We start from the raw sequence: 144,179 nt of genomic DNA, 5'->3' as shown, positions 1-144,179 counted from the left end.
ACACTACTCACATGCCCTTGGTTGGTCAGTCTTGTGATCAGATGGAGTTATAGTTTGTCTACTCTTGTCAGCAGAAAAGAACCCAACTCTGTAAAATAAGGAGGTTTATTCTGAGCCAAATATGTGTTACCATGGCGTGGAAGCTATACACAAGAAGCCTTGAGGAAGTGGTGGTCCCATCATGGCTGGGTTATAGTTTGATTTTATACATGTTAGGGAGAGAGGATTTCACATGAAGTCATAAATCAGTACATGGAAGGCAGACAATGGTCTGGTCCAAATGGCAGACATCCTAAAGTGGGGGATTACAGGTATAGGTGGGTCAAGATTAGTTGATTTGTAATTGGTTAAAAACTGAAGGTTTGTCTAAAGGTGTGGTATTTTCTAAGCTAAGATAAGGAAGGAAGTCTGCTAATCACAGAAGTGTCACTGGACCTATACTAGACATATACTGAAACTTGAGTGATCAGTTAAGAAATAGATGACCTGTAGGTGTGATATTTAACCATCGTGTCACATGGCCTTAGGCTTCTTAATGATTTTGTACCTTATTATTACAAAGAATAACTTTAAAGGGAACATGGCATAACTAGACATGTCTGTCCTCTGCTCCTCATGACGGCTACTCCAGAGTTAAGGTGTTTTTTGGAGTCCCCATGGCCAAGATGGGGTCTACTCAGTTCCTGAGGACTTAAGATTTTATGTCAATTCACACTCTGGAGTTTAATAGCATGAGAAGTCTAGTCATTTAATCATGGGCCTTGTTGAATGCTACCTTCTCCAATATCACAATCTATAGATAAGGTAAAATGAGTGAATTGCTTACCTTGGTAAGAGAAAACGCCACTTCCAAAGCTTTGATAGTGTCTCAGAGAGGAAAATATTGGGTTAGAATTTACTGATAATTGGAAGTTAAGGTATGTGTTTCAATACCAACATTTCTGGGTGGACGGTTTAATAAAGATTGGGTGGGAATAGTGATGAAATAGTTTAGGATTGGTGAAAGCTAGAAGGCAAGAATAGTGAGGCAAGAGGTTCAGAAGATTCTTAGGACATAACTATTCATATTGTCTATTGAACAGTTGATGAATTTTTAAGGAGATTATTATAATGAGTAATCCAGTTATTTGCTCAGGTAAGAGACTCATGGAATAGTAGGGTTATGCTAATCAAGACAACAGACTAATAGTCATGTTAGTGGAGACAGTGAACTCCGTGAGGAGAAATAATGTTGTTCTTTAGTGTCCAAGCTGTGTGTGAGAATAGCTGGTTTTAATCCTAAGTATCTTTGGACCTTGAAAAAGTGTAATGATATAAAAATCTTTTTAAAATTAATGAAAATGCTAAACACTTATTTAAGATAATAAAGAGGTAATATTAATTTAACAGATGTTAAAATGTAAATATAACAAAGAGTATAAAAACTTTAAAGTTAAAATGCCTTATTAAAATGTAAATAAATAAATGTTTTCTATCATTGTTTTCCTGGCTATTTTAGACAAAGATTATGAGGATATGCAGGATGGTATTAAAATTTATACACCCTTTACTATTGAGAAGAAATGTTTTAGATTCATTTTGATTTTCCTTTTTGCTTTAGGGAGGCCCCTCTGCTGTTGGCTCTGATCTTCCTGGAGCAACTTCTATCCTGTAGCTCTAGTCCTTTGTGTTATGAGAAAACCCTTGATTTTTTGTTTGTTTGTTTGTTTTTTATTTCCTTGCAATCCTCTGCTTTTGGGGTGAAACGTTAATTTTGAGCCTGTGTTGTCTCTTTCCTGTTATTTCCTTTTGTTCCAAACAGCAGCATATGATACACTTTGATTTAAGTAACCTGAATTATTTTAAATGATCCAAAAGCTTAGGATCAATATTAAGGATTATGAAAGTTCAGACAGGTCATGCACACATCATACCGGGACAGTCACAGGGGCTCAGGACCCAGTGGCCAGGCTAACATTCAGATTGATGGTGCTAGACTTGAAAAAAACATGGGTATGCATTTATTTCTCTAGTCTATTATTATATATTAATGTGATTTTTAAAAATATTATTGTGCTGTTTGTAGTTTTGTGCTGATGCAATAAATCTTCCTAATTTGTTTTTAGTAAAAGAAAAAAATGTTTAGGATGGTAACTATTTTGATACTGCTTATAAATTTCTTTATTGGTATGTTATATTTTGAAATGATGAGAACAAGATTCAGTTGATGAGTAGATGTCAAATGCTCATAAAGGTAAATTACTCTGTAGATTTTCAGATAATCTGGTCGTGTAACTACAGTGTAAAATACACAAACCTATAGTGTGAATAGGGGTCACTGCATTGGGAATGAAGCCCCTCTAACAGCATTTTGACTGGTTCTTCTGTTACGTGAGCCACCTGTGTCCGGTCATCTGTTGTGCATGTGTGCAGGTGTGTGTACACGCATACACACACAGCATGTCTAGTTTCCTCTGTCTTCCCTGCAGGCTTCTGGTCTTCCTATTTAGACACTTACCTGTTAGCATCTGCACATTGTTATGGCAGCAACAGGTCAAAATAAACAAGGAATGGGTTACCCTTCCTTCCATGGGGCTATTACCACTGACATGGAACTTTAATTATAACAGAAGCATTAAAATTTAATGAGCCACCCAGGAAGGTTCTAATACCTTCCTGTGTTGAAAAAGTGCTGCCAACCCCCCCCACCGTGTTTGAAAAAGTGCTGCCACCCCCACCGCCCCCATCCCCAGGAAGATTCACTATACTGCACACTGGGAAAGCAGTACTCTTCACACTGAAGTAAACAACACGACAACTTTTGACCCATAAGAGGGAAAATTCCTTTCCTGCAGTATATACATATCTCATGCTGGAAGTCACAGAAGACAACTTGAACAGTTTTATCTCCTCAAGTGTCATTTAGGATGCACTTATTTAAATGGAGCTTCCCATTCTCTGGGCGAAATGCACAAGCGTTCACATAAGCCTCTTAAATAGACGCACACACACACACACACACAGTGGGGTGGGAGAGAGTGATGAAAGGAAAACCCAGCAGCTCATGCATGAAAGTGTTTTCTGCAAACAAAGCAATACAAATAAAATCATATCTATAAGAAAAGCGTAAGGCAAAATTGCATCTTGACAAAGTTAACAGTCTTAAGCTCCCGTGTTACATACTTAATTATTCCAACAACCTTTGAAGTATGATGGACCTCACTGAAAATATAGGTGAACCTAGAAACATTATGTCATTTAACAAGGTCATGCCACAAGTTGGGGGTGAGCTGGGATTCTAACACAGACTGTAACAGCCAGATTCCTTCATTTGGGATATTTGATCACTGACAGCTTTGAGGCCCTACCTTGATGCTTTTCCCTTCTGCCTCACATCTGAACAAGCCCATAGAAAAGGGAAGCAGATTCTACAAATCCCTGCCCACAAGTAGGAACCCTCAATCTGATTGGCCCTAACTGTGATAACGACCAACATACTTGCCTCTTCCTTCACTCAAGCTGCTTCATACCAACATGGGTGTCTTCCCTGCTCTATAAGAAATGAAATCCCAACATGTGATTAACCTTTGTAGACCCTCTTGGTGATGTCTGATGCTATCACTCTTCATGTTCATATCAGTTTTGGGTGTGAGGCTTATTCTTTCCTCTGCAGGTAAGACAACTCCAAAGCAAAGGTGACATAAAATGAAAGGAGAGATGGGGCCTCTGCAAACACAGACCATCACTTCGAATTTCAGTGGCCAGAATTCCTCACGTGCCTATAGCCACGTGACTGGCTCCCGCCCCACACCATAAACAATTCTCAGGCAGAATTCTGAGAATTCTTCAGAATTCTCCCCAAAAAAAGCTAATTTGAAAAAGAAGCAGTTTTCAAACACAATTCGCAATGATTGTGTATTTCAACTTTGGGTCATTTTCCTTTCCACCTGCTTTTGGTTCTTAGAATCATAAATTGTAGTCATGTGGATAGTGGGAACCAAAGTAAACTTTATGACAAGAAAGGGCTATGGTTTAAAGGTTGTTTTTTCTTTCTTTGTTCTGTTATGAATATGTTTTTTTAAAAAAAATAGAGGCTCTATTGCTGAGCTAGAAGACAAATGCTGTGTTGCAATAGTAAAAGCAGAATGTCTTATGCATAGTCTAAAAAATATAGTCATAGAATTGTCCCTGTAGGTAGTGAACATCTGTTTTAGCTTCCCACTTTTCCAATTCTGTGATACAGAACTCATTTTCCACTGAGAAAGCTATTCCACATGTTTCAACAAAGTTAAGTCCTTTAAATTCTTAACATTTGTCCCGGACACAGTTAGTCATGAAGCTCAGGCTTGGGCTATGAAAATATTTTATCCTCTTGAACCTAACAGTAGGTTTAGAAATAGGCCACAGGGCTCAATTTAGGTCAACCAGACTCCTCTCTGGGAATCTTCTGCCAGAGCCTTTAAAATAATGGAATCTTTCATTGGGATTGCTGGTGGTTGGGGTAGGGTGTGTGCGAAGCTCTGTCACAGATGGTGGTTTTCACTCTCTGAACATAGATTCATTAGAGAGACAGAAAAAAACACAAGGCTGTAAAATATCATTCCTAATGCCTGTTGTCTTTGGAAATTTCAGTTATGTAAACCAATGGATTTTCCTTTTCTTCCTAAGCGAGTGGGAATTGAATTGAGTTTCTATGACTAGTAATGAAACACTGTGCTAAACAAGTAGCTTTTAAAGTGACTGCATAATTTATCCTCCAAATCAGTACATTTTTTCAAGCGATAATGGACACCTCTCATACTTACGTAGGGCCTAAGACCCTTGGTAACTTCAGTAATTGCGTTAGGTCCCTCTGGAGGAGGATGTTATTTGGTTCTTGGCTTCCAGTGTCAAGATGAGCTCTGGGGACTAGCTGACAGAATGGTCACAAACATAAAGCAACCATCATAAACATACATGTATTGCAGAAGAAAGCATGTAAAGTGCAGGCAAATACAAGATGGGTCCCTCTCTTGAGGGAGGATAACCAGGAAAAGTAAAATCTAAAACAAAGTCTTCTCAGAGAAGCCCAGTGACACTCCTACAAGGTCCTCCTCATGGTAACACAGCCTTCATGAACTTGTGAAACTGTTTTGGGTCTTTGAAACTAATGCTTGCTGCTTGCTTCCACTTCTATAAACCCTGCACATGCAGTGCCATTAAGGAGCCCCCAAACTTTGCATGTTTCCACACTACCATATTCACCATGCCAATTGCTTTCTCGAGTCTGGTCTTGGGACTTGCTCTGAGCCATAAAATGCAATGGAAGCCATGTTGCTCCAGTTGGAAGCCTAAAGCACCATTGTCATACTTTAAAGATCTTGAAGAAATAGTACTTCATTTTATATGGAATCAGAAAAAAACTCAAATAGCAAAACACTACTCAGAAAGAAAAAACACTACTCAGAAAGAGAAACGGATCAGGAGGTATCATGTTACCAGACTTCAGGCTATACTATAAAGCTATAGTGATCAAAACAACCTGGTACTGGCACAAAAATAGAGAGGTAGATGTATGGAACAGAATAGAGAACCAAGAGATGACCCCAGACACTTATAGTCACTTGATCTTTGACAAGCCTATCAAAAACATTCAATGGGGGAAAGATTCTCTATTTTATAAATGGTGCTGGGAGAACTGGCTGGCAACCTGTAGAAGATTGAAACTGGACCCCTATCTCTCACCATTAACAAAGATTGGTTCTCACTGGATAAAAGATCTAAACTGAAGACATGGAACTATAAAAAATTAGAAGATAGTACAGGGAAAACTCTTGAACAAATTGGGCTGGGAGAATTTTTTTTTCTTTTTTTTTTTTTTATTGTTGGGGATTCATCGAGGGTACAATAAGCCAGGTTACACTGATTGCAATTGTTAGGTAAAGTCCCTCTTGCAATCATGTCTTGCCCCCATAAAGGGTGACACACACCAAGGCCCCACCCCCTCCCTCCGTCCCTCTTTCTGCTTTTCCCCCCATAACCTTAATTGTCATTAATTGTCCTCATATCAAAATTGAGTACATAGGATTCATGCTTCTCCATTCTTGTGATGCTTTACTAAGAATAATGTCTTCCACTTCCATCCAGGTTAATATGAAGGATGTAAAGTCTCCATTTTTTTTAATGGCTGAATAGTATTCCATGGTATACATATACCACAGCTTGTTAATCCATTCCTGGGTTGGTGGGCATTTAGGCTGTTTCCACATTTTGGCGATTGTAAATCGAGCTGCAATAAACAGTCTAGTACAAGTGTCCTTATAATAAAAGGATTTTTTTCCTTCTGGGTAGATGCCCAGTAATGGGATTGCAGGATCAAATGGGAGGTCTAGCTTGAGTGCTTTGAGGTTAGGCAGAAAAGAAGAGAGAGAAAGCAGAACGTTCACTGTCAGAATTATGGGACTTTATGAAGCGTTCCAACATACAAGTTATAGGAATTCCAGAAGGGGAAGAAGAATGCCCCAGAGGAATGGAAGCCATACTAGAGACTATTATAAAAGAAAATTTCCCAACTATCACCAAAGATTCTGACACACTGCTTTCAGAGGGATATTGGACCCCAGGTTGCCTCAACTCTAACCGAGCTTCTCCAAGACACATTGTGATGAACCTGTCCAAAGACAAGACAAAAGAAAAGATTCTGCAAGCTGCCAGGAGTAAGCACCAGTTGACCTACAGGGGCAAATCCATCAGAGTCCATTACCACAGACTTCTCTAATGAAACTTTCCAAGCAAGAAGACAATGGTCATCTACCTTTAATCTACTTAAACAGGGCTGGGAGAATTTTTTATGAGGAAGACCCCCTTAAGGCAATTGAAGCCCAGAGCACAATAAATTGCCCTTCTTTCTAATCACAGCCTAACTTATCAATACGCAACTGCTCAACAGCCTAACTGGACTTCAATTTCTTCACACTATTCTTTCCTTGAGAAGGCTGGAATTCTTGTGTTGTAATTCTTTTTCCCCTGACTCTTCCACTAATATTTTGCTAAGAACTTGAGAAAGCCTGCATCAGGGGTAACTAGTCATTTTAAACTGGAGGACAAAGCTTGAGATTAAGATTCCTATTCCTTATTCCAGGTCAGAAGATTGTAGAGAATATTCACTTGCTTTCAAAATAGCTGTCATAACATCACGTTTGACTACTCCTTTCTGGAACTTAATTTTGTAACAAGTTACCATGCATGCCAAAGAAGGATTTCTTGAGTTCAATTCCTTCCTAGATAATCCATCTTTGTCCCATGCTCCTTGCTACCTGCCCCAAGATTGCTATTGTTTCTGAGCAGACTCTGTTGGAATTGGTTCTTGTTTACCCTTCTGAACCTACATCAATCAGGCTGTCAGTGTAGACATCCTCATTTACATAACTAATAGCAATTCTGCTTGGTGTCATTTCAGTTGGTGTTATGACTAGAGATCTCATTTACACACTGGTGACCTTCCAAATTCCACTTCTGTTAATTTTATCTGTAGGTCCTTCAAGTTCAAACTGCAACTTACTGAGACTTTAGAGAAATGCTCTAAAGACCTATGTCCATTTTAGTTTTTGCTGTTTGGTTTTTTTTTGTTTGTTTTTGTTTTTTTGTTTTTCTTTATTCATTACCTTAGATATTATTTATTTACTCTTATCAATTTAAATATTTTTTTCTGATATTTTAGGATCCTCGTGGCCTCATTTTTTTTTTCCATAAAAGCTTAGAAAGCCCTAGCTGTATGTGTATGACTATTCTGCTATTTACCCAACCAAGCACTTGTGCTCACACTTTGCCAACAAATTGTTTGTTTTGATGGAACTGATTAATCATTCCAGGTAAACTTTCATTCTTTTTAGTGAAATAATTAGATTTTACTTTTGTAAAAATGTGAATTAATTAAATTAAATGGTATTTGATTGGATTGATTGAACTTTCTTTTTTTTTTTTTTTTTTTGGTTTTTGGCTGGGGCTGGGTTTGAACCCGCCACCTCCGGCATATGGGACCGGCGCCCTACTCCTTGAGCCACAGGTGCCGCCCAGGATTGATTGAACTTTCTATTTTTGGGTTCCCATTGTATGAGTAATAATCAGAGAAGCCCAGGTTGCAAATGCTTATGAGGAAATGGTTGGGTTTTCTTTACAATTTAGAAGTTCATTGTTTTCTGTAAGCATTTCTGTCATGAACTTAAATACTAAGCTCCCACCCCTCTTGGCCCAGGGGATCCCAGGAAAACCTTAAAACTCAGTCCCCGGCCATAAAAGAAAGGGAGGTTGGACAAGTGTCCTTATATTCCCCCCTTCTGCAATTTAGATACAGCAATTGTTGAGCATTAATCGCAAAACAGAAATCATAAGAAGGACAAAACAGACTCTTTGTGACAATCAGAAACTAAATTATTAATAGGACCTAATGCCTCGCCGGGCAAAGGTTAAATCACCTGCAGATCTTCAATTTGCTTCACAGATCACCTGAGTTACCTGTGTGGCTTGTCTCTGATTAACATATTACCTTATCTTAAAATATTCCAACCCTTTATTTCTTTAACACCTTACAAAGCAAAAAAATCATTAAACTCATTTACCCACCTTAAGCTGTAAAGTGCCCTGCCCTTCAAGGTGTCTTGTCTTTTTGGGCCAAGACAATATACCCCCTCCATGTATTGATTTATGATTTTACCTGCAATTCCTATCTCTTTAAAGTGTACAAAACCAAATATAACCATTCAGTCAAGACTTCTTGATCGTGGCTCCTTAGCCATGGACACACATATTCCACTCAGAATAAACTTCTTTAAGTTATTTTACAGAGTTTGGATTTTTTTTTTTTCCATTAACATAGGGGAGAGAAAATACATTTTCTGCCTAGCATTCTTCCTTCTTAGCTGAGATGCCCTGTAGCAAAAGTCAGATTAACAAGAAAAAAACAGAAGTTTATTAACAGGTATACCTCATGTAGACATGGGGGATATTCAGGGAAATATGACTGCAATTTGTAGAGGTAGCTTAGAATTCAGGCTTGAATACGGTTTTCAGATAAAGACAAAAGAGAGAGGGTGTGGGAGAGGTCCATTACAGAGCGTGAATCAGGAAAACAATCAAGGAAGCTATTTTGTGCAGACTTCAAATCTTTGCCTTCTGCCTTGATAAAAATTTCTTATGATTTAGTTATCCTTCTCTTCCCGATAGAGAGGAAGACACCTTTAAAAATAGAGATTTCCTTTAAGATGGAAATTTTCTTTACAGAAAGGCAACTTCTAATCTGTTTTCAGAACTTCTCCTGGTTCTGCTGTTTCTCAACATAACCTTTGAGACAAAGAGGTATATTTTGCGGGAGGTGTATTCTGGCCTCTTGCACATTCTTATGTCTCCTGAAATGGGTCTTCCATTTGAGTCTTTCCTGTCAGTTTCTTGTTTCTGTCACTTGCTCTCCTGTTTCTGTCACTTACTACTTTCTTCATCTGCAAACCATAAGTCGTATCCACTCAAGCAGTGGTTCTCAACCTTCCTAATGCTGTGATGTATTTTCATCGCCCTTACAAAGGGGTGGCGACCCACAGGTGGAGAACCGCTGGCTCAGAGCCATAAGGATGTGCTGTTAACCGAAAGCTCACTACTTGTCCTTAGTCTGAATCAGTGGGAATGAAGGAGGAGGACAAGTGGTTTGAGGAAAAAGGAAAGAAAAGTTTATTAATTTGTCTGCAAATGAGGAGGGTGGCCAAGAGGTCGGCTGAGAAAGGAAGGGAGGTGGACATGTGTCTTCACTCCCCCACTTTGCAGTTTAGATACAGCAATTGTTGAGCATTAATAATAAAATAGAGATAGTAAGAGGGATAAAACAGACTCTGCGTGACAATCAGAAACTAAATTAGTAACAGGACCTATGGCCACACAGGGCAAAGGTTAACGCAACTTTTCTTTAAGTAGAAAAACAGAGCTTGTTAGTGGGAGGTGTGGGGAGGTTGGGCTTAGGTCTATGTCACTGGTGTCACATGTTGGGGCTGGTCTTATCTCTGGTGTCAATAATTTTGTGACCCTTATCTGGACAGTTCTGTGGAGCTGTCTCCTATAGCTGAAGACAGTGGAAAACAAACAGCAAAGAATACTTTCCTGCTCCTTTGTCACTGTCCTCTGGAAGGAATGCAAGATTTAATTCCCAAAAAAGGAGAGGTTTTAAAGAGACGACATATGAAACATTTCCTTGCCCTTTCTTGGACTTCTGTGACAGTAACCTATGTAATACACTGAGGACTGTTTCTGGTAGAGAGGAAGCACTTAGTAAATGCTAGCTGGCATTAGCACACTGTATATATGGGGTGAAATATTGAAACTCAGAAAAGATGTCCCCTCTGGTCCCACCATCCCAAAGCACAGTCCCTTTGGGATGCTTCTGCCCTTCCTGGGTCTGTCTAGCTTTGCTTCAGGTTTCTGAGTCTACTCTTCTGGCCACTTTGGGTTTTGCTGCTCTTGGCAGAAACATTAGAGAAAGTCCTGCTGTTTAGAAAATGTGAACAGCAGTGTTTGTAGTAAGGGCAAGAGAAGATCAAAGTGACTTGCAGTCTGGTAGGTGTGCCAGGCTCAGGGCTTCACCATGAACACTGATGCAGACTTTCTACCATAGACATCTGTGGAAATAGTAGGTTTCCACTCTAGTTAAATAGAGAAGACTGCTCCTAGCATTTATAAATTCAAAACAAAATTATTTGTGGGGGAAAGTACAAGAAAAAGGAATAAAGTAATAGAAAGAGGATAAAATCTCCCTTTGATGAAATTATTTTAGACTGAATTTGCTGGCAAACACTTTATTCAGAGCTGCATGGAATAGCAGAAATAGCGCAAAACCAAACATTTATAGAAAAACAGACCATGCAACTTGCCACTTGAACAAGTTATTTCTCTTCCTTGAGACTTACTTTCTAATTTTTTTTTTTTTTTTTTTTTTGAGACAGGGTATTGCTCTGTCACACAGACTGGAGCCTCAAATGCCTGGTCTCAGGCAGCTGGGACTATGGGCATATTTCCTACCATGCATGGCTCATTTTTGTCAAACTTTTTTACTTCTTTTTTTAGAGCCAAGGGCTTGGTGTGTGGGAAAGGGGATGTCTTGCTAGGTTTCCCAGGGTGGTCTCAGAACCCCTGGGCTTAAGCAATCCTCCTGCTTCAGTCTCCCAAGTAGCTGAGACTATGGGTTTTAGCCACCACTCCCAACAATTTAATTTCTATCCATGTGTATCTGTAAAATGAGGGTACTGATTTATGATTTTTAAGTCATCTAATTACTCTGACCTCCCACAGTTTTATTTTAAAGCACAGGGATGTGTTGCCACAGGAGGTATCCCTGTAAACACTGTAGAAAAATTGTGGAGCCCATTCAGCACCACTGTTGGCAGAGATCGTGATGCGTGTGATATAGCATGCTTCCCAAAGCTGCAGAAAAAGAAGCGGAGCCAAATTCCTGGGGCATCTGAACCACCACCTGGCAGTAATTTAGGCTCTTCCAGAACTGCTAAGTGGTGCCTTTGTGACCTGACTGTGTTAATCATGAGTTGGGTACTTTGGGAGGTATATTAGCTCCTGGATATCTTTGGACTGAGACCCAGTTTGCTTTTTTGGGAATAAGTGGACATGGCAAAGAAATTTGTTTCTTCATAAGAAGTATATGAATCATTATATGCCACATTAGTGTGGTGGATATCCGAATCAAATTGTGTCCCTGAAATATAAACAAATATACACAGGAAGAGTGATTTATGTACATAATGAGACAATATGGTGGATATTAGATCAGCTCCATGTCAGCATGTGAAGGAATTAGATAGTAAGTCCTACTCTGTGGGGTATAAACCAAAGTAACTTGACATTTATCCTGTTCTTGTCTCTAAAAATACATATTTTTTTTTATTAGCATGAGTGTGACCTAGAATCTCTCTTCAGATCTCAGAAGACAGGACTTTCTTACTGGGAGAAAGAACTTCTGATAGTGCTTATATTAACTTAAAAAACACAGGACAAGCACTTAAGAAATGCCACAGGGGAAATAGGACTATTTCAGACAGGGAGCTTATACTGGAAATACACAGAGGGAAGTTGCCTTCCTTCACACCAGTTGCTGTCTGGCTGCCATCCTCCCAACACACATACAAAAACACATAAGCTCAAACACATGTTGAGCTCATGTGAGCAAGTGTTCACATACACGCTTGCTTTATTTAAAACATAATACTGAAGCTAAAGCTTAGCCTTTTGAGATAGAGTTAAGTTGTAAAGTTTGTGGCTTTGATTTACCTAAATAATTTCTCGGTAAATCAAGACAACTAGTAGCATTTGCCATTTATTTATTTATTTATTTAGACAACTAGTTGCATTTGCCATTTATTTATTTATTTAGACAACTAGTTGCATTTGCCATTTATTTATTTATTCATTCATTCATTCAAGACAGGGTCCCACTCTGTCACCCAGGTTGGAGTGCAGTGATGCGATCATAGCTCATTGTAACCTCCAACTCCTGGGCTCAAGAGATCCTCCTGCTTCAGTCTCCCGAGTAGCTGCAACTGTAGCTGTGTGCCACCAGGGCTGGTTAATTTCTATTAACTTGATAGAGTTTTGGGGGGCTATCTAAGATAAAACATTATATTAGTCAGGGTTTTTTCTAGAGAGAACCAATAGAATGAACCAATACAAAGAGAGAGAGAGAGGGACAGAGACAGTGAAGACAGTGAGATAAAGTGAAAGAGACTTTAAGGAATTAACTCACAAGGTCATGGAGGTCTGGTAAATCCAAAATCTGCAGGATAGGCCAGCAGAGGCACTTTGCCAGCGGAATTCCTCTTTGCTCATAGGAGGTGACTTTTTATTCTCTTAAGTCTTTCAACTAATTGGGTTAGGTCCAACCACATTCTCAAGTATATATGATTTATTCAAAGTGTACTAATCCAAATTTTAATCTCATCTAAAAAATACCTTCACCTAGAATAATTTTTGACTGAATATCTGGATAATGTGGCTCAGCCAAGTTGACACATAAAATTAGCAATTATATACAGGTAAAAAACTACTTATCAGGATGCCTGACTCATAATCAGGACTCATCAAGCACTAGCCATTATGTTTTAGATACAGGAGTCCCTGTTTATCCTCAGAGGTTACTTTTAAGAGCCTCAGTAGATGCCTAAAACTGTAGACTGTACCCAAATCAATTGCCATGAACTGGAACACATTTCTGTTCATGTGCTCCACCCACAAATCTAATGCTGTTCCATTTCATGAAACAGGTATCACATACCATGGCCCTTACTTTTATAGTTTGAAGAACTACAGCAAAACTAGTATGAATTTCTCTTTCCTTCTTCACAATTTCACGGATATAGAAGATCCATTCTTACTATAGATCTTAGCAACCTCAGCATTTTTTCCCCTTTAAGTTAAGATCTTCTTATCATAGATCTTAGCAACCTCAGCTAAGAGGTTGCTAACCTCTTTTTTTCCCCCTTAAGTCAAGAGCTTTCACCTTTTTACATAAATAGAACACTTACTGGCTTCTCTTTGATACACCAGAATTGCCGGCATTACTATTCTTGTACTTTAAAGCCATTTTGTAGTAAAACAAGGGTGAATTGATCACAAACACTGATACCCCAGTAGTCCATCTACTGAGGCAGCTACAAGGAGACTAATGGGTGGGGAGCACAGACAGCAGGGAACTGCCAGGTAAGGGGATGATTCATGTCCCAGGGTGATGAAGCGGAACAGATTTCATCACTCTACTCAGAACAGCACACAGTTTAAAATGTATCAATTGTTTCTTTCTGGAATTTTCTGTTTAAGATTTTTGTGGTTGACCGCAGGTAACTGAAACTTTGGAAAGTGAAATAGCAGCTAAGGAGCACTACTGTAGTCACAAAGGATTTTCAGTGGACAGCAATGTTATCGTAGACTCTACATAGGACTAACAGAAGAATCAGAACCAAAAGATGTGACTTAAATTGGAATTGCTAAGCTCCTTGAAATCAAAGATTGGAAATACAGTAGAGCCTCTGTAGTCAACCACCTGCCTACATTGACCACCTCCTTACATTAACCTAATTTTCATAGACTGGACATATTAGTACAATAGGCCTACTTCCTTACATTGACCATGTCTATACTTGTTTTTCTAAATACTTTTATATGCTTTTTATACTTAAAAATACATTTATCAGAACTTCACATGTGTGAGGGAACTCTCTATGAACCAAACAAAATATTCTGTTACTTTAAAACTGCACATTGGTCATGCCCTCCTATAAAGATCAGAGGATCAGAGATGCAGAATTTTGTCCTTGGACTATGACACACGTGTTAAGTTCTATAACAAAAGTGTCAAAGGAATATTGTTATTAAATTACCTATCATCTGTATGTATTTTATAAATCTACAAAATAAACTCGTGCTTTTATTTTCTTTGGCTCCTTCCAGCCATACAATGAGAACCACCCCACCCCTACTTATATATGAAGAATTTGGAGAAGTCGAATGCCCAGTGGACTGTTCTTCTTTCACTAGAAACTCACTGTGATCAGTTCAAACTCATCAAGGTTTGCAGGGAAGAATGGCCTAGGCTATGGTCCTCTGAGGGCTTCTGAAACTAGACAGAGCTTTTCAGGACCTTGGACAGTTCCCGGTCACCTGTGTTTAACCCCATCTAGGTCTTGGAGAGGAGGGACTTGACTGTCCTGTCTTGTAATGGACCAACTTTTTCACGTTGGTTGGTGAATTTACAGAGGTTCTACTGTAATTTAAACTTGTATACTACAGATCTGTAGCAGGTCAGCCAGACTAAATCAAAGTTTGGGGTTCCCTTCCTGCCTTTCTGCTACTATCTACTTTCCCTAAATGGTTTGAGATGTAATTTGATGTTAGTTCGTTCTTTCATTCGCCACATTTCTCACAGTCTTGGAGTTAGACAGTTCTCCAAATAGGCTAAAAGGCTGGTTTTATTTAAAAACATGATTACACTCATTTTAAAGTATCAAAAATTAAGATACTTGGGCAAAGTGATGACTAACTTTTAACACTCTTGGAAATTACCTTGACAATATATAGGTAGACATCATATGCCTTATTTCTCACTTAAGTTGAATCAGATCAACAAGAGCAAAAACCACCACTGAAAATTGTTGATCTAGTAATTTTTATTCTTTTTGCAATATTAATTAACCTGTACAATTCATCAGATCACTTGAGCAGGCATTCTCCATAGTTGACCACCTTCCTACATTGACAACCTCCTTAAGTTGACCTAATTTTCATGGACCAGACATGCACCACATGTATGTGTCAGTATAATACACCTAGTTTCTTATGTTCACCACTTCTGTATGTTGACCAGTTTGTTACATTCCCTTGGGTGGTTAACGTACCAAGGTTCTACTATGTTTCTAAGGCAGTGGCTGAAAATGAGAAATTAATGATTGAAAAGCTCAATCCTGAGCTCTTTTCATCATTACGTAGGCCTCTCCTGTATTGTTCACTGTTTGGTAATAAGTGATTACAGTAATTTTTTTTGAAATACATGATATCAACACCTCCCTCAAATCATTCCAAAGTCTTCTCATCAGTGTCTCTATAACTGTATCAGCAAATCAAATTCTATAATTTTACTGTACTTTTAGCACAGCAAAATCTAAATTACTTTATTTAAAAGAAACCTGTCAGAAGGCCTTTGTACTAATAAAGTATTGTTATATAGCCTTGACGTGAAAGGAAAAAAAAAATTTTGCTGAACAGTATGTTTTCTGTGGATAACAGTTTACATATGCCGATAACGGTCTTCAGTTAGAGTCAGCAATTCCATGTTTAAATTTAATCCTTGAATGGAATGAAAAGGAAAATTAGGACATGGGTAATAAATAGCCATGCAAGTGGCAGAGTAATCACAATTCGTTTTACATTTAAGGAAAGAAAAATTCTTAATTGCAGCACTCTTAGAACTTTTAGAAAGATGCGCCAGTGGGAGTGGGCAATCTGTGAGGCCTGAAGGAAGCTTGTATTCATTCCAGAGCCAGCTCAAAGAACTGGTGATGATAAGGTCCCACAAATTGTAGGAGACCTGGAGGCTTAGGGGAACTGTGTGCTTGAAGAAGAGCGTTAGCATGACCAACTCAAAGAAGCCTTATCCAGGAGGGGATGTTTGGGGCCAAATACCAGAAAATAATTTCCAAGAAAGTTAAGATTGTTAGAAATAATGGTGGTGGCCAGATGGCTTGTATTGAATGATTTGAAAAGTTGAAGAATTCTAGAGTTAAGTGTGTTTTGGGTGCCACTGTGTTTATTTTAGTTCCAAATATTTTTGATTGGTTCCAGGGGTGAAATGTGCAATGCCAGATCACACACAATTGGAGTCTAATGTTACTTTAAATTATATTTAAAACACTAAAGTTTTAAAGACCATCAGTACTTGATTACAGAGTTTTCATCAAAATGTATCGCAGGGGACACAGCATTTTTCATGGATCTCTAGTTCAAATGCAGAGGAATTAATTAGTCTATCTGACTTTCTTAAATAAAAGAGAAAAATAGTATTTTTGTTTATATTTTAAAAGATTTATAGGGCAATTCTGTATTTAAAAGTCATAATTCTTTCAAAAACAATAAATAAATATCTGTTTTGAAATTTTTTAATACAATGATTTTTCAGCTGGATGATTGCTGGAAAGTTTCAGTATATTTAAATTAGGAATCAGAAATTTGTGTTTTGAATATAAGTATGTAAAAATATAATAGATACATAACTTACCATATTCAATATGTTATTTTATATATGTACGTGAAAACATGTAGCTTTCATATACATGAAGATATATTTTGTTCATATAAATACCAATGGAATTATATTTATAAAAATAATATTCATATATACTTATGAAATACATCACATTTATATCTTAATATGTGGTTTCATGTACATGTATTTGCAATGTGTAGGTTCATATATATACTACATATATCAAGTAAGTTTTCTAAAATTACAGCTATTTTAATATTTATTCTGATGTATTACTTGAGTTTTTTTCTTTGGTAATATCAATTATACCTATATTGAATATTTTTCTACCTATTACATTTGATATGTTTCTCAAATTATTTAATATTTTAGTCTACTTTATATATTTTATTTTATTAATTAATTATTATTTTTTTTTTTTTGTAGAGACAGAGTCTCACTGTACCGCCCTCGGGTAGAGTGCCGTGGCATCACACGGCTCACAGCAACCTCTAACTCTTGGGCTTAAGCGATTCTCTTGCCTCAGCCTCCCGAGTAGCTGGGACTACAGGCGCCCGCCACAACGCCCGGCTATTTTTCTGTTGCAGTTTGGCCGGGGTTGGGTCCGAACCCGCCACCCTCGGCATATGGGGCCGGCGCCATACTCACTGAGCCACAGAAGCCGCCCATATATTTTAAAATTGATTTTCAGCTTGTTTATCTTTAAACATAACGTGCTTGTGTGTGTGTGTGAGACAGTGTATCCATTTGTTGTTACATTCCTTCTGGTATAGCCTTCATTTGTAAATTGAGGAAAATAATCAAACATTTCTGAGTTTTCTTATTATTATTTGTTTTGTTCTTTCATTTTAGTGTAGCTTTTCTTGATAGAGTTTGGTTCATGTAGAAATATTGAGTTGTAATTTTTTATCAGTTTCTACATAGGTCTTCCTTTTATGACTCATTTGCTGGGCTATAATTCTAATCCTTTTTTTATATTAAAATATTTTTATGGGATTTTACTGAAAATTTTTTGGTTGATTTTGTTAAAATTTATTTTCCTGATTTTGTATTTTTTCTTTTCTTTCTCAATACTAACAATAATAGCTAACATTTAAGGAGAACAGGTTAGTTTTCTAGAGCAGTTCTTTTTTTTTTTTTTTTTTTTTTTGTAGAGACAGAGTCTCACTTTATGGCCCTCGGTAGAGTGCCGTGGCCTCACACAGCTCACAGCAACCTCCAACTCCTGGGCTTAGGCAATTCTCTTGCCTCAGCCTCCCGAGTAGCTGGGACTACAGGCACCCGCCACAACGCCCGGCTATAGAGCAGTTCTTAATACTTCATTTGTGTTTTCTTATTTCAATGTCACAATGTTGTTCAGACATTGAACAACAGACAACTGGTAGGAACTATTATTATCTTCACTAGACAGATGAGGAAATTGGGGCACACAGAAGTTGACAATCTCATCTAAGAAAATAAATTGCTCAAGTGAATGGAGGACAAGTTAAATAATGAACTGTTTGGAGGCAAAGTGTGTGTATTATTATATTTTATACACACAGTGCCAAACTTAGAATATATCTAAATGCTTACATTAATAAATGAATGAATAATTAAGTGAAATATAATTCTATGGGTCTTAATAATTTTTAGTAAATGCATCAGATGATGATTGGTAGGAATAACTAAAATTTTTAAGTGAATGTTATAGTGTGATATATATTTGAAATAATTTTGGGTAAATAATGTAGATACTAAGCCTCTTTAAAATTACCAGGTTAAAAACCACATAATCTTCATTATGAATCACCAAGCCCTACCTCATTAAAACTACTAAAGTATAGTAGTGATAGTGAGAGTCATGCCCTGTTTTTCTGTGCTGGTTTGTGCTCTGCCTTGTTTAAGAGAGCAGAAAGCTTACAATAAGATGAATGACATTGCACAGCGGTAATCTTATATAGGAGACAACATACAATTAGCTAAAAATGGTATAACGTGCTGCTAAATGGGGCATAGCTGAATACACTGTGCAAGCATTTAATGTGAGAGAAAAATTTATTATGTGGAAATTGTGGGAATTAAAAACTAATATTTCTACTTAAAAATTTCCCTTTCCTCTTTCTATCACCCCCCCTAACCCCAGCAATTAATAACCTGCCGAGGAGGGGTATTGGAGAGGAACAGGAAGAGGTGGAGCAGGTTTGTTTACAGGATTTAATAATGGACAAAAAAGTGCATTTAAACTTTCTTTGACATTTTCTTTCGGGGTTATTTTCTTGGTGCTTACAAAATGAAACAAGTGACAGATATTGTGAGGTTTGTGGAGACATTTGGAATTTGATGTTCGAAAGAAAATTAAAAATATGCAGTGGATCATCAACCTGGCAGATACAAGCTTTACTACTCAAGAGTTATACAGCAGCGTTTGTGACTTTTCTATAATGTTATTTACATATTTCTCATGGGCCACATCTGTGACCTTTATCCCCTAAAATGATTTAGCTAGAAATCAGATTTTTAAAATAGCAGTATATTTAAGCATTATAAATTGAAATAAAATTGTACTCATTTGCATGGATGGTATTCTTTAATAATTCATACTAATGCCCCATGGTAAAAGGAATGTTTCCTGCATCCATTCCTCCCTACTTATCTTACCAGGAGGACCACGGTTTTCCTCTCCGATGTCCTCCTTTCTTCATCATCCAGTTGGCTTCAGTAGAAGTAACCCCAATGCAGGTCCAGGAGTGGGAAATCCACATTACGAGATATACTGATTTCCTTCAGCCTGGCTTTTGGAGTTACATGCAAATTCCTATGAGTTGTGAGACGTTTGTTATACTTCTGGAAAAGAGGAACTTTCTCTTGATTCTAGAGAGTAATTCGATTTTGTAAGCCAATAAATTCTCTTTAGTTTTTAAGGCAATTTCATTTGAGACTTTTACTTGCAACATAGGTTTCTTCGTGATAGCTATGGGCATTCTGAAAGAACGTAATATATAGAGAACAGAAAACCAGTTAACTGGTAGAGCCATCTAAGTGGAGATCATGGATCAGGTGAAAACTAGCCTGATATTTTAAATTCTGATTGGTTAATTCACAAGCATATAATCCAAAATAGAGTACATGTCATATCATGTGTAGATTCCTTTGTTCTAGAAGAAAATACTAATGGCCGACTCTAGCATTGAAGGAAAGAATATACTGCTTTAAGTTTGGAGGATTCTCTTCCCTGGGTTTGGATATTGATACGTTCTCTGGGTAGTCTCACATCTGTGCAATGACCTGTGTTTCCAGCTGATAGGTCTTTCTAAAATAGAAATAATAATAACATTCTTGACCAGAGGCCTTTTATTAGTTAAGGAATAATAACATTCTTGACCAGAGGCCTTTTATTAGTTAAGAAAAATTTGGCTGCAAGCCAAAAAAAAAAAACCCTCAAAATGGATTTATAATCTTATGTAGCAAATTTAGTGGTTCTGGATTTAATTTATTCATTGGCTCAATTATATGATCAGGGACCCAGGTTCTTTCCATTTTTTCTCTCTGCCAACTTCAGAGTTGGCTTTTCTTAGGTTAGCTCCTCTCCTAGCCCCAAGATGGCTTACAGCAGTTCCTTGTGCAGATAATTTCAACCAGAAATAGAAATGGGAGTGTCTATATATTTCTTTTAAAAGTTGAAAAAACTATAGCCTCTCAGCAGAATCATATTGTGCAAAAGGATATCACATACTTATTTCTAAACCAATCATTGGTCCAATAAAAAAGAAATTACTTTTGTTGGTATATAGATACATAGACACTCATTCCTTACCCCTTCAGGCCGAGAAGGAGCTTCATCCCTGATCACAGGCTGAATGGAAAGGGATTGTTCTTAAGGAACTGGAATTCTGCCTGCAAAGCACAACAGAGATAGAGATAACAGATTTGTCTGTTTCTATTAGAGGGTTTTGATCTACTTAGTAGAAATCATCTAAGCCTAATTTTTCTCTGATTCTAAGCCTCAGTCTAATTGCCTTTGATAAATGCCTATCATTTGCCTCTGAAACTGAAATGAAACAAACTTCTCATGACAGTTTTATTATACACTTGTGCTATCCCAGAGAACACAGGAGCACAAACCTTCCAGAGTATATGTTGCTTTAATCCAGTTATACTCCAACTTGCCCTCTTTTGGATAGATTGATGGGGAGGGATTTAGCAGATCAATCATCACCACTCCATTGATCAGAAAACTCCATTTTGCAACTGACAGATTAAATGACCCAACAGATTCCCCCATAGTCCTCTCACTCCCCTGACAAATGGGGAAGTTATTTGACTATTTACTTTTAATTAACTTGTCTTGGAATCACTGTGCCTCTTTTGCTAGGCAGCACTCACACATGAGATGTTTCTTAGAAGGTAGTCAAATTGCTTAAGCAAGACTGCTAACACTTCCAAAATACTGAATAAAAATCCATCTAAATAAAATATGATTCAATTCTACTATTCATATTGATATTTCTTGCCCTTGATGGGGAAAAATGGCCGTGTTCCTGAAGGTAATTTTAAGGGGATAAGATTATAAACCCTATTAAATATATACTGTCCTTGGCATTGTATATTGTGGCTATTGTATATTATAGTTGGGATATTTTGCAAGTCAATGTAGTTAAGATCAACTTTGTATCAATATGTATGCACTTAAAACAAGATTGGCTTGGTTTTCTGGCTGCTGATTTCGCTGATGCACTTGCAATAATTGCACCTACTTGTTTGTACAAGGTTTAAATTTGATTAGAAAGCGCCTGATGTTCCTTTTTCAAACTCACAGGTTCATTCAGAAAAGTAGTATGGAAAGGCAGTGACCTGAACTTAATTAAAGCACCTAGTTAGGCTTGCTGAATTTGGATGGTGAAGGGATTATCCTTTCACCTGGGTGAATCTCTGGTTCACGGGAGCAACGGGGTGGATAACTGCTGCTCATAGAAATTGGCTGATAAGGAAAAAGAAAGTCTGCCATTGGAAAGCTTTACTACTTCATCTTGGGTCTTCTTGACTCTTTTGTGATCCTGGATGTTCATATTTACCCCTTTTAGGATCCCATAATCTAGAGTTGTTCTTTACCAACTTTAAGTGTATAGGAATTCCTTAGAGATTTTTGCTAAAATCAGTTCTAATTCAGTGGATCTGAGTGTAGCCTGAAAGCCTGCATTTCTAACAAGCTCACAGGTAATGGTGATGATGCTGGACTGTGTGCCCCACTGTTACCCCTCTTTTCATTTAGTCCTATTACTTCCATATCCCATTCCCCCAGAAATCTAGTACATGTCTTAATTGATACATAGGCAGTAGAGGTTACTGTACTTCAGCTCAATTCATGCTTTGAGTTTTTGAGATTTTCTTTATTTTTATCTGGAACTAATTTATGGTGTAGTGAGATATGGAGACTTGTATTTTTGGCCCCCAAAGAGAAGTAATCTGAATAAGAAAAAAAAAAAAAGGATATTATAAATGGAGTGTGTAGACACCATGTTGTAGTGGCTTTCAATCCTGTCTTTATGTTATCATGCTCTAGAGTACTGCTAGATAAAATACTGGATTCCCAGTTAAATTTATTTATTTTATTTTTTTATTATTTTATTTTTTTTTTATTAAATCATAGCTGTGTATATTGATATAATCATGGGGCATCATTCACTAGCTTCACCGTTTGCCGAGTTTACCAAGTTTCACATATACCCTTGTAAGATGCACCCCTGGTGTAATCCCACCAATCCCGTTCCCTCTACCCACCTCCCCCCTCTCTCTCCTCCCTTTCCCCCTTCCCCCTATTCTTAGGTTGTAACTGAGTTATAGCTTTCATGTGAAAACCCTAAATTAGTTTCATAGTAGGGCTGAGTACATTGGGTACTTTTTCTTCCATTCTTGAGATACTTTACCAAGAAGAATATGTTCCAGCTCCATCCATGTAAACATGAAAGAGGTAAAGTCTCCATCTTTCTTTAAGGCTGCATAATATTGCATGGTGTACATATACCACAATTTATTAATCCATTCGTGGATTGATGGGTACTTGGGCTTTTTCCATGACTTAGCAATTATGAATTGGGCTGCAATAAACATTCTGGTACAAATATCTTTGTTATGATATGATTTTTGGTCTTCTGGGTATATGCCCAGTAGAGGGATTACAGGATTGAATGGCAGATCTATTTTTAGATCTCTAAGTGTTCTCCATATCTCTTTCCAAACCAGACAAGGCTGCCCATTGTCTCCATTGCTTTTTAACATTGTAATGGAAGTTTTAGCCACTGAAATTAGGGAAGAAAAGGCGATCAAGGGTATCCATATAGGGTCAGAAGAGATCAAACTTTCGCTCTTTGCAGATGATATAATAGTATATCTGGAAAACACTAGGGACTCTACTACAAAGCTCTTAAAAGTGATCAAGGAATACAGCAGTGTCTCAGGTTACAAAATCAACATTCATAAGTCAGTAGCCTTTATATATACCAACAATAGTCAAGTTGAAAAGACAGTTAAGGACTCTATCCCATTCACAGTAGTGCCAAAGAAGATGAAATATTTGGGAATTTATCTAACAAAGGACGTGAAAGATCTCTATAAAGAGAACTATGAAACTCTAAGAAAAGAAATAGCTGAAAATATTAACAAATGGAAAAACATACCATGCTCATGGCTGGGAAGAATCAACATTGTTAAAATGTCCATACTACCCAAAGCAATATATAATTTCAATGCAATCCCTATTAAAGCTCCACTGTCATACTTTAAATATCTTGAAAAAACAATACTTCGTTTTATATGGAATCAGAAGAAACCTCGAATAGCCAAGACATTACTCAGAAATAAAAACAAAGCAGGAGGAATTACGCTACCAGACCTCAGACTATACTACAAATCGATAGTGATCAAAACAGCATGGTATTGGCACAAAAACAGAGAAGTAGGTGTCTGGAAAAGAATAGAGAACCAAGAGATGAATCCAGCTACTTACCGTTATTTCATCTTTGACAAGCCAATTAAAAAATTCAGTGGGGAAAAGATTCCCTATTTAACAAATGGTGCTGGGTGAACTGGCTGGCAACCTGTAGAAGACTGAAACTGGACCCACACCTTTCACTATTTTATTTTTTTATTGTTAAATCATAGCTGTGTACATTAGCGCAATCAAGGGGTACAATGTGCTGGTTTCATTTTAGGTAAATAATGGATACTAGTTTATCCCAACCAATATTTGGATATTATATAATTTGTTGGTCACAATTAATACATTGTATTAATTGGCTTAAACTCTCTTTTTCCGACTCAAAATTAAAATTATCCTCACAGAAGGCTCGAATTTGGTCTGCTTTAAATGTGGCAGCATCTATACCACTCGACTGTCAGGCGAAGTCTCTATGTGTCTGTTCTCTCCAGGCAAACAAATGGGTTTGACAATAATAATTTCTTCTTTTACCCGTCCTCTAGTTCATTGCAAATTACTTTATTTCTGGTTGAAATAACTATCAGTTGAGACAGTGAAAAAATATAGTAGAACCTCCATAGTCGACCACCTCCCTACATTGTCCGCCTTCTTAAGTTGACCTGATTTTCCTAGGCTGGACATGCACCACATGTACGTATCAGCACAGGAGGCCTGGTTCCTTGTGTTGACCCCCTCCATATATTGACCAGTTTGTTACAGTCCTTTGAGTGTTCAATGTACAGAGGTTCTGCTGTATCATAAATCTTTCTAGGATTTGTTATATTGAACTATCATAGCCTGGGCTATGACCTAAAGTTCTACAATAAGAGAATCTATGTATTCAGACAAAACTCAGGAACTCAAGGAAAATCTTGAGAAATCATCTACTTGTCCTTGATTTCTTTCCCTCAGAGACATCTATGAGCATCAAAAGTGTGTGTGGGCAGCTATGATTTAATTAATTAAAAAAAAATTTAAAAAAAGCTCAAATAAATAAATAAAAAATAAAAATAAAAAATAATAATTTGCAATCTATCCTCTTGATAAAGGACTGTTATTCAGAGTTAAGAACTAGAGGGCAAAGAAACTGCCATAGCCATGGATATCAGGGTGATTGGTGGGAGGAGGGAGGGCATTGGGTAGGATCTTACCTAATGTGCATAATTCAGGGGTTTTCAACACACCCTCCATGGGTGAGGGGCTCTCCTACAACTTGAACTTTACCTTGGAAAAGAGAACAATGTAAACTAAAAATTTGTTCCCTCATATTAATTTGAAATAAATAAAAAGAAAATGTAATTTTGAATCATATCTTTATTTCCCACTATTTAAGTTTTAAAACTCCAAGTAAAGAAATCTTTCCAATTAAAAAAAAAAAAAAAGTGTGTGTGGGAAAGCTACCTAGTGGGCACGGTGTGCATTATTTAGGTGATGTGTACATTTAAAGCCCAAGATTCACCGTTACACAGTATATTGATGTAACAACATTCCCCTCATAGCCCTTAGATTTATTGAAATAATGACAAATAAATACTTTTTTTAAAAGAATATATGGTATGTGAGATTTTGATATTGGGAGGAGAGTCTTTCATTTATCATCTAAGTGTTTGGGGGCCTGTGAACTAACTGAAATTGAACAGAGTCACAGGAGAAAAGTTTATTACTTATGTAGAAGGAGTATTTAGCAGTGAGTAAGTAGCAGAATAGCCTGACTTAAGACTTTATATTTCAGCTTGAAAAAAGAAGGTGGGGTGAGGATCAATGGGAAAGTGAAGAAGGATCTACTGGACCCTTTCATGCTGATGTCTGGGGTCGGGGTGGGGGGGCAGGTGAATTGACATCTCCCATACTAAGAGTTAATCTTCTTCCAAACAGGAAACTTTCTCCTAAGATGGTACTGGTGGTTGTAGTGTTGGTGGACTTAATGGTAGGTACCCATATTTTAGGGGAGAATCAGCTAAGGGAAGCAGTTCAGGTGAGATTTCTCTCATCTCATCCCTTCAGTGATCTTCATTTATGAGCAACTCATACAGGCATATCATTTTAGGATGAAGATAAAAAATATTTCAGGTACTGGATCGTACTGAATAAAAATGGAATTCCAGAAGTTTGTCATTACATAGCTTCAGAGACACCGTATGTAACGTAACTTGAAGGAAAGAAAAGAATAAGGGACAATGAATGGAAAGGAGGCCTTTTACTACCCTCACTTTCAGGGTGGATTCATGAGGTTTTAAGGGAGCAGAGCAGGTGTGAAGGATTAGATAATGGCTGTATTTTGAAGAAAAACCCAGATGGTACTAAATAGATGCTTGCAGCTGTATGCTATTTCATTTCAATCTCAACCACCCATGGCTTTCAGCAGTAGAATTTATGAAATTAAGTAGATCTAACAGTCACTTCATCTATAATTTAAGTTTATATGGAGATTCCTTCTAATTATAAGGCTCCTCAGGTATTAAGAAAAGACTGATGCAAGAAGAAGTAAAAAAAAAAAGACATTTGAGTATAAAATTTAACTTGAAAGAAGTATTTCTCCTTTTAAAATATAGCTTATTCCTTCTTCATTGCCTTTGACTAAGTTTCTAGGAGGAGCTTTAGCAACAGTTATAAAACAATATTTATGGTTACCTCTATGGTGGCAGTGTTATTAAAAAAAAGCCTTTGTTTATAATGTAGACAAATGTTTTCATATAAATGCTCTCTCCTTCCTAGCAGCATAATGAACAATGTTTTAATTTATTTCTAGTAGCCTAGAGTAATATAGGTTATAAATGAGCAGGTACAACTTAGGGGAGGAAAAGTATCTTCTCCTTATACTCATTTTAGGTGGGTTGGCTGGGGCCCCTATAATGAATGAAAATGAACAAGAGGAAGCATACATGTTCATGTAATATTAACTTATACATGATACGGGAATATCATATTTCTAAGGAACTGTAGACTCGAAGAAGCTATTGGAGGTGTTTTTGTACTAAGTTTGATAAAGCATGGAGAGTCATGGAGAAGGTATGAGTTAAGTGTAATAAACTAGGGAAACCTTTTAGGCCTTTTTTTCTTAGATTCCTGTGTTCTGTTCATCTCCTTTCTTCCACGTGTAGAGAGGGTGCCCCTCACAGGAGTTTCTCATGACCTGCTTCAGGTGAGAAAGGCCCAGGGAAGGTCAGAGACAGCTTGCTCCATCTGTTGTTTTCTCAGATGCCTTCTGCTTAAAATATTTGATAGGCCAACACGCCATATTTCGAGGTAGTATACTCTGAAGCCCATCAGTGAAATTATATAATATATAATAGAAGTTGACTATAACTTTATCCATCTTGACAAGAGCGATGGAAAAATGAAACTACAGTTTCCTTTTTTACCTGATTACATTATCATAGACTGTTTTGATCTTCATTTTATAAGTCAAATATAAATGAGATAAATGGATAAATGGACTAGTTGAGAAATACCTTGTTAAAAAATTCTCAAAGGTTAAAATTTGAATTGTAAATCATTCAAAACTATCAAATTACTGATAGTATTTTGGATTATGTATTAAGATGTTTTCTTTTGAGAAGTTAGAATGGTAAATTCTTGCCTTAAGAACGATATATATATATATATATATATATCATTTTATTATCTTTTGGAGTCTGATCTCTATAAATAATCTACTTTTTGTGATTTTTACCTAAGAAACTCATTCCTTCTCACTCAGAAATTTATCAAATGTCCTTGTAGTATTTTATTAAGACTAAGGGTTTTTTTTTTTTCTTTTTTTTTTCCTTTCTGGGCTTATACCACTTTAAGGGTAATGTTTACTTGAGCTTTTGTTTAATTCTGTCTTCAAACTAGAAAGGACTTTAGGAAAGTTTACTCTTGATTACAACTTTTACATTTTTAATTGTAAATTTGTCCAAAATCTTTGATAAAAAGTGAATGTTGTTTGGAGATAAGAAAAAATCAGGACTCTGGATGACTGGCATTAGCTTTATAATACTCCATTTGGGGAGGGTTATGGATGACAAATTCCTTGTTTGGCCAAACTTTAGTTAGGCTTTTTTTTTTTTTTTTAATTTTTTTTAATTTTTTTTATAGTTAGGCTTTTGAAACTTCTTACAGTTCCATCAGTATATTTCCTTTGAAAATTCAGTTTTAGCAAAGAACCCTACTGAGTCAGGACAGAATGACTTTGTCTTCCCTACCCCCTAAGTATCTGATTGGGTTCTTCAGTTTTCATCATCCCCCCAGTTGAAGTCTGGTCACCCTGGTCCTTCTTTGGCAAGAGTCAAAGGTGTTAGGTGGATTTAGTCAGATACCACTTACTCTTGATGTTAGCGCTTGGTAGTTTTCCAACCACTGTTCCATAGCTATCAATTCCCACCTGTTCATGCTATATTTAGAGTTGAGCCCCATTTCTCTCCTATACTGCATAATCCCATTGTCATGGTCCAATAGTCCTGTGTAAAGTCTACCTTACCATGCTTGGAAGAAGTGTTAATGAATATTTTTTTTTTTAACATGGTAGAGGGTTGGGAACTTGATCATTTTTAATTAACGTGAGCCTTTAAATCTGTGTATAGCACATGATAGAAGCTCAATAAACATTGCTGGATTAATGAATGAATAAATAAATGAACAGCAAAAGAAATGAACAGAGAAAGTAATTGTATTATTCAGGAATCATTTTGTTTCCCTTTTGTTAAATTTAAAGGTGTTCTCCCTTGATTAAGTTACATGTAGTTGTGAATAATATGACTTCTCATTTCAAATAATAGCAAGAAATCAGGATTACATGCTGACAAGAAGCGTTCATTATTTCTTAAGCCTCCCCATGATTAGGTCCACAGAGCAGGAGTTATCACTGATTAATGGCACTGTTAATGGTTCTCTCCTACTGAGGCGACAGTGGCAACTAAGGTATCTCACGTTTCCTATCACGTTAGTAAGCAATCACTACTGGGCCTTATTTTCTTCATTTCATACCTAGCAACACGGAACTTTGGGGCCTCGCTGTTGGAACAAGAACCTGGCCTGGCTGTGAGATGAATCTGTTTAGTCACGTTTTCTTCTTTCACTTGAAGTAACTTTCTGCATTTTGACTCTAAAAGGCTTGTGTTATGGAGGATAGCCTGGCACTGAGGTTTGGGGAAAAACAGCTGAGGCTCATTTCTAGAGATGCAAATTTCACTGGATTAAGGTACAGCTGAGAATCTGAACTGTTAAAAGTACCCCCAGGTGATGCTAATGGTGCAATCAAAGTGGAGAATAATTAAGAACACAAGCTCCAGAAAATCCTCTTAACCCTATCTCTCTCCAGTTTCCTCTTCTGTTACAAGGAAAAGGAAATAATAGAGCCTACCTCATAGGCTGTGGGAGGATTAAGTAAGTAAATATACGTAAGCCACTTAGATCTTTGTTTAGCACACAAGGGTAGACTACTGTGGTTGTGTGGTAGATCATAAATCAGTCCTAATGGTACAACCTTCACTGAACATATACTAGGGACTAAAATCATTCTTTTTAGTTATTGTTATTTGAACTTTATCACAAGCATATAGGGACCACACTTTTATTATCTCATTTTACAAATGAGGAAACTGAGGCACAAGAGCTTTTGGTAATTTTTCCCAAGGCCTTGAAACTTCCAAGGATTTGCCAAAGATTAAGTCACAGGTGGCCTGAATTCAGAGCACATAATGAAAGCCATAAATTGAATTGCAAAATAAAAAGTGTTCTGATACATGAGTTAAATATTTCAAATGCAATAAAATGAAAACTTTACTAACAGAAACTGTTCCCTGTTGTGCCAAATAATTACCAAATCTGTATAAGCGCCCCATTTCCCTTATATGACTTGCCATGAAACAAGAATTTTCAAAATACTTATTGGCTTTTGACAGACATTTTATTTCCAGGCAATTGACTATATGTATTTACAATCTTTCCACTTTCTCTTTCTTCTGTTATATTACTAGATATATTTGCATAAAAATAAGATTTCATTTGAGCTGAAGGTTTGCTTTTTACCTTTCTGTTCTGAGAACATAATGATTTCTACAGCTGTGAGTTTCCAAATAGAGGATTATTTCTTCAAGTTGGTAACAATACAAGAAACATTTGTGGCCAAGTTCCTCTGCAAATGTTCATCTTCATATTGTGGAGTGGAGTTGTGTAGAGTGGAGAAGGAGATGTTTAATACATTCCCTAGTGAAAGGGCTATTGTAACTGTTCTAAGCATTTTTTTTCCTCTTCCAGGGGCTAAAACCTTTATTTTAATTTGATTCAGTTTCACTCACAGCCCTGTCATTCCCTTTGTTTCAGATTCAGTTTAGTGCAAGCACTTTCTGAGACGATTCTTCTACCTTTTGACTTTGTTGTGTGTGGGACTCCAGCAAATGTGCTTCCTTTCCTCAGCTGCAGTGATTCCTAGACAACTTTAATTTTCATGGATTTTCTGCAATCCCATTTTCCAAATCTCTATTCCAACAAATGAAGAGGGTGTTTCAAGCATTCTGAGATGCTTCAGGTTAGAGTTGGTCCTTGAACGGGGTCTGACCTGTATACTCGGTGCTTTTATACTTCACATTGAAATGTCTTTTGGTCTCAATTTGACTTTTCTATATTGGCTCATGCAAGATGGATCCATTGTTGAGTTTCAGTGTGTTGGTTAAATTATATTACTGTTTATTGCTCTTGCCCTTGGTTTATTAAAGAGGGAGAGAAATGGAAAGCAAAATCAAATAGCTGACATTAATGGCAGAATAACTGAAATAAAGCAGAAACATATTTGGCAGGCTGAATGTGGTCGATTTTAGCCTGAATCTCATGTGAAATCATTATTTATGTGGAAAATACCATAAAATTAAAAGAACCACTTGAAAAATACATCCTAAAAGATCAAGTCAAAAAGGGACTGTATCCTGTCTTCCACCCATGTGGCTTACAGCCCATCCTACCTGCTTTTAATCTTACAGTTTCTTTGCTAGACATTTGAATATTTTGTTGATGAACATTTTCAGGATAAAAAAAAAAAAAAGCACCTGATACAGACTATAGCTCTTAATAAAAATTAAATTTAGTTGACTACTTGCCCAATATCTTTTCTGTAAGACAAAAGCTTTAGAATTTATTGTGTAGAACAACTCAGCAGGTATTTATTAATGAGCAACTTATGTGGCTTAAACCTTGATGTCTAAGCTCAGAAGTGTGAATGAGAAGGTTCAAAGCAGCCGCACAGTTTATTATAAGATGATCTAGATCAGCGATTTCTCAAAACGATCCCTTCAATACTGTCTTCTCCCTTTCCAGAATATCTTTCACTCATTTGTTCTAGTGAGGATGTAATAATAAGGACAAAATAGTTCCTGTGGCAAAACAATTGTAATAATTTTATCTCAAGGTGTTTCTATAGTATTTGAATTGGTAGAAGAAAAGAAAAACAACAGCAAAACCAAACACTACAGATGTTTCTATCAGACTATCACTTTGTGATTTTCTTCCTATTAAAATGACACAGGATTATCATAAGAGAAAATTCCAGCTGTTGAAAGACACAGGATTATCATAAGATGAAATTCCACACAAAGTTGTGAAGCAACAAATTGTTCAACATCCCACTGTTGATAATAATTATTTTATATCCTTCCCACATAAGAATCTTTGGGTGTATGCATATACAAACATAGACACGTATATAGATAGACATTTTTTTACATTTAAAATATTAAGTTTAAATTTAGTTGAATTTGGCAGAAAAAAAGAACTCTGAACATGGAAAAATTAATGAAGCTTAGCTAATTTTTCTTTTAAGAAAGATTAATTATATTGGGCTGGGCGGTGCCTGTGGCTCAAAGGAGTAGGGCGCCAGCTCCATATACCAGAGGTGGCGGGTTCAAACCCGACCCCAGCCAAAAACTAAAACAAACAAACAAAAAAAAAACATTAATTATTTTAAGTGGTTATGATCATTGCGATTTTTAACTACATCTTCCAGTTTGAGGTAGCATCCATGGATTCCTACTTTGTGAGAAAGATAATTAGCATTCTGATGGAGGGTGCCCATAAAGTTCACGTACAACTTAAAATCGTTGTTTATTTTACTTTCTCCCATTTCTCAACCTCACATCTCCAGAATTTATTAGTTACATTTTAAACTGTTAGAGTTTATAAAATTGACCATCTGTTCTGTAACGACAATTCCCCAGATGTTTCGTCACAGCAGAACATTTACTGATTTCATGTTCACTACCAGCCCTTTTAGTATACATTTTTATTCCTTAGATTTTTTCATTCATCTCCTGGTTAGCTGAATTTCATCAGTTTCTCTTCTACTAAAAAATAGTTCGTGAGTGCTGTATCTGTAGGATTCTATCACGTCTGCTGTCTTTGGGTTTGAATGATACGTTGTAAGGGTAGAATTTTCCTGGGTGAGACTTTTTTTTCCTCCTCTCAGAAGTTCGTTTGTAGCTCTTTTATTTATCATGGAATGTGGTTGTAGAGAAGTCTGATCTCAGTCTGTTTTCTCTTCTTGTCAGTAATTTGCCTTCCTTGCCTATCCACTTAGAGAATTATGTACTGTATTGATGAAGTTTGATAACTTACCTGGCGTATATGTCACTGTTGTTCATCGTTATTTTTTTATTACATTGCATGCTCTTTTGATGTGCACACTAAATTCCTTATTTCAGGGAAAATTTCTTGCAATATACAGTTTCCACCCCACCCCCCACAGAAGCCTTTGCCTTCCATATATATAACCTTTTCAATAATGACTTTAACCTTTGTTTTGTTTCTCGGAAGCCACGATATTCACCTGAAACCTTTTAGCCATGACATTAATTGCATTTTCTGACTTGCCAGTTTGTGTTTAGCTTTTCTAATTTGTTACATCTGTAATGATGTTACTTCGAATATTTACTTAGCTTTGCCATCTCATTTTGAATGGAATTCTGTTGATGTCCTTTTGAAGTTAACAAAAAAAAATTTTTTAATCTTATGTTTTTTAATTCTTCTAGAATCTTAACCCTTGGAGTGAGGATTCTTCCTTTCCTTGGGCAATGTTTTTCCCTAGACTCAGCTCTCTGTATTTACACACTGTAACTCCCTTTCTCCTTCCTTTCCTCCTCCCACCTCCTCTATCTTCTTCTGTCCTTGTCAACGTCTCCTCATTCTTTCCTCCCTCCCTCACCAGTATCCCCCAAACCCCATCTGGTCTACTATGTATGGCTGCCATGTCATATCTTTTCTTTTCACCAAACTTTATCCTGGATATCTCCAGATCTTCAGTTTCCCTGATGTAATCTCAGTGAGCTTTTCTTAATTGCACATTACCTTCAATTTGTCTTTGGCCCTTTGAACTATAGTTTGCACTGCTGGTATTACTTTTCAAACATTTTTCTCTGGTTTATTGATAGAAGAGTAGAAGAAGGAGAAAACTCAAGCAGTAGAAATCCTGTGACAAATCCTGTTCCAGGACTCTTTAGATCTCGCATCCAGAGATCATTCCTGTGGCCATCAGCTCATGCCCCCAACTTAGAGATGCCAGATTTAGCAAATAAAAATACATGGTGAATACCTTAATTTTAATTTCAGAGAAACATCAAAGAATATATGTATATATATTTAGTATAAACATGCCTCTTGCAATACTGAGGATATACTTATACTAATATCTGTATGTGTGTGTGTGTGTGTGTATATTCATTGTTAATGTGAGATAAAAATGTGTGTAGTGACTCACACCTAAAATCCCAGTACTTTGGGAGGCTAAGGAGGGAGTATTGCTTGGTGCCAGGAGTTCAAGAGCAGCCTAGGCAGTATAATAAGACCTTTTCTCTACAAAATTTAAACAATTTGTTGAGTGCAGTGGTGCATACCTCTAGTCCTAGTTACTTGGGAGGCTGAAACAGGAGGATCCCTTGAGCCTAGGAATATCAGGCTGTAGTCAGTGAGCTATGACTGACTGCATTCCAGCCTGAATAACAGAGTGAGATGTTGTCTCTAAAAAATAAAAAATTACAAAGAATTTTTAAAGACATCTTTAAAAAACATAAAAGAAAATTTAACCCAGTTTTTTTGTATTTTATCTGGCAATGCCATTTTACCCAAGCATACTGCTACCCTGGAAGATGACCAATTCTGTTTGCACTTCTTATGTTGAGGTGTTGGAGTGACTGTTTTCCAAGGTTATCTCCAGACCCTCTGGGTCTACTTTCCCCATGTATAAGTTAAATTTAGTCCTCTTCTTATTTCTACTTTGGGAAATTAGGGAGCATGGTGGGGACAGCGCCAAATGGTTCGTCAAACCATACTTTGGGTAGTTGTCCAACTCTCCTGTTGAATCTAAATTTTCAAATTTTCTTTCTTTAGCTATTGGTGGACACTTTAATTTTAACTTTTTCTCTTAGGTGTTAGAAGAGAGACATTCTCTATTTTTGATGCATCCTTCCATTTTTATGGACTGTGAAATTTTTGATAAGTCCACCTAATACATAAATTTCTTCCTTTTCTAAAGTCTGAAACATGTAGTTAGCTCAGTAAGAATTCCATAAACCATTATTGAAGTTCTTTTGGGGTTTATCTCTAAAGATTTTGGTCCAAAATAAAGGATAGTATCTATTATCATGCATTACTTTTAATGGATATGAATTTTTATGAGTGAATCAATCAATCTACAGAGAATCCCAAATTTCATTCTGATGCTGTAATGATCAGCATCATTTCCCTGATCAACTTGGTTGAGCTGTATTATCCAGATATTTGGTCAAGCATTATTCCAGGTTTTTTTTTTTTTTTTTTTTTGATAAAGGCATTTTTAGATGCGATTAACATTTAGATTGGTAAACATTGAGTAAAGCAGATTGCCCTCTATTGTGAGTGGGCCTCATCTGATTAGTTGAAGACTTGTGAAAACCAGATGCTAAGACAGATACTTCTCAGACAGGTCAGTCACCCATCCCAACCACAATCTCCACCAGCTTGTGTGTTAAAAAATGAACATTTGGGGAATACACCTTAGATTTGTTCAGTTATAACTTTAGAATATGTCACCCATTTGTTTTTGCATAAACAAATAAACAAAACCTCAAGAGGATTCCGGTAAGAGTTGTATTTTTTTTTTCCAACTACATTTCTCAACTTTGAGAATAACTACATTGGAGTTTTGAGACTTTATAGCAAAAAGTGAGGGGAGGCAGTGTATGAAGTGCTAAGTTTGTGGTGGCAAACAATGTGGACTTTGTTTTCTGGGCTGCAAAAACCTAGGGAGAAGTTCTTATCTGAGAAAGTTTCTCTTCAGATTTGCCCTTTGAAAGCTCATTGAGCCGAGATGTGTGGAGGACCCTCTGAAGGTGTCACTCAGGCTCTTGGTGCTTTGATGCTTCTGCTTCCTTCTTTTTCCCTCCATATTTAAAATATATAGACAATGTTCCAATATGTATTTTATAATTAAATACTAAAAAACAGCCTCTGTGTTAAATTACCCTAATTTTAAATGTCATAAAAGACATGCCACAAGGAAGGAATCAGCTTGAAGAGGCACAGGGCAGGCCGCAGAGTCTCAAGTAAGGCAGAGACTATAAATCTGAGACAATTCCACTCAACTAGTTTACCATCTCCACAACTAGGGAGGAAGGAAGCCCTTGTTAGATTCCTCACTGATCATGTAACTTTTTGTTGTTGTTGTTGCTTTGCTTTGCTAATGACCAGTTGTCCTACTTCCTTTGAAGACTAATTGTATTTGTTTCTCTGCACAGTGAAAATAAGTTCATCAGGAACAGGCTTAGGGGCAACCAAGCTAGAGAAATACGAGCAATCTTTTGTTTTAAGAATTAATTTCTCAAGTCAGTGTGGCTGCTACATAATGAGACAAGATGTAAAACCTTGCTTTTCTTCAGCCTTATCCAAACAAAATGTATTACTATCAGATTAATTATGTACTTGTATTCTTGAGGGAACAGGATGTCAAAAGAAGGAGTGTGTCTGAATTAGTAATAAACCATTCATAGTCCACTGGACTTTCTCTCCGTAAAGTTAACTACATATTTAGCTGTCAGATGCAATTCTTTCAGGTTTTTTTTTTTAATAATCACAAGCCACTTTTCTCACCAAGGCAATTATTTCCTGCCCAATCAGTGCCGCTGATTTGACGTGATTGCTTTGCCTTTCTTTTCCCTAAGAACTAATTGATTAAGTGCAGTATAATCTATTTTCTGTTGTTTTTCTGAATCTTTTTAGAAATAACGTTTGCCAAATATTTAGGCATTATAGAATCTAATGCATTTACAGAGTTAGAATTACCTACAGTAAATTTTCTGAATCATAGCAATTCAAATGCTGAGCTGTGGTCATCAAATTTGCTTAAAAAAATCTAACTTCTAAGTCTAGTCAAGTTCAGGCAGCTAACTCCATTAGTAAATATTAAAACATAAGGAAAAGAAGTTATGAGTGACAGAAAAGAAAGAAAATGAAGGGATAATATGTGATGATCATGGGTTCTGCCTTCTCTTTGTCCTAGAGGGAGCTTTCAGTGTTATTTGAAAACTGCTATTTCTCTTAGCACTCTGGGAGGTTGAGGAGGGTGAATTGCTTGAGCTCAGGAGTTCAAGAGCAGCCTGAACAAGAGCCAAATCCCATCTCTAAACAAAAAACAAACAAACAAACAAAAAAGCCAGGTATGTTGGCGGGTGCCTGTAGTCCCAGCTACTTGAGAGTCTGAGGCAAGAGGATCACTTCAGCCCAAGCGTTTGAGGTTGCTCTAAGCTAGGATACCACAGCACTCTTCCCAGGGCAACAAAGTGTGACTCTGTCTCAAAAAAAAAAAAAGAAAAGAAAGAAAAAAAAGAAAGAAAACTTATTTCAAGTTAAATACAAAATTGAATTAATTCCAAAACCTTTTGGTAGGAAGGAAAATGAAAAATTGCATAAAATTATATGCATAGTCATTGATTTGAGTATTAATGACAAAAATAGATTGAATAATGAAGTAGTTCTCCAAATACTTTTTATTTCAGCATCAGTAGAAGCATCTTTTTTATAAAAATATTTTATGTTTCTGATAGCTTATTGCACTTGGAAGTTGCATAAGTGTGGCAAATACTCCCCGTGTGAGCCTGGTGAAGTCTAATTCATATCGCATCCCCATCATTCTTCACATTGCACTGAATTTGTGGAGAGATAGATCCCCAGACATAGTGCAGTTTACATTTAGCACACTCCATAATTGAGTCTTTATTCATTTCTTTGTAGGATTACTTATAATTGCACAGGGACTCGCAGTCATTTTGTGGAGACCTGAAGAAGAAACCACGCATCCAAGTGAATTAAGCAAAATGTGTGATGCCAAGAAAATTAAATAGAGGAATTAAGCAGAAAATGGATAAAACATTTTATTAATGCTGTGTATGCCCACTGAGTTTAGGTCATTGTATAAATGACACACTTAATGAGTAACAACATCAAGTCTGAGAAAATAGAATAATTGGATGCTTTAATACAGCCTTCTCTGGTACATGCACAGCTTGAATCTAAAAAAAAAATAAAATTTTCCGGGGAAGGCTGGATCTCAAAGGAAAAACAACATGCATCTTTATTATTCTGTGAATGAGATGTTGCATTCTCTGCATGAGATTCTGGAAGTCTGTTGAAGGTCAAGTCTGGAACTCTGCAGGCAATCAGCTGAGAGAACAATTTCTCTTTTCTGTGATTCCTGTGACTTGTCTTGAGTGGTAAGGTGTTTTGCAATTTTCTTCCATTCTCACAAACTTGAGGAGAATTTAAGGCTTTAAAGTTAAACTTCCTGTTCTTCTTATCAGTTTACTTTCAGGGACAGATGGAATGAGTATTTCCTTTGTTTGTTCAACTTGGCAAATGTCTATTGACACCCACTATGCACTAAGTACTGTGCTGGAGACCGGGCACACAGACGCGGAAGACTCACCCTCGAGTCACTCTCATTCTAGTTGGTGTAACTATTAATGAATTCTGGGTTGCAAATGGAACCATAAAGGCAAGTCCAAGACCAAAGAGAACATGATGGAAGGTCACTGGACCAACTTTAACCTGGATTGCTGCTTTGGTTCTCATTCTGGTGGTGAAATGATTATGTAGCAATTTGCTTTCTTTATTCATTCTGATTTTGTTTGTTCTTTGTCAAACCCCATTTTGTGAAATAACTCTTCAATCCTAAGTGGGGATCGCTAGGAAGTGATAGACTCTTCCCTGCATCGTACCCTACAAAAATATAAAATGTACATGAGGGAGGTCAAATGCTACAATTCCAGGGAATTCATGTAAAGGTATATGACCAGTTCTGATGTAGACATTCCGTTCTTTTTCTACTGCTAATTTTATTAGGTAATCAGAATTATATGTATTGCTGAGTTAATTCATATTTAAAGAAAAGCCAATACACTCCTAGGAATAATTGAGTAACCGATATTGAATTTGATTTTGTCCAATTAAAAAAAAAACTATACAACTGGACAAGCCTAATAAAGCAGTTATTTGTAGACACTTACCAATAGGCCACACTGTGATATGATCCTAGAGAGGGATAAATACTGGCTAAGAGCATCACACTTGCGTATTCTCTGCCTAGAGACATTTTCCAGACCCAGGCTGTCCAACCTGGTAGCCACTAGGGAGATGTGGTAATTTATGTTAAAATTAAGTAAAATTATAAATGCAGTTCCTCAGTTAAGTAGTACACATTTCTAGCTCCCAGTTGCCTTGTGGGGTGAATGGGTTACACACTGGACAGTGCAGAATAGAGTATCATCATTATTAAAAGTTCTACTGGACAGTACTGGTCTGGTTGTTAATTCAAATGGTTGAAGTCAAGCAGGACCCAGGGTTTTCTTTGGGTTAAGTTTCAAGACCAATGAAGGCCAGGATGGTTAAGCATCTGGTTTTGGTGGGATAATTGCACAGAGAGAGACTGCCAGATGTCTGCATGAGGGAGAATTTCCCAATCCTGGGCTGCACCGCATGTACGCAGGGCAAGTCTCCACAAAGAGGGTGGCTTCAGGTGCCTGATATCTGAACAGAAACATTGGGGATACACAGAGCTGGAAGACCTTACAGTTATATCTCTGCCAGGATAATCTTAGTCCTCAAATTTGTCATTTCCTTCTAAGATTTGAACTGAAAGTGCATCTTTCTAAACACCTGCTTCAAGATCTTTGAAATTGAGTTCACCTAGAAAATGTCCATGAAACATATTAACTGGTATTCCATATATTTTTCCTGTCTGATTTTCTTCCACCAGTTGTGTAGAGCTAGTTCATACAAAGTAGTTAAACATTCACTTACTTAAAAAGTCAAGGCTTTTCCTGAGGAGGCTTCTTTAAATAGTAGGAACAGTTTGAGAATTCTTTCTCTTAAAAAAACTTATTTTAAAATTTCATAGCTTCCCTTTCTGATGTTACCTTCAGAAAATTATTTTGTCTTTGGGAGTCTCGGTTTCCTTATTTGAAAAGTTGACAGTCAGCCTTAAAGGCTTTTCATGAGGGTTAACTAGAATAAAGTTGCATAGTTGATGGTGAACTGAATTTGTTACTATACATTAAAATATGGGATAATATTTTATTCCTACTACAAAAGCAAGGCAGTAAGATGTACAAGGATGTAAAATTCAACCTGGAAACACAAGCACTAAACAGACTTCATTTTGTATCTCAAAAGCTCGTGGTAACACCTTTATTTCCTCATGTGACAGGTGTCCAAGTTTTTACTTGGGTTTTGGAATTCACCATACTTTACTCCCTGTCTCTTCCTTAATTTTTCTGCACATGCCCACCATTATACTCAAACACAAAATTTTCATCAAGTTTCTTTTATTTATTCATTTACTTAAATTAATTCATGGGCTTATTCATCCATCTACTTATCAAAACATTTTTATCGAATCTGTTTTAATTCAGCAACTCCACTAAGCAGCATAGATAAAAATGGTGGAAAGGTAAAGCCTGTTTATTGGCTTTTTTCTTGTTGGAGCTTATGTCGTAAGAGTAGGAATAAATAGCAACTAAGGACTTACCTAATTAAATAGAGTCATGGTATAAAGGAGAAATACAGTAGGAGGGCAAACACAAGAGGGAATAAACCACAGTAGCAGGATTGGACCTATAAATTGAGGGGTCCCATGCAAAGGGAAAGTTAGGGCCCTTCTTCAAAAACTATTAAAAATTTGAAGGTGGTGACAGAAGAGCAAGCACAGCACTCTGAAACGGTAAAGGTTTCCTGTCCATGAAGTCAGCTTTGCATACTCTGGAGGACTGGAATGGCTTTTCCTAAGACAGTGTTCATTTCAACTGAGATCTTAACAGCACGTGGAAGCTAGATTGACAATTTCCATTTTCAATTGTTATTTTCTCTAGAGCTACCATGGACAATGCAGGTTTTTCAGTCTTAGGCTGTTTGTGGTAGATACTGACAGGTATCTTGCTAGGTTAACTTTCATACCATGTATGAATCAAAAAGCAAAACTTAAGGCTTACTGACTCAGTATTTTCCAAAATAAAACTTTGTAAATACTTCTCATTGTTTCTTAAATACAGAGGATGCTAAGAAAATGTTTACACATTTTATGAAAGCAATAAACTGTCTTAAAATTGTAATACTCAAGTCACATTCGACGTCCGCCATTATAAGACAATATACATAATAACACACATTATTGGTAATGCTAAGTATTATAATCTTAATATAGTTTTTCCCTTCTTAAAATGTGTGCACATTTTTTGTGGGGGCACCCTCTCTATTTATTGGAGTAAATTGTTCTGGGAATTTGGAGACCTTGGTTGTTGTCTTAGATCAGCCTCTGACCTTGAACAAGGTATTCGTTGGATCAAAGTTCTCTAATCTAAGGAAATAAAGAAATATTTAAGGTTTCTTTCAATGTAAAGTTTTATCTACAGACAATAGCATCTTCTGATTTTCTTTAGTAAAAAAATACAGTAGATCATTTTTACCTGGTCTACTTTTTTTGGAACATAAAGTCACAGAATTGCTGACAGCATAAATTGTCAAAGGCCACCTTCCAGAGGCAATCCTTTTTCTTAAACAACCACATTAAATCCCTAAGGTGACCAGTGCTTTTCTATTCTTCTGTTAGTTAAAGGTCACTGCTACTAGCAAACAATTTCTGTACCTCCCTGGGGTAGATGCTTAAGACTACATTCATTGTCTATATTAACTTCTCTACTTCATCTGTTAAATATCAAGGTGATTACAGACGTATATAGATATTTGAATGACTTTATTCTCAAAAAGACACATTTTGTAGACAAAGACACTTCAGACAATGTAGTCTCTGAAAGGTTAAACTGAAGTACTTTCAGATTTCTGAGAACTTTCTTCCTTGTTAACTTTACTAGTGTATTTGGGCAATTCGAATACCTTTGGTAACTGAAAATTTGTGGTGTATTAATCCAAATAGTTTAGGTTATTCTATGATAACAAATAATTCTGAAATCTCAGAGACTTAAGTAACAAAAGGCTTATCTCTTGTTAAAGTCTCTGTAGGTGCGGACGGATGTCTTCCGTGGTATCACTCAGCCACGAAGACTGTGGAATCTCTACCACCATTAGCTGTACCATCTATATCATGGGAACTCCTTGACACATCAGGAGAGGAAAGCACTTGAAGATGTCTCACTGAAATTAAATATTTAACCTTTAAGTGACGCATAATTATATTTGCTTACAAGTCACTGGCTAGAAGTTATACAATGCCACCTACAAGCATGACTTTAGGGAAGTGCAATCTTCTATGTGCTCAGAGGGGGAGCTGAACTCTAAGACATCTCTATCACCTTTCCAGGCAATCAAAAGCTGCTTAGCAATGAAAAATCTCTCTGGGGCTCAGGGCCTGTAGCTCAAGCAGCTAAGGCGCCAGCCACATACACTTGAGTTGGCAGGTTTGAATCCAGCCCGGGCCTGCCAAACAATGACAACTACAACTAAAAAACAGCTGGGTGTTGTGGCGGGTGCCTGTAGTCCCAGCTACTTGGGAGGCTGAGGCAGGAGAATCACTTAAGTCCAGGAGTTGGAGGTTGCTGTGAGCTGTGACGCCATAGCATTCTACCCAGGGCGACAGCTTGAGGCTCTGTCTCAAAAAAAAAAAAAGAAAAGAAAAGTCTCTCTGGAACTTTTGGTTTTCTTAGAGTTAAGTTTACATAAAGCACATTAATCTTAGATGGATTACAGCAACCTAGATGGCTAAGAACACACACACCAATTTTACCAATTCTTTTTTGTGGGGAAAGAGACACAATTAAAATTTGCTTTAAATATTTCTTTGGAAGAAAGATGCCACACTTGCATTCAATGAAGGGAAACATTTCCATTGTCCAGAGGTCTTTCCCTTTTTATACCTCGAGTGCCATGAATTCATAGGAAATCTGTTGCAGCAGCTCAGCCTCCTTTTTGTTTGTCCTCCAGAGTGAGTCACTCTGGATGGAGCAGGTTGGCCACTCTTCAGTTGAACCCAGTAGGCTTTCTCTTTGGCATTCTTCTTTTTTCTGGTCATTTTCTTTCACATGTTTTAGGAAGCTATATCAGCTCTTAGAGAGCTTAATTTACTCAATACACTCGATTCTCTTGGCAAGAATCTTGCCCTTGTTTGTTTAGAATGCTACCAGTAGCCTGCTGGGAAAATCATGAGTCATCCAGTTTTGCCCTGGTAATATTTCTAGGGCATGCCTTTTAGAATGGTACCCATTCCCTTGACATCTATGATATCACCTTTCCTATAGATTCATGTGTATGTGGACCAAGGACCAACTCCGTGTTTTCTGTGAGGCCTAGAAAACATCTATGAGATACCTCTCCTATTGACCTTTCTATTGGTCAGTTTGGGTAATTACTGAAATATGACAGTTTCAGCTGAAAGGTGAATAGCGTTTAATGTGGTATCTGTGGTTTGTGGTTTTGGTGTTAGATTTGGTTGTTGCTATCTGTGTATACACTTATGCTTCTGCAGTGCTGTGTTTCCTTCTTTTATTATGTAAACATTGAGTTGCGACTGCTTTCCAGTAGTTTATAATTAAAGCTTGATCCCTTTCTTCAAGGAATTCACAGTACTCTATGAACATCGGTTGGACCCATAAATAAACATAGGTTGCAGAAATCACACATTCTAGTGGTATACTTACTTTCAGCCATACATAAATTGGCCTTTTGATAGTATGTCCTAAAATTTTTAGCTATATACAGATTATATTTGTTACACTTTCTGATGCATGAATATATCATCTAAGCTAAATCTTTGAAAAGATGTTAAAGAATATTCAGAGCTCTTGAATAAGAAAATATGCTTTAGTATTATAATATTATTCATTGGCACCTCTGTAACCCCCTGTCATGAACAAGTAGGTTATTGTTTTATATCAGGGCAAAATTTCACAACTAGATTTTCTGCCATTATTAAGTTTTATTTCTAAAGCATTTGAAGTGCTTTTTGATTAGCGATATAGAAGCCTATGTCTTTAGCAGATTAGAAATATGGCAAGGTGTGAATCTATGTATGCATTATCTACAGTTTATTATTTTTGAATCCTTAACCTTAAGCTGTTATTTAAGATGGTTGTTGATGGGATGTATTTATGCATCTGCTTTCTGTTCTATCAATTTTTTTGATGTCTACTATAGAACAGAGAATTTTATAGGTATTCAATTTGTAATGAGGAATAAAACACAATTGCTTGCTTTTTGAAGCTCTCTTCCTATTTGAGGAAATATGCATTTATACAAACAGTATAGTAATTTGTATGCTACAAATAGCAGAAGATGCTACAGTAGCTCAAGACAGAAGGACTTCTATCTTGGAGGAGCGTGTGTGTGTTCTGTGCTCATGTGCATACACACACACGTGTATGTGCGAGGAGTAGTCATGGAGTGCACATAAATCAGCCAGACTAATAAGGGGGAAGATAAAACGTCAATAAGAATAAACAACTCATGAGAAGACCTTGATATGTGACAGAATGTAGCATGGTCAATAAGCGAGAGACATTTGGTGAAGATTAGAGAATGTGAGTGGTGAGATCTTCAAAATGAGAACATAAGAAGAATCACAAAGGCTTTATTGAGTCATTGGTAATTAAATGTAAAGAGGATGGCCCTGAAAGCATCGAAGGAGGAGGATTAGACAATCAGATTTGTATTTAGAAAATAGTATTCTGGATATGGGAGAGGAGAAAAGAGTGAAGATAAGAATGTCAAATGAAACACATTTATCCAGGTGGAGCATTATTATCTTGGGAGAGAGAGAGAGAATAAATGAGAATGAGAATGAATGGATCAAAGAGAAGAAGCTCCAGAGACAGAATGAGTAAGACTTAGTAATAGATTTTTATATAGGGAATGCAGAGAAAGAAAGAATTCAAGACTGACTCCTAGATTCCTAACATGGATGACTGGGTGGATGGTAATACAGCTAACTAATAGGAGGAAAATGGAAATATATGGAAAAGGAAGGATAAATATAGTAAGTCTGGATTTGAAAAAAAGTAGATCTAGAGGTACATCTGATGTCCAAATGTCTAGAAACTCAATGAATGAGTCTTGGCAATGAAAATAGATTTGGTAATCTTCAGAAGGGTTCTAAATCCTACCTATCATTAATTCTCACTTAATAGAAGTTCTTGTTGGTGGTAGTTCTGCAATTTTTAGTGTATTTGTTATTTTAATAATGTTAAGTGTAAAAATTATATCTCTGTTTAGAGAAACAGATTAAGAATTACAATAAATTTGTAACCATGAAAATCATATAAGCTACTGAGGAAAATTTAGAAATACTTGAAACTTATGACAGTTCTTTCAGAGTAAAATTGTCTTTTAAAAAGTGAAATTTTGGAGTGGATTCCCTAAACTGAACTCAATAAAGAGGGCGATAATAAGGACATTTGCACTAGAATGTTTATCGCAGCTCAATTCACAATTACCAAGATGTGGAAACAACGCAAGTGCCCATCAACTCACTAAAGGATAAATAAACTGTAGTATATGTATACCATGGAATATTATTCAGTCATAACAAGATGGAGACTTTACATCTTTTGTATTTACCTGAATAGATTTGGATAATATCCTTCTAATTTAAGTATCACAAGAAGGGAAAAGCAAGCATCCAATGTACTCAATATTAATATGAACCTAGTAGATGAACAACTATACACCTACCCAAGGAAAAAAAATAAATTCAAGTAGAGGAGGGAGGGGGAGAAGGAAGATGGGAGAGGAGGGGAGGAAGAGGATTTGGTAAGCTAGCACCTAATAGGTACAAGGTAGGGTTATATGGCACACCTCCTGGGTGAAGGGTTCAACTACAACCTGGATTTTATCTAATAAACACAAACAATGTAATGTAATTATTTATGCCCATATAGTAATCTGAAATTTAAAAAAGAGGGTGATAATACCCCACCATAACAGATTTGAAATAAAATATCACAATTCATGTATTAACCATAGTCTTTTCCTCTTTCCTTATTTGAAATATCTTATTATTTTAGAGGTTGAAATGAGCCTCATACTTTATATTTGCAATGTATAAAAAACTGAACAAGTATTATAATTGACTGTTAAATCTTCTAGTGATATTTATGAGGTAATCATAAATCAATATTTATGATTACCTCATAAATATTTTGAAAACACAGTGTCTTTTGCTATGAAAAGAAGATAAATCTAGAAACAGTGCCATAGTAAGTACAAGAAAATAAAAGCGCCTTCACCTTTCTTAATAGTTATTGTCATAATAAAACATGAATTTCATATAAGTAGAGGTAAGATGGTAGATTTCCACATTGTACGTAAGACCAAACACACTTTGGGTCAAAAAGAGGCAGCCATGCTGGGGGTGGGGAGTAGGGTGGGAAGATTTCATTATCCAGAGTTCTAATGTTTCTAAACATTTCAATATGCTCAAGAGGTATTTAAATGACTGCCTTGACACAGAGTTAGTCCAATTATTTGACTTACACTTAAATGAGAACACAATTATTATTTGTTTCATTCATTGATCTTTCAGCATCTTATTTAAGAATGTCTGTAACAATGCATTTATGTATAAATGTTTTTAATGAGATATATAAGTTATTTTTGTTTTTAAACAATTGCACTATTGATGAGGGAAGACAAGTAGTAAATGAAAGTGCCAGATAGTCCAAGTCTATGACGTTTAAAAGAATGAGAGTGAAAAGTCATTAGAATCAAGACTTGGAGCCTCCAGAACAATCCAGAGAGCACATAAACTCATATAAATTGCCTTTTGATTTTATCTTCTCAGTATACTTAATTTTGATGGGAAAATTAGCCCTTTTTGTAAGAATGTAGATTTGAATACATGTGTTGATGGATATATTTGAATTTAAATGCTATGTGACTTTCATACATCACTAAACTGAGTGGGTAGATCTTGGTTGGTTTTCAAACCCAAATGAAGTGTTTATTTTAAAAGAAAAATGTCATTTTTACATGAAAGAAAGCAAAATATGGATGACATAAATGCATTTCTTGTTCATGTTGTAATGAAAAGAGTAACTCGCAAATAAACCTGTTCAGCATGTTCTGTTTTAATGTTAAGTACTTTTAATGAATAACTACATGCCCAAATTGGATGATTTTTAGCATATAGCTGGACGCTTGCAATACAAATAAGCTTTGAGGGTTGCCTCAAGAGAGATGTTTAGATATGTTATTCAACAGTCTTCATTTCTTTCTTTCAGAAGGAGGCTGTGTGATAATGGCACACTTGAACTGTAAGAACAAGAGACTCGTCAGATACCATGTATCAGGTAACCTTTTGCTATATAAATAAGATCGACTAAAACACAGGGCTTAAACCACAATTTATTTGTTCATGATTTTCTGAGTTACAAGTTTGACCAGGACGATTGTTTTGCCATTCTTTCCTGCTGTGCTTATGCATGTGGCTGTGGTCAGCTGGCAGATGGGGGAGACTGGCTGACCTAGGATGGCCTCACTTACATGTCTGGAGGTTGAGACTAGTTGTCAAGCTATGATGGTTTTAGTGGCCAAATAGCCTGCCTGTGGCTTTGTTCCTTACTTGGTGAATGTTGCATATTTTCTTAGGAGCGGCAAGACAGGGCTAGCCCCAATATGTGTTTTCTACCCCCTACCTGAATCACTCTGTTTAAAAAAAAACATCCTATTTGACAAAACAAGTCAAAAAGTAAAGAAATAAACTCAACTTTTTTTTTTTTTTTTTTTTTTTTAATTTGGCCAGGGCTGGGTTTGAACCCGCCACCTCTGGCATATGGGACCGGCGCCCTACCCGAGCTTCTTGGTGACATTGCTAAGAGGCATGTGTGGTGGATGGGAAGACCTTGTGACCATTTTTGTAGTTCCTCTTGGGGACTCAATGTCTCAGCTGTGTATGAGAGTTAGTTATTCCTCATCTTTGCCAACACTAGATATTGTTAATCTCTTAATTTTAGCTATTTTGCTAGCAGTTTGATATAATTTCATTGTGATTTTAATTAGCATTTCTCTGGTGTATGTTGCTGTTGTGAATTTTTTACACATTTAACGAACATTCGGATGTTCTCTGAGTTCTTGATTTCAAGGGTTTTGCTTTTTTCATTTTCCATTGTGTTGCACTTAGTTTTTTTTTTTTTAATTTATCTGATATATAAAAATACATACATTTGATGCGGATCTTTTGTGGAATTTATGCATTGCAATTATGTTCATTTTGTTGTGCCTTGCCCACTACCTCTCTGTCATAACCCTTGAATAAACCTAACTCCTTAATTTAATTAAGTTTTTAAATATTTTCTTCTATTATATACTAATTAAGAAAATTTGCTTATCCTGAAGTCATAAAGCTATATTCCTATGTTTCCTTCTAGAATTTTTTATTACTTAACCTAAGGTATTTCAACATATTATTTAACTTGAATTATTCATTGTATAGGATAGAGATCATGATTTATTATGTTTTATCCAGAGAGCAATCTATTGACATAGCATCATTTATTGAATAGGCCACCCTCTGCCACTGAACTGCAGTGCATCTGTGTTATAAATAAGATGACTACATATATGAGGAAAACATTTATAAACAATTTAGAACACTTTAGAATAGTGTATCCAGATGCTTTGAATTGATTATAAAATCTGTATGATATTTTAAAATGATGATAATACTAATATATATATAAAGCATACTGGGTTAGGGGAATGGTTCTCAACCTTCCTAATGCTGCAGCCCTTTAATACAGTTCCTGCTGGTCACGACCCACAGGTTGAGAACCACTGGGTTAGGGGATTACCCCACTCTAGTATAACCTCATCATTTTTTAACAAATTAATAATTTTAATTAACAAGTTCTTCAAAGATCTTAATCTAAATAAGGTCACAACTGAGGTATGACAAGGGATTCAGGGCTTCCATATATCTTAACATGGGGGCAGGGAATTCACCCAGAACAGTATCCTTCAAGAATTTTTCCCATGCTTTATCAAGAACTGCTTCAATGATTAAAAATACAAGCAAAAATATAAAACATAATGACAACCGTATATGTTTATTATTTGGGGGGAAAAGAAGATTGTTTAAAAAAAGCAATCAAGGAAAAACATTGATACATTTTATGTATAAAATGAAAAATTCTATAGGAAAGTGAAATTTTGCAGCATGTAAAACAAGATGGAATATTTTCATGAAAATACTTCCTATAATTCAATACAAATTAAGCCAGTCAGTAAAAAAATGGGCAAGAAAGATGCCGTTTCACTTTCTACTACACAAATAGTCATAGAAATGTGCTTTTGTCTAGACTTCACTCCTACAGTCTTCCTGAGGCAAGGTATCTTCCTATATTCTTTTTTTTTTTATTAAATCATAACTGTATACAATGATATGATTATGGGGCATCATACACTCACTTCATAACCATTTGACACATTTTTATCACAGTGGTTAACATAGCCTTTCCGGCGTTATCTCAGTTACTGTGCCAAAACATTTACATTCTACATTTACCAAGTTTCGCAAATCCCAAGAATGGGAGAAAAAATACCCAATGTACACAGCCCTATATTCTGGTTGTCTCTTTCCTCCAACACGCAATCCATTTTCACTTTGTCTAACTTTTACATGTTGTGTGACTCATCTCAGGGACAGCGCCACGAAGGTTTTACCCCTACTCTTGCCCTCCCATAGGGTTCTATAAACATCTCTACAGCTGTGCTTTCCTTGCAACACTGTCTCTTTGGCTTCCCTCTTAGACCCCCAGGTCCCTGAACATAAATATTGCATGAATTCATACCTGGATCATGAGAACAGAACTTAGATTATGTTTCCAGTTAATAAATGAATTATACATTGTATTATTCAAAATTTCATGTAAGAAATACTTTATTTAATAAGTTTTCCCTAAATTTTGATAGCAGAAGAATATAAACAGGGCATTTTATTGGACATTGAGAACTGGATCCCCTAAAAAATTTATCACTTTCCCTCATTTGCCAGGAGGTTCTGAGCTAAAATGTGATGCCAACTGAAGTAGTAACTAACATTCCAGAAAAGGTATATTTATTATAAACATTTTAAAAGAATTTTTTCTTTTAATATATGATTATTATTTCTTAAATTTAATTTAGATTGGGGTATAGTTGTTAACAATTATGACCAAACATTGTAGAGTTCAACACTTTCCCATGTCCCATATTGTATTCTGGGACTTGTGTTTCTCCTGGAAATAAGAAGGAGATAGAATTGATTACTTTAACCAGGTTTTTATAATTTATTTCAGCCAGCAGATATATTTTAGTACCAAAGAAGAATAATTGGAATGTCAGAAGGGATTAAAAAATTGTTCAAGAGAAGATCAGCAAAGCAAATGTGTACTTCTTTAAGCTCTTTCTTCACTGAATTAAGATTAAAATTATTATCTGATTCTAAACTCCTGTTCTTTAAAAAGTAATGACTCACAACATTCATTTCTTCCCTGAAATTATTTCTTTCCCATTCTGAATTTTGTATCCTGATTTTGACAAAGTTGGGCATTATCTTCTAGCTCACACATGGAAGGGTAATTGATTATATATCTGAAGTCAGATACATATGGAATATTTAGTCCTCTATATTTGAAAATAAAACAAGTTCTTTTTTGAGACTCATGGGAAATTGAGATTTCTACTGTGTAGCTGCTTTGAACATTTTATTATAGTCTAACAGCGACATAACATCTGTCTAAAGAGTTTTCTTTTTAATGTTTGTAGAAAAACTAGCAACTCTGCAAGCTACCCAAACCTCAACTATTCAAGAGAGTTAAAGAAAAAAATGATATGTTTCATCCCAGTGTATGCTAAGACGTGAGGTAAATATGATGTATTACCTAGGCTTGTAAATGATAGTTACTGCTCCCGTGGTTGACAATTGCTGCAACAATTATGATACATTATTTCCTTCTCAAATGTTTGTCTCCTAAGACTCTTTTTGTGGACAGGAAATGGTGGGGAAGATGGAATTTATTTATTTAGAATCTGGGGAACATAAGAATGAACATTTCTTTCCTTAGCATCACTAAGTTTCTTTATTTCAACAGCTCACTCCAGCTAAGGTTCATTGGATTATAAGGCTGGCCTATATTGGATTATAAGGCTTACACTAGTTCACCTGCAGCACCTTGATAAACATCTCTAATGATGGATGAAGGGAATTTAGTTTGCACCAAATAGGCAATACGTTCTTGAAAATAAAACTGGCATGAGACTTTAGAAAATACTGAGTGTCTATAGTACTGCTGTAACTCAAACTAGACTAATAAAATATTATCCGTTATGTTTCTTTTGAAACATTTGTAGCAAGCTCATAAAAACTGGTAAGATAACCTGTTTACAATCATATTTTCTCTTGTACTCTGCCCAGTGAAAGCTTTTGTTGGGAGAATACAAAGATAAACCTCATCTAAATGAGGACTAAATTATCCTTTATGTCTAAAGTAATGTTTCTTCACTTTTTAGAGAAGTATGTACAAATTGAATGTCATTTATTACACCCCAACACTTCTAATAAAAGTTTGAAATGGCTGATAAAAAAAACAGGAACAAAAAGGCTTCTTGCTCACATTGCAGTTGAAGTATATAAAAACAAGTGTAGTAACTACAGAAGGTCATATAATTGCTCCTGATGGAGCTTAAAATTTGTACAGTTTTTGGTAGTTCAAGAAGATTCATAAACTGCAATGAGCTATCCAGGAAATTGGAAGCAGAAATTCAACGGTTATTTAGGAAAGGCTAATGGCTGTCTGAAATAGGAAGTAGACATCTAACAAGCAGCAATGTGGTGTAGGGCTTATTAAGTAATAAAAAGCAAAATATTCTCACTTACAACGAGTGGAGATATGAAAGAGATGCTGAAATGAGCAATAGTGATAGCTACCATTTGTTGGATATCTTCTGTGGATCAGGCACTACGTCTATTGCATTCTTTCTAACATTCCACCATGGAACAATTGGCCTTTGTGTTATGGTTAAGGAAAGTGAGATTCACAAATTTGACTTTACAGCTAGTGAGGTTTATTTTTGTTCCCACTTTCGTCAAAAATCCACACGGATCCATGCAAGTAATTGAACATAGGTATGATGAAAGCAAAGCTCACATTCTTTTCATCACACTACTAGCGTTTATTTCTTTCAATAAAAGTGCGTCCTTGAGTCACTACAGGTGCTCTTACAGTAGAACCTCCATCGTTGCCCACCTTCCTACATTGACCATTTCCTTAAGTTGACCAGTTTGTTACATTCCCTTGTGTGGTCAACTTACAAAGTTTCTACTGTATTTGAAATTCTGTACAGAAAAGTCAGAGACTGGGTAAGAAGTTAGCAAAGATGATTATAAGTGATTTCTACAGATGAAGCTTTGATTTAAAAGAGTCAACCAGAGAACCCAACAAGAGTAACGTGGCCATTGATTAATGCTGAAAGCACAAAACATAATCAGCTACCTAATTTTCTAGCTTATTTTTCTTACTATTATTGGAGTACATCATACTGTTTTTGTTTCTGTAACAAGAATAGCAATAGCTAATAGATCTCTGTATTTTAGCTTTTGCTAAGCCAACATGCCAATCATTATAAAATGTGTTTTACTGTCAGTAAATCAAGCAATACTATTTTCTAAAACCAAAACATCACCAAACAAGCAAAACAAACAAGCAAAGAAAAACAAATAGTAGATACCAAAGTAGTATTTCATATATTTCTCATATTTAAACAGAAAAGTTATATTTCATACTGGAACTTGAAATTCTCATGAAAGTGATCACAACCATTTACTATTCTAAAAAGAAAGGTATATCACTTAAAGTTCAAGCATGTGTGTGTATATATATACACACACACACACACACCCATATGTCACACATATATACCAAATACCATAAAAGCTTTTCTCTTATCTGACCATTATAGATCCTGGTCACCAAGATAGTTAGTTTTATTTGTCTCTGAATTCACTCTAAGTTCACAATTATCTATGTAGAAATACTCATATAAACACATTTCCATAAAAATAAATAAATCTGAACATTTTCAAGTAGAAAAAAATTGGACATAAGCTAGACCATAGAAAACAAGGTCATGTCCAAGGAACGTGATAGAGATAAGATCCTTCATGGAGTTTAAATTCTAGCAGGGTGAGACAGACAATAACAAATTCACATAACATGTAAGTACATTATAACGTAATATTGTACAAGATGATAGGTACAGTGGGAAACAAGCTGGAGCAGGACAAATGGAGTTGGGTGCCCTGAGGCTGTGAGACATACAGATGCATCAACCATAAATTAGAGACCGGAGACTGTGTGCCTACTGTAAAGATGGAACTCCATCAACTGGGGTGAGGAGGGCTGGAGTTATAAAAATTTCAGGAAATGGAAGATCAAGGGTTCATGTTTGGACATGTAAACCTTGAAGCCCCTACTGGACATCCACATGGAGAAGTGAAAGCACTAGCTGGAGCAGGAGATTGAAGTTGAAAGTATCTTTGTATTTTTACCATGGGAGCAAGCCTTGAGACAAAGACTCAAGCACGTTTCATTTATTTTGGGAGGGGGAATACAGAGAATCCCAAGAAGGAGGTGGGGAAGTGAGAGCAGGAAGGGAAGATGGCCCATCATGTCTAAGTAATCAGGCAAATTCACGCTGTGGGCAGCTGGGATCTGATGCCGGGGTGGGGACTCAGGGACTTCGTATGCCCTGAAATGAAGACCTCGGAAGCAAGACTTTCTTTCTCTGACCTCATACTTCCCTACTCCCTTCCAGTCCCATTTTCCCCCAAGGCTAGGAATAGAAACTAAAATCCCTCTTTTCCAAGGCGGGTCATAGAAATCAGAACCCTTTTTCTCTAAAGCTGGTCATAAAACCTGAAAATTTTACTTCAACATTTCCACTACCTTCTCTGAAAAAACTAGCCATAAAGATATTATCTAACCTATCTTGTTTGACTGTAAGTCATAAGAGCCCCTGCTCTAGATAAGGTCCTGCCCCATACCCAGAAAGAGGGGACGCATGCTTAGAGAGGCCAAGAAGAATCTAGACAGGATCGCGGTGCTGGGTTCCGCCTCCCTGCTTATCAGCACCACATCACTGCCTGTCTGTGCAGTCACACTTCCACACAGCTGACCATACATTGTTAAATCTAAGCAACCAAAATGGACCATTTGTCTTCTATCTTTGGGTCTTCTTTCTGAAGGCTTCTATGTCTAGCCATTACATACCTTTGAGTGCTTTTTCTGCAATTAATCTGCTCATACCTGTGGTGCATCTTACAGGGGTATTTGCGAAACTTGGTAAATGTAGAATGTAAATGTTTTGGCACAGTAACTGAGATAACGCCGGAAAGGCTATGTTAACCATTGTGATAAAAATGTGTCAAATGGTCTATGAAGCGAGTGTATGATGCCCCATGATCATATCAATGTATACAGTTATGATTTAATAAAACAAAATGATGATTAAAAACAATTATATAAAAAAAAATCTGCCTTTTATGAGTGGGTTTTTCAGGAAAACTTCAATGGGCCCAGGAGAACTCTCCCCCTTGGACCCTACACTACTAAACACTGTAAAATGTCTATTCAGAGTATCCTGGCAGAAGGATGAGCGAGCTTAGGTATTTATAGACAATCTCCTGTAAGGAGGAGATAGCCAGTAATTAAATGAGGCTTCCAGTCAGGAAAGACTCTTTCTTAGGTAATTCTGGACTGCTGTAGGTACAGATAGAGCAAAAGTAGTGGCCAGAGGTAGTTCTTTGCTGAGAAAATGCGGACTTTGGCAAGTGAAGTATGATAAAATAATTAAGTCCCAATTGGATATGGTTGCAATGCTGAGGTTTTTTTTTTTTTTTAGAGAAGGGATGACTCTGGGAGCTGTCAACAAGTATAAAGCATTAAATACCACGTGACTAGGTTAGATCTGTAGGTAGGGCCTAAAAATGAAGACAAGGACATGTTTTGACACATGAGTCATTTCAACATTAAGGGATCAGGCAGAAGAGGAACGAACTCAAAGGAGTCCAGGAAAGAGTGAGATAGGAGGGAAACTGAGAAAAGAGAATAGTGTTCTGGAATCAAAGTGAATGGAATATTCTGAAAGGGAGTGATCGGCTGTATTACATGCTGCTGATAGGTCAGGAACGCAGAAAGACTTGTATTTTACCATAGGTTTACCAACATGGGAGTCATTAGGAATCTTAACAAAACAAAGTCAATGGAACAGTAGTGGTTGAAACCAGAATAAATTAGTTTTAAAGTTTTAAGGAATAATGGGAGGAGGGCGGGATAAAAGGAATAAGGGGAAGGAGAGAGAGAGAGAGATAGACAGATAGATATCAAATATGGGCAACTTAATTTGAAGATGTTAAGCAGAGAAAAGAAATGAAGCGGTAATTGGTGCAATTGTAAGAAGGCGTGCACAGAGGTGTGTGGCACACATCCAGTGAATATTTGGTAAATGTATGGATGAATAAATGGTGAATTAGGTGAAGGCCCCTGTGTCAGATGCTTTGAAGAATAGGGGGATATAGGAAGTCCTGAGGAGACCTTTCTTTCTCCTGAGATAACCTTTCCTTATTCTTAGTTGAACTCAAGGTGGGTAAGTATTGTATTGATGATTTTTGAGGGTTCTTTGAATGCATAGCATCCCAGGGTGTAGAGGAAGTGTAGAAAAGGTGCATCATCAAGGCCATCATCTGAGGAAGAAAGGGTGTAACTTTAGCTTGATACTTAGCCAAGAGGAGTCTCCAATGCCAAGCTTGGGAAAAGGTGCTTTTTCTCTGTAGTCCTGGAGAGCCAAGGTGTTTAGTTTTATATCTGCACATGGACACATCCTGGTTGAGAGAAAGGCTGGTCTATCCCTTAGATCAGTCTCACCACGTGGAAGCCAGGAGTGAAGGAACAAAACTGCAAAACACAGAGCTTCAGCATTTATAGCCTGGCCACCGGGGGAGCATGGCTGACGACCAGAGATGACCCTACTGTATGGTCACATCCTGCAGTATCATTTCATCTGTGTTTACAGTAATAAAAGAGCTTGAGAACAGGAGACCCAGCTCTAGTGTTTAGCCTTCACCTCACTCCTGTGTGTGGCCTTGGGGGTGCCAGGTAACATGACTGATAATATAACGGAGAAGAAAGGGAGAAGGGGATGAAGAGAAATGGATAAAGATGGATTTTCTTTTTTATTAAATGTAAAAGATAAAATATGCTTGTATGCTGGTGGAAATTCTCTCCGAGAGTTGAATGATTGATATTTAAATAAACATCTCCAAGAGATTGCCATGAGCAGGCAAGTTTAGAAAAAATTGTACTAGACACTTTTGATGAACTAAATATATTTTGTTATTAAATCAGGCTAATTAAAAGCTTAATTTTCCACCCTGCCTTCTTTCTACCTTCTGTTAGATCTTTCCTTCCTTTCATAATAATGTACGAGTCCCTATGAAGAGGCAGGAGCTAACTAGAGGCCAGGACATAAAAGGAGGTTTAGGACAGCTCTTTAAGGAGATTGGCATTCTTTAACAACAACAAACAAACAAACACGAGTTACAATAAGTCACTGAAATAAATGGTTAGGGCTTTAACAGCGGAGGAGGACAAGCTTATTCAGAGTATAAGGATTACAGAATTTCTTCCTAAAGGATATTACTTTTTAAACAATAACATTTTATGCTAGATGGGAATTACTATTGATCATCTACGGAACCAGATTTCTTTTAGCATTATTTTTACATAAATGGAACGTAGCTAATAGACGATTTGTTTCACATCTCTTGTTAATCTCCCTTTGTAATTTTTATCCAAGATTAATGAGATGATCTGATTTGAATGACCTCAGTTTTCAAAAGACTAATTCATCATCTTCTTGAGCAGCCTTCATAGTAATGGCATGTTCTTAGGATATGAAAGAGGTCTATTCCAAAGAGTACCATTTTCGGGAAAAGCATCAAATCATACCCAAACAAATCCCAGAAAAAACAGCTGAGAGACAGCATTTAAGTCAATTAAGAAGGCTTCAAACCCTTAGGTGTTTTCAAACAACTCTTTTGTGGAATGAGGATGATCTTAATGAACATTGTTTCACACCCAATTTGTCCTGCATAGTTTATCCTGCCTTTCATGCCAATTAGATTCCAAAAATGCTTCGTGTGCAGCCTGAGAGGGGTGTTACATACAAATGAATTAAATGCAGGCTGAGTGTGCTATGCAGTCATTGAAGACTTGCACTTCACACAGGTCTCATCACGGCTGCGCAGATTGGCTGAGAGCTCACATTTTGAATAGGCGTTCCATTCTTTTCAGAGTTGGTATGGACATACACTTGATTATTCTCAGATATGACATATGTGCTTCTGAAGAGTGGTTAAGTTCAGAAATGGAGGGGTATCTTAGTTTTGTTTGTCTAATTCAATAGCATGCATAGAACAAATTGGTGATCTAGAAGGCTCGTGATTTTGGCATGCATCTGAGCTATTGAATATTTTTCATTTTCCATTTGTAATGATGTGAACAGGAAATTAGCTATGTTATATTAGTCTGAGGTATACTGATATTTAAGTCAACTGGTAATAAATAGTACATCTGTCTGGTTAGTCTGTTTAGATTGCTGTAGTTAATACCTTAAACAGGATGGCATATGAGTATAAACAAAAAACAAGTTATTTCTCACACTTCTGGAGGCTGGAATTCTAAGATCAAAGCCCTGGTAGATTGGATGTCTGGTGAGGGCAAACTTTCCATTTCAGAGATGGTGTCTTTCTTTTGTGGTCTCATCTGGCAAGGGATGAGGGGCCCTTCTTGAGCCTCATTTGTAAGGGCACCAATCCAATTCTTGAGGGCTCTGCCCTCTTGACTGACTTACCTCTCAAAGGCCCCACCTCTTAATACCCTCCATTGGGTGCTGGGACTTCAACACATGAAATTGGGGGGCACAAATATTCAGAGCATAAAAGTAACTTAACTAAAATAACTAGATACAGTCTAGTATTTTTGTTAGAAGTCATATTTTATTATTCTTATCAAGGCATATAAATTTTTTGACAAAAGGGTGTTTCCTCATTTTGTTCAGTGCTTTTTGTTGCTTTTTCCATTACCTGGTAGAAAATGTGGAATGGTGGAGAGAGTAGAAATATTTGCCTTGTTTTCAACCTTTGGGTATCCATAAGAATAATGTTAGTTTTCGGTTTTTCACAGTTGTCCTTCATCTGTTGAAGGACATTACCTTGTATTATTAGTTTAATGAATTTTTTGTATAAAAAATTGAATTATTTCTCATGCTTTTATGTATTTGTTGAGATGATGTGATCATATGACTTTTCTGCTTTATTCTATTAATATGGAAATGGAATTAATTGGTTTTCAATTGACAGATAAATCTTGTATTGCTGAAATAAACTCTACATGGTCTTGCTCTATTATTTTTGTATAAATTACTAATTTATTTCATATATATGTGTATATATACATATATATCTATATCTATATCTATCTATCTATCTATCTATCTATCTATCTATCTATCTATATATTTTTTTTTCCAGTTTTTGGCCGGCTGGGTTTGAACCCTCCACCTCTGGCATATGGGGCCAGCGCCCTACTCATTTGAACCATAGGCGCCACCCTATTTCCTATATTTTAAAAGAATTTGTGTTTATGTTCATGAAGGATGTTGGTCTGTAATTTTATTTTCTTATAATGTACTTATGCATTTGCCATATTTTATAATCTGACATTCAGGGACCTAGTCTCTATTTTCTGAGAGTTTTTTGTATAACAAGCATCCTTTCTTTTCTAAATATTCAACATAATTCACTGCTAAAGACATTAAAGCCTAAACATTTTTGTTTGTGTGTGTGTGTGGCTGTAAGAATTCTTAATTACAAATTCAATTTTAAAAATAATTATAGGGGTATTTGGAATTTTTATTTGTTCTTTTGTCAGTTTTGGTAAGTTTGTTTTTCAAGAAATCTGCATGTTTCCATATAAGTTGTTAAATTCATTAATATAAAAATTTTACAGCATTCTCTCTTGTCCTTTTAATGTGTATAGGATCGAGAGGCACTTATAAATATTTGTTGAAAATTGAATACTTCAATAAGCCATAGAAATTTACCCAACTCCTTTTTTAACTCATCCACTAATTTTGAAAATTTTTCTAAAGAAAAAAAAAGCGAGTTCCCCCCAAATACCCTCAGACAATGGGCATAATGCAATGGTACATTTCAAAACCATTAAGAAAAGAGTATAGTTGTCTTACCACAACAAATAAGTAAGCGAGGTGATGGATGTGTTAATCGGTTCCACGTAAGCATTTCACATTGTATATCAAATCAGCACACTGAACCACATAAATGCATCAATGTCATTATGCATCACAGTTATGATTTAATAAAAAAGAAAAGAAAAGAATCTTTTCATTAGACAAAATACTCCTCAAAAACCTTAAACCAGTTTTAAGAAAAACATGGATGTAAATAAAGGAGAATAATTTTTATAAGACACAAGCTTCTTCATCCTCTCCCACCCCATTCTCCCACGGTGACAACCCAAAAGATCCTTTTATGGAAACTTATGAGTTCTATTAAATGCATCAAATCACTGAGGTATACGTTTACTTTAAATGCAGAATGAAATTTTATTCATTTTTGCATTTTCTCTAATACTGAGCACCGTAATTTGGGCACAGTATTCAGTGCATGTTTTATTAATCAACGAATCAAAACAAATGTCTCTGAGCTATGTCAAATAAATAAAAATAATCAATTTTTGAAATAAAGCATGCTTAGTAACATACATAAAATTTAACTTAGAGTTTTTCTATAGTTTTTAGAGTTTAAAAAGAGCCCAGCATGGTAAATCTACTTTGATATTTATATTAGTATGAAGAATATTTGATGGAGTATAGTCTTTCTGCTTTGAGGTGTTGACCTGCATCTATGCTAATTTCCAGACACTATAACCAAGCGGTAATTAGACAGGCAGGGGGCTATTAGGAGGTAGTACATTTCTCTTCTCATAAATTTCTGATGTGATCAGTTTATTTATTGAATGAAAATCCAGAATTTTCTGCATTATTAATATCCTATATCACAGCAAGAACTTTCTTCTTTTCAGACATATGACAATGACAATGACTGCAGAAAAGACTTGAGCCTCTCCTAATAAAATATTTTATGCTTGCCTTGTAACATGGTCGTATGAATGGCTGTGCCTCTTTTAAAGAGTTCATAAAGATGTTTTCAGCTGTAAAATGTTATAATTTTATTTACACGGGGACTAATTAGCCTTCCTTTAGTCGCTCTTTACCACTATAATGATCCTTACTCTTTTTGAGCTTCAAAATGAGATTCAATGATTCTAATAAATTATATCTTTTTTCCATTTTGACAATATTCTCAAAATTAAATGATAAATACTTATTCTTTTTGAGCTCCAAAAGCAAATTCAAAGATTTTTACAAATTATGTATCTTTCTTTTCTTTTTGACTGTATTCTCAAAATCGAAAGTTCTGTGAAAATTTCAAGTGACATGGCCGTCACATAAATAGACAGTTTTAGATGACAAAACCTGTGTGGTTCTCTGACTTTTAGAATGTGTGGAAGATGTTGCCTTTGCCCTTCTCTATCTTGTAGCATGTCATGGTATTGTGATTCAGGTATCTTTGAAAGACCTCATCGATTCAAGTTTTAAAAATAGGCTCCATAAAGATTTTTGGCAGATTTTCTCACTCTTACAATAGTTTGCAATAAGGCATTTCTAAGGAAGATCCAAGTGAGTTGTTTTGTTTTTTTTTTAAATCCTGGTAACTAACTTTCACGAGGCCAGTAGAAGTAAAAGTTCAAACCAAGCATCACCCACAATAACAGAATGGATTAGTTACATATTATAATGAGTGTTATCAATCCCGTGGTTGACTATACAGATTATAATTAATGTAGATACGATTGTAGTGGTGAAATGCTATTTGTTATATAACTCATCTACCTTAAACACTTTCCTATCCTTCCAACTCCATTCAATTTCTTTTCTGTTTCCTGTCCTCCTGGTTTCCAATTTCCCTACTTCCACCCCCACCCTTTTAGGAAATAGATATTAATTACTGAAAAGGAATCCTGGTTCCTTTTAGAAATGCCAATCAGGATCTTTCCATGGTTAGTCACTGCCATGTAACTGGAAGCCTCAACGGTATCAAACTGGCTTTGCGTCACCTATTAAACTTGATCCTGTGATAGTCTCCAAAATCATCTGACTCTTTTCCAAAGAAAATATGGGAGACCAAAGGAATGTTACACATCCTTAGCTAATATTGGTAAGTGTCACCTGCACAAATATCAGGATTCAGAGTTCCCATAATTTATGAATCTCCTTTAAAGGAGATATTACTAAAAAGTCTCTGTTTCTTCATGTGGTCAATACCTTCTCTCTCCCCAAGAGAATGCAGTTTAAGAGAACTCAATGAGGCTTGGCACCCATAGCAGAGTGGTTAGGGCTCCAGCCACGTACACTGAGGCAGGCGGGGTCAAACCTGGCCTGGGCCTGCTAAATGACTAACAATGACAACTAACAATGACAACTGCAATAAAAAAAATACTGTGGCAGGTGCCTGTGGTACCATCTACTTGGGAGGCTGAGGGAAGAAAATCACTTAAGCCCAGTAGTTTGACGCCATGGCACTCTACTGAGGGTGATAGAGTGAGACTGTCTGAAAAAAAAAAAAAAAGAAAAGAAAAAAGAAAAAGAACTCAACTAGTGAAATCATCACATTGTGCTTGAATTATGGTTCATATCTCATTTTCTAGCTATTTTCTTGCTATGTATACATGTGCAAGTTATATAAAGTTTCTTAACCTTAATTTCTTTGTCTGAAAATGAGAATAATACTATTTTGAAGGACTGAAGTGAGAAATAAATAACATAGTGTTGGTTCAGAGGGAAATGAACTAGTTCTGGTAAAAATAGTAAAAAAACAATGTTATCTGTAATTACCATCGCTATTATTATTTTCATCGTTCTAGTTGGATACTTGCCAAGAATTCCCAAATTGATAATTTTTTTCCAAGATCTAAGTCCAGAAAAATATAGCTGAGATGTTGCCATAGGTCTGTTTTCCTAGGAAATATAATCTGAAATAGAAATTTTTATGGAGGAAGTTTACTGAGAAGTGCTTTCAGCGACAAAATCTGTGAGAATATGAGTGGTGGAAGAAGAATTTAAACTGAGATGCAGGTATTCACGAGTTTAGTTAAATTTCTAGAAAGGTCTTGGACATATGGGTTCTTCAAAATGGACCCCAATTGAAAGAAGGGAAACTCATATTTATGCTCTTCCTTCAACTAGTCATTAGATGCGAGTTTGTCCAAGGGGATGAATGAAATCCTGGGTGGGATAGCTTTGTTGATATGAAAGCAAAGGCTGAGGAGGCACTCAGCTTTGATTGGTCAACAACCAATATGCAAGTAACTAGGGAAATGACTTCAGAAAAGGTGTTGTATACAAAAGTTGTGACCATCCATCATTAATCTCATGTGCAAGGAAAAGAGGACAATAATTTATATTCTGATTCTTTCAGCTATATGGAAGGAGGCTGGTAAAGTCACTTTCTAAAAAGATAGTCCTAAACTGAGATTGCCATCAGTACTGGAATAGCAGTTCAGTTAAGGCTCTAGAATTGCTTCTGGTCTATTAATCTCTGTCTATTTAATAGCTGGGAGTCATCTCATGCCAGGTGGGCAGCAGAGTGACACCAAGAACTCCAGCAAAGAGGCTTCTATATCTTCTACATTGATTTGTACCGATGTATTAGTAATTTAGTCTCATAATCAGTCATTCTTCCCTTTAAAAGAAAGCATTCCTGGCCTTGATGGTAAGGAAGTTACTGTAAGGGCTGTATATGGATAGTTTATTTTAAGAAAAACTATGTGCAAAAGGGGTGTAGTATAGAGACGTGGCACATTTGAATTAGATTTATCAGAAAAGGTAGACTTCATAATGGCTTTCCTCCTACATTTGAAAGTAAAACATTTTTTCCAATAATGAAAATGTATGTTTAGCAATTGTGAACACGCTTTACAATGGATCCTGGGTTATCTCCACATCCAGGTAGGTGTTCATGACAGATGTAATCCCTTTGTCTTGAATACGTGTAGGACCTGTGACTTGCTTCTAACTCATAGCATAAAAAGCAAGTGATGGGATTTCATGACACAAACTTTTAATTCTAAGTAGCAGAGTCTCCCTCGCGGTCTCTCATATTTTCACTTTCTGAAGAAAACTGTCATTCCTATGAGCTGCCCTCTGGAAAGATTCATGTGGTAGGCACTTGAGGGTGGCCTCTGGCTGATGGTCCATAATTAGGCTCTCAATTCAACAGCACTGATTGAACTGAATTTCTACAACATGCACCTGACTTGGGAAATGAATCTTTACCCAGGGGTGCTTTTTCAGGTGAGTTTAGAGTCCAGGTTCAACCTTGACTGCAACCTTGCTAGAGACTCTGAAACAGAGGACCCAGGTAATCCATTGCTAACCTGATGGCGCACAAAAGATATGAGAAAATAGAGGTGGCTTGCTTTGAGCCACTAAATTAGTGGCGTATGTAAATATAAAATCCCCTGGGTTTGTTGTTGACATATAGGGAAGCAATTAACTTTTGTATATTAACCTCTTCTTTGTGCGTTCTATATCCACAGATTCAAACAACCATAGATTAAAAATATTTGAAAAAATACAATAAAAAAATACAAATTTTAAAAATTGAGTAAAACAACTATTATGTAGCATTTGCATTGTATCAGGTATTAAAATTATTCTAGAAATGATTTAAAGTATATGGGAGGATCTAAGTAGGTTATATGACAATACTGTGCCATATTATTTAAAGGACTTGAGGATTCTCTGATTTTGGTATCCACAGGAGATTATGGAACTAGGTAAAAAGATGACTTTAATTGCTTATTTGTTCCAGGAGATATTTTTGTTGATTCTTTTAGATTAACTATATAGATGATAATGTTATCTGCAAACAAAGACAGTTTCACTTTCTAATATCTGTACCTTTATTTACTCTTCTTGTCTTAGTGTATTTGCTAGGACTTCCAAAACGATGTTGAAAAGAGTGGTGAGACAACTTTGCCTTATTCCTGATCTTTGTGTGAGATCTTCTAGTTTCTTGCCATTAAATGTGACATTAGCTATAGGTTTTCTCATCAAATTGAGGAAGTTCCTCACTATTCTTAGTTTACTTACTTTTTTTTTAATCATGAATGAAAGTTGATTTTTTTCTGATGTGTTTTCTGTATCTATTTATTCAATTTTATTGTTTCAGATTCATTAAGGGTACAAAGAAATAGGTTACACTGTTTGCATTTGTTAGGTAAAGTCCCTGGTATAATTGTGTCCCACCCCCAAGAAGCGTGCCATATACCATAATAGTGTACACTGTCGCTAAAAAGTATCCAGTGTACTCAGTACATCTATGAAACCAACTTATATTTACTCACACTTTCTTATGAAAGATAGCACACAACTATAGCCCAGGATGAAGGAGAGAAATGGAGTGAGAAGGGAGGGGACGGGGGAGGTTTGATAGAGGGAGGGTAAAAGGCGGGACCACACCTATGGAGCATATTGCAAGGGTACAAGTCAAATCTGTCAAATGTAGAATATAAATTTCTTAACACAATAATCAAGTAAATGAGGCGAAAGCTATGCTGATTGGTTTGATGTAACCATGTCAGATGGTATAAAAATATCAACACATTGTACCCCACATATGCATAAATGTATTTATGATCTATGTGTATATGACTTAATAAAAATAATTATTATGTGAAGTTTATTCCCTAGCTTGCTCATGCAAACAATGAGATTAATTGATTTTGAAATTTTGAATCAGACTTGCGCAGCTGGGGTAAATACCACTTGGCTGTGGAATAATTATTTTTGTAAATTGTTGAATTTGATTCTTTAATATTTTGTTCAGGATTTTTGCATCTGTGTTTATGAGACATAGTAATCTGTGGTTTTCTTTTCTTGTAATGTCTTTGTGGATTTCATTTTGGTTAATGTTGAACTTACAGAATGAACTCAGAAGTATTCTGTTTACTCCTATCTTCTCTCAAGGAATGTAAAGAATTGGTATAATTTTTTCTTTTTTCTTTTTTTTTAATAGAGACAGAGTCTCACTTTATCGCCCTCAGTAGAGAGCCGTGGCGTCACACAGCTCACAGCAACCTCCAACTCCTGGGCTTAGGTGATGCTCTTGCCTCAGCCTCCCGAGTAGCTGGGACTACAGCGCCCGCCACAATACCTGGTCATTTTTTTGTTGCAGTTTGGCTGGGGCCAGGTTTGAACCTGCCACTCTCAGTATATGGGGCCGGTGCCCTACTCACTGAGCTACAGAATTCACTGGTAAACCCAGTGGACCTAGTATTTTATGTTTTGAAAGGTTATTAATTATGAATGATTTTATCAATAGATGTAGAGTTATTCAGATTGTCTATTTCTTTTTGTATATAATTTGGAAGATTTTCTATTTTAAGGTCCAAGTGCATATCATCTAGATTATCACATTGTGAATATAGAGTTGTTCATAATTCCCTTGTTATCCTTTTAATGTCCATGAAATGTCTCCTCTTACGTTTCTGGTGTTAGTAATTTGTGTCCTCCTTTATTTATGTATCTTTTCCCCTCTCTGTGAGCCTGCTTAGAGGTTTATCAATTGTGTTGATCTTTTCAAAAAACTAGCTTTTGACTATATTGCTTTTTCTCTATTCATGTTTGTTTTCAATTTCATTGACTTCTACTTTAATTTTTATTACATCTTTTCTTTTTTTAACTTTGGTATTACTTTACTTTTTCTAGTTTCTTAGGGTTAAAGCTTAGATTATTGATTTGTAGGTCTTCTTTTCTAATATAGGTTTGCAACATTATACAATGTATCTCTAAGCACTGTTTGAATTGCATCCTACAAATTTTGATAAGTTGTGTTTTAGTTTCACTTAGTTCAAAAATACAGTTAATTTTTCATGAGATGTTCTTAAAATTTTCTTGAGATTTCTTTGCCCTATATGTTATTTAGAATTGTATTGTTTAACCTACAAGTGTTTTTTCACTCCATCTTTCTGTTATTGATTTCTAGTTTAATTCTATTGTGGTTTGAGAGAAGACATTGTATCACTTCTAATTTTTTGAATGTGTTAAGGTGTATTATAGGTCCAGAAAGTGGTTTTGTCTTTGTACGTGTGTAATGGGACCTTGAGAATAACATGAATCTGGATGGTTCATATTGGCAGGGCATATTTTTCTTCATTCTTTTACTTTTACCTATAAGAATATTTATATTTAAAGTGGGTTTATTTTAAGCAATACATAGTTGGGTCTTACTTTTTAATCTACTCTGATAATCTCTGTCTTTTAATTACTGTTCAGATCATTTACATTTAAAGTGATTATTGATATGGTTGGATTAATATTTACCTCTGATACTGTGTGATATATGTATTTGGACTCTATCTCTGACACACAGCTCCTAAAACTCTTAGAATATCTTCAGTGACAAATGTCTTTTTGTATGATAATGAGATGACTGATGGCTAGGGGCTTCTGGATAGCCTTGTGGTCGGAGGCTGGTAGCCAGGAGAACCAAGCATGTGATTAGAGGGTTGGAGCTTTCTTTCCCAGCCCCCAATCTTAAGAGAGAGAAAAGGGCTAAAGGATGAATAGATCATCAATGACCCATGATTTAATCATTCATGCCTATGTAATAAACCTTCCACAAAACCAAAAAGGATAAGGTTTGAAGAGCTTCTGCATAGGTGACCATTGAAGATGCCTGGAAGATGGCAGGCCTGGGGAGGGCATGGAAGCTCCACATCCCTTCCTTCCCATAGCTTTTCCTATGAAATTATTTGATCTGTTTGTTTGAATCCTTTGTATTATTCTTTATAATAAAAGGGTAAAATGTAAGTAAAGTGCTTCTCTGATCTCTGTAAGTGACTCTAGCAAATTAATTGAAACTAAAGAGGCGATTGAGGGTATCCTCATTTATAACAAGTTGATCAGAAGTACAGGCCAAAACTTGAGGCTTGTGATCGTCCTCTGAAGGTGGGGGAAATCTTATGGGAGTGAGCCCTTAACCTGTGGGATCTGAAACTATATCTAGGTAGACAATGTCAAACTTAAATTGAATTAGAGATTATCCTTCTAGTATCTGCTGGGAAATTGACTGGTTGCTGGTGGGGAGAAATCCCCATGCATTTTGGTGAGCAGAGGTGAAGTCTTTTGTGTTGAGTGTATGAGAGTAGGAAAAATAGTTTGGTTTTATCTATCTCTTTATGTTATCTTTATGTTTTCTATTTTCATTTCCACTTCTTTTTTACCTTTTGTGAGTTTAATTGAATATATTATATGATTCCACTTTATCTAATTTCTCAGCATGAATCTGTCTTACTTCTTTTTTTCATAGTGGTCCTCGAGTTTGCAATATACTTTTACAACTAATCCACATCTATTTTCAAATAACACTATGCCCTTCAAAGGTAGTGACAGTACTTTGTGGTAACAAAATAATCCTAATTTATCCCTCCTCTCCTTTGCATTGTTGCTGTTCTTCATTTCACTTCTATATGTGCACATATAAACCATGTTTATACACAGACACAATCAAATACATCATTGCTGTTATTTTGAATACCCTGTTATCTCTTGGCTCAATTATAAACAACTAAAAGTTTTAATTTTACCTTTACTTGTTTCTTCTTTGATGCTTTTCTTTACATAGATCAGTGTTTCTGTCCAATATCATTTGCCTTCTCTCTAAAGACTTGTTTTCACATTTCTGGCATGACATGCTTCCTGGCAACAAACTCCCTCAATTTCTGTTTGTCTGAGAAAGTCTTTATTTCTCCTTTACTTTGGTAAAGCAGACTTTCACAAGATATATATAATCAGATTAATTTGGTGTTTTTTTTTCTTCTCAACAATTTAAATATTTCATCCCGCTTTCTTCTTGCCTGCAGGGTTTTTGAGAAGTTGGATATAATTTTTATTGGTGATGTTCTATGTTGGTCTCTGTCTCTCCGGTTTTGGAGGTAGGGGTTTACCCTGTGACTTCACTTCTCTTACAGATCTAAGAAAACTTTTTGATTGTTTCAGTTGATTCACCTTTTTACTCTTTGTTAATATGAGATGATAACTTCCACTCCCTTCACATGCCAGATCAGAAAATGGGGGGTGGTGGGGAGGGGACCAGTCTTCCCACTGCGCGGAGTAGCAGAAACAGTGTGATGGGTAATCGCCTCCCAGACAGCAACCATTCAGTGCTCTTTGCCTTAATTCCCCATCTGCTTTTCCTCCCATTTCCATCCTATCTAGTGTTGGCAGTGCCTGTGGCTTTTGAGAATTCCTTGATAAAAATGGCTCTGCTTATTCACTTTTCACACCAAATGTCTAGAGTTTGATTCAGGCTGAAAAACAAGTTATCACATATTCATCCATTTGCCAGCTTCCAAGTTTTATTGATATTGTCTTTTTTTCTTTTCTCTCCATTCTGTGTCTTTTAAAAAAATTCTCTTCAGTGTATATCTGATAAAGATTTAGGAGGAAGAAAGTTATATTGGTACATTCAATCTGCTGTTTTAACTGTAGTTCCTGGAGCCTCCTGGGCAGAATCCCTCTCGTCTGTCCACAGTGAAAATAGAACATTTGCTCACAGTTCTCTGCACAGGATGTTCCTTGGGTCTGGAAGAGATTTATGACATATCCCAACATGCTTTCTTCTTTCTGTGAAATATATTAATAGATACCCTCTTAAGAAGTTTTTAAGGAACCAACTATTAAAAGCTTCACCTAGAGGAGTTCTTATAGGGGAAATGGAAAATTATGGCCATAAAAGATAGAACTTAAAATATTTAATGTACCAGATGGGTAAACTTTATAAGCATGAACTTCAGGTGAAGATTTTATTGCTATTTTAATTCTTTAACCTTTCGTTAGAGTTAGAGACTAGACAGGGAAACTTGTGAAGATGATGAAAATTAAGGGACTGTTTTATCTCTTTAAGAGAGTCCTTCCAGTGAACCAGAAACCTCCTGATCCTGTCTTCAGTAGCTTTGCCATTCCCATTCTGTGTCTGTGTATTTCTCCGACTACACAGACACAGAAATACAGACAGAAATAGAGGATTGGTTAGGTAGATGCATACACACATATGACATTATAGATGGTGGATAGCTAGATTTCTTAATTTGGAGCTAATTCAAAAGTCTATGCCAGCAATCTATCATGACCAATGAACGTGATCTTTAGGCAAATGGCTGTTATGTTAGAGCCTGAGTTGAGAAAAAAGAAGACCCTCTCCAAATTTAATAACTGGTACATATTGGCTACTCTCCCTGAGATAAACAAAAACCAAATAAACAACAATAACAAAAATAACAACTAAGGGTTGAGGCATGTTCCGATCCATCACTAACTGAAGATAGTTACAGTAAGTGGTGCTCTTTTCAGTATCCAGTAATTTTTTTTTTTTTTAATAATTGGTGGTCAGGAAAGAAATTTAATAGAGTAAAAAAGAAGTAATTGATTCCTGCTTAGTATTTAGTGTTAGAAGTGCTCACAAGCTATGTGTCAAGTAATTAGAGTAATCAAGATGCAGCCACTGATTTTAATTCAACATTACTCAGTGAGGAGTAAGTAAACTTATATAAAATAAAAGTGGAGAGGATTTAGGGTCAAGTCTTCACTGTATACTGATTCAGATGTTAGTAAAATGCATGAGTACAGACACATCAATAATTAACTAACTAATGTAAATCATTTTCAATGAATCTTCTCTTTCAGAACATACACTCACAAAGAATGTATTCAAAATACGTCCATACATCTTGTCCCTTTCAGTCATCACACTCAACATCTGGACATTCCCGACCAGCCACAGGTGTAGCATCACATAGTCAACACTCAACTGAAGGAAGAATGAGCATATTGCTTAATTATTTTGACTTTGAATTAGAATCAGAAGTGTAAATGCTAGAAATATACAGTAAAATCCACTGAGGATATTTACTCTGTATCCTTTTTAAAAATTCCATGCATGTAGGAATTAAGAGCTTTGTTCTAAGAGAATTGAGTCATCTTCTCATTACTAATCAAATAATTTTTGTAGTTGTATGAATGTATAGAGTACAAGTTTAATTTTGTTACATGGATATATTTTACAATGGTGAAATCTGGGCCTTTATTGTGTCTATCATACAATTAATGTGCCTTTAACCCATTAATATCCCATCATCCATCCTCCTACCCTCCCCATCTTTCCAAATCCCTACTGTCTATCATTCCATTCTATGTATGTATGTACATTTATTTAGCTCCCACTTATAAGTGAGAATATGTACTGTTTGTAGTTTTGTGTGAGTTGTTTTACTAAAAATAATAGCCTCCAGTTCCATTCATGTTGCTGCAAAAGACCTGATTTCATTCTTTTACATGGCTGAATAGTATTCCATTGTGTATGTGTACCACATTTTCATTCAGTCATCTATTGATGGGCACTTAGATTGATTCCATATCTTTGTTATTGGAAATAATGCTCCAATAAACACATCAGTTTGGGCATCTTTTTGATACAAGGACTTTTTTCCTTTGGGTAGTTACTCAGTGATAAGATTGCTGGATCAACTGGTAGTTCTATTTTTAGTTCCCTGAGAAATCTCCACACTGTTTTCTATAGAGCATCACCCTTTATTTATTTATTTTTTATTATTAAATCATAGCTGTGTACATTAATGTGATTATGGGGCACCATACACTAGTTTCATAGACCGTTTGGCACACTTTCATCACTCTGGTTAACATAGCCTTCCTGGCATTTCTTAGTTATTGCGCTAAGACATTTACATTCCACACTTACTAAGTTTCACATATACCCTTGTAAGATGCACTTTTACAATGGTGAAATCTGGGCAGGTGTAATCCCACCAATCCCCCTCCCTCCGCCCACCTCTCCCCTCCCTCCCCTCCCTTTCCCCCTTCCCCCTATTAGGTTGTAACTGGGTTATAGCTTTCATGTGAAAGCCCTAAATTTATTTTCATAGTAGGGCTGAGTACATTGGGTACTTTTTCTTCCATTCTTGAGATACTTTACTAAGAAGAATATGTTCCAGCTCCATCCATGTAAACATGAAAGAGGTAAAGTCTCCATCTTTCTTTAAGGCTGCATAATATTCCATGGTGTACATATACCACAATTTATTAATCCGTTCGTGGATCAATGGACACTTGGGCTTTTTCCATGACTTAGCAATTATGAATTGAGCTCCAATAAACATTCTGGTACAAATATCTTTGTTATGATGTGATTTTTGGTCTTCTGAGTATATGCCCAGTAGAGGGATTACAGGATTGAATGGCAGATCTATTTTTAGATCTCTAAGTGTTCTTCATATCTCTTTCCAAAAGGAATGTATTAATTTGCATTCCCACCAGCAGTGTAGAAGTGTTCCCTTTTCTCCACATCTGTGCCAACATCTCTGGTCTTGGGATTTTGTGATATAAGCTAATCTTACTGGAGTTAGATGATATCTCAAAGTAGTTTTGATTTGCATTTCTCTGATGATTAAAGACGGTGAGCATTTTTTCATATGTTTGTAGGCTGTGCTCCTGTCTTCTTCAGAGAAGTTTCTCTTCAAATCCCTTGCCCAGCCTGCGATGGGATCACTTATTCTTTTTTTGCTTATACATTTGAGTTCTCTGAGCATCAGCCTTTATTGAGAGTTTGTTAAGTGGTAGGCCCAGAAAAGCACTGTGAAATTTGGAGTTCTTATCCTCATAAAACACAAAATCAAATGGAGGACCAGAGATAAAAACAAGTAAACAAATATACAGTTACAAATTTTGTTTAGTATTAAGATGGAGAAAAAAATAAGGTACACATGCCATGGGGGGATGTTTACTTACGGCGATGAAGGAAAACACTTCTAGAATCATAACCCTTCAACAGGTCAAAGATAAAGAAATTGTCTAATGAAAGACCAAGTAGCCAGCAGGGAATGAGGGAAGGAAGAGAATGCTCCCGGCAGAGGGAACAGAATACAAGCAAAAGAACTTTGTATAGTCATCATTTAAAGGGAGTCCATTAGGTTTGCAGTGATATAGGCAGGAGGAGAAAGGTGTAAAATGAAATGGAGTAGGAGGAAGAGCCAGGGCTCACGGTTATTGTAGGCCTTGGTCAAAAGCATAGATTTTAATTAACCTGTAGCAGAAGCCAATAAAATATTTTAATTAAAGCAGTGACATAAATTTGTTCATTCAAAAAAAAAATTTATCGAGACCCTTACTATGTGCCTGTGGCTCTTTCATGCCTTTGGCATACTTTAGTGAAATGAAACAGGCAGACATTCTACCCTGTGTTGGGCCCGAGCTCATATCCTTACTTGTATATAGCGAATGGAGACAGACAGTGGAGAGTAGGCATGATAAATAAGTGTGATTGTAATTGTGACCATGGTGTCACAGACATGTAGCATCCTGTTGGGTTTTACCCAGCTGTGTTTCGCTGATTGAGTGAGGGTTGTCTCTGTGCTTCTGTTTGCTTCTTGCCATCCTATCTGAATGTGAGATAGTTTAGAAGTCTGTGTTTTTTATGAAATGGTGGAGAAAAAAAGATTTGTTTTTCTACCCAGTGATTTACCTGAGTAATAAGACAATCAAATCTCAAAAAAGTGGCTAATTCAGTAAAATAGCAGCTGAAGGGAGTCAGTCGTTTGTACATTTTAGCATCTTTTATCATTCTAGATTGACTGTGTAATCATAAATTCAGGCCTGATCGAAAAACAGCAAGGATGTTCTGGAGAAAATTTTGAGCTGGATACTCTCTTCTAAGTGAGAGTCAATGTTTAGTTAAGAGTTTAATTTTCCTTACATTTGGTTTTTCCCCTGTAACTACATGTGCTTATCAGATGATTACTTTTATTATACCACATGATTCTATTGGTCTATTTTGTGCTTTGCCATCATATTAGAGATGTTTAAGGTGAATTCCAGCTGACAGATTTATTAGATCAAACCTAGCTTGAGTTTTAACTTAAGAAAGTGGCTTGCACTTTTTAAAAATTAATTCACTTATTCATTCATTTAACAATAGTTTAAAGAGTTACTATCACAGGGTAAGTAATGGCTAAGCACTCAGGAATTAAATGAACACACAGAACCCTTACTTTGAGAAGCCAGCTCTTTGAAATAGAAAACATTCTCTTTGTTAGATAATGTTAAATTGAACATGTGAAACTCACCTCATTCTAAAATTCTAAAAGTACCCCAGAAGAAAAAAAGAAAGGAATAAATGTGATCGAAGTGGAAAAGAAAAAAGCAAGATGGCTCCAAGATCAGTGGTGCCCTTGGTTGGACAAGTTTTACTCTGCGCATGAGCGCTCAGCTGAGAGCGTGTCTGCCAGCTAAAACAGAGTTCATACTTCACTCTGAAGTTCTGTACTCTGCAGAGAATTGCTTCCCAGGTAAGCAGAGTGCCTTTTCCTAATTTTCAAAAACCTCCTATAGGCTAATGATGACCCCGATCAAGTCTTAAACATTTAATAATATTCATAGCTGACCTTTTTAGAGTTTTAACATGTGGGAAGCATTATGCTTTGTACACATACATCTAAATCTCATTTATTTTATCTGAACGACCCAATAAGGGAGACATTGGTATTATCCCCATTTTACAGATGAGAGAACTGTGACTCAAAGAAACATAACTTGCCTAAGGATACCTAGCTAGTAGAGCCATAGTAAAGTTAGGCTTTTTGTCTTTAAGACTTATATTTTACTCACCATACTGAAGTGTAACGTATCCAAACATGCACATACACACACACACCACATATATATACACATGTATACATAATTTGGTAATCATCTGTAACTAAAGCATATTTATGCAACATTTATGACTAGCAGGGAATTCAAATGGCTGAGAATCTTGTGTTTAGAACTCTGTAATACTGAGAAGGAATAAATTGGTGTTATGGGATCTTGGTTACACTGCTCTATTAATTTAATAGTAGACTCTGATTTTATTACAGTAAATAACATGTTCATTATGATGTTTAAACACTCATGAATGAAGAGAAGAGGCTTTAGAAATGCACTTTGCTAGCATAACTAACAAAGCAAGGAGAATGTTTCGCTGGGAATGCTGGGCAGATCTGCGTGCTCTCAGGCTGACTCTCCGGCTTGTTTTGTCTTTAGCATTCAAGCCTGCCTCCCGTACCACAGAGGCTAAGTGAAGAGAGCTATTTATTTGGGAGAGAAAAATCAGCAGCCTCTCAGTGGAATCAAGTGATTAAGAAGTAATATAAGCCTTCATGAAGAAAAAGTTTTCTCTGGATTGGTTTAGGTTATTCCACCTGAGGGAAATATTGAACAGTTCTTCATCTTTGTTGCATGAGAAAGACAACTGCATTCTGAGCAGAGGAATGAAAATTCAAATGTTTTATAAATGTTTGGAAAGACCTGGTGGGTTCTGCAAACTCTTTTGCTTGGCATTCTGTTTTGTGGAAAAGAGGTTTTTTTGTTTTTTTTTTTTACCTATGCTATTATACCACAAATATGTAGAATTTTCTCCCCACCACCAAAAAAGTAATAATTTCTGCAGTGGACATGAACTGAGTGTCCTCCACTTCAATTCTTTTATTATTTACCTGGAGATAGAATCAGGTCCCACAGGGAGAGGGCTCAGTCCCCAGCTGTGCCCCCCATTCCCACCAGTTGCAAGCCTGGGCCTCTAGAATCTCTGACCAATCAGTTTTAAGTTGAGGTTCTCAAAACCCTATCTTTGGGTTTGATTAATTTGCTGGAGTCACTCACAGAACTCAGGGAAACACTTATGCTAGTTGGTTTATTATAAAGGACATTACAAAGGAGACAGATGAAAAGATGAGGAGGGTGAGGTATGAGGGAAGTAGGGTGAAGCTTCTGTGCCCTCCCTGAACACACCCCTCCCCAGAAATCTCCGTGTGTTCAGCTATCTGAAAGCTCCTGGAAATCTGTGCTTTGGGGCTTTTCTTGAGGCTTCATTGCATAGGCATGATCGACAACTCTGCAGAAATGTGATGGGAGTAAAAGCACATCGTCCAAACCCAGCAAGGCCTGTGTGCTGAAGTTTTCCCAGGCTTCTCTGCAGCGTCCCCTCCTGCAGGGACTGAGGCAGGACCCTCTCTTTGCCTCCTTGGTTCTCGTTACTAGTTCCTTCTCATTGCTTTGACCTCCAAATATTGTAGTGCCCTGGAGCTCAGAACTCAAATCTCTGTCCTGTTTGTTTGTTTTTTAATGTACTCATTCTTGAGGAAATCTAATCTCTTGATGGTACATATCATCTATAAAGTGGCAGTGTATGTGTTTTCACTGCCACACACTCCTCTGAACTTCAGACTTCTACATCTAATTGGTCACACAAACACTCCTTGTAGTAGAATAATTAGCATTTAAAATCTGCATATACCAAAACAGATTTCTTGATTTTTCCCTCCTCCAAGTACCACCTTAAGTGTGTACAACCAGTAATAGTAATGAAAACATCAAAAATCCACTCGGATTCTTCTCCAGTTTAATACAGTCGCAGTGACTAGTAGTGTCGTCCTTCCCGCAGCTGAGTCTGAATACTTTGTGGTCCTTTCAGATACCTCTATTTCCCCACAAAGTATGGGCCGTACACCAACCCATCTTGCTTTCAAGATAGATCTGAAGTCTTTGAGATCCATCCTGTGTGATCTCTCCACCAGGACCAGTGTAGTCCAAGCTGTATCTTTTATTTGAATTATTTCAATAGACCCATACTTATTTTTCCTTTTTCACCCTTAATATTCCTCACAGTCTACCCTCACAGCAGCTAAAGAGGCCTTTCCAAAATTTAAAGTGGTTCAGTAACTTTTCTGCTAGATTTCCTTTAATGGATTCCCATTTCACTCAAAATGAATTTCTAAGAACCTTACCATGTCCTATCAAATTCCATGTCGTGTGCTCCTCTGCCACTATTCCTGTTTGATTTAATGCTGTACTGCTCTCCATCACTCATGGTATTTCATTCATACCACGTTCTTGCTGTTCTTCAACATAATAAGCACATCCAGGGCTTCAACACTCGTTCTTCCTGCTCCCTTGAATGGTCTTTCCCCTCGTATCTGTATCTTTTGTTCCATTTCTTTCCATCTTGTCTCAATTACCACCTTATTAGAGAAGTTTTTCTTGACCATTATACTAAAAAGGTTTTCCCTCCTGTAATCTGTTTTCTTCCTCTGAATTATTTTTTTTCGGAATTTACCATTCTAGACCTTTGTATAAGTCTCTGTTTACATAACTCTTCTTTTTTTTTTTTATTAAATCATAGCTGTGTACATTAATGTGATCATGAGGCACCATAAACTAGTTTCATAGACCGTTTGACACATTTTCATCACCCTGGTTAACATAGCCTTCCTGGCATTTTCTTAGTTATTGTGTTGGGATTACACCTGCGATGCATCTTACAAGGGTGTATGTGAAACTTAGTAAATGTGGAATGTAAATGTTTACATAACTCTTTATAAGCCTTTGCTTATATATTCCGTATAACTCTTTGTTTATGGCTCATCTCCCACAACTAGAATGTTAGCTCCATAAACGCAGGAATTTTGTTTTATTCATTGATGGTTTGTCACTATCTAGAATAATGCCTGTACCTGCAGGGGTACTCCACACAATCATACCTTAGGGATTCTGCAGGTTCAGTTTCAGATTACTACAATAAATCAATTCACAAAAATATTTTAGTTTCCCAGTGTGAAAAAGTCATGTTCATAATATATTGTATCTATGAAGTGTAGAATACTATTATTTCTAAAAATATACACAATTAAAATATTTTGATGCTAAAAAATACTAATGATTATCTGAGCCTTCAGCAAGTCGTAATCATTTTTGCTGGAGAAGTTTCTTCCCTCAATATTGATGGCTGTTGACTAATCCAGGGCAGTGGTGCTGAAAGTTGAGGTGGCTATGGAAATTGTTTAAATTAAGACAGTCATGAAGTTTGCCACATCAGTTTACACTTCCTTTTAAGAAAGATTTGGGTAGCAGGTTTGACAGTATTTGGCCAAGAGTAGAACTTCTTCTTTTTTTCTTTGCATTTTTTGGCCAGGGCTGGGTTTAAACCCCCCACCCCCGGCATATGGGGCTGGTGCCCTACCCCTTTGAGCCATAGGCATTGCCCAAGAGTAGAACTTTTTTTGAAATTGGATGTCATGTGTGTAATCTCCAAACCTGCCACTGCTTTATCAACTACATTTGTGTGCTACTATAAATCTTTTGATGTTATATGACATCCACAATACCTTCATCAGGATTAGAATTCATCTCAAGAAACCACTTTCTTTGCTCATCCGTAAGATACATGAGATTCATGAGAATTGTCATGAGATTCCACAAGTCACAGCTAATGAGTTTACCTCTAATTCTAATTCTCTTCCGATTTCTACTACATCTGCAGCAACTTGCTTCACTGAAGTCTTGAAGCCATTAAAGTCATGAAAAAGGCTGGAATCAACTTCTTCCAAAATCCTGTTCACATTGGTATTTTATACTCTTTTTGTGAGTCACAAATGTTCTTTATAGCATCTAGAATGGTGAATCCTTTCCAGAAGTTTTTGATTCACTTTTTCCAGATCAATGTATGTCAGCTCCACTCTTATGAAATGTACTTCTGAAATAATAAGACCTGAAAGTAAAAATTATTCTTTATCCGTGGGCTGCAGGATGGATGTTGTGTTATCAGGTATGAAAACATCAGTCTCCTGTATATCTTCATCAGTGCTCATGAGTGTTCATGTGTGTTACCAATGAGCAGTGAAGATTTGAAAGCAATATTTTTGTTTTCCTGAGCAGTAAGGTCCCAATAGTGGACTTTAAATAGTCACCCAACTATGCTATAAGCAGATGAGCTGTAGTCTAGATATCGTTCTTCCCTATATAGAGTATAGACAGGTAAATAACAAAATTCCTAAGGTCCCTAGGATTTTTATAAGTGAAAAATGAACATAGGCTTCAACTTAAAGTCACTGCCTACCTTAGCACCTAAGACAGTCAAACTGTCCTTTGAATATTTGAAGCCAGGCACTGACTTTTCTCTAGGTATGGAAGTCCTAGAAGGTATCTTTTCCCAGTGGAAGGCTGTTTCATCTACATTGAAAATTTGTTGTTTAGTGTATGTATCATCTTCATTTATCTTAGCCGAGTCTTCTGGATAACTTGCTGTAGCTTCTACATAAGCATTTGCTGCTTCATTTTGCATTTCTCTGTTATGGAGGTGACTTCTTTCCTTAAACTTCATGAAATGACCTCTGCTAGCATCAAATTTTCCTTTTCTTTCTTTATCTCACTTTTTATTTTTTTAGAGATGGGGCTAGATTTAAAGTCCTGGCCTCAAACAGTCCTCCCACCTCAGATTCTTCAGCAGCTGGGACTACAGACATGTGCCACTTACTCTGCTATAGCATCCTCGCCTCTCTCAGCATTCATAAAATTGAAGAGAAGGCTTTATTCTTGATTCGACTTTAGCTTAAGATGATGTTATGGCTGGTTTGATCTTGTAACCAGACCACTAACAGGTTCTCCACATCAGAATTAAGGCTGTTTTCCTTTCTTATCGTTCTTGTCTTTATTAGAGTAGCACTTTTAATATCCTTAAAAAACTTTTCTTTCGCATTCACAGCGTAGCTAACTGTTTAGAGCAAGGGGCCTAGCTTTCAGCAGATCTCAGCTTTCAAAATGCCTTCCTCCCTATTCCTGCTCATTTCTGTCTTTAAAACCATGCAACTCTTACTTTCACTTGAACTATTATGTAATAGTTACCCTAATTTCAATATTGTTGTGTCCCAGGAAATAGGGAGGCCAGAGAGGAGGGAATGAGATGGAGAAATGGTCTGCCAGTGGAGCAGTCAGAACAAAGAGAACATTTATTGATTATCTTTGTCATTTTACATAAGTGTGATTCGTGACACCCTAAAACAATGACAGCAGTAACATGAAAAATCATTGATCACCATTCACCATAACAGATAGAATAATGAGAATGTTTAAAATATTATGAGAATTACCAAACTACGAGACACAGGCATAAAAAGAGCACATGTTATTAGGAAAATTGGCACCAATGGACTTGCTCATTGCTGGGTTGCTGCAAACCATCAGTTCGTAAAAAGAAGTATCTGTGAGGTACAATAAAGCAAGTGCAGTAAAACAAGGCATGCCTGTACATCCTTGAATGAATGCACAAATCAATGAATGAATGTAGTATGAAGACTGGAGTCGATTGGTGAGATTCCAGAATGGGAAGTTATTGACTCTTTATGTCAGCTTGGACCTGGGTGGTCATGCGGGTGACAGCTGTGGAGGGAGGGAAATGCATGTTTTCAAGAAGTATTTATGACGTAATAGGCAGCATTTGGTGATCAGCTGAACATAAGTGGCAAGGAAGCGTGCAGTGTTAAGGATGCAACCTTGATTTTTGGCGTGGGCCCTGGGTTAACCATGGTGGTATTCCCTGAGAAAAAGAAATAGAAGAGGAAGACATTTGAAGGGAAAAATTATTATTTCATTATTTTTATTAAGTCTTTTGTACATAGATCATAAATACATTTATGCCGTTTTCAGTGTGTTGATTATTTGTACAAATTGGAGTACTTACATCATACTAATCAGCATAGCTTTCACCTCATTTACCCAATTACAGCATTATGTGTTCTACACGTGATAGATCCATCTTGTACTTGCAATGTGCTCCATAGTTGTGGTCCCCGTACTATCCCCTACTCCGCCTCCCACCCCTTCCCCTTTCCTCTTCCCCCACCTTCCCTCCAGTGGTGGTGGTGCCTGTAGCTCAAAATTATTATTTCAGTGTTGAATGTTTAATTTTAACTTTGTGCATCCAGACCCAACCTTCACATCTGAGGAGCAGTTTCCTGAATAATTAATTCCCCTGATTAATCTCAAAACACTGATAATGAGGAAGCTGTTTTTATTTTTTGTCTCTCTGGTTATTGATGAAAGCAGGAAGGACAATGAGTGGTGTCCTCCTTAACACCACTAAAGGACCCATTTTTGTTCTTCTGACTTACTCAAGACCCTTTTCTTTCTTAAAGACTGCTGTAAAAAGTATCTAAAACAAATCATTTATAGCATACTGTGAATTTAAGTCAATGAAGCATTATCAGCCTCATTTCTGAATGTATAATAAAATTCTCAAGCCTCATCTCCACCTAAAATGATTTGAAGCAAGAGTAAGCATTTGGGCAAGATCATTATAGGAATAGAAGCCTATCCATTATGTATGGTACTTCATTGATTGAATGACAATTTAAAGTAATTTTTTATACATAGCATAATTTCTAATTTCATTTTGATTAATGTAAGAGAGATGAGTAGCTGAGTATTTTTAGCTTCATTTTCAGTTGCCAAAGAAATATATCCTAAACCTGGAGAATTTCAAGCCAGAACAGGCAGGTGTATAAAATTATGGTCGAAATAAAGACCTGTCTTCTATCCATGAGATTATATTGATCTGTAGGGTAATTTAAAGCTAATTTTTTATACATGGGATAAACCCTAGGTTTATTTTAATAATCTCAGCTATGTCAATGGCTGGTTGCCTTGGAGATATATTATGACTTGCTCTGTGGACATGTCAAGGAAAGAAATTGCTTAGCAATAAAAATTTGAAAAGGATGAGGACTGATGTAGTAAACCTTTTATGATAAATCTGTCTTTGCAATGTCTTTTTGAAGTGAGCAATTTCTTCCCAAAAGGGATGGTTATGCTAGCTATGAAAACTAGCACTTCGATTAAAATAGCAGAGGAGAGAAAATTGAGTTATTTAAATGTTAGTTATATCCAAACTAAACAAGTATTGCCATGGGACACAAAGAAAAAAGAGGGTTTTTTCCCCACTTCTACTTTAAGCCAAAGAACTCATTTATATATCCGGGAGATATTATTTAGCATCTATCTATTCGACAGGTTTAGGGCTGTTGTTATGGGAAATACTGAGTGTGAATATTATGTTTGCGACCCTTGAGAATCCCATAGGTTATTGTCTGATAGATTATACTTCCTATAAAATCAGTATAATCTGTAGTATAATAAATATCAAGGGAGTCACAGAATCCTGTAGGAATTTAGAAGAGGAAATTACTTCTGACTGGGATAGAGTGATGAGGAAAATTTCAGTGGATTCAGAAAAGATAGTATTGGGGCTGGGCTTTGAAGAATCAATGCTGCAGATAAGAAGTAATGGAAAACACACAGCTACTGATGAAAGCATTATAAATTTATAATTCAGATCAATTCTTAACTATTTGTGGGCAGTGAAGTTACAGCTCATTCTTTTGGGATATCCAAATATTTATTTATTTACTTATTCACTGAAATAGTTACCCTGTGTCACCCTGGGTAGAGTGCCGTGGCATCATTATAGCTCATAGCAACCTCAAACTACTGGGTTCAAGTGATCTCATGGCTCAGCCTCCTAAGTAGCCTGGACTACAGGCACCTGCCACAATCCCTAGCTAGTTTTTCTATTTTTAGTAGAGATGGGATCTCACGTTGCTCAGGCTGATCTTGAACCCTGAGCTCAAGCAATCCACTGGTGTTGGCCTCCAAAGATGCTAGGATTACAGGTGTGAGCCACCACACCCTGCCTCCAAATATTGACATACAAAATAAAGAAGCTAGTCTAAGTCTCTGAATTTCATTCCACTTCTAGGATTCTTTCAATCATTCAAATTCAGATATTACTTTTCTTCATTTCTCACATGAAATTTACTACCAGTTTAATTTTCCAGGGTTTCCTCTAAAATTACATTTTCTTCAATACATCCTTCATTCTTATTCCCACTGACATTGTCCTGATGTAAAATTCAGATTCTTTGGCTCCAATCTGCTCCTTTGGTGTCATTGACCTTCAGAACTTACACTCAAAACACAATGATAAAAACAGAGCACCACTAGAATCCTCCTAAGCCATCCTTATCTTTACTTTTGCAGCATTGCTAATACTCTGTCTGCTTAGAAAACCCTTTCTGCCAGTCCCTTTATGCTTAAAGAAGCTCTTATCGACTTTCATAAATTAGTTCAGATACGGATATTTCCCTGGCATCTCCATCCTATCCAAGTTTTCTTTTTTGTGTGTGTGTTCCAAGAACACTTTATCTTAAAATGACTATATTTCACTTTATAAATGTGTGCTTTTCCACTAAATTATAAGTTTTTAAACATATTGATCCCTCAAAACACCTAATTCAATTATGACCATGAAGGAGGCACTCGAGCCATGTGTAAATGATGAACAGTGCAAACAGATTAAGAAATGTTAAAGCTTTGCAGTGATGGAAGAGACATACCTTGTGATACACACTAAGTACAATTCCTTTCTAATCTTTGAAGAGCATTCTGGCATAGATTGCCCTGTGCTAACAGACCAAGAAGCCATAACTCTCAGCTCGAGTCACAAATGATTTGGACCAGGAACAGACACAGAAATTGAGCTGGGCCAATCTGTTTATACTCTTAGGTTTTGGAACCAAAACATCAAGAAAAGTAGGTAAAGAATTCAGCCCCAAAGCAACATTCAGCTGCATTACATTTTAGCAGAGTAACAAAGTTCAGGCCTAGAAACTTCTGCTAAAGACTCTGGGACTACCTTACTTCTTACTTTTTCTAAATCTTTGTTTGCTCAGCTTCATTTATAATTTCATATTTGTTAAAACTTTTTTTTGAGGTGGCTTGAGTGAGATTTTGTTACTTGAAATCCAATGCTTCCTTTTATGAACACTATTTAACCTTCCACCTCCTTTCTTTGTGCTATCTTACAACTGTGCAATTATTTCTGGAGACTAATTGTTGTCACTCTTTTCTAGGACAGGGTTTTTCAGCTTTTAAAAAATCTCATGGCACACTTGAACCAATAGGTAAACTTCCATGGCAAACTTCAATTATGTTGATCAAAAAGAAGAGTACAAAAAAGAATATGCTTACTGCGCTTTGAAATTCTTTTATAAATAATTTAATTAATGATCTTTAAAGATTTTCATGGCACACGTAAGAGCCTCTCATGGCACGTGGGTTGAAAATCACTGCACTAGAAGATAAACTGCTTGAAGAAAGGATCCATCTCTGATTTCTTATATTTCCCTTAACTGTATATTGTTCAGTCAACATTAGTTATTTGTTAATTGTGGATAGAATACATACAATATGAAGGTGTCAAAGTGTTCGCTAAATATTTCTTTCATGGTGAACATGGCCAAGATTCATGTCAATATGCTAAGAGATTGAATGGGACTTTGGATGATTACTAAGACTATTATTCAATGGAGATTTGTAAGTGATAGGCTTGAGCAAGAATTCTTGAGGTAGAGGTGAGAGTCCCAACAATAAAAACCAGATGCAAACATCAATATAAAAAGCATAAAAGAATCGTCTTTTAAAGTATTTTGGCCAATAATAGATGGAGATTTTCCTATGGGAATGGTAATGCTCAAATGGGATATGTTTGTTTTTGTTGTGAAAAAGAAAACCATAAAATTTAACCTCTTAAGAAATTTTGAAGTATGTAATACAGAATTATTAAGTCTGTATACTTGGTTGTACATCAGATCTCTAGGGCTATTTCATTTTAAATGGCGGTAATGCTATACGCATTGAAGAGTGACTGGCTACTTTCCTCTTCCCCTAGTCCCTGGCAAGCATCATTTTACTTTCTGCTTTTAGGATTTTGACTTATTCAGCTACCATATATATTTGGAATTATGCAATATTTGTCCTTCTGTGACCTGACATATTTCACTTGGTATAATGTCCTCCAGGCTCAGCCACGTCATAGCGTATGACAGGATTTTCTTCTTATAAGGCTGAATGTGATTTTGTTATATGCCTTTCTACATTTTTCTTTATCCATTCTATTGATGAATGTTTAGATTGTTTTCATCTCTTGCTATTGTGAATAATACTGTGTAAGGGAGAGAAAGTAATGTATTGTCCTTATTCATGGCAAGGTTTGTGGCTGAGATCCTCCTAACAAAAGACAATTAACGTGATAAAAGTATAACATATTTGATGTGAGGTTTATGTCACACAGGAGCATTCAGAAATAAAGACCCAAAGAAATGGGGAGATCTGTGTATTTTTATGGACTGTTGTGCAGAAGTATGATTGGAGGACCAAAATGGGATCCAGTGGTAATTAACTGGAAGGGAGTGCTTGGCAAGGTCTGTTTGCTCAGCTTCTTCTTTGTGCCTTTATGGGATATTCCTGGCCTCTGGGTATAGAGAAATACATGTGCCACATGAAGACCTTGGGCTAAAGAGAGGGGACGGTCAGAGAGTGAGCTTCTTAGGTTTTATGGCCAGTTTTGGGGAGACAGGACCAAGAGAATGTTAGAGAGAACTTCTTGCTTCTTCTGTTTTCTCAATTTTCAAGTTGCCATATTTTGGGGGTAGTATTTCCTGTACCCCATAATCTGCAATATACATGGGACTGCAATACTTCTACAAGATTCTGTTTTGCATTCTTTTGAATAAATACTCTGAAGTGGGATTGCTGGATCTTACAGCAGTACTATTTTTAATATTTTGAATAGTACCTCCATACTAGTTTTCATAGCGGCTACACAATTTTACAGTCCCACTAACAGTGCATAAGTAGGGATTTCAGATTTACCACACCTCCACCAACACTTGTTACCTTCAGTTTTATTCATAATGGCCATCTTAACAGGTGTGAGGAAATACTTCATTCTGGTTTTGATTTACATTTCCCACATGATACGTGATGTTGAGCATTTTTTTCATATAAATGTCTATTGAAGATCTTTGTCCATTTTACAGGCATGTTTTTTAGTTTTTTTCTATTGAGTTGTAGTATTTTCTTAAATAGTTTGAGTATTAACCCTTTATCAGATGTATGCTTTGCAAAACAAAAATGTTCCCTCATTATGAAGGTTGCTTTTTCACTGCTTTGATCGTTCCCTTTGCTATAAAGAAGTTTCTTAGTTTGAAGTAGTCTTACTTGTCTACTTTTTCTTCGATAACTTGTGCTTTTTTACCTGTTCTTATTGTAGGTTTATGAGATGCACACAGACCTACACACACACACACACACACACATATATATACACAGTAGAACCTCCATAGTTGACCACCTCCTTAAGTTGACCTAGTTTTCATAGACCAGACAAGCACCACATGACCACATGTATGTTATCAGTACAGTAGGCCTAATTCCTTGTTTTGGCCACCTCTGTATGTTGGACAGTTTGTACTGAGATTCTACTGTACATATATGTTTTCATCCATAGTTCCTTGCTCATAGCTCCAGTAGTTTTTGTGATAATGCTGGGATGCTTTAGACCTCAGGAGTTAGATAGACTCACTCTCTCTGATCATCCCCTATTTTTATTCTGCCCAGGGTGTGATTCTAATCTGATTACAAGTCAAAAGATCTTCAATCCAGAGAGTCCTGCCCATATTCTGGAGGAAGGAATATTGCACAGTGAGGCCAGGAAGAAATCTGATCAGGTTTTGTCCAATTATATTTCTACATGGTCACCTAAAACCCTAAGAGGACTGGCTCTGGAGAGCTTCCAGGTAGCTGAGCGCGTGTAAGATCCTGGGGCAGCAACCTCAGGGAGGGCGCGGAAGCTCTGTGCCCACTTCCCCACATCGCGTCCTATGCATCTCCTCATCGGTTTTGTGCAAAGCCCTTTATAATAAACTCGTAAATATAAGTTAATGTTTCCCTGAGTTCTGCGAGCCACTCCAGCAATTTAATCAAACCCAAAGAGGAAGGGGTCTGTGGGAACCCCAACTTGAAACTGGTGTGTCAGAAGCCTTGCAAATGCGAGGGTGCCTGGGGGAGGGGGCTGCGGCGCAGCTTGGGACTGAGCCTCATCCTGTAGGATCAGACCAGACACTATCTCCAGTTAGATAGTGTCAAAGCTGAGTTAGAGGACACCCAGTTGGTATCTACTGCTTGGAGTATGGTCACAGGTAATCTGGTCAACAGACGGCCTGTTCTTCATTGACAGTGTGAAGTTGAAAGGAAAGTGCGGTTTGGGTAGTCTGTTTCCCAATGGGCACATTAACCACAGAGTGAACCCTCACCAGACACTGAATCTGCTGGCAACTTGATCTTGGAAATCTCAGTTTCTAGAACTCTGAAAACCAGATGTGTATGGTTTACATGCTACCCAGTTTACGCAATTTTGTTATAGCACCAGAATTGACTAAGGCAGATAGTATTGACATTTTTAACAATATTTTCTTCCAATCCATGAACATCAGACGTCTTTCTATTTATTTGTATCTTCTCTAATTTCTTTCAGTTTAGTAGTTTTCAGTATAAAAGACATTTGCCTTCTCAATCGAGTTTAATCCTAAATATTTTATTATTTTTAATGCTATTATAAATAGGATTGTTTTCTTAACTGTATTTTTTGGTTGTTCATTATAAGGGATAGAAAGGCAACAGATTTTGGTGATTTTTGTTAGTACTGTTTATTAGTTTTAACAGATTTTATGTAGAATGTTTAGGTTTATCTACATATGAAATTAAGTCATTTATGAGCAGAGAAAATTTTACTTCAGCCTTTCTGGTTTGTATGTTACTTCTTTTCTTGTCTAATTGCTCTAGGAAGGAATTTCATCACTGTACTGAGTAGAAGTAATGAGAGTGGGCGTTCTTACCTTGTTTCTGATTTTAGAGGAAAAACTTTTCAAATTCTTTCCAAGTATGGTGTTATCTAAGGATAGATTGTCTTCTTTTTGTGAATATGACCCTGCTTATGCTAAAATAAATTCCTTTTCTTCCTAGTTTGTTCACAGGTTTTTATCATGAAAATATGTTTAATTGTGTCAAATGATGACTTTTCTGTATCTATTGAGATAATTACAAATCTCAATGTATTTTCACCTTTCTTTCTATCATGATTTCATGGTAGCCTCTAGGGGTTAGAGGAGCTGGCTCTTTCACACTGCTGAAAATCCATTTATAACTTTTGAATCGCCCCAAATTATCGTTGATTAAAAGTCTTACCAATAACATAAACAGTTGCTTAACACACATTCCATATGTTATATGTATTATATGTTGTGTTTTCCGAATAAAGTAAGCTACAGAAAAGAAAATGCTGTTAGGGAAATCATAAGGAAAACAATGTCATACTACTATACTATTGTGTTGAAACCATAAGTTTTTATCATCTGTTTCCAAAATTAATCATCTATCTGGAAGGACAGGCAACTGCAGCTACAGACCTCAATCTAGGGGAGAAATGAAACAGTTCAAGTTTACTTGTAATGCTATGACTTTTCTTTACTTTTGGGGAGCACTTCCAGTATTCTTAGTGGCACTTAATATGTTTCCTGTGGTGCCATTCAAGATTTCTAGTATTGCATTCAATACAATGAAAAATACATGAGAAATGCAACTTTTTACTGCTATACTCAATTTATAGGAGAGATGAACTTCACTTGTACAGATAAGGGTCACGTGGCTTTGAGTAGCTGCAACACTTGAGCTCACTACAATAATGATAGGAGGTGGCTAAAAAATTATTACAGTAGTATAGTATATGTTACAGTTAATTTTGTGGTTATGATTTAACACTGCATCTGTACATTTGTTTATACTTTATGACCGCCAGTGATGCCATTTGTGACTGGCAAGTGTTTGTGTGCATATTTAAATCAATTTTAACTTGAAATAATAGATTTTTTTTGTCTATTCAGGCAGTCAATGACTCAGGTGATGGCAGATTGCATTGATGGGGGGAATCTTAGTCTATTGATTCATGTGCTGATCTCTTCCAACCTAACTGACACACCAAGAAATAATGTCTTGTCAGTTATTCGTCTGTCCCTTAACTCAGTCAAGCGGGCATAAAATTAACCATCACCTGTGAGCATCACATACGTTATTTTTATATGTCGAGTCATCCTTGCATCCAGGGATCAATTCCACTTAGTCATGGTGTATAATTCTTTTAATGTCCTGTTTGCCAGTATTTTGTTAAGTTTTTCTACATCCATATTCATCAAGGATATTGTTATATATTTTTCTTTTCTTGTAGTACCTTTGTGTGGCTTTGCTAGTAAGGCAATGCTGACTTAGAAAAGACTTTGGAAGTATTACCTCCATTTCAGTTTCTTGGAAGAGTTCAAGAATGATTTGTGTTAATTCATTATATGTTTGCTAGAATTTACCATTGAAGCCCTGTGGTCCTGGGATTCTCTGTAAATTTTCTGATTTGGGCTCAATCTCATAACCAGTTATAGGTCTGGGTTTTTTCTCCTTCATCATTCCTTCTGGTGGATTGTATGCTTCCGGGAATATGTCCATTTCTTCTCTGTCATCCAACTTGTTCACATATTTTGTTCATGGTAGCCTCTTACAATCATTTATTTTTGTGTCATTAGTTGTAATATCTCATATTTCCTCTGTTTTTATTTATGTGAATCTTTTTTCTTTTTTATGATTCTAGCTAAATCTTGTCAATTTCATTGACCTTTTCATAAAATCAACTCCTAGTTTTGTTTATTTTTAAATTTTTTCCCTATCTTTTATTTATTTCAGCCCTCATCTTTACGATGTCTTCTGTTCTGCTAACTTGGGGCTTAGTTTTTCCATCTATTTTTAGTCCCTTGCAGTATAAGATTATGATGTTGATTTGAGATTTTTCTTTTTATTAATGTAGCATTCACGGCAACAATTTTTTTCTCTTTTTACTGATTTTGCCATATTCCATATGTTTTGGTATACTGGGCTTTCTTTCCTTTTAATTTATCTCAATATTTTCTAATTTCCCTCTTTGATTTCTTCTTTGACCTATTAGTAGGTCAAACAAACAACTCAAGAATCAATTGTTTAATTCTGATGTATTTATAAGTTTTCCATTTTTCTTCTGCTATTAATTTCTTTTTTTGTAGAGACAGAGTTTCACTTTAGGGCCCTCGGTAGAGTGCCATGGCATCACACAGCTCACAGCAACCTCCAACTCCTGGGCTTAAGCAATTCTCCTGCCTCAGCCTCCCGAGCAGCTGGGACTACAGGCGCCCGCCACAACACCGGCTATTTTTTTGTTGCAGTTTGGCCGGGGCCGGGTCTGAACCCGCCACCCTTAGTATATGGGGCCGGCACCCTACCAACTGAGCCACAGGTGCCGCCCTGCTATTAATTTCTAGTTGTATTCTACTTTAGTCTGTAATGATACATGCTATAATTTTATTGCCCAGGTGACCCTACAATTATAGAATTGCTGCACCAGTCAGTCAATGCAGCAGGAACAATAGCAACACAGAGAAAACCAAACTTTCCATGGAGGGTGCCAGCAATGATAGCAGTAAAAAAACAAATGAACAAAAACAAATCCAAAAAACACCTCCCTAGATGGTATGCGTGAATCTGACTTTGAAGAGGTAGCTAAGCATGTTTAAAATGTCTTGAGGATCTTTTACTTGTAACTGGACAGACTTTGGAGTGCAGGTGGCATAAGAAAAGAAAGGTGAGGGAAATAGCAAGCACTTTCTAGGCAGTAATATCTTTAACCTCATTGTATCTGCAAAGTATTGTGGTGTAGTTTATGTAAATGGAACATGGGGCCAAGCATAAGGTAAGAATACGATCAAAGACAGAACAGGTAATGGAGAAAAGAAGGATCAGTGATAATCCTTCAAATATTGATGTTAATACTTCCCTGGTTCTTGTTGGTCCGTGGATATATAATGTATATGTTATCTGGATGAGTTCAAGGAAAATATAGACAAAGAAGGAATTTTGATATAGGGGTCTTGGCAAGATATTTGCAGGTATGTTTCCCATAGTCATGTGTATGGGTTGAACTTTGTCTCTCCAAAAAGGCTTTAAATTTAGCCGTTGGTGTTGTGTAACCAAAGTACCTTAAAATGCACTCCCCTGACTTTTAGTAGCTGAGAATGTGGTCATATTTGGAAATAGGATAGGTGTAAATTTAATTGGTTTTATTGAGGCATTAGAGGAGTAGCGTGGGTCTATAGTCCATTATGACTGGTGCCCTTATAAAAAAAAACAGAGAGAGACACAAAGACAGAGGCTTTGAGAGAGAAGATGGCTATGGACTGAAACGGGTGGAGAGCAGTGGAGTGACGCATCTGAGAGACAAGGATTTCACATAATTGTTGGTAACACCAGAAGCTAAGAGACAGACATGGAACAAATTTTCCCAACCTTTCAGAGAGAACACGATCCTGCTGGCACCCTGTTTTTGGACGTTCAGCCTCCAGAACTGTGACAGAATTAATTTTGTCATGGAATAGTGAGAAGTTTGTTAGCTATCCTAGTTAGAGAAGCTCTGTTACAGCAGCCTCAGGGAACTGCAGGGCTGACTATGCATGTGAAAAATGAAATATAAAGCAGTTCAGAGATGAGAAATATTCCAAAAGTGCCATCAGTAATGGTGAGTGGACAACTCATCACAAACTATTATCAAATGAGATGAATTGTACACCCCCAGACCAGTCACGTCAGCCCACGGAGCATCTAGTCTGTGGGCTGCTGAACACAAAGCAACTTGTTAAGCCATCAATCACTCCCAAAGCACAGGAATGGAAGCAAAGGACATTTTATTTACTTCAAAATGCTATCTTTAAATTGAACGATGGAAGAATGTAATATCAGCTTATGTGTCCCCACTTCTCAGGCTTCTGCTTGTTTGTTTTTTCTTATGTCACTACATTGTTAAGAGCTTCATGGACAGATACTATGTAGCTGGTGAGGATATGACTCAGGGAAAACATCTAACCATAAAACAGAAACTAAAAAAAAAGACAACTGAATATACTAATACAAAATGAGCCACACTTGAATTTATCTGGATTTCATTAATTACCAAGCCTACATGCAAGACTTTGGTTACACAACGCCAACTGCTAAAAACGTGAAACATGCCGCAAACCACAGGAATATCCTCTCTGCCACACAAGGGTATATGAGTATCTGAGAGCTTCTGTTACATTGTTGCACTCTTAAGTTAAATTGGCAATGCTGATAATTGGATAGAGGGCTGAAGAGTAAATTCAAGCCTAAAGTTTCTAAATGTATAACAAGACTGCTTATAGAACAATGCAAATACACATGATCCCACACAAATACATACCTCTGTATGTAAACTATCTTGCAACAGGCAGGCTGCTTCTTTTGAACATAATGTGGCTTGTAGGGCTTTTGATATTCTTACTTGTCATTTGAAAGTATTTCATTAATATCATTTTCCCATATAAAATGCAGCCGCATAGCTTGTCAATTAAATAAAAGGAAAACCAGCAGAACGAGCAAATTTTTTTTTTTTTTTTTTGGCCAGGGCTGGGTTTGAACCTACAACCTCCGGCATATGGGCCCGGCGCCCTACCCGCTAAGCCACAGGCGCCGCCCAAGAACGAGCAAATTTTTTAAAAACCCTTGAAATGCCTTGCACATCCAATGTCAAGTTTTTCTCTTTTTGGTCTTAATGCTATTAGATACATGTAACATGTATTCATAGTTTAGGTAATTGAAAAGCATTACATTATCAAAAAAAAAATAGCTGCTATTAAACTACCTGTGTATTATACGACAGATATAGGTATATAAAAAGATTCAGATTTTTTTTTTTCACATGATATGGAAGTATAAAAGAAAAGGAAAAGTTTCTCTTCCTCTAGCTCAAATGCAGTTTTACTTCCCAGGGGTAAACATTTTAAACAATTGTTTGTTCTGTCGGTACTGCTGCAACTCTGGGTAATATATTTGTAGGCTTATTTATCTCTTTATTTTTTATGTATTAACTTATTGGACAGACAGTGACTTTAGCTGAAACTGCCCATCTTTTTTTTTATTTCTGCCTATGCCAAATGCCCACGGTTATTTTTCATTTAGTTTTCTTCATCAGACACGTTCATGATTTTCAGAAATAGAGAAGATTTTATTTTTGCTCACACATTTCCTGCCAACTCCTATTCACCGTCTCATACACCCAATCTTCAGCTCCCACAAAATTCAAAGCTAAGAGCATTAACATTATGAAATATAAATAAGAGAAAGAGGATTTGTTGTCTAAAATTTGATTTAAAATATTAAAAATTAGTCTTCAGTATATATTTGATTACACAGTATTATTTCATATAATGCTATAGGTTGATTGGATTCCTGCAGGAGGCAGTATAACCTGCTGCCATTAAATGTGAGTTGCATGAAGAACATAAGTAAGACAATGTAAAAATCATAACGTGTAGTGTGTGTATGCCTTATGATTGGTGGTAACTCCTGGATACATCAAATATATGTGTATACGTATATTTGTGTGTGTTTGTGTGTGTGTCTCAGCTTCATTCCACCACCATTCTTAATATGCTCTCTTTTCCTTTTAATTAAGATAAAATATTTCCTGTTTTCGTTTTTAATGTCTTTTTTTTTTTTTTAACCTGTGAGTCACCTCATGGTAAATACAGTGTTTTTAAAAATTTGGAGTTTTTTTATGTGTATGGTAAAAACTGTGGGCCATGCAGTATCAGCTCAATTACAGGAAGAGCTGGAAAGGAGCATTAGCCAATGTTGTGAGTGGTCAACAATGTCCACGTGACTCAGACCCAGGAAAGATTCTGCACATTAAAGCACAGGTGAGCTCCCTTGCTTGGCAATACGCTGTGTGTATGGTCATGCATCATTGTTGGGAAAAGTTAGTGCTGTCCCCAACTCTACTGGGTGAAGATAACTAGGAGTATCATACTTGGCATTTTCCTGCACCTTGCTCCATTCATCTCTTCCCTTGGTCGATCTGAATAATAAAACATATAATATTTATGGATGTAGTTTATTATCTATCTGTCATGGACTTTAATCAAGAATATAGTGGTTGTCACTGAATTTTGTTAGTCTTTCTAGTAAATTGTAGAGCCTGAAAGTGTTCTTGTACACCTTTGAACTTGCAATTGGTTTTAGAAGTGCTATCTAAAGTATCTCTACACTTGTGGCTGGTGTCACAGTTAGGGTAGTCTTTGGGACTCCTAAACTTTGCATTTGGTGTCAGTAGAGAAGGTGACGTTGTGGGCAACTTTTCCTACTTCATCGATGACCAACTGCAACAATTCTCTGACGGAGAAAGCAGGGCGGAGGGAGTAGAAATCCAGGTTCTTCAGCTGGTCTCCCTGGATACTACCATAACTGGGAGGCAAAGGGGAGATTTCTTACTGTTGGTGGGGTAGGATTTCAGGCTGTGCAGTAAAACTCCAATGATACCACCCCATCAAGGAGGAGGAGGCATACCTAGTCACCACTGAGTGGGAGTGGAAGCCCAGACTGCCCATGTGGTGTCCACTGATAAATGGAGTGGGGAAGCTTTGCCGCCTCCCAACAGGGTTGCACATTCTAGCATCCTACTTTTCTTTTCCTGAAATTACCCTGATGGGGGTTGTGGAATATTTCCTGAATGCCTGGAAGGGTGGAATCTGTGCTCTCCACTTGTCCTTTGCTGGTGGATTTGGGATAGGATCACAGTTTGTTTATTTTATTCTGCGGATAAGAGACATTAATAGCTAAAGGCTATCTGTCTGAGTAGGCTCCCCCTTTTCTGACCCTTCAGCTAAGAAAACACTTCTTTCTTTCCAGAAAGAAGACTAGAATTTCTGTCTTATCACCATGTTATTCCCCAAGTTGTGAGCTGATCTTCCTTCTCTTCATGTTTATCAGTTTCTTGTGTGTCTATAATGTCAAGGGTTTTTGGCTATACTGAGTGGAATGAATAGGAAAAAAGTATGTCAGTTCTATGTTTCTGGATATGGATATTTTCATTGCTTTTTAACTTGGAGTTCTAGGATTTACTCTATGTACCCATAAATCATCACGATATAATTTCAGTGAATATTCTACCATTTCAGGGATAATATAAGAACTTTGCAACATTATTTCAAGTCCCGGCTCCCACTTTTTGTCTTTTTGTGTTATGAATTTTATTTTATAAATGTATTAAACACCTAACTACATTGTTCTTGTTTTCACTTTAAATCATTAAAAAAATTAAAGATTGCAAATGTAACATTAACTGCATAGTTGTAATTTCTGACATTATTTATTCCTTTTCATAGATGCATATTTCCAACTGGTATCAATTTTCTTATACATGAAGATTTTCCTTACCTGTTGATGATACATCTCTCAGTTTTTGTTTTTCTAAATGTTTCTTTATCTCAGGTTCTTTTTTGTAGAATATTTTTTACTGGATAAATATTTTATTCTAATGTTCTGGCTTATATTAATATTTTCTTGATAAGAAGTCTGTTGTTATTGTTATCTTTGTTCCCTTAAATCTGCAATGTCTTTCTTTGTTTGTTTGTTTGTTTCTGTTAGTTTAATGATTTTGTTATTACTAATTTTCAGCAATTTATTTCTCTGGCCATAGTTTTCTTCATGCTTTTCTGTTTAGGGTTTGTTGAGGTTGTTGCATTCCTGTGTTCATGGTTTTTAATAATTATATTTGGAGCAAGCTTAATCATCATTTCTTCAAATGTTTTTCTGTACTCCTATGTTAGATCACATAACTCCTACACTTTACTGATTCTTTATTAACATTTATAACATTTTTCTCTTCATGCTTCATTCTGGATAAGTTCTATTACAGTCTAAAAGGTCACTGATTTTTTTTGTTGTTGGTGTCTAATCTGCTTTTAATTGTATTCACTAAATTTTTTATTTCAGAGATTACATTTTTCAGCTATAGAAACTTCATTTTTTACTTTATTTTAAATTTCTGTGTCTGTGAGCTCATCTCCCATTCCCATCTTGTCAGTCCTTTATGGTTCTTTTGTTTTATGCTAACTCGTTTTCTTCCTAATTATACATTACTCAGTATCACTTTTTCACAAATCTAATACATTTTGGTTGTATTCAACATGTTTTGAATGTTATATTTTTGAATGTTTTTTTTTTTATTGTAAAATAAGTTTTTGATGGCTGGGTATTTTTCAAATCTCCCCTATATGCCACCAAGAAACCTGATAAAGTCGGGGTGTTACAGGATCCAGATGTGTGCCTACACACATGCAGGGTCTCTGGGGAGTGCCAGAGGGAAAGGACACGCGGACGGGGTACCCAGTCACCTGCAGGCCCACCGCAGGTTCTCAATGGGAAAGGTGTGGGCTGCATTCCCGTGGAAACCCTCAGTCTGCTGGGTGTACCAGGAGAGGGGAAGCAGCTGCTTTTGAAAATCTTGGTTTACTTGACACTCTTGGTTACAAGGGGTAGGAGAGAGGAGAGTTGGGAAGAGAGTCGGAATGGACAATAGCCAGCAGTGTAGCTCTTGTCGTCCGTCTCTCTGGAAGGAAGCCTTCGCTGAATGTCCAAGCTCTGGGACTACATAAAATCTGCAGGGCCCGCGGCAGTCTGGGCAGGAGTCAGGAACTGTCTCTGTGGGAACAGGTGATGTGAAAAGCGGGGCTGGCGCTCCATGGGGTGGGTTAGAGGACGCTATGGGTGGAGAAACAATTCGGTATCCTCCGTCTTTGCTTCAGGCCAGGGCTGCAGGGAGGGACCCCATGCGGGCTGGAAGCCCAGCCCTTTATTTTTAGGAAGGTCTGGGCTTAGTGGTTGCAGCAGCCCTTGAGCTCATGAAGGCGGTAAAGTGCCCAAGCAGCTCAGGAGCAGGCTGACTTCTGGCGGGGTGAGAGAAGGAGAAATGAAACCCCCGCGTGCCCTCTCCACCAGGCTCTGAGCGTCTTTGAAGTTGGTCTCTGCAAATAGACTTTTTCTTCCTGTTCTTTCTCTGAAAGAAATTCATTTCAGACCACTCCCCGCGCCCCGCCCCCCACGCTACCGGAGCCTGCCCCTTCTCCTTTATCCAAAACCTTTCCTTCCCTCCGGGACAATCTGCCAACTGATGTCTCTCATTAGTCAACTTTCTCTTTCTCTCAGAATTTAATTTAACGTAGAATATTTTAAAACACACTGAAACCTTAGCCCAGAATGTATGTTGGAAGTGATAATTTCTGATAACTTGTGAACTCATTATTTTCAAGTGTGTATGCTTTTGCTGTTTTTTAATTAATTGCCAGAAATAGTGCTATTTCTACATCATCCTTCAGATTCTTGTCCATCTTTACGTGTTAGAAAATTGTCAACTCTCATCCATATGGCTTTTGAAATGTTTTAATCTGAGACAGTTATAAACTATCATTGTTAATAAGCATACATCCTATGTTTCATGTTTTTCCCCAGTAGTGTTTATTTTTCTTCCTTCTCATGTTTTACATTTTTTAATAAAAGATACTTTCAAATCAAAATAATAGTACATGTACTTATATATTATTTTGGTATATATAGTATTTGCAAAAGAAAATATATGTACGTATTCTTTGAATTAAGAGGGATTTGCTATTGTAGCAGAAAAAGGTTACAAAATTCTCACCCCTCATTTTAGTTGGTTCATTTTGGAACATGAATGTGGGACATGATATTGTTCAATTATATACTTCCCAGAGGGGCATCGACCCTTCATATTTTTCAGTTGAATATAATACTTATTACTTATAGAAGTGAATAAAATAAAGAGGTTAATGATTCACTCTGATAAAAATAGTCATACAAATGCCACTGAGGTTAAGAAATAGTAAAATGAATACAGTGAGAATTTCAAAGCCTTTCCCTGGATCAGCATAATCCATATATCCTCCATCTTTCATCATTTCTAAAGGTAAATGCTGTCTTTATTTTATCATGCACTTACTTTATTTTTATTTGTTGCTACCCAAGAATTTATCCCTAAATATCGCAATGAGTATTTCCTTGTTTAAAGGGTTTTTATATTACTAGGATGTTGTTATGTATTATTTTATGTTTATTTTATTATTATTTTAAGATCATCTATGATGCATGTCACTGTAAGTTCACACATTGTTTTTGCTGTCTTCTATTCCATTGTGTGACTATACCAATAATTTGCTTTTCATTATTGTTTAAAAAACACATTGTTTCTAGATTAGGACTATTATGTTGAATAATGTTATGAACGTTATTTTATGGAACTCTTTGTGTGCATGTGTATGCACACTTCTGAAGTGTGTACCTTTAGAAGTGGAATTGATAAGGTTTATATTCAATACTAGTAGAAATGATAGTGTTCCAAAGCTGTTGTTTTGATTTAGACTATCATGAGTATAGGAAAGTTCCAGCTGCTCTGAATTCTCACTAACACTTAGTATAATCAGTTTTTATTTTTAGTCAAATTGCTCAATCTCTGTTTATAGAATTCTCATTTTGGATTTAATTTCCTTTCACTGGTGACTAATGAAATTGAGCATATTTTCTTATGTTTTTAAGCCATTTGTAAACACTTTTCTATCAAGTTCCTATTTACTTTGATCTTTTTAATTGGGCCTTTTGTCATATACAATTGATCTGTAAGAGCACTTCATGTTCTTTGGATATAAATTATTTTGTTATATATGCTTCAATATCTTGTCTCACTTTGTAGATTACCCTTATATTATTAATAGAAAAATAGTAATTTATTTCTATATTTACATTTTTGTGTGTTTTTTGCAAGATGCTATACCCGTCTTTCATCACAGCCCTCTCATCCTTTTTAGAGATAACCACTGGCTATTGTGACAATTATATCCCTGCTTTTGTTTATAATTTTCAAATCTATTTGTGCATCACTAATAACTTTTAAAATATGACTTGTTTTGTATATTCTATAATTTGTGACATATTTTATAAGTTCGTTTTTATGAATTGCTACTTTTGATCGATGTTTTGTATGTAGTTGTTCATATATTTCGATTGATCGAGAATATTCCAATGCATGTATATAACAATTTGCCTTACTTTTACACATATAAATGGGTCAGAATACATAGATTTATATGTATGCTTGAATGTATGCTGTCTTTGGTTTCTTTTCAATACATGTGCATTTTATTTTGCTGCTTTTGTTATCTTTTTGTGTATTGATATAGCTAAAGTTAATATTAAAGTATTATTAACAATATCCAACCATTACTGATCTCTGCAGAAAGGTAGTGTTTTACCATGAAATGCAGTGTCTGCTGTAGCCATTTGTATCTATCAGATTAACATGTGTTTCAGCAATCTCTAATTTGTTTTATTAGCCCCCACGTCTATCTTTGTATCACTATCGCATAGTTTTATTTTAATATATAGTAACTGTTGATCTCTGATAATGCATATTCTGCAAGTTTGTTCTTCTACTTCAGTGTTACCTTTTTGTAATGGGCCTTCGCATTTCCTTATAAGTTTTAGAATCAGGTTGACAATCTCCACACACATTGTGGCTATATTGGAATTATTTTGATTCTGTTGATCCATTTTGAAAAAATCGACATCCTTAATATATTTAGAATTTTATATCATGAATATTATACGTCTTTTCAATTAGTCAGATTATTTAAAATTGTTTTTAGAAATGTTTTGTTGTTTTGTGATGCTTTTCATTTACTTCTCATTAGATTTATTTCCAGAACTTTTATATTATTTGTGCTATTTTAATTGTATCCTAGATCGGTGAAGTTTTAAATTTTTTAAATTGTTTTTTGTTAGCATGTAAAAACTGATAGATATTTTTATAATGACTTTATAGTCAATAAACTTGCTATATTTATTTGTGGATTCAAATAGGTTTTCTGTAAATATTTTCCTTTTTTTCTATGTACACATTCTTGTAACCTATGACTGGTGGCAGCTGTCCTTGGCATCCTTTCTAATATGTGTGCATTTTATTTTGTTGTGTTTGTTCTCTTTTTATGCACGAACATAGCTAAAATTAACATTATAACATTGTTAGTAAACATCTCTATCAGAGGAAGGTAATTTAACCGTTGAATGCAATGCATTGTATTCTATAGCTGTTTGTATGTTTATCATGTTAATATTTGGGAAGTTTACTTTATACTAAATATAATTCATTGACAAGAAGTAGTTCACTTGTTTTGAAAATCCGATATTACGAACTTTATCTTTTTTTTTTTTTTTAACATTTTGGAAAACTTTATTCTAGATGTCTCTTTCTGCATATAAGTGCATACATATCCTTATACACTTATGAGCACATTTTCTGTTTTGTAACCTTTTTTTCACCCTGTATTATTTCATGGTCACTTTTCTACGAACTTTATCTTTTAACTACATCATTATGTCCATTTTCATTTCACTAATTGCTGACTTGTATCTGAAATATTATTTTGTGACTTCTTTGTCCTACCTGTTCTTCACTTGTATCTTCTTAATTTTTAGCTTTATTTTGGATTCACATTTTAAATCATTTCATTTTCCTACCCTGTTTCCCCGAAAATAAGACCTATTTACAGGAAAGGTAAGATGTCCCCTGAAAATAAGACCTAGTGCATCTTTGGGAGCACACCTTAAAATAAGATACTGTCTTATTTTCGGGGAAACAGGGTATTTTTAGTGGTTATGTTAGAAATCCCAACAGCCTATTCTAAGCATTCTGTGGCCATGAGAAGTGGGCTTTGTTGATTTCTGTAACTCTACTTTCATTTGAGGGAGGGTCCTGCTAGAGCCCCTGGCTTTAAGCATTGACTTTGCCTCTGGCTTACTAACTCACATGGAATCCTTAGTTTCTGCTGGGCCATGAACCTAAATCTGCAGGTGCCCCTGCTTGATTTTGAATACAGTGACCAGTATGTACATCACTTAAACCCTGCTCGCACTTGTTCTTTCTTTTGCTTGTTGATCCACACCATGTTTATCACAATTTTATCCCCATCTATATCTTTTAAATTCTTTTTATATTTTATTTATCATTTAAATGTCTCTATTTGGACAAGTCCATTGTCTCACAACTTATAATTTCAATTCTTACCTAACTGGCCCTTGAATTCAGTTTCTCTTGTCTAAAATTATAGCAGGGGTCAAAACGAAAGATGATGGTGGATTAGCATATCAATTTGAGATACATTTTGTATTAAACTATTACAAATTTTACTATTAAAAGTGGGTGGTGAGATACCTAGGAATTTTAAAAATATCTCTCAGTCTTCTAGATGAGCCACTGGAATAGAGTTAGTGTCATTTAATGAAATAGAAGAAATGGGAAGAGAACCTTTGACTTTTTTAGTGAGTTGCAATTCAGAGATTACTTCTACACATTAGATGAAATACTGATGAGGTGCAAAAGTGAACACGTCAAGTAGATTGTTGGATACCTGAGAGGCTGAGTAGGCAAACCCAAAGTAGAGACAAAGGTGGGAGTCGCCAACATATAAATGGAATGTAAGTCATCCTCCCTAATTGAGACGTTTTCACTGTAGTCTATAATGTTAATTTTTCATGGTAAGTCACACGTGTTTACTAATTCTGACTCTGTTAAAAGCTTCCAACCTTCTATATGCAGGTTCTCCCACATACCACCTCTTACATTTTACATGATTCCTGAGTTTTTTCTTAATTAGCTAATTTTTAATATTCAAGGAAAAGACGCAAGAGTGACTCATAACTAAATTCAGTAAACATTGGTTGACACATCACTAAGAGACATATATGAGTTATCCAGATTAATGTTAGGCTAGAACTTTGGCCTCATTTGTTAAAATTTTTCTGAGAGTTCTTGAATGATCATTTTGCCTGCATTTTTTTCTTATCAATAGATATTCAAAATTTATGGAAACTCATCTTTCAAAATTTAAAACTTTTTCAGAGAGCAGACTCATCATAACTATATAGAGCCATATTATCAAGAATTGAATTAAAGACTTAGTTTGTGAAAATGAATAAAAAGAAATTTAATGGTACCGAAGAGGACCCCAAATAAGATACTGTCATGCATCTCATACCAGCAAAAATGTGCTCGGAGAAATGTGTCAATGGGTGATTGTGTCATGTGCAAACATCAGAGTGCACTTACACAAGCCTGGCTGGTACAGCCAACTACACACCTAAGCTATATGGCGTAGTCTGTGGCTCCCGGGCCACACATCTCTACAGCATGTTACAGTACTGAATACCATAGGAAACAGAAACACAGGGGTATTTGTGTACCCAAACGTACCTAAACACAGAAAAGGTACAGCACAGATGTGCTATAAAAGATACTTGAATAGAGCACTTACCATGAATGGATCTTACAGAATTGGAAGTGGCTCTGAGAGAGTCCGTGAGTAATTGGTGAGTAGCTATGAAGACCTAGGGCATACTGTTCACGGCAGTAAACTTTATAAATACTGTATACTTAAGCTACACTAAATTTACCTAAGATATTTTTCTTTCTTCAGTAATAGTTAATCACAGCTTACTATAGTTTTAAATTTCATAAATTTATCTTTCAAGTATTTGACATTTTCGTGATAACACTTAGCTTAAAACACATAGTAACAGCTGTATAAAAATTCTTGGTTTCTTTATATCCGTATACCATAAGATTTTCTGTGTATATATATATGTGTATATGGATACACATATATATTTATTTAAATTTCAAACCTTTTTATCCAAAGCTAAGCCACACACACATTAGCCTAGGTCTACACAGAATCAGAATCATCAATATCACTGGCTTCCACCTCCATATTTTATCCCACCAAAAAGTCCTCAGGGACAGTAACACATACCAGGTTGTCATTGCCTATGGCGAAAATGCCTTCTTCTGAAATATCTCCTGAAAGACCTACTTCAGGCTGTTTTATAGTTAACAAATTTTTGTAAGTAGAGGGAGTAAGATCTAAAATTAAAAAGAGTATGTATAGGAACATAGTCGTTTATTATCATTATCCAATATTATGCACTAGACACAATTGTACCCATATATGCTATACTTCTTATACAACTGGCAGAATAGCAGGCTTATTGACACCATTTTTTTGTGCTAGTACCTATCACGACTATGATGTTACCAGGTAACAGGTACTTTTCAGCTTCACTGTAATCTCATAGGACCACTACTGTGTAGGGTAGTCAGTCGAGTGTTATGTGACGTACGGCTATAGAGAGAGGACCAAAACATGTTTACATATTTTGAAAGATGTTGTCTATGTATGACTTTTCAAAGTTGAATTGAATTTGGCAGCAGTGAGCAGCATGATGTATGCTGCCAAGATGGCATGAACCAAATACGTGCAGCCTCACCATGAGACAGGCAGGTTGGTCAAAGAAAATGGTGGAAGCACGATTGGTGTCTGAGGAGAGAGAGACCATTTTGATGTGGTATTTGAAATCGGAGAGTGTTGTGGAAGTATGACGACAAGGAGGTTGTGGTAAACTGCAGAAAATTGGCTACACTGGAGCTACTTTGGGAAGAAATTGAAATGGCAGGTGCGGCGATACAAGTGGACACTTGGGTCAGCGTTGCTTAGCAGTAGTTCACCAGCATCAGGAGTGTCTGGACGCTGATGGCAGCTAATTTCACACCTCTTGCAACTGCAGAAGTCTAACGTAACTTGCATTCATCTTTTCTCATCAGTACATATTGAGTATTACAATTTTAATGTAGTTTTTTTCCTGTCTTAAAATGTGTGTACAGGTTTTGGTACCTGCTGTATGCTCTGTACCTCTTTCTAGTCACATCCTCATTAGTTAAAACTGTCCAAATTCATGGAATCAAATGGCAGGGCAGTTTTCATAGCAACATATAAAAAAATAGATCATGCTCCTAACCCTAGAAATAGAGTGATTTCAGAATGTATGAATCTGAATTTCATCCTTTTTAGTGTTGTCATATTCTCAATGTATGAGACCAAATAATGTGGAAGTCCATGGTTATGTGTAACTGTATTTCACAGTTCTAGGAGAACTTTCCAAAAGAAATGTAAAAGAAAGAATAAGGAATCAGAAAACAAAGTGTGTACTGGAATAGGAACATTAATATCTGAGGAAAAAAATGCATTTGGTCCCTATAGTTGAATACAATACCTTGTATTCTAACTGTTAAAGTATTCCATAATAGTGTGGTGCTTCAAACCCAAGATCCCGATGGTGTCTGTACCATGAGGTTATGCCACGCTACAATAAATTAGTAAAGCGAAAAATGAGGAGACTTTCTGTTAAAAGAATGTAATAAAAATGAAAGGTGAACCATCTTAATAGGGAACTCTTAACCAGGTTAGTTTCCTGACCTGCAGAGCTGATATGCGGAGTTGCTGCATGGTTCACTAGGGCTGTGCCTGTATCAGCCTTCTGCTGAGTCTTTGCTACCAAAATGAAAGTGTGATAGTTAAGGCTGCTATTACAATGAACAAGTGCTCCCTGGAGCCTATGCTTTAAAAATCCAAGAAGCTGAGTTTGACTGCACTATTTTAATTCTCTGTTGATTGAAGTAGGCACCATTTGAGGGAAATGAGTGGTGGGCCATGGGGGTGCCTGTAGCTTTGTGACCTTTCTCTTTCTCTGTCCTACCCTAACCTATGTGAGGGAGAGCTAGACCATAATTGTAATAGGAATGCAGGCCACTTAATAAATATTGAATTACATTCAGATCTATTCCCTTAGTTCATGAGTTATTGTCAGCCAATTAATAGAACATTAATTAAAAAGCTTATGCAATGAGGTAAGGATAATTTTTATATGGGAAGTTTCTACTTGCCTTTGGAGCCCTGATGGGGAGTCTCTGCTAATTAGCATCATTTCATAGAAGACCAAACCTTGTGTCATTTAATAAACTATGTCCCGTGACAGCGGCACGGTATAGAATGTGTGGAGGTGGTAACCAAACTGGTTGTACAGTTGGAAGTTCAGAAAGCGGGGAAGCGAGGAAGACTTTTAAAGGTCTAAATGGAAGAGGAAAAGTGCAAGCTCAAATCAAGTGTCTTGTTTTTGTATTTCAATGTATTTTATAGAAGATATAACAGTAAATACTAGACGAGTCTGCATTTGACTGGTAGAACAATTCCACTTCCTTTATATTCATTTCTCGGGACAATCTATTTGTGTATATTTATGATTTCAGAATTTCAACAAAGTTCTGCTTTCTAGAGGCTGATTTTGTTAAGGTTATGATGTTAAAGGAATAATATATTTAAATAGTTTTTTATATATTTTGGTTGCCTATCAAGGGAAGGGCATCATTTTTGGGTTTTAAATTTTAGTTCTAATCTTGTTCATAAAATCATGCAGCTTCCTTGTTGCAGAAGTGGCATAGATCTTCTATCTTGTGATGATTTACACTCTCGATATTTTGGAAAATATACATTCTGTCCAGGTGCACTGAATCAGCAGCTCTTTTAGCAACTCATTTAAGTTTTAAGGAAAATTTGATTTTATTAGTTCATCTTTATTCAAGATACCATACATTTTTAATAATGATTAGTAGTCATGGTAAGAACAAATCTAAAATTTAGCTCTACTTATTAGACATCAGACATTTATTTCGCTTCACATGTGCCGGGCCCTATTTGATGCTTTATTGTCATTGCTTCATTGAGCTCTAACCATGTCTCCATTTTACAAATGGGACAACCGAAGTAGACAACAGTTGCATAACTGGGCCAAGGTCACAGAGGCAGTGCATATTACAGCCTAGATTCAAATTTAGGTCTGTCTTTGTTCCAAGCACGTGCTTTTAGCTACTACACTCCACTGCTTTGAAACAAAAGAAAAATGGAAAAAAAATGACAAAAGAAATATATTTTGTAATATAACTACACTCTAATCAGTAACTATTGTTGTTTGTACTCCAAAAATAGGTCATCGTGTGAAATCATAAAATGCATCTTCAGGAGACAGTGTAAGAACTTGAAACATAAATATCAAAGGAAAAATGATCTCTAGTCAGATAGCAAAATCTTACTGCAAGATTGTCAGGTTGGAATTTATTCTTTGAAAAAAAGAAGAAAATGAGAAAAGCAAAAGTATGAAAAATGCAATTGACCATTGATTAAAAACAACCCAGAGATGTAAATCAATACATATGTGTATTTGTATATAAAGATCATATCTGTGTGAGAGGAAGAGCCCCAGGAGGGCTCTTCTGAATCTCATAATGTTATGTCTTCAGATATTATTATAACAACTACCTTTCTTTCTACGGTTACCTTTAGATTTTTGGATTACTCATCGTCATTCCATAGATACTTTGCTGTCGCTTTCTCCCACAGTATTCTAGTATTAATGCAAGTGTCTTCAACATCCCTGTAGGTAATCCTTCCATTACCACAGCTAACCAATTCCTGACCTCTCTTTCCTCTAATTATTTTGAGCAAATCCTACCTCAGCCATTCCTTTATCATGGACAAAACTTTATTTTCTCTATAATCTCAAATTCGATCTCCATTGCAAACTCTCATATCAAACCACCATGTCCTATCTCTCTACTTATTCCTTCAAGAGTGCTAATTCCAACATTTTTTTTAACCGAGGTGTTATTTGCAATCAATCCACTATTGCTCTCAAAGTTTCACTTCTTCCTCCCTATATCAATATTGGTTTTAAACCGGCTTGGACCCTGTGGTTCATGGTCATCATCACATCTTTGCGCATCTTACCATTTATCATACTTCCCTGGAAAATTCCAACCCTAATAAAAATGTCTATTTATGAGCACCTGTACTCAAGCAGCTGATTGTTGCAGAGGAAAAGCTCACAAACGTGCTGACAGGTTTTATTCCAAATTTATGATGTTAAGTAGAAATGGTCCCTTAATGCATTCACACAATTCTGTTCTATTTTCCTGCTCCATTTACTCTTCCATTATCCTAGGTAACTACTTCAAACTTTCTCCTCCCTCCTCAAATCTCCAAATTTTCTTACATTTTTCTCTTTCTACTCTTAGGATTTTCCTTTGCATTTCACTGAAAAAGAGCAATCAGAAAAGACCTCCTTCAGCTTTCATGGCCACATGTATGCACATTTCTGCATGTTTCTGAAAGCTTTCCCTGCTCACACATTCCTAGGAATAGACTCTCTATAGCACTAAGGCAGCTCCTTCACGTGGACTCCTGCTCCTGTCCCTTCTCAACTATAGCATATTCAAGGTTGTATAAAAAAAAAAATCTATTTCTGGGCAGCACCTATGGCTCAAAGGAGTCGGACGCTGGCCCCATATGCTGGAGGTGGCAGGTTCAAACCCCGCCCCGGCCAAAAAAAAAAAAAAAAAAAAAACAAAAAAACTATTTCTCATGTGATTAATTTTTTCTATTTATTGGAAAATAAGGAACATAGTTTCTAAAGAAGTCATGATTTCTACCTAAATAAAACCAAAACCGAACCCCCGAATACCTTGACTATCTGTATATTGCCTTCCAACTACCACCCCCATTCTCTTTTAGAACAAAATCATGTAGAGTTGAACATAGTTATTGTTCCCAGTTTCTGTCCACTTTGTTTTCTCGTGCACCGACTCTAATCGAATATTTACCACTTCACTGAATCTGTTCTTATTGAGATATACCCTCTGATTCTCAACTTCTGGATCCAGTGATCAGCACCCGATCTTTCAGTGGCATTTGACACAGCTGATTGTTTCCCTCCTTTTTCTTGACTCCCCCTCTTCACTCAGGTTCAGGGCTCCCCGATCTCGTCTTTAATCCCCCTTTCTGATCATGCCTTGTGTCTCTATTGCCAGAACTTCACAGCGACTCTGTTCTCCGCATCAGATTTTTCCATTTCCTACTGCCTTACGGCTTTAACTATCATCAGTCTGCTTTTATTTCTGAAATCAGTGTTTTCAGTTTGAACACCTCTCCTAGACTCCAGATTGGAATAATTAAATTTCCAGTCAATGGCTCCATTTAGTAGCTAATTGCCATCACATATCCCACCCATCTCAGTAAACGGTAATGCCAACCGTCTAGTATTTCAGACCAAAATCATTGAAGGAGTGTTTGAAATCTCTCTTTCTCTTACATTCCACATTACTTCTCAAAACCTGTCCCCTGGGTCTACCTTCATAAGCACAATGAGAAGAATCCCTTCCCTTTTCCATCACTAGCATTCTTGTCTCAGCCACCACCATCTCTCAGCTGGATAAATGCGATGGCCACAAGGGGTTGGTCTAATTCTGCCATTTCTCTTTTCCAGTCTATAGAGAAGCCAGAATAATATTTGTAAAAAGCAGGTCAGTTCATTTCATCTCTGTACTCAAAGGCGTCTCTGGTTTCTTATATCATGCAAGGGTGTCTGACCCATGGCTTGCAGGCTGCACATGGATTCCGTAAGGTTGTTTTTGCTAATCTGTGGTTGTGGAAAGCACAAAAATTATGCATGCACCGTTCACCGTTTTTTTCTTTCTTTTTTTTTTTTTTTTCTCATCAGCATTCGTTAGTGTTTGTGTATTGAATGTATGGCCCGAGATAACTCTTATTCTTCCAATGCAGTTCAGAAAAGCCAAAAGCTTGGACACCCCTGCGAGGAAATAAACCATAGTTCTTCCATGACCTCCTGGGACCCACATGACCTGGCCTGTGCTGCACTCTGACCCCACTTCCCCCACACTTCTCCTGGATGGTTCACTTAAGCCACACAACATCCCCTATGATCTGTAGGTTTATACCTCAGGTCCTATGTACCTACTGTCCCCTCAGCTTGAACTACTTTTCCCTCAGATAGTCTTAAGGCTCTGCTCCTTGAGGTCTGTGTTCAGGTATCTACATATCAGTGAAACATTTCCTTAATCCTACATTTAAAATGATAATCTCTTTACCCATCCCCCATCTCCTTTGTGCTTGGATTTTCCTTGTTACTTCATCACTTCACTTTTTGACATATCTTATATTTTAAATGTTTTTGCTTTTCTCACTTCTGTTAGAATTTATGGGCTTTATTTTTTCTTTAGTTGTTGTATTTGTAGCATCTATCCTAAAACAATGAGAGGTATGTAGTATATGCTTAGCATTTGTTAAATAAATATTTGTGTAAGTAAATGTGTAAAATATGATGGTACCAATCAGTGCATATTATCTGTCTGTGCCTACTAATGACAGTACACATTGTGGCAATGAGTGTAGAAGAAATCCACCAATAGAAGGAAATTGCTTCTCTTGTTAATCGTACCTAGAAAGCCAAATGAGTATCCAGACACAAAAGTATAGCCTAGTCAAGAGTTTCAATAGCACAGGAACCACTAAAAAATGTTTTAACAAACCAGCTTTGGACCATCAGCAGTGTTCCCAAACAGTATACCACTTAAAAATATTTACTGGCGTTATTACCAGGCATTATCTGTGAGTGAGGAATTCTACAGTTATATAAGCTTGAGAAATGGTGTAGCACAGGCATTTAAAAAAGTTTTCCCATTGCAAAACTTTAATAAATCCCTTAAAATTCAAATTTATATTGAAACCATTGTAAGAGGAAGGGTTTATATACTGTTTCCCAAACTTGATCGAGTATATAACATGTTTTACAAGATTTCATTAGCAAGAATCCTTTTTCACTGGAGCTAACTGAGGTATGAAACAATCAGTTAGTGATATCACAAATCATTCTTCTGCCTACCTAATTGATTCGTTCACTTAATGTACATGATTTGTTTAACATTGACTCTAGGTATTATTCTAGACACTGAAGATTCAGCAGAAACAAATTCTTTGTTTTTACAAAGATAATAATTTACCTTTAACTAATAAAACAAAGGAAACACAATACATATGTCATGTACAAAGTCTCAGATAATATAAACTATTTCTCAGATATTTATTATATGTATTATAACATGATAGTACATTTACTATTTTCAGTTATGTAATTTTACTATAATATTTCTGTTCATTTTTTTATTTTTTATTAAATCATAAACACATGGATAATGTATACATTAATGCTTTTATGGGTTACAATGTGCTGATTTCATATAGAATTACGAATGCTTACATCACACTGGTTAATATATACCTCATTTTGTTTACTTAGTTATTGTGTTAAGACATTTATACTCTATACTAATAGATCCAACATGTACCCTTGCATTATGTACCATAGGTGTGATCTCACTACTAACCCTACCTTGATCTGACTTTCCCCCCCTCCCCTCTCCTTCATCCTGGGCCATAGTTGTGATCTATTCTTCATATGAAAGTGTGAGTGATTGTAAATTGGGTTCATAATATTACTGAGTACACTGGATATTTTTGTCTTCCATTCCTGAGATACTTTACTAAGTGGAATATGTTCCAGCTCCATCCATGTAAATGTAAAGAGGTAAAGTCGCCATCTTTTTAAAGGCTGGATAATATTCCATGGTATACATATACCATAATTTATTAATCCATTCATGGGTCAATGGGCACTTGGGCTTTTTCCATGTCTTGGCTATTATGAATTGAGCTGCTATGAACAATGTGGTGCAAATATCTTTGTTATAAAGTGATTTTTGGTCTTTTGTATATACACCTAGTAGAGGAGTTGCAGGATCAAATGGCAGGTCTACTTTTAAATCCCTGAGTAGTCTTCATACTTCTTTTCAAAAGGGATCAACCTTTCAAATTTCTAAGTGTGTAATGCCAACTTTTGGGATGATACCACTTTTTGGGAAGTCTTTTTTTTTTTTTTTTTTTAATCATTTTATTCCATCCCACACAGAGAACAATGGAGTAGATGGTAAAAATTTGAATTCTAATCCTGGGCCCTGAATATACTAAGCCCTATGCCCTTTTGCAAGTCACTTGAAATCTTGCATTCTTTCATCTCTGCTCTCCACTTCTTCATTTATACAACCAATTATGGGGCATCACAGCCTCTATTTTCTATAACTGATATACAAATATGTATAGTCATGTGATAGTCTTTGTGCTAAGAAATATATAAAATGTTCTATTAAAAACATGATTTAGAGAAAGGTGCAGTTCCATAGGGAGGTAGCACAGATAGTTGGCTAAATAGTTTTTCTTTCTTCTTACCAGGTTTGTCCCTACCAGCTTTTTTCTGCAGGATTATACCTCCCATTGTTGCCATGCCTGAGAATTATGGGTGGAAGTGGTGTGTTTCAGTTCATAGTAGATGTTTATAAGCGATCATATTGCCACATCTGTTCTCACTCTCTCAAGGGACTGGCATGAACCACATAGGGGGTGCTCCTCCAGTGTTGATCTTAGACACTGAATAGGAGGGATCACTTTTCTATAACTGATCTGTAATAAATGCACATGTGAATATACATGTACACAATAAGTTTTGTTGCATCCTCTATGATTTGGGGTCATTTGGTATTATAGAAATGCGTGGGCTAAGCTGACTAATATAAGATAGTTAGTTGGTTAGTCAGAAGTAGGTTTCCATTTAATGTAAGATTTGATGTATATGTTTTTTACCGTAGGCCTAAGGTAAGTGGAAGAAAAGTTAGAACTTCACATCGAGATCTTGAATGTGCAATGGTCTAGAGGCAAGGAAGAGTAGTGATTTTGATGACTTACAAATGCTTTGACATCTCCAACACTTACTTTATATATATAAAATAAAAAAAAGTTCTGAGGCATAGTTCAGGAACATATGATGGTCAATTTTACATTTTAAGTTAAAGTTTTTAGACTTTATCATATAACTCTCAAGGATTTGAAGTAGTGAGGGTAACAAAAATTCATTTTGTTATTTAAAAGAGGCTATTCTAGCTCCAGGGTGGATGATGAATTGGGACATTGTGGGACACTATTTTGGAAATTCTTGGTAATTCAACAGAGAAATTGAGAAAACCTAAATCATGGAGGTAGCAGTGATTATAAAAATGAAAGAATAAATCCCAGCAGATCTTAGGTAGCAGAAGCAAGAAGACTTAATTAGGAATTTGGAACCCAGAGGAACAAGCAGAAATAGAAATAGAAGAGCAGAAAGAGCAGGTGATGCATGTTGAAGAGCTCCAAAACCTTGTATCCCTCTTCACAGATGTGAGGACAGAGCATTTCTGTCATGATATCAGTGAGGAAGCATGGGGTTGAGGAAGAGTGTAGTAAAATGTGAATTTGGTTCTTTTTTAAGTAAGGTTGTTTGACGGCAGAAGGAGGGATGTGGTGGCTGAGTGGCAACGAAGATATATTCATAGTTCTACAATTTAATGTTCATATTGTCTATAATTATCTAATAAACCATACAGTACACTATACCTAAACATGCAACCCAGGATTACTAGCGTTCTTGCTAGTTGCTTGATTCCATTTAGCTTCAGTTTAGTCCACTCAGGAGGCTATAACAAAATACCATATATTGGGTGGTTTATAAACAGCACAGATCGATATTTCATAGTTCTGAAGCTGGAAGTCCCAGATCAAGGTAGACTGAGTGTCTAGTGAGGACCCATGTTCTAGTTCATAGATAACTTATTCTCGCTTCACCCTCATATGGTGAACAGGGCGACTGACCTCTCTCGGGGCTCTTTTCCTTTCATGGGGGCAGAGCTCTTATGACCTGCTTACCTCCCAAAGGCCCCATCACATTAGTGATTAGGGTTTAACCTTTTCATTTTGGGGGATACAAACATTCAGACCATAGTAAATAAAGATAGGATAAGTGGCTCTGCTTAATATATGACCATAGCAAATAAAGATAGGGTAAGCTACTGTTATGACGACCACCACTAGTGGGACTGTAGTCTGTCTTGGATGCCTGGGTCATTTTAGGCATGTAGACCAATGCAACACCTTTGAAGTAAATGAATTCACCTATCACCCAACTCTTTCTTAAGAAAGGATATGTGAAAGAAAAAAAAAATAAGCTCAGGAAATAACATAAATAAATTAATGCTATAAACTCCACCTCTCAATGTTTGCTATTTTAGACACTACATTGACGTCTAGAATATCCAAACTTGTTTTGCTTTTTATTTCAAAACTTTGTGAGGGTCACTCACTTCTCTGGACCTCAGTCTTCCATGACTCATGATGAGTGATTAAGGAAATGTCTTGGTTTGGGGAACTCTAGAATAATACTTGATGCTTAATAGATACTCCATGAATCTTTGTTAAGTGATTCAATGATATTCAATTATAGTAATATAAGGTGCTTCAGGTAAATAATATTTACACTGGAATTTTTTTGCATTTGAATGTAAGACAATAAGACAATTGGCTCTACTATTTAAAATGTACCACAAGGAATGAAGATTTCTGAGGGAAGATGGAGTTCATTACATCCTCCATTGTTGTCATAAATTGAAGTAGCGTGAGGAGAAATTGTCAAGAATAGAGATCTCAAAACTGCTGGTTGTGCTTTTATTTTGCTTATTTTAAAACTACAGAGATTGAGATAAATTTAATTAGCCAGCTGAAGGAAAAATATTCTGCCTTGTTGATAAGTAGGGAAATAGATAAGGATTTATTTTCAACATTACACCTGAGAGGTTAGGCATCTAAGTGGTGGGCAAAGTCAGTGGGGTCTTCCATATTTACTAGTTAGAGCCAAGAGACCTCAGAAGCTATTTGCGTTGACGTTTAACTTTGTAAAGGGAATTTGCCAACAGAAAATTCACAGGAGAGATGAGGAGACAAAGTTAGGGCTAGTTGGTGAATTTCTGAGGTATGGAATGAAAGGTAAATTATTTTTTTCAACAAACAAACAAAAAACTGTGTGATAAGTGCAAGGGCACATTGGAGGAGGAATTGGACAATGAAGAGTGCAGAAAGCAATGTGTCTACAAACTAGGATTTCTTTATCTAGAAAACAATTCCAAAGTTGGCAGTCACACACCCTGGTCAATTCAGTTCAGTCATATCCTCTTTCCCTTTTGGTCTCTACTCTGTTCCACAGTGAGGACTGCTTTATTTTTCATGTTTTTAGTGCTTCTGTCTTCAGCAGATATTTTCTTTATTATTGCTTCCTTAGATGCATTTTTTTTTTTTTTAATTTCTCTCCTCTGACTTAGATTTGGTGACTCTCATTTCTGAAGTGGTTTAAACAGAACTAATCTAGCCCATAATTTATCCTAATAAAATGTACTCATACAAACTCAGGAATTAATTCAGAAAACAAACATTTTCATCATACAAATGCACTTGGCCTTGTTTGTGCCCTCATTCTTCAACTAGCTCCTGGGAGAATTTTATCAGATTGGGAACCCTTCCCAGTGTGCAGCTCACCACGGTGGATTCTACCATTCTCGTCACACTTTTGTGTCCCTCTGGGTGTAGATTAGACTCTCCACTTAATTATTTAAAAGTGGTTTCTGTGGTTTAAACTGTCTGATAGGTGAGGTAAAGCAGTGGAAGTAATCAATAGTTTCATCAGTCATTCGGTTCCTAATTCTGTTTGCATTTCTTACATTATTCATCACACACACAAATACTGAGTTTTTTTTTTCTTTTCACCAAAGTAAAAATCAGTCAAGTTGAGTGAAATAGATATGGAAAAAAAAAATCAAAATTCTTTATTCTTTGGATTTGGAGGTTACAGAGCAGAAACATTGTAAAAACGTGTTTGTTTGTTTTTTTAATGTGGAAGTGTCTGACTTTTGAGTTTGCACATTGAAAATGTACCTCTAGAGTGCAGTTAAAATAGAGAAAATCAAAGTAATGATGGTGCTCTCAGAGCCAACTCTTAAAGGTCTAAAGATAATATCACAAACCTCACAGGGTGACCATGGCTTTTAGATGATTGTGTCTGGAACAAAATGATTATTCAGCAAATGATAGTAAAACAAAACAAACCCAAGCATGAAGCTTGGAGATATATAGAAAATAAAGATTTTATTGGCAATGGAGGTAGATTCTATAGATAGGAGTCCCTGCTAAGTCAAACCTAGAACTCAGAACTTGGCTTTTCTGCTAAATTAACTTTTTGAGTATCTTGTATCTATTATCATGGGCAGATGAGCATTTTTTTTTTTCCGATCTTTTTTGGCTTTGTTGTGGTAAGGCTGTTGTTATTGTGTAGTTTGTTTCTTTGAACAAGGAAAAAGGTTTTTATTGTTTTGTTTGTTTGTTTTGGAGACTAGGCGGGTGGAAAGGCACCTCTCATTCTCCATAGCTGGCACCAGGAATTCATGTTTAGTCCTTTCAAGAAGAGTAGAGGTAGAAACCATAGAAATTGTCTCATAAAGAACTTTGTGAGAAGTTCTTTATGAAGAAACACAGCTGTTTTAGTGGTCTGGAAGCACCAGGATTCATCACCTCTGACAGGGCATTATGTTCCTAGGTAATTAGTTGGAGCAGCTGACTCAGCAGAACGCTGGTAGAAAACTTATGAGCACTGAAGTACCCAGTAGGCACAGATTTCCAGTGGAGACAAAATAGTACCAAGATGGTCAAGATTCATCATGACCACATGTGCAATATTCCCTGGAGGCCGTGGGCACAAAGAATATTTTTCAGAGCAGAGAATATTTTCACAGTCAGGTATTTTGGGTGAGAAGATGAGGGCTGTAGCTGAGCCAGGATAATTTGCGATGCCCTTGTAGCAATATGACTCTCTAGAAGTCACCTCCAATGACAAGCACTGATTTTCTGTTGTTTATTTTATCCACTGGTCATCACCAAAAATTGTCACCAACAGATATCACGTTTGGCAGGCCCTACAAGGAGAACATTGCATTCTGGTATATTGTCACAGGCAAATATGCATAAATGTACAGATTCATAAGGGATTAACATTTTGCAGGAACTCCAGAGTTTAAGAAATCGAAAAAGCCCTTAGATCATCCAGTGCAGGTGATTTGCACACATATTTAGGCTGCAAAACTTTCTGGTAAAAATATTTTACCATTTAATACACATTTTCTATGTCTAGACTCCTGTATAAAAATAAATATGAGTAAAATATAATGCTTATCTCAGAAATTATTCTTTTCTTTTTTTTTTTTTTTTTTTTTTTTTTTTTTTTTTTTAATTTTTTTATTAAATCATAAGTGTATACAATGATATGATTATGGGGCATCATACACTCACTTCATAAACCATTTGACACATTTTTATCCCAGTGGTTAACATAGCCTTTCCGGCGTTATCTCAGTTACTGTGCCAAAACATTTATATTCTACATTTACCAAGTTTCGCAAATACCCCTGTAATATGCACCACAGGTGTGATCCCACCGATTCCCCTCCCTCCACCCACCCCCCCCTTTCCCACTTCCCCCTATTGTTAAGTTGTAGTTGGGTTATAGCTTTCATGTGAGAGTCCCAAATTAGTTTCATAGTAGGGCTGTGTACATTGGATATTTTTTCTTCCATTCTTGGGATACTTTACTAAGAAGAATATGTTCCAGCTCCATCCATGTAAACATGAAAGAGGTAAAGTCTCCATCTTTCTTTAAGGCTGCATAGTATTCCATGGTATACATATACCACAATTTATTAATCCATTCGTGTATCGATGGGCACTTCGGCTTTTTCCATGACTTAGCAATTATGAATTGGGCTGCAATAAACATTCTGGTACAAATATCTTTGTTATGTTGTGATTTTTGGTCTTCTGGGTATATGCCCAGCAGAGGAATTACAGGATTGAATGGCAGATCTATTTTTAGATCTCTGAGTGTTCTCCATATATCCCTCCAAAAGGAATGTATTAATTTGCATTCCCACCAGCAGTGCAGAAGTGTTCCCTTTTCTCCGCATCCACGCCAACATCTCTGGTCTTGAGATTTTGTGATATAGGCTAGTCTCATTGGAGTTAGATGATATCTCAAAGTAGTTTTGATTTGCATTTCTCTGATGATTAAAGATGATGAGCATTTTTTCATATGTCTGAAGGCCGTGCGCCTGTCTTCTTCAGAGAAGTTTCTCTTCAAATCCCTTGCCCAGCCTGCGATGGGATCCCTTGTTTTTTTCTTGCTGATGCGTTTGAGTTCTCTGTGGATTCTGGTTATTAAACCTTTGTCAGAGTTATACCCTGCAAATATTTTCTCCCATTCTGAGGGCTGTCTGCTTGCTCTGCTTACTGTGTTCTTAGCTGTGCAGAAGCTTTTTAGTTTGATCAAGTCCCAGTAGTGTATTTTTGAAGCTGCTTCAATTGCCCGGGGGGTTCTCCTCATGAAATACTCACCCAGACCAATTTCTTCAAGGGTTTTCCCTGCATTCTCCTCTAGTATTTTTATAGTTTCATGTCTTAAGTTTAAATCTTTAATCCAATGAGAGTCTATCTTAGTTAATGGTGAAAGGTGTGGGTCTAATTTCAGTCTTCTGCAGGTTGCCAGCCAGTTCACCCAGCACCATTTGTTAAATAGGGAATCTTTTCCCCACTGAATGTTTTTAATTGGCTTGTCAAAAATCAAATAGCGGTAAGTAGCTGGATTCATCTCTTGGTTCTCTATTCTATTCCAGATATCTACTTCTCTGTTTTTGTGCCAATACCATGCTGTTTTGATCACTATCGATTTGTAGTAAAGTCTGAGGTCTGGTAGTGTGATTCCTCCTGTTTTGTTTTTATTTCTGAGTAATGTCTTGGCTATTCGAGGTTTTTTCTGATTCCATATAAAACGAAGTAATGTTTTTTCAAGATCTTTAAAATATGACAGTGGAGCTTTAATAGGGAGTGCGTTGAAAGTATATATTGCTTTGGGTAGTATGGACATTTTGATAATGTTGATTCTTCCTAGCCATGAGCATGGTATGTTTTTCCATTTGTTAACATTTTCAGCTATTTCTTTTCTTAGAGTTTCATAGTTCTCTTTATAGAGATCTTTCACGTCTTTTGTTAGGTAAATTCCCAAATATTTCATCTTCTTTGGCACTACTGTGAATGGGATAGAGTCCTTAACTGCTTTTTCAATTTGACTGTTGTTGGTGTATATAAAGGCTACCGATTTATGAATGTTGATTTTGTAACCTGAGACGCTGCTGTATTCCTTGATCACTTCTAGGAGTTTTGTAGTAGAGTCCCTAGTGTTTTCCAGATACACAATCATATCATCTGCGAAGAGCGAGAGTTTGATCTCTTCTGACCCTATATGGATACCCTTGATCGCCTTTTCTTCCCTAATTGCGGTGGCTAAAACTTCCATTACAATGTTGAAAAGCAATGGAGACAATGGGCAGCCTTGTCTGGTTCCTGATCTGAGTGGAAATGTTTCCAATTTAACTCCATTCAATATGATATTGGCTGTGGGTTTGCTGTAGATAGCCTCTATCAGTTTAAGAAAAGTCCCTTCTAGACCAATTTTCTTGAGTGTTCTGATCATGAAGGGATGCTGGATATTATCAAAAGCTTTTTCTGCATCAATTGAGAGAATCATATGGTCTTTGTTTTTTAATTTGTTTATGTGCTGAATTACATTTATAGATTTACGTATATTGAACCAGCCTTGAGACCCTGGGATAAAACCAACTTGGTCATGATGTATAATTTGTTTGATGTGTTGCTGGATTCTGTTTGTTAGGATCTTGTTGAATATTTTTGCATCTATATTCATTAGTGATATTGGTCTATAATTTTCTTTTCTTGTTGGGTCTTTTCCTGGTTTGGGGATCAGGGTGATATTTGCTTCATAGAACGTGTTGGGTAGTCTTCCTTCTTTTTCTACATTTTGGAACAGGTTGAGTAATATAGGTACTAATTCCTCTTTAAAGGTTTGGTAGAATTCTGACGTGAAACCATCTGGTCCCGGGCTTTTCTTTTTAGGGAGGTTTTGTATAGTTGATGCTATTTCTGAACTTGTTATGGGTCTGTTCAACATTTCCACTTGATTCTGGTTAAGTCTTGGAAGGTGGCGTGCTTCCAAGTACCGGTCTATTTCCTTCAGATTTTCATATTTCTGAGAATAAAGTTTCTTGTAATATTCATTAAGGATTTTTTGGATTTCTGATGAGTCTGTGGTTATTTTGTCTTTGTTGTTTCTGATTGATGATATTAGAGATTTTACTCTTTTTTTCCTGATTAGGTTGGCCAGAGGTTTATCTATTTTATTGACCTTTTCAAAAAACCAGCTTTTTGATTTATTGATCTGTTGTATTATTCTTTTGTTTTCAATTTCATTTAATTCTGCTCTAATTTTGGTTATTTCTTTTCTTCTACTGGGTTTGGGGTTGGAATGTTCTTCCTTTTCCAGTTGCGTGAGATGTCCCATTAAGTTGTTAACTTCCTCTCTTTCCGTTCTCTTGAGGAAGGCTTGCAGTGCTATAAATTTCCCTCTTAGAACTGCCTTTGCAGTGTCCCAGAGGTTCTGATAGCTTGTGTCTTCATTGTCATTTTGTTCCAAAAAATTGGTGATTTCTTTCTTAATCTCATCTCTGACCCAGCTATCATTCAGCATAAGGTTATTTAACTTCCATGTTTTTGTATGGGTATGCAGATTCCTGTTGTTACTCAATTCAAGTTTTATTCCATGATGGTCCGAGAAGATGCATGGAATAATTTCTATTCCTTTAAATTTACTGAGGTTAGACTTGTGACCTAAAATGTGATCAATTTTGGAGTAAGTTCCGTGGGCTGATGAGAAGTATGTGTATTCAGTTTTGTTGGGATGAAATGTTCTGTAGATGTCTGCTAAATCTAAATACTGGATGGTTAGGTTTAAATCTAAGATTTCTTTGCTCAGCTTCTTTCTGGAGGATCGATCCAACACTGCCAAGGGAGTGTTGAAATCTCCAACGATTATGGAGCTGGAGGAAATCAAGTTACTCATGTCTGTTAGAGTTTCTCTTATAAATTGAGGTGCATTCTGGTTGGGTGCATAGATATTAATAATTGAGATCTCGTCATATTGAGTATTACCCTTAACAAATATGAAGTGACCATTCTTGTCCTTCCTTACTTTTGATGGTTTAAAGCCTACTGTATCTGCAAATAAAATTGCAACACCTGCTTTTTTCTGATTACCATTTGCCTGAAATATGGATGACCATCCTTTCACCCTGAGTCTGTATTTGTCTTTTAAGTTGAGATGTGACTCTTGTATGCAACAAATATCTGGCTTAAGTTTTTGTATCCAGTCAGCTAACCTATGCCTCTTTAGAGGACAGTTTAAGCCATTCACATTGATGGAGAGTAAGGATAAGTCTGGTGGAATTTTGGGTATCGAGTTTTTCAAAGGTCCAGTGGACATTTTTAATCCTTTCGCCAGTGTGGAAGTTGGAGTTTGATCCGAAGTTTCTGAGTGAGTTTACTTTTGTGGTATAGGATTGGGTTGGTCATTGTGGAGGATAGGTCTGAGAACATCCTGAAGAGCTGGTTTACTTATGGCAAATTTTTTCAACATATGAATGTCATTGAAGTATTTAATTTCTCCATCATAGATGAAACTCAGTTTAGCTGGATACAAGATCCTGGGTTGAAAGTTTTTTTGCTTTAGGAGATTAAAAGTTGATGACCAGCCTCTTCTTGCTTGAAAAGTTTCAGCAGAGAGATCTGCAGTTATTCTAATATTCTTACCTTTGTACGTTATAGTTTTCTTTCGCCGGGCTGCTTTGAGAATCTTCTCTTTCATGTTAACTTTAGTGAAGCTAATTATGATATGTCTGGGAGATGGCTTTTTGGGGTTGAATCGTGCTGGGGTTCTGAAGCTGTCTGCTATCTGAATTTCAGATTCTCTAGGCATGTCTGGAAAATTTTCTTTCATAATTTCATGTAGAAGGGCCTCTGTGCCCTTGGCTGCCACATCATCAGCCTCCGAAATTCCTATAACCCTTATGTTATGTTTTTTCGAATTATCTGAGAGCTCTCTGAGTGAGTGATCCGTTTTTGCTCTCCATTTCTCTTCCTCTTTGAGAGATTGGGAGCGTTCGAAGACTTTATCTTCAATGTCAGAAATCCTTTCTTCTGCTTGCTCCATTCTGTTACTGAGGGATTCTACTGTATTTTTCATATCTTTGAGGGCTGTAAGTTCTTGTTTCAGTGTGTCTAAGTCTTTGGTGGTTTTGTCTTTAAATTCGTTAAATTCTTGAGACAACTTTTGAATTTCTCCTCGAATTCCTAATTCCATTTTATTAATCTTGTCTACAAACCAAATTCTGAATTCGACTTCTGACATCTCAGCCAGTTGTTTATGAATGGGATCTTCAATCACATCTGCCGCATCTTTTCTTGGGGGGGTTGATCTATTCTGGTTATTCATGTTACCAGAGTTTTTCCGCTGATTCCGCCCCATGGTTTACTCCCTTTGGTTTTTCCCCTGGGGTTTTATCGAGGGCCCGTACAGTGTTGTGGCCTGAGAAACTGGGGCCCTGTCTGGTGTGGTGGAGCAAAGTGGTTCTGTCTTGTTTTCAGCTGGTTTCTGTTCGATCCTATTGCAACTTCTACTCTGGCTTGAAGTCTCAGCTGTGTGAAAAAATCAGCAATTAAGTCACCCCGCCTGCCCACCTCTGGCCCCAGTTGGAAAAGGAGAATCAAACCTTCCTACTATCGCACACCCAGGGCACCACCTGAAAAGTCCTCAGTCTATTAGCCCAGTTCAAAAGGTCCGAATCAACTGTCTCAATCGGCACTTGTCTCAGGTGGAAGGGTTCAAGAGGTCTCTGGGAACTGGATCACAGGGGCCTGGTGACTCCTCTGAGACAGCTCACCCCAGTGCAGCGTGGAATCAGGAGGAGCCACCCCGCAAACAGAGCAGTCTGGGAAGGTTGACGTCTCCTTCCCCACTTTGCCCCTCCGTCGGACCCAGTCACTGGTATCTCTGCAGATGGCTAACCCAGTTGCCTGCAGTGAACAGACACTCCAGGGGTTTGCACCTGCCTGAATCGCGAGGAAGTCTGCCAGGCCCCCGCAGACTGCCGCTATCTAGCAGGAGGAGATGGGGCCTGACATCTTTGAGTGTTTGATGCAGGTGATGGGAAGGAGGTGTTCACTCAGGCTTAGCCCTGTCCCTGATGGATGCTGCTAACAGAACAGAACAGAACAGACAACTTTGTGAGGTTCTGTCTCTGTTCCTGTCATCGCCTACAGGAGACGGGCTGTTTTGAGTTCAAACGTCTTTGCTGCTGGAGAATTGCGTCTGAACACCTCTCTGGGTCGGCCCCGCCCTGGAGGCTTCTGGGTTTGTGAGCCGTGACACCGGTGGCCTCCTCTGGTTGCCCAGGGAGACAGGGGGTGTGGCCTCAGAATATCCAGAAGTGAGCGTTCTGCCGTTAAAGAAAAAACGGCTGTTGATCTACCTCCAGGGAACTGCTGCTCTGGTGTGGGCACTCAGGCGACCCTTTTCTCCTCTGTCCCGCGCCCCAGAGTCAGCACTGAGCGGCCGCAGTTTGTGCTGGGTCCACACCCCTTAAGAGATCCCCCAAGAATCAGAACTCTTGGGGGATGGGCCCCCAGACCCGGATTGGGAGTGGGGCGGGGGGAAGCTAGAGTTTCATTCAGTTTCACGCAATACTACGGTCCGGGGAGGGCTCCTGCACTGCACCGCAGGGAAGTGCCGCCAAGGCTTGATTTCCCCTCAGCGGAGTGCCCTCTCCTTGCTCACGTGTCCCAGAGTCAGCGCTGACCTGACGCAGCTCAGGCACTGTGCACTCCCCTCGAGAAATCACCCAAGGAGCCGAACTCCGGAGGGATAGGCCCTCAGACCCCGAGTAAGAGTAGGGGCTCTCAGCTCTCAGCGGGGAGGCCAGAGTCTTATTCAGTCTTGTGCCCGGGGAGGGCTCCTGCACTGCACCGCAGGGAAGTGCCGCCAAGGCTTGATTTCCCCTCAGCGGAGTGCCCTCTCCTCGCTCACGTATCCCAGAGTCAGCGCTGACCTGACGCAGCTCAGGCACTGTGCACTCCCCTCGAGAAATCACCCAAGGAGCCGAACTCCTGGGGGATAGGCCCTCAGACCCCGAGTGAGAGTAGGGGTTCTCAGCTCTCAGCGGGGAGGCCAGAGTCTTATTCAGTCTTGGGCCCCGTATGCCCGGGGAGAGTTGGTGCACTGCACCGCAGGGAAGTGCCGCGAGGCGTGACTCCCCCTCAGCCCGGTGCCCTCTCCTCACTCGCGGGCCTCAGAGTCAATGCTACCAGTCGCAACTCGGGGACTGTCCACTCCCCTTGAGAAATCACCCAAGGATCCGAAGTCCTGGGGGACAGGCCTCCAGACCTCAGTGGGCGGGAGGGGAGCGCCGGGGATTCAGGGTTGCCGGCAAAGGATTCCCAAAGTTTTATTCAGCCCTATGTCCGGCAGGAGAATGCCACGGCACCCCAGTAGGGGAGGTAGGTCCAGTTTTTAGAAGGTCTTTCCCGTGGAGTGTAGTGGGAGGGCCTTTAATTTCTGCCCGCTTGTTAAATTGTGGGGCTCCAGAGCCGGTCTCATGGGGGAGGGGGACTCCCGTCCGCTTGGTGGTGGATTTTGTACCTTTTGTTTGCGTCCTTGTGATCACAACTTGCCTCAGCGGTGTTGATGTGCGTTCTTCAGCCTTCTCTCTTGGTGAGGCTCAAGTCCACCAGGATACTTACTAAATTCCTGTCCCTTAACTCTCCTTCTGGACGGGAGCCTTTGTTGAAAGCTGGCTTCAGTCCGCCATCTTGTCTCCCTCCGAAATTATTCTTTTCGATAAGGGGATCGCTCTCTAATACACACACACACACACACACATGCACACACACACACCCAGAATGCTCCATGAATTTATAAATAGAAGGAAAGGAATGGATAGAAGGGCCAGGGTGAGAAAGAATGGGAAAAAGAAAGGCTGTGTGAAAAGGGAAGCTTTTCTAGGAACACATACTTCTTGACCTGGAGTTTATGGGGATGGGAAATACATTTCAAAAGCAGAAATTGTAGAAGTAGTTACTCCAAGCATGAGAGTAGTCTGAGCAAAGAGGCAGAGTCTTAAAAATATGAGGAATTTGAAGAAATAAGTAGAGGCAGATTTATTTGTGCAAACTATTACAGATTTTAAAAATTTCACTATCATATGCATGTTTAAAAAATTCCACTTTAGGGGGTGGTGCCCCTGTGGCTCAAAGGAGTAGGGCACTGGCCCCATATACCAAAGATGGCGGGTTCAAACCTGGCCCAGCCAAAAACTACAAAAAATAAAACAAAAAATTCCACTTTATGGTAAGACAGTGATGGCCCATTTTCAGGGGGATATTGATATTGAAAGCTGTGCTTTGGGAAGATTGTCTTGGCATCTGAAGAGCCCCTTTCTCAGGTAAGGGCAGGTGTAGGAGCAAGGGTGGCCTTTGTGACTGGAGCCTCACCCAATTGTTCTCTCCACAATCCTGTAGTGTTTCTTGGGGCCACTCTACAAAAACCAGAGGTCTCCACAGACAAGATTTAAAAGCTCTTTGTTTAGCCCATCTGTCACATGTCACAGCTTAGAGGATTGAGGCTTGAAGTTCATCAATAATTGAACAAGATCATACAGCAATCCAGTCCTGGGCTTTTTGCTCCACAGCTTATACCTATAGATTAACAGCTAGAAACTACTTCAAGACCTTTTCTTCTGGTTTACTTCACACCTTAAGTAACTGCTTTCCTTGGAAATATTCTCAGTTTTTCCTTGAAATTACCAGTTCTTTAGGGAGATCAATGTACATAGGAGATTGGCAGGCTACTGGTTGTGTACTGCAATGTCTATGGGTTCTTGATTATGTTTATATTTATTGTTATGGTTATTGTCATTGGTGGTGATGGAATTGTATGTGTGTGTTCAGAATCATGAAGTGTCTTAGCATTTAATTGTTAATAATTTCACCTAAGATCCTGAGGTTGGAATTGTATAGTTGAGGAGACATTTAGATTTTTTACAATTTCTTTTAGAATGAAGCACCTGGTAATGAGCCAGGTATATCCAAGGTGAATGTCAAGTTATGCCATCATGCATTACAAGTATGTTGAATTCTTTCCTTAAACATCAGAATTAAATGTAATTTCCTTCATTCCATCTCACTCAGAGATAATCCATGAATTAGCAACTTCTATAGTCCTGGTAATGCTGCTACAGGACTCTGTCCTGATTCATGTCAGGAATGTGTGGGAGAGACCAATGCACGCAGGAATAGTCCTGATTTTTTTGGCTATTGCTTTAGCCTCTTTTCTTTTCATTGTTACTCTTCCCTCTAACCACGTTGCCCAGAGGAGATGATGGTGGAACTTCCCAGGAGTGTTCCAGTGGTTAACTGGGCAGAGTGGAGTCATTCTTTATTCTATGCGAATCTCACAAAGAAATTTCTCTTATTCCATGAGAAACCACACATTTAATAGTGGTTATACCTGGGTAATAAAATAAACACTTCTCCTAGTATGTTCATTGTAATTAATTGCATTAGGAAAAAAATGTAAGCTAGGTAGCCACCTGTTGCATGGATAAGAAATATGAGAAGTTATTAGATCATCTTTAATTTTCTTCCCTCATCGAGATCCTAAGTCTCTCTTGAATTTTTGATGACTCATTATCAGCCCTTCAGCTCCCCTTTCCTTTACATTGGGGTCTCTGCTCCCCTAAAATCTATTGAAGCCTATTATTTCAACACAGTTTTCCTCCTGGCTAGTGGACATGTAGACAGTTAAATGAAATTATCTCTGTGGAAGTATCATCTAAGGAAGCTATTTATAATTTAAAGTGTGTTTTCAGTGACTAAGATGTTTTCCAGACCCCAAAGAAAGGTCCTACAGTACCACTTAGGGGTGTCTGTGGACTAGAAAGAGACTTTATGGAGGGACCTTAATGTTTGTTATGCTTCACCCCACATGCAGCCCTCTTCCTGTCTAGAAGGTTACTCGTACAACAAAGAGTGAGACTAAGCCATGATTTCCTTTTGATGCCTCATTGCATATTTTTTCCTTAAGCTAAGTCTTCAATTTTATACAGAGCCAGGTGTTACAGACAGTGTTGAAGTAACAAATCAACCCATTTGAGCTTTTGAAGGTACTAATTAGCCTTCAGATATCTTTAATCTGGCTGTATATATACCCTTTTCAAAGCATTTCTGAACTTAACACTATCCAAAAAACATGTGGCAGTTTCTCTAATTACTTATGATTAAGAAAAAAGCAAAGTCAGGCCCTCAAGGCATCAATGCTTTGCCATTTTACTGGAGAAATGAAGGCTGGGGAGCAAAGCAGCTTGAGAATTAAAGCGGGGGCACAACACAGGACAGCAGTTTGTGATTGCATTTCTTTTCTTCCCTGTATTTCAAAAATGTTTTACACAACAAGAAAAAGGTGGGGAATGAGCAGATGGGTTGAGATATAAAACCATTGAAAACAGTGGTGCAAAGGAATTTCTGTGCAGTGAAAACCTCATCAAAATTCAGATAGTCACTGAATCTGCTGCAGAGCAAAGGAGAGAATGGATAACAAACAGAAATAGAAATTAGAGCAGTTTGGATGTGGGACCTAGACAACGATAGAAGCGAGGTTGAGACAATTGAGGTTGAGAAGAATGTGTCAACTGTTAGAAGTATGATGTAAAATTTTTCCTGTACACTGATAGAGAAACTCATTCATTTTGAAAAGATATGGGGATATATTTCCAGGTCTTAGGAAGCAATTAGTAATTTGTTCTTTCCGTAATAAGTACTTTATTCTTATTGAATTGAAAACCATATTCCTCCATTTTGTTGGGAAACATTTTATCCTACCTGTTTCTCTAAAGTCAGAGGTACAGAAGTTAATGCCAAAAATCAGCCAGGCAGCTGACCTAGAGCAAAGATAACAACAGGTCTAAAGTGGATAATTAGTTTTACAAATCCTGGGGATGAGGTCTCTTGACTAATTTTAACTATATAATTCCTTCAAGATCAGAAAGCTTATTCTTGATTCAAGATATGATCTACATTAGCTAACAATTACACATTGGTCTTGTTACCTTTGAATTGGTCTGGTTCTTCGACATTCTTTGCTTTCTCTCAGTCGCTTAGTAAAAGTCCATCCTTGCATCTACAAGGGACCATGCCTAATTTTTTGTTTGGATACTTTTCTTTTCTTTTTTTTTTTTTTTTTGTAGAGACAGAGTCTCACCTTATGGCGCTTGGTAGAGTGCTATGGCATCACACAGCTCACAGCAACCTCCAGCTCCTGGGGTTAGGCGATTCTCCTGCCTCAGCCTCCCAAGTAGCTGGGACTATAGGTGCCCGCCACAATGCCCGGCTATTTCTTTGTTGCAGTTTTGGCCGGGACTGGATTTGAACCCGCCACACTTGGTATATGGGTCCGGCGCCCTACCCGCTGAGCCACAGGCACCGCCCTGTTTGGATACTTTTCTATGGGGTATTTAGTTGTCTTACTACTTTTGGAATTCTATAGCAAAATATAATAAACTGGGTAGCTAATAAATACCATAAATTTATTCTTCAAAGTCCTGGAGACTGGAGAATCCAAGATCAAGGCACCAGCAGATTCATTGTCAGGGAAGGCTAACTTTTTGGTTCATAGAGGGCACTATCTTGCTGTGTCCTCACATGGTGGAGGGATAAAGAGACTTGCTTGGGCCTCTTTTATTTGGGCATTAGTATTCATAAAGCTTTATGCTCATGACCTAATCACAGTGGAAAGGACCTATCTCCTAATACCATCACCTTGGGAATTAAGATTTTTTTTGTTTGTTTTTTGTTTTGTTTTATGGCCAGGGCTGGGTTTGAACCCGCCACAGGTGCTGCCCAAGGGAATAAAGATTTTAACACGAATTTTTAGGGTATACAAACATTCACATCATAGTACCAATGGAGAGATCATCCTTTGAAGCTCTCTAAGACATTATTTATTTGTCTTCTGAAAACTCTCATAGATATCATATTAATAAAAGGAAACAAAGTTGAAGGGTAGAAAATTCTCATGGTGCAGTCAACATAAAACATGAAAGGGATAACTGGAAACACCATATGTAGCAACTAAAGATTAAGTTGAGTTGTATTATTCAAACATTGTAATGGCTTCTATGCGTCTGTTCAATGTCATATCTTTTTCTTTCTTTTCTTTCTTTTTTTTTTTTGAATATGGAGTTTGAGCCCCTAAAGTGAAATAAATGTGCTGCCAAAGAGGGTACAGATTAAAATATACCAAGTACCAAAGAATGGTGATTTATTTTAAAGAAGTGTGACTTAAAGACAAAGTATAAATATTGCCAAGAATCTTAAGACCTAACAAATTAAACATGGCACAAGACAGTGCAAAAATGTTGAAGCATTATAATAAAAAACTGATAATCATTCGTAAGTTACAAAATGGAGACTGAGAAAACATTGTAGGCATCTGAAATAAATTAATGTGGCACCTAAGGTTAATTTCGAGTCACTGTAAGTGTGACTATTAAATCCTTTAAAAATATATCTCACATTGAAGTAAAAAAGTGACCAAACTCAGCACTGATGCTGTGAAACAAGAGTGGTAAAGACCAGCATCCTGGTGTGGGACACAGGAGAGGATTAGCACCTGGAGGAAGAGGATTCCAAAGGAAACAAACGTTTCCCCTTCACTATCCTACCTGCAAGACTATATCCGAACCCCACTGCATTATTGTAATAGTTTGTGGTCTGCTCATATATGGACCAAATTATATATAGTAAAACCTCTGTAAGTTGACCACCCAAGTGACTGTGACAAACCGATCAACATACAGAGGTGGTCAACATGAGGAACTAGGTGTACTGACAGGAAAACAAGGTCAACTTAAAAAGGTGGTCAATGTAGGGAGCTGCTCACCTGTGGAGGTTCTGTTGCATTTTGTTTCATTTTATTGAGTTACTGGAGTAGGGTTGAACCTTGCAGGCTTCAAATATCTTCAAATTAAATAATTCATTAAGATGCTATTTTATCTACTACTAATGTTATCTAACATTTATATAGCACTTATTTGGCATCATTTCAAACATTTTGCAATCATCAAATAATTTAATTTTCATGAGAAACCCTATGGTATTATAAGTAGCCTCAATTTAAAAATGGGAAAACTGAGGCAAAAGCATATAAGACATTTTACCCAAATCCTGTAACTAGATGGGGACATTTTATATAAATACAGAATATCTAGTTTGGGATGTGCATTGTATGGTTATAGTCCCAGAAGAAAACAGATGTTGTTCTTCAACAGAGTCAATGAACAGAACTTGAAAAAGGAACTGAAGGGCTTTAGTGAAACCTCAAGGATATCAGCATCTATCACACCTATCTGAAGGAGCATGGAAAATAAAAAGAAGCAGTTCCCAAGAGAGGGTAATTTGTGAGGAAGGTAACCTATCATGAGCTCAGACTCCTATAGAAAGAAATGCAGTGAGACAGGGAAAGAACCAGGAATTAACCTCCTACTACCATCTAATTACTTGCCGGTGGCTACAATTGGTCAAATCTAACTGGATATCAGAGACAAGAGAGTCTGTTGGTGCAGCCATGTGGGTCGGCCTACCTAGGCACAGCAAAGGGAAGGGTGTGGGAGGGCAGAGCATGGGGCTGTAAATGTATCGGGACACTTGTTAACTGTCTTCTTCTTGGTTTCTTAGAGCCAAAGGCAATTCTTGTGCATACTAGCAGGTATTCAGCTTGATGCAGTGGAACACGGAAACTTCTTTCTATTCTTTTCCTTGCTCTATTTATTTAAAATCCACACTGATGTTTAATGTCCTGCTGATTTGGCAACTTCTCTTTTTTTGTCTCAAAACACAATTTTTTTTTTTTTTTAATTTTTGAATTTAAAGTTTTTTTTTTTTTTTTCTCTTTAAAAAAATGTCCTATTAGTATGAGGGGTATGTACAATTAGGTTACATTGATGGCATTTGAAAGATAAAAGTGAAGCTGTAGTTGTGTCCTTCACACAGGAAGTGTGTCATACACCCACACATTGTTCCCACTAGGAAGAACCCCACTGGCCTCCCACCACCAAATTCTTAGATTTAGTTGAGGTTTTCTTTCATGTAAGCACGTTGCTAATCTACAAGTTCCAAATTAGTATTGAGTACATCTGATGCTTGCTTCCATTCTTGGAACACTTTCTTTAGGAGAGTGTTCTCCAGATCCATCCAAAGGGCAACAAAGGATACAAAAATCTCCATCTTTTTTATGGCTAAAGAATGTTCCATGGTATATCTATACCACAGTTGAATAATCCTTTCTTGTGTTGAAGGGCACTTGAGTTGTTTCTACATCTTTGCAATTGTAAATTGGGCTGCTGTAAACATTTATGTGCATATGTCCTTAAGTAAAATGACCTTTCTAAAATCCTTTTGGGTAGATGCCTAAAATGGGATTTCAGGATCCATGGAATGTCTACTTTTAGTTCTTCGAAGGTTCTCCAGACTTCTTTTTATAAAGGCTGTGCTAGTTTTCATTCCCACCAACAGTGCAGGAGTATTCCTTTCTCCCTGCACCCGTGTCAGCATGCCAGCATCTGTCGCTTTGGGGAGCACCGTGATGTGATGGGCTGTTCTCACTGGGGTTTGGTGATATCGCAGAGTGATTTCTTTATGTCACTGGTTCCCTGACACACCCAAACAAGTGTGATTTTTACCCTTTTCTGGTCCTATACAATGCTCTTATTGAACTTCTCTTGAAACATGTATCCTGCCTCTTTCTAGTAATTCTGAGCGCCTGTGCATAGATGCACACTCACCTCCCACCTCGGTACACTAGGTTGTGAGTAAACTCCCTAATTCCTCTCAGAATTATGCGTAGGGTTAGACACAATACATGGTTTTGACACACCAATTATATTTTCCCCTTTGTTCTCATTCATATTAATGCTTGGTTTTGCTCCGTCTCATGATTTTCTCAATATGCCTAACTATTTTTCAGAAATCTAAACTGGGATACACGTCCATATCTTCAAGGCAGGATGTTCTCACGTGATTAGTGCCGACCATTTTTCTTTAAAATGTTAAAGAAACATTAAAATGATTTTATTGGGAATGGAATAAGTTTTAAATTTATTTTTATATTTATCTCAGTATGTGTTAGAAAATGATGACCAACCAGCACGTGCCTTTCAAGTTCACTGACTTTATGACTTAAGATGAGACAAAATATAAAAGATGATTAAAGAAAATGCATAAGTTAATATTTATAGAAATGCACAGGGATATGGCAAAAAAAAAAAAAAGTGGCGATGTTTTAAGAAATAACTGCAAGGAGAAAAAGCCTAACTTAACCCCCGTATTCTAATTGTCTTCTTCGCTTTTCTTGTTCCTCCACCATTGCCAAGGCCACCTTATCTTAGGGCAGTGGTTCTCAACCTGTAGGACGAGAGAGGTTGAGACAGGTTGTCACGACCCACGGGAGCTGTATTAAAGGGCTGTGGCATTAGGAAGATTGAGAACTACTGCCTTAGGGCATCTCAGCCAGCTGTCAACTCCCACCAAGGTATTAAGGATAGAGAATGGTTGTCTAAAAGAGTATGTTTTCATACTTCACATCATTGCAAAAATGATTTGCAGTGGCTTAGGATAAAAACCAAACATGCCAAACAGAAAGAGCTAAAGCACACACACATGAATATGAGCAGAAAACAATCACTACTGGCTGCTAATTTTCCAGAACCTTCCCAGGTTCCTCTTCCCTAATCCTTTAAGCCCTTGCTCATGTCTCCATGCTTTTGCTGTATCCCTTTCCAGGAATTTTCTTGCCCATTTATTAAATATATTTTCCGGTTTCTGCTCAAGTCTTGCCTCTTCTGTGTCCCTCAGCCAAGATATAATTGTCCTTCATTCATGCTCACATATTTTCTTTCTAGAGCTGATATAAAAATTGGCACACTGCGTTACAATAATCTGTGCAATCTTCCTCCCCTCTGAACATCCTGAGAGCAAAAGACAATGCTCTGTTTATCTAGGAGCTTCCACATAGTCTGCCACATTTGGGGCGGTTAGTGATAATAACTTCTGTTGTCCATGTGGGGTGTATTCAGCAACTATCCTAAGCCTTTTAGATATATCAAATCATTTAATATTTCCGGTATCTTAAAAGAACTGTTCCATTATAATTCTCATTTCACATGTGAAGAAACTCATACAAAATGATTATGTAAATTGCCCAAGGGCAAGAAGCAAAAAAAAAAAAAAAAACACTGTAAGGATTTTTACATATAAACAAACTCTAAAGCCAACATCTTTAAATTCATTTTTAGCCCTCAATGACTACAACGGCTGACTTGCTTAATTACAGAGTTCTTTAGGAATATTTAGAGTGGTTACATTGAGTTAAAAACTCAGTACGCAATAAACATTGACTGTTATATTGGAGGGCAAGGAGCATACTCAAAACTTTCCAAGCCAGGAGTGAAATGAAGGGGCTTTCATAATTTCTTTGAAGACTAGTCCTGAAATTAATCCCTGTTATTCATCTCTCAGTAGATGAGTGATAAAACTGATGTTCTGGGAAACTTTTAACTCCTTCCCAACACATCCCTGTTTTAGGGGGGATGATTTCCATTTGACATCAAAAGAGAACTACAAAGGAGGTAGTTAGAAGAACTGAGAAAATTATGCCATGAAATTAAATAGGTGAGCAGGAATTTGAACAAATTTTAGAGACAAACAGGGCAGTTAAGAGGTGCAATTTGGGGATGGCATATCAAAGAGAACCTTGGACTGGAAGTGAAGAAAGCATGCTAGCTTTAGTGGTTCTGATTTCTTTACAGAAAATGGGGATGCATCAGTCACAATGTGCCCAGTTACAGGCTAATAATACAACTCCCATATCTCAGTGGCTCAACACGGCAATAGTTTATTTTGCTCTCTCAGGGGGCTGGTTGACAGGGTGCTCTGCTCTTTTTATTAAAGATACCCAGGAGTCAGACTGACATATGTGCCTCATTTCAGAAGGGGCAGGCCATTAGGTGGGGTGTAACCACACTGATTTCCCAGGAGATGGGTGGTAAGTAACATTTCCAGAATAGTACTAATTACTACTCCAGGGGATAATGATAATAGTATTTATTCCATAGGGTTTTTGTGTGTATTTAATGAGATTATGCTTAGGACATACCAATCACATAGCTATTAATGATAGTAATAGCAGCCCTGTTTTCCTAAAGGGTTGTTGTTTTTTTTTTTCTTAAAGAGAAAAAATATAATACAACACATTATACATAGCACATCAAATTGGAACCGGGGAAAGCAAATTAAATTTTTATTTGGAAATGTGATTCCCAGCCTATTAACACAATTCTAAATTGATTCTTGGCATCTGAGGAGAAAGTTTTTAGAAAGACTTCCCCAATATCATAATATATGTATCATTTGACTTGATTTAAGTTGATTTTGAATTTCAACTTTAGTATTTCTATATCTATGTTGTGTTTTAGAATTGGTTTCTGTGTAAACATGAAAAACCATTTTTCATTTAAAAATTTTCTGGGTGAAAAACTTTGTGACCAGTAAATTATTGAGTCCTAAAATATGTTGATGCTCTATAATGAAGAAAAAAAAATGTGAGTTGAAAAAGTGCATATAATGTGAAAAGAAATGAAAGCGTTTTTCACCATAATGATTCTCATGAAATGATAAAACTGAAGGATTAGGACTTCAGATGTGTGACTGTTTGTGTTCAATCACTCTTCCCCTGCTTGTTATTATATCCAGTTTTTTTTGTCTGCTTCACAAGTATTGTGATGCAAAGATGGTTATTTTTGCCATACTGAGAAATGTCTCCTAGTGGAATTTTTTTAAAAGGTAGCTGTAGCATTCTGAATCATTAGCTGACAGCAATACAACTTTGAATGCAGCAAGAAAACAGCTTCTCACTGGTGTGCAAAGGGGAAACAGCAGGGACTTCCATATGCAGTGTCCATCTAGGTAAATGACATCTGTTATGAAATCGTGTCTGTGCCCAAGACATCCATTAAGGGACACAAGCACACCTCACCTACAGAAGGCAGCTGCTTTATAAAGCAGCAGGGGTTGCCAGCAACAACAGAATCAATAACAGGAGAGATTTATAAGTCACATCAAATTAAATCCGCAAACCTTGTGGCTGTCTCAGAAGCGTTTTTTAATATCCCCTAGTCTAAGTTTTCTATTAGTTGATTGAGAAAATACTGAAGGGGCTGTCATGCCCAAAGACAAGCCAAATGCAGAATAATTTATTGTGCTTTGGCAGTCTTGCTTCTAACCTGAAAAGTTCCAAAGCAACTGATTTGCTGTTATGTAGCCGAGACGAAGGCCAAGTCTTCCACCTCATGGTGGATAGAGAATGGGGAGATTTCTTTTGGTATCTGTGTTCCATAACTTTTCTTCTGCTTTGTTGGAAAAGACATTTTTCTCACCAATTAACTCTTAACTTTAGGAAGATGAGTCTCAAATTTTGTTGTGCACAGAATTATTTTAAGGAATTTGTTAAATTTCCCAAGTCCTATCCCTGAGCATTCCAATTCCTAGACACTCAAGTTGCATCTCACAGAGATGGTAAGTGGGCCCCTCTGAAGTAAACGGTGCCTCAAGAACTGATTTATTGATTCACAGATGTGAGATTAACCATGTCGCTGACTATTATTACACCTGGTTTGGACCCACCCTTGGAAGATCTCAAGACTCAGTGGGTATAAACATCTGTGTTTAAAAAAACAAATGCAAAGGTGATTCTCATGAATACCTTCTATGGGGTATTTGTAAATTTTTAATCTATACTGTAGTATCAAATTATACAACTATAGTCATGTGTTGTTCAAAGATGAGCATTCGTTATAAGAAATGTGTAGCTAGGTGAATCTGTTGGTGTGAACATGATAGAGTATGCTTACACACACAAAAGTGGCATGTTCTCGTACACACCTAGGCTATATGTGTAGGGTGCTGCTCCATGGCCATAAAACTGTACAGCAGGCTGCTATACTATGTAGGAAATAGTAACACGATGAGAAATATTCGTGTGTATTCCTAAGTATCTGATCACATTGAGACACAGAAAAGATACAACAAAAATCTGGGTTTGTAATCCTAAGAGACCACTGTTGCCTATATTTGGTTTGTTATTAATCACAATGTTGTTGTGCAGCATATAACCATACTCAGTGAAAGGTCATTAAAAGTATGGGGTGCATGGTACGAACCATCATAAAACACGTCAGAAGCCTGGCCAGTATTATGCAGCTTTGTTATTGCCAGTGGGTGAAAGAGAACCATAATCCAGAGCCCTGATTTGGGGAGCAATACCACCTGGGTATGAATTTTGACTCTCTCACTTTCTGGCCATGTGAAATCAAGCAATATGTTGTCTCTTTTTTATTTTCCTTATGTGTAAAATGGGTAACATAAAATCATTGTGAGTGTTAAGAATATTAACCAAGAAAAGCAATTAAAACACACCTGTCACAGAGCAGATGTTCCATAATTAGTATTCCATGTTAGTATTACTGTGTGCCGGACAACTGATTATGTTATTGAAGTCTCACAATCCTATAAAGTAGAAACTATTATTATCTCCTTTATACAGATGAGAAAACCGAAAGACAGAGAGGTTATCTCATGGGTCCAAAATCCCACAGTCATTATAAATTGGTTTCAGAAAAGTACTGAGTACATTGGGTACTTTTTCTTCTATTCTTGAGATACTCACTTTCATATGAAAGATAAATCACAACTATAGCCCAGGATGTAGGAGAGAAGAGGAGGGGGATGGGAGGGGAAGGGATGGAGGGTTAAGGGAGGGAGGGTAAATGGTGGGACCACCCTATGGAGCATATTGCAAGGGTACATGTCAAATGTAAGTATAGAATATAAATGTCTTAACACAATAATTAAGTAAATGAGGAGAAACCCTATATTAACTAATTTGATCTAAGCATTCCAAATTGTATATAAAATCAGCACATTGTACCCCATAAATGTATTAATGTATACATGATCTATATGTATATGACTTAATAAATAAATAATAATGTGATTTTTGGTCTTCAGGGTATATGCCTAGTAGAGGAATTATAGAATTGAATGGCATCTATTTTTACATCTCTAAGTGTTCTCCAAACATCTTTCCAAAAGGAATGTACTAATTTGCATTCCCACCAGCAGTGTAGAAGTGTTCCCTTTTCTCACATCCACGCCAACATCTCTGGTCTTGGGATTTTGTGATTTGGGCTAATCTTACTAGAGTTAGATGATATCTCAAAGTAGTTTTGATTTTCATTTCTCTGATGATTAAAGACGATGAGCATTTTTTCATGTCTGTAGGCCGCGCGCCTGTCTTCTTCAGAGAAGTTTCTCTTCAAGTCCCTTGCCCAGCCTGCGATGGGATCACTTGTTCTTTTCTTGCTTATACGTTTGAGTTCTCTGTGGATTCTGGTTATTAAACCCTTGTCGGAGACATAACATGCAAATATCTTCTCCCATTCTGAGGGCTGTTTGCTTGCTTTAGTTACTATGTTCTTGGCTGTGCAGAAGCTTTTTAGTTTGATAGGGTCGGTAGTGTATTTTTGAAGCTGCTTCAATTGCCCAGGGTGTCCTCCTCATGAAATACTCGCCCAGACCGATTTCTTCAAGGGTTTTCCCTGCACTCTCTTCTAGTATTTTTATAGTTTCATGTCTTAAGTTTAAATCTTTAATCCAGTGAGAGTCTATCTTAGTTAAGGGTGAAAGGTGTGGGTCCAGTTTCAGTCTTCTATAGGTTGCCAGCCAGTTCACCCAGCACCATTTGTTAAATAAGGAATCTTTTCCCCACTGGATGTTTTTAATTGGCTCGTCAAAGATCAAATAATGGTAAGTAGCTGGATTCATCTCTTGGTTCTCTATTCTGTTCTAGACATCTACTTCTCTGTTTTTGTGCCAGTACCATGTTGTTTTGCTCACTATCGATTTGTAATATAGTCTGAGATCTGGTAGCATGATTTCTCCTGCTTTGCTTTTATTTCTGAGTAATGTCTTGACTATTCAAGGTTTTTCCCCACAGTCATACTAATGTACACAGCTATGGTTTAATAAAAATAAATAAATATAAAAAAAAAGAATGGAAGAAAAAGCATCCAATGTACTCAGCCCTACTATGAAACTAATTTATGGCTTTCACATGAAAGCTATAATCCAGTTATAACCCAAGAATAGGGGGAAAGGGAGGGGAGGGACGGGGGAGGTGGGCGGAGGGAGGGAGATTGATGGGATTACACCTGCCATGCATCTTACAAGGGTATATGTGAAACTTAGTAAATGTAGAATGTAAATGTCTTAACACAATAACTAAGAAAATGCCAGGAAAGCCATGTTAACCAGTGTGATGAAAATGTGTCAAATGGTCTGTAGAACCAGTGTATGGTGCCCCATGATCGCATTAATGTACACAGCTATGATTTAATTAAAAAAAAAGAAAAAAGAAAAAGAAAATAATAACAAAATCCCACAGTCAATAGTACTATGCTTTCCACACACTTAGCTACTACTCCAAAGGGAAATCATAGGATTTGTCAAGTCCATCCTCATCTTCCTCCTGCTTCCTTCATGGTGGTGTAGGCAATAGTTAACAGTGGGACGTGGTTGCATATGGTTTGGGGGCCAGACAAAGGGAGCCCCCCTGTTATCTACCTCTGGTGTGCCTTGATTATGGGCAAGACATTTAGCTGGCTGTATTATCACTCAGCATATAAATATGCAAACATATTAAGATGGTGATGCTTGTCTCATGATCCTTTCTGTGGATTAAATGACAATGTGTGAATTATCTTGTAGATGCTCAATAAATATTGACTGACTTCTAATTCTGAATAACAGGATTAGAAAAACCGTTATGGGCATGGTTCTGCACTGTAGCAGGTGAAGTAGAGAATATAAAAATAAAAGATGGAAAGCATTTATAAAAACTAATATGAAACACGGTTCCTGCTTTGAACTCATTATTTCATGTTGATAAACAGAAATAGACTTCTGGCAATTCTAATACTTCACTTGAAATTATGTTCTCCCTGTGGACAAATGGATCAGTGCCAGATAGATAACCCAACTGGAGCCAATCAGCTGCTCTCTAAAATCTGTGTGGATTCTGAGGGGAAATTAATTATAAAATTTGAGCCAGCCATATACACAGAAAAGAAGATAAATAAAATCAGTAGATATCCGAAAATTGAAGTAGACCAATAGAGGGAAGCAGGCTGAGAATTCTTCGGCAGAAGAAAGGGGAAGGATCTTTAAATATCTGCTTAGGTTCTTGATAGCTTTCTGGTTGTTCTTTGACTGTATTGAGATGTAGTTGATTATCTTTTACTTGAATGTCTGAGTTTGCAGAATATCTTTCCAATAACTTTCCTTTTGTGCTTAAACTTGTTTGGGGTAAGTTTCTGTGCTTTGACATAAAATAAGATAAGATATTGAGGTAGAAGGCAGGGAAAGAAACTGATAAATAATTGCTGAGTACATCATTTAAACCTAAAATAGCCCTGAAATACAGAATTTATGATTCACATTTTAATGCTTCGGAAATTGTGATTGAGAATGTGTAACTTTGCCTAAGATCAAACCCCAATAGATCATAAAAGCACATGTCTTTGTGAAACTGAATTCCATTTTCACCTCTACTGTAACAAACAGAAATGCCTCAGATGAGTAACTCAAGGTCACTTGGGTGAACAAGAATGGACAAAGCTCAGTGTATGTGGGAATGGTCTGATAAGAATCTTAGCCAATAAAGAACATTTTATGCTATGAGGTTTCTGATTAAAAAAAAATCTAAAAATAAAAATAAAACATTGAACAAGTGTATGAAGATAATTTAGAAATCCAGAAAGAAAAATTCCTGGTCTCTCTTATTCCTGCCCAAGTTTTTGCTTCATTTATTTTCCTATGAGGAATATAAACACCTACAGATTTAACCAAATATTTTGGTAAGTTAAAGCTGAAAGTCTGTTTTCTTTTTCTCTTTTCAAATGTTAAATGCTTGTAAAGCACTATCTAGTTTTTTCCCCCCACCGCTGTTATTTTGTTCTTTTATTTATTTTCTTAGAAGGTGTATCTTTAAGACAAGCCATTTAGCACCCTGAAATTGTGGGTTGATTCAAAGCACTTATTAACTGTAATAGTGATGAGCGTTTTTCTGTGAGGGCTCATGTTCTGGGAAAGAGCTTTCCATACAATGCACAGCACACCCCACTAGGGCATGCTGTGGTATTAGGGGGAGAGCCTAAGATCACAAGTTGAGTCTTTTTTCTGGTACTTAACAACTGTAAAGTTAGGAAAAGCTGAGCCCCTGCAATTTCATCTGGATGATCCACATGTAATAATAGAGCTAGTAATTGTACTTACCTTATAGGAAGTGGGATGGTTTATTCCAATAAAGTAGTTGCTATGCAATATGTGATGTAAAGTGGAAGAATGCAAGGTTATAACCAGAATGACTAAATTCAAATTCTAGCCCTCATATTTACTAAAATGTAAGACCTTGATCAAGCTGTGTAACCTTGCAAGTTATGTAACCTTGACTTTGTGAAATGCAAGTCATCTTAATACTTACGTTACAGTGTTGTTTTGAGGATTAAATGATAGCAATCCATGCAGGAAACTTCATGATTGGCACATAGCAAACAATAGATATAAGCTATTTTTATTAAAAGAGTATATTTGCAACCTCCATTGCAAAAGGAGTTAGATACATATTCGGCGCCATACTGGAGCCTGATGGTATATGATTAACACTTTGTGAAACAGTGATTCATTGAGAAAAGGTGGGAAGTAGAGGCCAGGGAGGATTTGTAAGGTTAAGGGTATGGTCAGAGCCAGAGTGTGTTTGTAGATCAAATCAAAAACAAGTGGAGGAAGAAGATCTTTGAGTAAAAAGACATGCTTAACAAGGTAAAAGCTTTTATTGATAATAAACTTCTGCAAGAGGAAGTAGGATTTCTAGGATTAATATTCTTCAGATAATCACAGAAATATTCTGCCCTGCTGCCTTTCTAGAACATAAAGAATAAAGCCTTAGGTGAGCAGACAGGTCGCTAAAGGTCTCTAAAGGTGATTATTTCTAACTATCTTTAAACCATAAACAGAGCCAGGTATGGGGGTGCTTGCTATGGTCACAATTACAGGAGAGGTGAGGCAGGAGGGTTGCTTGATTCCAGGAGTTCAAGGCCAGCCTGGGCAACAGAAGGAAACCTTGTCTAATAAAACAAAAAAAGAATAATATTTGGAAAATCTTTAATGTGAAATATAACCCAATTATAGAAAATTATTTAATTTTATTTAAATAATAGATCAGATTTCTAAAACATGGAGAGAAAATGGTCTCATATTCTAGGAGATGATAGAATATAGACAGCTAAGGGGTTTTAGAGAAATAAAGCAAAATAAAACAAATAATTGAGAAAAATGTGATTATGCATCATGAGTTAAAATAGTTTACAACAAAATCACAAATTGAAGCCAGCTAGCTCTGAGTGCAAATTCTAGGAAAATTAGTAATTTTAGGTAAATTACTTTAAAATTACCTAAATTTTAGGTAAATTACATTTCTGATCTGTGTGGCATTTCCTCTATGAATATAGATATGAATATATATATATATAACTGAATTTAGTGAGTAGATGTATGATTGAATGAATTCATACTAAGCCTACCACCTGAAGCATGTAGACCAACTTTCAGCTTTTCATCCTTATGAATGGGCACCCAAGGTTCCCTACAAGGACAATGTATAATTAAATAATTAAATTAGGACTTCAGCAATTAGTCTCTTCTCCACACATAAACAAACCCTCATGGCATAAGTAATTTGTCCGTACAGCACCTTTACGTGGCTAGTGGCTCAATTCCTCGTCTCATTGTTTACAAAGCCACTTCCACACAGCATCACTTTCATAGTAACTTTTCTTTCTTCCTCTGTACTTTATTATTATTTTTTTATTGTTAAATCATAGCTATGTACATTAGTGCAATCAAGGGGTACAATGTGCTGGTTTCATATATAATCTGAAATAATCTCATCAAACTGTTCAACGTAGCCTTCATGGCATTTTCTTAGTTATTGTATATAGACATTTGTATTCTGCCTTTAGTAAGTCTCGCCTTTACCCATTCTAAGATGCACAGTAGGTGTGGCCCCACCCATTACCCTCCTTCCACCCCAACCTCCCACCTCACTTCCCCTCCCTTGGCTTCATAGTAGGGCTGAGTACATCGGATACTTTTTCTTCCATTCCTGAGATACTTTTCTAAGAAGAATATGTTCCAGCTCCATCCATGTAAACATGAAAGAGGTAAAGTCTCCATCTTTCTTTAAGGCTGCATAATAGTCCATGGTATACATGTAGCACATTTTTTTAGTCCATTCGTGGGTTGATGGGCCCTTGGACTTCTTCCATGACTTAGCAATTATGAATTGGGTTGCAATAAACATTCTGGTACAGATGTCTTTGTTATATTGTGACTTTTGGTCTTCTGGGTATATACCTAGTAAAGGAATTATAGGAGTGAATGGCCGGTCTATTTTTAGGTCTCTAAGTGTTCTCCAGACATCCTTCCAGAAGGAACGTATTAGTGGGCATTCCCACCGGCAGTGTAGAAGTGTGCCCTTTCCTCCACATCCACGCCAACATCTCTGGTTTTGGGATTTTGTTATGTGGGCTACTCTTACTGGGGTTAGGTGATATCTCAGAGTAGTTTTGATTTGCATTTCTCTGATGATTAAGGATGATGAGCTTTTTTTCATGTGTTTGTAGATCTTGCGTCGGTCTTCTTTAGAGAAGTTTCTCTTCAAGTCCCTTGCCCACCCTGAGATGGGGTCACATGTTCTTTTCTTGTTAATACATTTGAGTTCTCTGTGGATTCTGGTTATTAGACCTTTATTGGAGGTATAACCTGCAAATATTTTCTCCCATTCTGAGGGCTGTCTGCTTGCTTTACTCACTATGTTCTTGGCTGTGCAGAAGCTTTTTAGTTTGATCAGGTCCCAGTAGTGTATTTTTGATACTGCTTCAATTGCCTGGGGAGTCCTCCTCATAAAATATTCACCCAGGCCAATTCCTTCAAGAGTTTTCCCTGCACTTTCTTCAAGTATTTTTAAAGTTTCATGTTTTAAGTTTAAATCTTATATCCACTGAGAGTCTATCTTAGTTAATGGTGAAAGGTGTGGGTCCAGTTTCAGTCTTTTACAGATCGCCAGTCAGTTCACCCAGCACCATTTGTTAAATAGGGAATCTTTTCTCCACCGAATGTTTTTAACTGACTTGTCAAAGATCAAATAACAGTAAGTAGCTGGGTTCATCTCTTGGTTCTCTATTCCGTTCCAGACATCTACTTCTCTATTTTTGTGCCAGTACCATGCTGTTTTGATCACTATGGATTTATAGTACAGTCTCAGGTCTGGTAGTGTGATTCCTCCTGACTTGTTTTTATTGCTGAGTAATGTTTTGGCTATTCAAGGTTTTTTCTGATTCCATATAAAATGAAGTATTATTTTTTCAAGGTCTTTAAAATATGGCAATGGAGCTTTAATAGGAATTGCATTAAAATTATATATTGCTTTGGGTAGTATAGACATTTTAACAATGTTGGGATTCTTCCCTTCCTGGCCATGAGCATAGTATGTTTTTCCATTTGCTAACATCTTCAGCTATTTCTTTTCTTAAAGTTTCATAGTTTTCTTCATGAGATCTTTCATGTCCTTTGTTAGGTATACTCCCAAGTATTTCATCTTATTTGGCACTACTGTGAAAGGAATCGAGTCCATGACTGTTTTTTCAGCTTGGTTATTGTTGGTATACATAAAGGCTACAGATTTATGGGTGTCGACTCTGTAGCATGAGACATTGCTGTATTCCTTGATCACTTCTAAAAGTTTTGTGGTAGAATCCCTGGTGTTTTTCAGATATACGATCATATCATCTGTGAAGAGTGAATGTTTGATCTCTTCTGACCCTATGTGGATACACTTGATTGCCTTTTCTTCCCTTATTGCAATGGCTAAAACTTCCATTACAATGTTAAAGAGCAATGGAGACAATGGGCAACCTTGCCTGGTTCGTAATCTAAGTGAAAATGATTTCAATTTAACTCCATTCAATAGGATATTGGCTGGGGGTTTGTTGTAGATGGCCTCTATTCGTTTAAGAAATGTTCCTCCTATACTGATTTTCTTAAGTGTTCTGGTCATGAAGGGATGCTGGATATTATCAAAAGCTTTTTCTGCATCAATTGAGAGAATCATATGGTCTTTATTTTTTAGTTTGTTCATGTGCTAAATTACATTTATAGATTTACGTATGTTGAACCAGCCTTGAGAGCCTGGGATAAATCCCACTTGGTCATGGTGTATAACTTTTTTTTTTTTTGATGTGTTGTTGGATTCTGTTTGTTAGGATCTTACTGAGTATTTTTGCATTAATATTCATTAGTGATATTGGTCTATAATTTTCTTTTCTTGTTGGGTCTTTCCCTGGTTTAGGGATCAAGGTGATGTTTGCTGTGTAGAATGTGTTGGTAATATTTTGGAAGAGGTTTAGTAATATAGGTTCTAGTATTTCTTTAAAGGTTTGGTAGGAAAAAAAAGGTTTGGTAGAATTCTGACGTAAAGCCATCTGGTCCTGGGCTTTTCTTTTTAGGGAGATTTTGTATAGTTGATGCTATTTCAGAACTTGATATAGGACTGTTAAACATTTCCACTTCGTTCTGGATAAGTCTTGGTAGCTGGCATACTTCCAAGTATTGGTTGATTTATTTCATAGTTTCCTATTTCTAAGAGTAGAGTTTCTTGTAATATTCGTTAAGGATTTTTTGAATTTCTGAGGGGGCTGTTGTTATTACATCTTTACCATTTCTGATTGATGAAATTAGAAATTTTACTCTTTTTTTCCTGGTTAGGTTGGCCAAAGGTTTATCTATTTTATTGATCTTTTCAAAAAACAACTTTTGGATTTATTGCTCTGTTGTATAATTCTTTTGTTTTCAATTTCATTTAATTCTGCTCTGATTTTAGTTATTTCTTTTCAACTGCTGGGTTTGGGGTTGGAATGTTCTTCCTTCTCCAGTTGCTTGAGGTGTTCCATTAAGTTGTTAACTTCCTCTCTTTCTGTTTTCTTGAGGAAGGCTTCCAGTGCTATAAATTTCCCTCTTAGGACTGCCTTTGCAGTATCCCAGAGGTTCTGATAATTTGTGTTTTCATTGTTGTTTTGTTCCAAAATTGGTGATTTCCTTCTTAATCTCATCTATAACCCATCTATGCTTCAGCATAAGGTTATTTAACTTCCATGTTTTTGTATGGGAATGCAGATTCCTGTTGTTATTGAGTTCAACTTTTATTCCATGATAGTCTGAGAAGATGCAAGGAATAATTTCTATTTTTTTTAATTTTCTGAAGTTAGATTTGTGGCCTAGGATGTGGTCGATTTTGGAGTATGTTCCATGGGCTGATGAGAAGAATGTGTATTCAGTTTTGTTGGGATGAAATGTTCTGTAGATGTCTGTTAAGTCCAGATGCTGAATGGTTAAGTTTAAATCTAAAATTTCTTTGCTTAGCTTCTTTTTGGAGGATCTATCCAGCACTGCTAAAGGGGTGTTAAAATCTCCAACTACTATGGAGCTGGAGGAAATCAAGTTGCTCATGTCTATTAAAGTTTCTCTTATAATTTAAGGTACATTCTGGTTGGGTGCATAAATATTAATAATTAAAATCTCATATTGAGTATTACCTTTAACAAATATGAAGTGTCCATCCTTATCCTTCCTTATTTTGGTTGGTTTAAAGCCTATTGCATCTGTGAATAGGATTGCAATGGCTGCTTTTTTCTGCTTTCCATTTGCCTGGAGTATAGATGACCATCCATTCACCTTGAGTCTATATTTGTCTTTTAATGTAAGATGAGATTCTTGTATGCAGCAGATATTGGGCTTGAGTTTTTGTATCCAGTCAGCCAACCTGTGCCTCTTTAGAGGGCAATTTAAACCATTCACATTAATTGAGAATATTGATAAGCCTTTAAAGGGTCTGGTGGACATTTTTAATCTGTTTGCAACTGTGGAAGTTGGAATTTGATCAAAAGTTTCTGGGTGGGTTTACTTTTGTGTTGGAGGATTATGCTGGTCTTTATGGAGGACAGGTCTGAGAATATCATGGAGACCTGGTTTAGTTATGGCAAATTTCTTCAACATGTGAATGTCATTAAGGTATTTAATTTCTCCGTCATAAATGAAACTCAGTTTATCTGGGTACAGGATCCTGGGTTGAAAGTTATTTTGTTTTAGGAGATTAAAAGTGGATGACCATCCTCTTCTAGCTTGAAAGGTTTCAGCAGAGAGATCTGCAGTTATTATAGTATTCTTCCCCTTGTAGGTGATGGTTTTCTTTCATCTGGCTGCTTTCAGAATTTTCTCCTTCATATTAACTTCAGTGAAATTGATTATGATGTGTCTGGGGGATGTCTTATTGGGGTTGATTCATGCTGGTGTTTTGAACTGTTTGCTATCTGAATTTCAGAATCTCTTGGCATGTCTGGAAAGTTCTCTTTCATAATCTCATGGAGAAGAGACTCTGTTTCTTGTGAAGCTACTTCATCTCTTTTGGGGATCCCTATAAGACGAATATTAGTTTTCTTCAAATCATCCCAGGGCTCTCTGAGAGAGTGATCTGTTTTTGCCCTCTATTTCTCTTCCTCTTTGAAAGTTTGGGAGTATTCGAAAGCTTTGTCCTCAGTGTCAGAAATCCTTTCTTCTGCTTGCTCCATTCTGTTACTGAGGGATTCTACTGTGTTTCTCAGATCTTTGAGGGCTGCAACTTCTTGTCTCAATGTGTGAAAATGTTTGGTCATTTGGTCTTTGAATTTGTTGAATATCTTTTGGGTTACTCCTAAGAATTCTAGTTCGATCTTATTTGCTATCCAGATTCTGAATTCGATTTCTGACTCTCAGCTATTTGTTTGTGCATGGAATCTTGTGCTGTGTCTGCCCCATTGATCCTTGGGGGAGTTGATCTACTCTGGTTATTCATATTGCCAGAGTTTTTCCCTTGATTTCTCCTCATGATTGTTTTTCACTGTTGCCTCTGGCTATCCTCAGAGTTGGGGAGGTGTCTCTCCAAGATTAGACCCCAGCAGGATCACTCTGTTGCTGGATCTTTGTAGGGAGTGACCCTGTGTAGCTCTTCCGGGGCTGTCCCAGCCAGGGAGTTCTCGCTGTGGGAGCACTCTGGAGTGTGACACACCCAGATCCAGCAACAGGGTGGGGGTTGGTGCACATGGTTCTGGGAGTGCCTGGTTTCCAATGACTTTGTCTCAGAGATCCCAAGGCTCCAGCAGTCTCTGGCCAGGAG

The sequence above is a fragment of the Nycticebus coucang genome, chromosome 14, assembly GCF_027406575.1.
Source record: "Nycticebus coucang isolate mNycCou1 chromosome 14, mNycCou1.pri, whole genome shotgun sequence".
Lineage (NCBI taxonomy): Eukaryota > Metazoa > Chordata > Mammalia > Primates > Lorisidae > Nycticebus > Nycticebus coucang.
The sequence above is the reverse complement of the archived record's forward strand: the minus strand, read 5'-3'. Positions refer to the sequence as shown.